This window comes from Acipenser ruthenus, chromosome 21 (genome assembly GCF_902713425.1).
Source record: "Acipenser ruthenus chromosome 21, fAciRut3.2 maternal haplotype, whole genome shotgun sequence".
NCBI classification, from domain to species: domain Eukaryota; kingdom Metazoa; phylum Chordata; class Actinopteri; order Acipenseriformes; family Acipenseridae; genus Acipenser; species Acipenser ruthenus.
Window position 1 is genome coordinate 3,243,386 of NC_081209.1, and position 140,577 is coordinate 3,383,962.

Below are 140,577 nucleotides of genomic sequence, written 5' to 3' on the forward strand. Positions count from 1 at the left end.
TTTATACAGGGGTGGGGGGAGGGTTGTATATCATTTGTATATGATTTCATGCTGGTGTATGCTACTGAAATCCTGAAAAATCTTCAGATCTGCCTGCAAACACTGCAGCTGATCAGAGGAAGAATTATGCAAATAGACTGCAGATGCCAGCTGCAAATTTCTTCAAGTTTTCAAGTTTGCCAATTAAGAGATCCAGCTTAACGGATGCTTTTCCTAAACCTGTTTATTTTGTATTGGCTTTTTAAGGGGAGAAGTTCTGTGCAGTAACAATAGGAAATGTCTTTTGAATGCTGAACCTCACTTGGCGAATGCAACAAAATATACTACAAGCCCAAAAAAGGAATTGGAAATAAAACCTCAACAGACCTGGTCTTGTATAAATACCAGCCAATAATAATAGCTGAAATACCACCTCAAACTAACATTTTAAAGTGTCTATTACTATTGCTTGCTTTGCTCTGAAAAGGGTACTGCGATCCCATTGCAAAAATTAAAAGCCACTCTAAACATTATCCCCTTATTAATCATCCACTAGGTGTCATGAGCAAAAAATACATGGAGTGTGCCTCACTCCACTGTGATTGATCACTGCCCCCCATTCCAAAGCGCAAATGGATTAGAGCTGCCATCTGTTGAATGGAGTCACAAGGTGCCTCCAGCTTTAATGAATGCATCATATTAATGTGGCACTTGCCTAATGTATGGTTTAGGCTGCCTCGCGTATACTTTCCCTAGGAGAACTGTACGCCTCAAGATTAAAACATAATCTTTAACTGTCAAGTGGTAATAAAGTCCTCAGTTGTGTTTAAACGCTTTCTTACAAGAAAGTGCAGCTGTTCTGCATTCTAAAACATCACCGCATACCAACATGGTGGATCCTGGTGACTATTAGAAAATAAATAGTTCTACAATGTTTTTCAAAGGAGCTGAACAGTGTGCTGCGTTACCTGATCAACAGCAGCTATACATATACAAACACAAGAAGTGTTGAGAGATCTAACTGCCAAGTGAATTTTTGCATTCATTAAAAACCAATGACGGAATGACACTGTTCCAAATTACACCAAATTGCTTAGCAGGTGCAGAGCTTGATGTAAAGAAAAGAATCGTCTGAATTCTGCTGTTTAATTTAGGTTGAAGCATTCTCCTGTGACCCCTTTTAAAACGTTTGTGCTAACAGTGCCCCTGCGTGGTACAATAATGACAAATAGAGCTGGCTTCAATAATAATCATAATAAATAACTGCATTATATATTTTACAATATACCAATCTTCAGAGCCATTCAAGCAAACACATATATGATTTATTTTTCACAATATTATTATTTTTTTTTTAAACAAACTGTATATAGGAAATGTGTAATAGGGGTTCCCTGTAGAAGTGTAATAGGGGTTCCCTGTAGAAGTGTAATAGGGGTTCCCTGGAGAAGTGTAATAGGGGTTCCCTGTAGAAGTGTAATAGGGGTTCCCTGGAGAAGTGTAATAGGGGTTCCCTGTAGAAGTGTAATAGGGGTTCCCTGGAGAAGTGTAATAGGGGTTCCCTGAAGAAGTGTAATAGGGGTTCCCTGGAGAAGTGTAATAGGGGTTCCCTGAAGAAGTGGCTTTTCTGCTCTGCTAGGTGTCTGTAAACACTGAACGTTGTGTTTATTCCACGGTTTATGGCTTACTGGTCCCAAGGCAGACAGCTATAGAATGAGGTCTATAATAGCCAATCTGTCACCATGAGCTCTTTAAACTCAGTCTTATTTCTCTATCTCCCTATCTCAGCCCATAGAGACATAGCTCTCAGAACAGGGTTGCCCAAAGTTTGCCCTTCCACTCCTGGGCTTTGTTCCAACCCTGTTCAAAATTGTATAATTGAACCAATTAAACCTCCAGCCAGACCCTGAAGTAATTCATTCTATCCTTTTACCTGTTAAATCTGGAATGGAATGGCCCTCCAGGACCGTGATTGGACACCCCTGTTTCTTTCACTACCTCATTAGAAGCTGCACACTGTAGCACTGCACAACTCTGCAACACAAGTTAACCCCTGAGACTCATTCTACAGCAGCACCGCTGTTGTGTATCTGGGTTATTTAACCCCTGAGTCTCATTCTACAGCAGCACCGCTGTTGTGTATCTGTTTAACCCCTGAGTCTCATTCTACAGCAGCATCGCTGTTGTGTATCTGTTTAACCCCTGAGTCTCATTCTACAGCAGCACCACTGTTGTGTATCTGATTAACCCCTGAGTCTCATTCTACAGCAGCACCACTGTTGTGTATCTGATTAACCCCTGAGTCTCATTCTACAGCAGCACCGCTGTTGTGTATCTGTTTAACCCCTGAGTCTCATTCTACAGCAGCACCGTTGTTGTGTATCTGTTTAACCCCTGAGTCTCATTCTACAGCAGTGCCGTTGTTGTGTATCTGGGTTGTTTAACCCTTGAGTCTCATTCTACAGCAGCACCGCTGTTATGTATCTGTTTAACCCCTGAGTCTCATTCTACAGCAGTGCCGTTGTTGTGTATCTGGGTTGTTTAACCCTTGAGTCTCATTCTACAGCAGCACCGCTGTTGTGTATCTGGATTATTTTCAAGGTCACCTCTGCTGGAGCTCTCTGTGTGCCGAGGTGCGCTCGATAACTAGGACCTCAGCATCAGTCATGCCTTTTTGGTTCCTTAAGAAAGCTCATTATGTGCCTACACCCGAGTGCAGCATCGCTAAATTAAAACAGATGAGGGTGCAATCCCTAATGAGAACAAATCTGTTATGAAAACATAGCTCATGTATATAGTGCACGTCCGAGTGTGTTCACATAATCTAATAATAATGAATTCAAATAAATGAGCAGTCCTCAAAACACAACATTCTAGGTGTCACGTTGTGGCTTTTTGACATTTCATTATAACTGATTCGCTATTTCTATTATAGCACTGATGAAGGCATTAGCCAATATACTGTAGTGAATGAAAAGTGCCTTTACCTTTTAATTAAAGCATGTTGAAATGCTAAACAGTGACTCTTGGCAGCAGAGGACAATAGCATGTGATGACTGAAGGGCATGTGTTATATGTACAACTTCTTCTACAAAGCATGCCTACCATAAATCTAAGCAGGCAGTCTGTGCCACAGTTTAAATGGGATGGCCCTATCTCAGTTGTGTAAGCTTTGCTAAACATAAATAAATCCTGAATGAATCGTTAAAAGCACTGTTGATATGATGATAGTCATTGCACATCCCTTATTCTGAAAGAGTATATTATAATTGGAAACTAGTATGGACAATAAAATGCTTGAATGATTGCTTGGGCAATATCCGCCAATGTAAGCATGACGTGACTGTAGCTGCATTCGTTTCTGAAGCTCAAGGCCAGTCTTTTGGAGGCTATTATGACAAACGGTCCAACATTTATAATACCTGCAATACTGGCTCAATATCTGCTTAAAACATGTATAGGTACCTCAATAAGCTAAACTAATTCTTTATCCGTTGCTGTGCAGTGCGTAGTTAATGACTCTGTGCCTTCGGTATTCTCCCAGATTATAAATGAAAACCATGTAATATCTCTTGGCTGCTCTTACTGAGTGAAAGTGAGCAGGTTTTTAAGTGGTTTGTTTTACTGAGCTGCTCAGTGGTGCATCGCTCTGGAGCCCAAGACTCTTCTTGTAGATAGAGAGAACTGGAATGAAGAGTTACCCAGTGGTCTTGAGGTAATGTGGTCTGGACTGGTGGTCAGTAATGAGGGTAGTGAAGACCACGGAACGTCACGTCTCATGTGCAGTATCAGGTCCAGTGAGCTTTATTCTGCATGCAAACAACAGGCAGCTTCTCTCCTCAATAAAGTACACCAGCAAGTCATGCCTTCATAATGAAAAGGTTGGGCTCAGTCTAGCAGGTAATATGTGCATTGACAGTGTAAGTAGCCAGAGCTCTGCACCTCTCCTGCATCACATCCCTGGAATATAAACTGCACATGCTGTAGGTATGCATTATGTTTGTTTAATGACATTCTCTGGAAGAACTCTAATCGGCACAAACGCTGCATTTTCAAAAAGGGAAACAAAATGGCTTTCCGCCTTCGTGAATTTGTCGTTGTCGAAAAGTCTGTTTCTGGACATGAAAAAAAGCACGGCTCCCCACATCCCTAGGGAATTGAGGAGAAAACCTGTCAGAAGACATCTTGTCATGACCCCCACTCCCCAGAAACAAGGAAAAACACTTAGAAATACGGGCAGCTATCATGGATGTGAAGGGTTGGGCTCTTACAATCAGATCCCAGCAGGGGAACTATTCACCCTCAAATACTGGAAATAGAACTTAGTTGCAAAGTGGCGGAACTTTTTATGAAGTCAGCAACTAGTCATAAAACGCTGAGCTCCGGAACAGATGTACATGATGAAAACATAATTAAAACATCTAAAAAAGTGACAGGGTATCACGCAGGACACACAGAATGAGATATTCAGCAGGTAAGAAAGAAGGCATTACAATTTGCACAGCTAAAGTATCTCTTTGAATGGAACAGACTGTAAAAACCCTAATGAGGAATGTTCCTCGCTGGCCAATAAATCACAGCAAGCAGATGGCTGAAGGGAGGCACTAAATAACCCCACTGGAGTAATATTAAAGTTGAGATTGCAATTACCGAGATACAAGAGAATTTCATGTCTGAATCCCATAGTTTGCAATGCTTCTTTTATCTTTAATTTCACCCTGTGGTTTAAATGCAACTTCCTCACAGCCCATTACCAGCAGATAGTGTCTCTGCCCATCGAGCTCCTGTCTGTGCTGTGTGCCAGCCACCCTGACTGATTGTTAAGAAGTGAGCCTGATGGACGGCTGAAGAAACTCAGCTACATTTGATCCCCTTTCTTTACCAGTAATTCAGAGATAAGTGCCTAGCATTCACAACAAGGGCTTGACATCCCTTTTCCCCAGGGTGGGAAATTGAAATCCTTTAATACACGCCCTGGGAGTCACAGATCAGACCAGCAATAGCCACAATCTGTATTATACCAAGAGTGAGCTGTGAAACAAACAATTGAGTGTGCTGACTAAGCCACGGGAGATTTAGATGGGATGGGGGCAGCAGTTTGGAGTAGTGGTTAGGGCTCTGGACTCTTGACCGGAGGGTTGTGGGTTCAATCCCAGGTTGGGGACACTGCTGCTATACCCTTGAGCAAGGTACTTTACCTAGATTGCTCCAGTAAAAACCCAACTGTATAAACAGGTAATTGTATGTAAAAATAATGTGATATCTTGTAACAATTGTAATTCTCCCAGGATAAGGGCGTCGGCTAAGAAATTAATAATAATAATAATATTCTGACTAGAAGTCCAAGACTTGTGAAAAGTTGCTTGCTTAAGGAACATATAATATGACCTCTAAAAAAAGTGTTTTAATATCTTCTTTAGCTCTTACAAGGTTTGAAACACATGATTGAGGTACAATATCACTACCAGTTCATTAGTCGCAAAAAACACTAGAGAAGAAGAGCCTTTTCAGCTATGGCAATACAATTGAAAATGTGGTCCTAATAACGCAGCAGCCTGTAACTGTAATTGATTTCCAGTGTGTATTGGTTAATATCATTTTTACCACTGTGGATTAACAGATCTACTGCATTGCCATTGTAGTGTCGCCGTATTGCCAATGAAGAACATTTGAAAAGGGTGGTCGTCTCAGAGGAAGAGCTGACGTTATATCTAATATAACTGGCTGCACACCGCTATTATTTTTCTACCCTCTAGGACTGTGCAAGAAGAGAATCTCCCTTCAGATTTCAGAGCAATCTCAGCAAAGGTCATACATTTTAATGGGATCAGCTCTCGCTTGTGGGGATTTTCCACCAACTTCACAGAGAGAATTGAGTAAAAGCAGAATCAAAACACCCACAAAATGCCCCGTGTCTTCCCTAAACTGTTTGTATGATTTTAAGAAGGAGGATGTGTGGTCCAGTGGTTAAAGAAACGGGCTTGTAACCAGGAGGTCCCCGGTTCAAATCCCATCTCAGCCACTGATTCATTGTGTGACCCTGAGCAAGTCACTTAACCTCCTTGTGCTCCGTCTTTCGGGTGAGATGTAGTTGTAAGTGACTCTGCAGCTGATGCATAGTTCACACACCCTAGTCTCTGTAAGTCGCCTTGGATAAAGGCATCTGCTAAATAAACAAATAATAATAATAATAATAATAATAATAATAATAATAATAATAATAATAATAATAACACCCTGCTCGGCACTCCAATGACTCTCAACCATCTTGTTAAAGTACAATGATCTTGCAATATTAACATTAAATAAAATCACTCAATGTTAATAAGCAGACACCTAAAGCAGTAAGCAATGAACCACACGAGTGTTTTCAACGGCCCTGTGATTGTATGACCGGTGACATCCTAATTACATTGTAAGCACACTGCCACAAGTGTAACTCCAGTGTAAGAGAAGCGTTGTTCCAAGTTGTTTCTTGCTAGATTTATCATTTAAATGATTTAAGTCCTGTCTTCTAAATAGATCCCACTAAGCTCTAGAATCGCCTAGAATGTGCTGCAAACATTATGCAAATATCAATTGGTCTTCTAATTGCAAACAGAAATAGGCAGTATTGCAACTATCACAGGTCTTTAAGCACTGGCTAAACAGCTTGCAGCTACTGTAATAAAATAATTTATGTGTGCGTCCAATTAACGGAGGCTCAATCAATATTTAATTACAATCAATTAATACTACATCATTGATCGTTTGCTCTCTTTTATACATGTGCTTATCTGTGGGTGACCCCCCCATGTTTTTAAATTAATGATACTAAACGCTTTAGGAATATGTTCAATAAGTCTTGTCAGTAAACTGTTTCCTGTATTCCTGCTAATATAATGTGTGTTTCAATAAAGTGAAACTTTCTTGGGGGGATTTTTTCACAGCACTTTCCATCACTTGGAGCTTTGCATCAAAGTTTTCATCAAGTCGATCATAAGTTATCTGCTTAAGAAAGCTACCTTTATTTAATTAAATCACCGGTGGGCACTCTCTACAATCTTACATTCTTTAATTATTATTACAAGCAAGCCCCACATGCTTTTAATTTGTTCAAGTGCTTAAATATTATGTGCTCAAAAAAAAAGACAACAAATTGACACTTTAAAGCACAACAAACTCAAAGCGCAGCTTCCGGGTGTGATTAAATCAAGGCTTGGCTCTGATGTAAATTGTTTGAGGTGAGAAACATGTGATAATGATTTGGAAAACCGTGTTCCGGAAGGTGGACACAACCGTGTTCCGGATTGTTACGCAAGAAGGTTCTTATTCAGGGCAGATTCTTAAAGCCTGCTTTGAGGGAAGGCATCTTTCAGGGCTATGCTATGAAGCATGACAGCTCCCTTAGAGCTGCTTTCCACCTGTCAAACTGTGTGTGTTCAGGGTAGCTGCAAAGCTTCTTTTGCAAAGAGTGACCATAAAATGACAGTAACATGACAGCTTAGCTTGGGAGTCATCTTGGTCTAATATGACAATGACAATCCATGAGGGGCAGATCCCAAAAAACCGACAGCGGACCGAATTACACTCTCTATCAATGTAAAATGAAATGAATATTTCAGATATGTATGCAACATATAGCCACTCTGTCGTATTACTTTAACCAGAAATTTGAAAAGGGCAGGACATATTGCTATAGTAATTGAAAGAGTAAAATCCCCCTTTCTCCCTTTGGACGCTGTTTGACTGGGAACATTAAATCAATGCATCATTATGTTAAGAAAAAAGCAATAGCTGTAGGATCATAAAATTACAGAATTCAAACATTTTACATTAGTGTAGTTTTATTCCTAGTAGGGATCTTTGATCCAGTCACACAGGGACCATTGCAACACTCACAAAGCAAGCTACTTATAAACAAACCAGATTATTTTCTATCAATAATGTGCCACTCACAATCAATCAATCAATCTTTATTTTGTATAGCGCCTTTCAAAGTGGACCACCATCATAAAGCGCTTTACAAGATAGTGAGGAACAATGCATAATACATTAAATACAGTGAAATACAATCTCCCTTTTCATCAACGGCTCCCTATTCATCATAACGGCTCCAGCAACACTGGAGAATTTGCATTTTATTCGTAGGCTACATTAGCAATAATTAGCAGACTTAAGACTGAAAATCAGATCAAAGTAATTAAAAAGAGAAGCCGAATCCCTGATAAGAATAATGTTTTGAGGAAGCGCAGGGATCCCTGCGGACCGCTTCTTTCCCTTCCTGCTCTTCCTCTCTGAAAGCTTCTTCTGAAAGCGGCTCTCTCTTTCTTCACTACACAGCCTTAATTAGCTGCTATTAAATTAGAATTAAAGCCTCACACCTGACCAATGTATCAGAATGTCTGATTTTCTATTTCATTTTCCTCACTGGTTAGATCCATTTACTGCTCCGAGAAGTTTCATGCTGCAGTGTCCACTGCATCGTTATCCCTATTGCTTCAAACAGCAACAGCTCCTTTCATTTTCTTTTAACATGTACAAAAACAGATCCAGAAAGATGCCACCTTAAGCTCTACAGAACCTGACACTTGTCTGCGGAGGGTCACCTTTCACAGAAAGTCAGTCGCTCCTCTTCTTTCACACTGCGGAGAAGGCCACAACAGGGGGGATCAGCCCGGAGGCAGATCATTAGCCTGAGGTTGTCTGTTTACTGTGGCGGCTTTGCATCCCTGCGCCGAGCCATCTGCCTTAATGACTGTCGCTGTCAATCGCTGTTGGTGGAGGTGAGGTCTGGTTCACTGGCCGTCCACTGGCTCTGTCTGAAGACCACCTGGAGACACGTAGCTGGCTCTACACCTTGTGAATTCAGAAGCACACTGGTCTGGGACGCAGACACAACAACAGCATCTCCTGTTTGTGCATTCACAATGCTCTTTGCCTTAAAGGTTTCAAAATGAGATAAAGTGCCACTTGACACCAAGACTGGGGCAGAATAATGACATGGTGCATAAGAGGGGGCAGCAGGCACATTTACTCTGGTAGCTACTACCCTTAGAAGAGTTTACAGTACCACAGTATTATTGCATGGTTTTACCATTCTTTTCCTGTGGTTATACTGTACATTTACCATAGTTTATGCTGGTTTGCTATGCTTATTAATATGTTATTACCATACCTCGCTATTCTTTACAATGCTCACCTATGCTGTACCATGCTTTCACTATGCTTTATTACACATGCTTTGACTATGGTAAACTTTTATAAGGGTATCTAGTACGAAGATTGTAAATCGCTGAACTATATGATTTGCAGTCAACCACTGACTCACTGACATTATAAAGAAATGACAAGAGATTCAGGGTCCCTATTGCAGATGCAAATCTGGTAACATTTTGCATGAACTGATTCTAAATTGTTGTGTAGTTACAGTACAACGCAACAACACGCTTGATTGCTTGCATCTTTTTTTTTAAATTACATCGTATTTACACAAAACCTGACTTGCAAGAATATTTGTTGTATTCAGCGTCTGCTAAAATAGGTTATTCCACGTCCTGTGAATGCTGATGAGAAAGCAGTGGGAATTGTTGACAGCCTTCACGTGTGGAATAGCAATAGGAGCTAGACGTGTTCTCTATTAATGTAATCATGTCTATGCAGTTCCACTGCTGTGGTTATTAAAGCATGTCTGTTGGTGTTGCATACAGGCAGGAACCAGCTTCTTAAACAACTACAATTGAAAAGCACCCCTGGGCCTGCAATGACAGGGAACTACCAAGGTCCTTCACATGTGGACCATTAAAATGCACAGCCACACATGCTAAGGGACCAATTCAATTACCCTCAGTGGAGTTTGTCCTTGTTGTATGGGTTGGGTTGTTCAGGGGGGTGTAGCTCAGCTGGTTTGGCCGAGCGTAGTTTTTCCATCACAGTTGACGTGATCTGGCAAAGGTCAGTCACTACCGACTCGCATTGAAGACTGTGTTAAAGGAGTCTGCCTTTGCAGTTAAATGATAGTCTTTGGGAATACAGATTATATCTACTGTACGTCAAGCAGGATTTGTATAGAGGTTGTTTTGTTACTGAGAAGTCAAATGGACTATAGCTCCAATAATCCAATAACAAAAATCAAATAGTTTCAAATTATGTGTATGTGTGGTTAACATAGTAATTACATTGTAAATACACAACCTTCTGTGTAAGAATAGTGTAATTACAAAATACACCAGCAACTGCCAATGTTTTCCATTTTGAAATGAAACATGTTGGAGTGTAACAGCCACGTGTGTAATTACAGTGTTATGACAGCATTGTTATATTGTTACTACATTGTAATGACATTGTAGTTAGATAAACTTAAGTGTAACCAATTTAACGTTTGACTTTTTGGTATTTTGTGTTTTACATCATTACAGATTGATATGTAAAACGCATATTAACAATAATAATAATGAGATCACACTTATCTCCTCTTACTAATTAAACCAATAGTCAGTTGACCGCAATTGAAAGCGGTCATTGTAAAAAACACTGTCATTAAAATAGTAATCTGTGGCTTATCATTGAAGACGACAACAATGTTGACCCTGGAGCGCTTTTTTTATTTCACTTTTCTGTGAAGAATTAAAATGAGTCAGATCATTCTGTTTAAATATAAGCACTGCAATTAGAGATACAGTGAGGAAGATGCCAGTTATTTTTCCAGGCCGGTGACATCTGTAGGTAACAAAAATTCAGCGTGAACAAAAATCTACTCATGTGTGGCGTGAATGGAATCAGCTGCTCGTTCTTTAATATTGATCATAATTACACCAGTCCTTGTTTATCTTGTGCAAATGGATGTGTCTCAACACAAAGACCCAGCTGAATGAGTGGATGAATATGCATGCAGAGATGAATGAAAGCTAATTGCGATAAGAGTTAGACACACTTGAGATAGAGCCTCCGTTTTGCTGTTCTAATAGAGGGCTGGGGCTGCGTGAGGTGAGATTTCACTGGGGCTGGAGCCCTGGAATCAAAAGCACAAGTGCCTTCAACAATGATTAAAGGAGCCAGCAAGAAAAAAACTAAACAATACTGCAGAATTACTGTTAATTCCCTGGTTTATTAACGTAATAAATACATGTCCTAAAATGTAAAAACCAAACCACAATAAAGCATTAAAAATAATAATAAGAGTTATTTCACCTGAGCATGTGTTAGATTAATCAATTAATCGATTAATATCACATATCTTATACTGTAATTCCCATATGATAATTGTAGTACTATTCTACCCCCAAACGTCCTGTAGATTAAACACATTTCCATTATAATTAAGCTCTATAATTAGGTCAATGGCAGTTGTCTCAGTCAGTGTATTTAGACTTGTTCAGCCTGTGTGATTTAACTCTTGTAGTTGCACTGTAATTGTATGTGTGGTTAACATAGTAATTACATTGTAAATGCCCATCCTTGTGTGGACATATAGTGTAATAACAAAAGATGCTAGCAACTAGTTTTAATTGTGTAATTGAACATGTTGTTGCATTGTAACTACACAAACACCTGTGTAATTGGATTGATATTACAATGGCATGCCAGTGTAGTTAGAGACACTTAATGTAACGTGTAACCAATTTAACTTCTGACCCTTTTGTTTTTTTGTGTTTATATTATTACAATTTGATATTCAATGAGATGAGATCACCTTTTCCAACAACAGAATAGACCCCATTGTGTCACATCCAAGAACCAAGAAGCTTTACAGTTAACAGGATGATGGCAGAGGGTATCTATTTGAAAACGGAGTTTTCTGACATGTGTTGATGGCTTTTACTTACAGTGGATTTCAAATGAATTTGAATGTGTAAGGGTATGAAGCTGGGACGGATGGGGGCTGTCAGTGTGTCAGTCACTCATACTCCAGATCAGTGCTTGATCCTGGGGGATTGATTCTCCCTGATGTTAAGCACATTTTCATAAAGCAGTACCTTCCACTAAGTGGCCAATGTGCTTCCCTTCCTCTGTAGCAAGCACACATCTCCTCATCTGAGACAGCGTCACATCTCAGACTACTGGTGAGCAGTTTAGGCTCCGTACCCGTCATTATAACTGGAAAAAATATACTGAACCTTGTGGCAATGTGCCCCGTCCCTGTGTGCATTTGTATGTTGCGTGCGTGTGTTAATGTTGGTGTATAGTCATTGGTACACGGGATATAAACGGGTCTGTGTTTCACGTATATTTAAAAAGTGTAGATTTGTATTTAGGCACGAGGAGAGCACAAATCACTTCACGTGCTGGTTAAATGTAATATGTGAGCACGGGGTTGCACAGAATTAATTCACGTGCTGGGATTCAAGTGAATAATTAATTAGTAATTGAATCCCAGCACAACAGTATAAATAGGCACATTTTTAGTCACTCGTGGGTTGGGTGTTCGGTGAGTGGAGAACGGGATTGGAGACGGAGGTGAAATAATAATAATAATAATAGTAAAAGTAAAAGTAGTAGTTAACGTGTTTTCACTCACCGTGTTTGTTTGTCTCCGTGCACCGTTTGTCTGTGTAGTCCGTTTTGTTTGTCTATTTATTTTGGCGTGTAGTGCCGTGTCCAGTGTTTTTGTCTGTTCCAACCTTTTATTTTCTGTTCTGTTTATTAAATTCTGAACGCGATCACGCGTTCAGCCTCACCAAAACCCCATCTCTCTGTCGTTTGTGTTCCTGTTTCTGGTCTGACGCCACCCACTCCGGCCGTCTTTGTGACAAACCTATATTCACAAGACTTGGAATAATAAATACCAAAGTTTCATTGAATTTGGGAAAGTAGATCTCAAGAATTAGCCTTTGTCTGATGTCAATACTGTACTGCAAATGGCAAATAAAAACCAGGAAAGACAGAAGAGAGAAAATCATTTTAAAAAGAGGTAGAAGCTTTGTTTACTGACTTTCAGCGGTGGCAGTAAGCACATTATTAAGGCGTCAAAACTATTGGTCACTAATGAGGTTTCACACAGAAAGAGTTGCATCCGATATGCAAATGTAATCAGGGGCTTTACACGAAAGCTAACAGAACCTCTGTTTGTGTCTTTGATTGCTTTCACCCTGGTGTGGCTGCATCACCAGGGTCTGTTTGCTTTATTGACTTACTTCAGAGCGTTTGGCAAGGGCTGAAAGTGGAGGGGGATGCAGGTCCAAAGTAACGGTTGTGCTTTATTTCACTATCTTGTAAAGCGCTTTGTGATGGTGGTCCACTATGAAAGACGCTATATAAACTAAATATTGATCGATATTGATTGATTTATTTTGTTTTTCTTCCACCTGTTTAAAAATGTTTGCAGTCACTCTGAGCACTTGTTATTGCGATTACTGAAACAGTGTTTTATATATATATATATATATAATTCTGTGTTGACAGACTTTCACTTGAGTTCAGGTTAAAGGACATTATCTAAAACTAAATGAATAATATTAATTAAAAGATATTTGGAGTAATGCAATGAGAACCGCTGATAGCATAATGATAGCAAACATCATAAGAAGATAAGGGTATGTAATTCAAAGCTCCATACTCTCTAATATATAGTAACCCTATTGAGAAACGAATACAAAGGACAATAAGATTCCTAATTTGGGATTGTTGATATTTGGGTTAAATGTGTTTAAAAGCGCGTTACTGTAGTAATGCTCAGCAAACGGGATCATGTTGCGTTTACTTATAATTTTGTATTAGTTTATAGATAGGTTAAATATAGCAACAAACTGTTAGACAAAACATTAATGAATTCTGTTATTAAAAAGGCTGTTCATTGCCTTGAATGTTATGACAGTCGGTTTCACAGCTTTGTGAGGAAACTTGGCAAGGGGTTGAACCCTTGAGCAGCATGCGAATCAAACTTGAATCAAAGCCAGTTCGTAGCCCAAGTGTGTTTTGACACTGTAATGGATCGTATCAGAATGCTATTGCTTTTGCCTCCACCATTTCAGTCTTTCGGCTGAGTTTTTCAGTGAGTGTTTTAGTCCTTTAAAGCAGATGCTAATTGTATTTTTCTTCATTATTTTTCCCATCGTGTTGATATGATGTTATCTTACAGGTGCTGATTGTAACATAATGCATGTTGTCACCTGGGACCCCACTCCTAAATTAGTTTTCACTGTAAATCTCATTGCAGAGTATGATTTCAATAATGAAAAGATCACACAGCTGTCTTCACCAAGAAGAGAGCCTGAAGCAAGTCCAGGATGCAAGAAGGTTTTCGAGCCAATTTAACATTCTCTGAGCATTAGTGTGTATTCCATAATTTAAGGCATACAGAATACAGAATGCAAATTTGATTCTAGAACATTCTGGTGGAATTCTTTCTACCTATACACACGCGGATTGCAAAGTATTCCAGAAAGTGGTGTTCCAGACACCTACTGTAGTTAACAGCAATGGTCTGATTTGAGTCAGGGGTTAGGAAGGAGCTACAGCAGGTTGCTGCCAAAAGAAGCCAATAGTTTGACTGTATATTGTTGTTATTTATTAAAAATCACTTGTTTTGTTTTGTTTTTCTTAAATGAGAAGTGAAAGTTAGTTTGCAAAACAAAAAAGCTGCAATCTGCATAACTTAAACAGTATTAAATGGCACTTTTTGCTGGTCTTAGCACAATTCTAATAACATACTGGAAATGACAATTGGGACACAGAATCCTATTTGTTTTGCATTTTCAATTTTCTCAAAATGGTTTGGAAATTATTCATGCTGAAAAAACTTGTTAAAAAACATTTGTCCACATTAATGTTGTATTATTACTAAGTTTATTAAACTAAAGGCTGCTCCTATTCGAGAGAGTCTTCCCTAAATGTCTTCCTAAGTTTTAACAGCAAGAATGGGGACAGATCAAAAGGCAGACAGAAAAGTCTGAATATCTGGATTGTGACCCTACTGGAAAATCAACACACTATAGAAATACAACAACAACCACAACTACAGAAGAACACACAATAGAGGAAGAGGGAAAAGACAGAGGACACTCTCATAGCTAAGGACATCTCCTGACAGCTGGTACTGAAAGAAAAAAGTCTCTGGGCAAATATTAATATGCTGCTGATTTCAAAGCAATGAAATGACAGCACCTGAAGTATTGTAATATCAGCCGGTGCCAAAAGGAAAGTGTATCATCTGTCAGTCTGGCACCTGTGCTGGCATTCTACAGCATCAGGGCTGTCTCTCTCTCTCTCTCTCGCTCTCCTTTACCCGAAGGCAGGGCTGCTTACACGGGAGCAACGTGATTCAATATGGTTGCTTTCATTTAGGAATATAATTTTTTTTTGCCCCACTGCAGAGTTTACCCCTTTATATTTCCTTCTCTGAGCCTTAAAAATAAAATGTAAAGTACCTTACATATCAGTTTAAAACGTAGAAGCTGTTTATGAGCTAGCTTGCAAGGAGAGAGAAAGATAGAAAGATTGAAAGAGGGAGATTGCAGTTTTGTTCCAGTACTGGAGGATTGGAGTGCAAATTGAAAGGTGCATTTCCACAGTTGGATTTGCTTTCAAGGTAGAAGATCACACCAGCACATAACAATCACACCAGCACATAACGCCACATTGGCAGTCGCCCTGGCTCCAATGTCTCATAGGAAAGTCCCGACTTGAACTATTGGAGAGATACACTTGGCACTGGTATTGGTGCTGAGCAACAAGGTCTTTGGAAATGAGCAAGTAATTTAATAAATTACCCAGTTCCCCTTGTCTGTAATGACGTACAGTGAGGAACAACAAGCATCTATGCTCTGTATTTGCCTCCAAGATGAACGTGTGCTAGGTCTGAATAGGCACATGCCTGAGACATCTTGCCAGGGCTGGAAACTAACACAATAGCTCAAAGCTGTGTGCATCCTTCTAGAAGAAGTGCTGTTTTGTCTGTCTGTGGTACAGTACACGGAGATTGGAAGAAGCCAGTATCATGCATCACAACAAACACTATGATAATGACCGAGGTAGCAGGTGCAAGCTCTGTTTTCAGCTCTACAGAACTCCATGTAGTGCAAACATCAATTGACATATACAAATACAATAATATGCTTCAATGCAACACAGCGACAATACAGATCTGACAATAATGGGTTTAAAGTTACATGCACAGTACTTTAGACCTCCATTAAATGCACTTCCTTGTTCCCAGCTACAGCAGTGAGGCTGTTAAAGGAAACGTTCCCCTTCAGTTAAAGGCATACAGTTTTGATCCACACAGACTATAGATTTGTTTTCTTGAGCTGTAAATCACACAGCCCCTGGTTGACAAGAAACATGTGACGCTATCTGGTAATGTAGTTTCGTTACAAGATGGCACATTCAAGGCTATAATAATCATCATCACACAGTCCAGACAGCCACACTACCATTGATTCATGGCTGCTGATGAAAGATTAGTAATTGGAAGAATAATGGAAAGTATTTTTCAAGCATCGCTGCCCAAGGGCAGAGAGACGCGTTGCTTACAACATTTATTATATTGATTGATTCAAGTGCTGATCTCTACAGAAGGTGCCAAGACTGTGATGCAGAGATGGGCAGGAGTGGTCATATCATAGCAACCCATGTCATGGTGTATATCAGCTATTGAAAAGTGTGAAGATTGGGTGATATTCTAATGATGGCAAGTAGATATAAATAATTCAGGCATCTCCCTGGAATTGTATTTTACAGACAAAAAGTACTCAGACTTGTTTTTGGTGGCAGAATTTAAACATGCCTCTGGTAGGTCCAGCAAAATAGAGTCCACTGTGAAAACAGCAGAATTCAGCACCATGGACAGGGCACTTTGTATTGTATGTGTGGGGAAAGACTGAAGGAGCTTCAATATTAGGTCCCATGTTCAATGGCACTATTTAATCAATAAGAAATTATTACCATTAACAACAACAATAATCCAGTGTAACAAGTCACATGAAAGGTGCGGTTTCTCCCCTTCAGTTACATTTTTTGTTTTACATTTTTAGAAGTTTTAAAACAGTTTGTGTGAACTCTATGGAGTTTGAGAAGTTGCTCTGCCAAAACTTAGAAAAAATCATGATGCATTATTAAATAGATGCACAGATAGGACCATTTAACATGGTCCAATTACACACGCAGTGACTGAAGGGGTTATCCATTATTGGTTGGCACCGTAAAGATCATTAACATAGATCTCTGTATCTTTTAACTTAATCAAATAAAAACATTTGGATGCAACATTAGTTTGAAAAATGTAAATGTGTCCATTGTTACATATCCACAAACTGTAGCTGCCACTAACATTTACTGTGCCTAAAAACCTCCTGCAAGAATAGCTTGCATTTGCCAGGCTCTGAATTAATACAGAGTATTGCTTTTTTGCAAACCTAACATGATGAATGATTGAAACTTGAATGCTCCACATTGAACATGACACTTTAAACTACCAAGGGCTCTGTTTAAATCTGAATTAAATCAGCAGACTGAATGTAATGGAATTGAGTTGGCCTTGCTGAGAACAAAATAGAGTTCAACTTTCTCTCTGTTAGATCAGCGAGTGCATCTATAGGGAAACACCTACAGCACAGGAAGTTATAAAGAACCAGGAAGCAGCATTTTTTTTACCATATGTCCTTAATTGCAGTAAAAATAAAGCAAAGGACCGAAAAATCTTCAATAGAAGAAAAGGTGGACTAGTAATAACATTGCTATTGCTAATAAGAGGTAAGGATTTTAAAACTTGGCTCGCACCTGAAACCACTTAGCATTGGTTGAATGCTGTTGCAGACTGGGACACCAACACCACTTCCTAATGGAGAATTTCTTTGAGCTCTACCCAACTCAGCTATTAAGATCTGATTACATTCAAGGTGATAAGGCAGCAAGTGATATATCTTTGTTTACCCGTCAAGGTGGAGATATTCTGTTTCTCCTTCTGAAGCCTTATTAGAAATGCAGTAACTCACAGAAAGTAATAATCGCCTTTACTGAGGACATACATATCAAAAGTATTTCGGAGGCAACACAACTGCAGACTTTACTTTTAATGACTAGAGACAGTGGTGTCATTTCCAATTTCAGCGAATGGACTGAAATGTGGAATGCATTCTTTTTTTTAATTTTAACAACAGCTCTAATCAAATTCCTTTGGCACTCAGACGCTCAGTAATGGTATCAGGGCAGTCTGGGAAGCTATGGGAGTGCTTAGAACTGTGTCTGTCCCAGATGCTTGCCATTGCACCAGCATAATGAAGGTTAAGATCCACCAGACTGAAGCTGGGAAATACAGGGAGCAGTGCAGGCATGGAGCGGGCTGGCATCTCCCCAGATTATTGTGGAGCTAGAAAGTATTAAGGTATGGTTCAGACATGATTCCAGTCCTAACCCCTCAATAACACCTTCGTTATACCGGCACACTCGTTAGGAGCTTTCAATTTCACTAGTATGATTTGACTTTGGTTTTAGGATTGACCAACAAAGGCAAGTGCTAGATGTAGTGTCAGTGTTTATAATGTTAACATGTAAGTATATAACTAGGGTAATGCAATTAAATACATCTGGCGCCCCCTACTGATAAATGTATATCTGCACCCTCAGTTAACACAGGGAATGGGTTTGAATAAAGAGCTGTATGGTTGAAATTGCAATGGTGGTGTCAGTGTGAGTTTTGCTGTATTAGAAGGAAACCAGGGATATTACATTAGGGTTAGAATCTGCTTTGAATCCTAAATCCAGTTTCTGATATAGAACACGTCCAATAAGGGAGAGCTGCAGTTTTAGTATGTGTGCTGATCACAGGATTGCAAACGCCTGCTTTGAGTAGATAAGTCATAAATGAATGCAGAGGTCATAAACTCAGTCGTGACGGATTCATATAACATCATGGAACAGCACAAGCATAGTATGAATCTCTGTGAGTTTATGAGTCTGTACTTTTATAAAACCTGATTTTTATTCAAATGGATGTTAATGAATTGCCCAGACGCTTCATGGATATAACATCCGCTGTACCGGAAAGTGCAAATTGATATTTTTAATTTCCCATTCACGGCCCATCAAAACTGAATCAGACAAGGCTTTTCTAACGGTTACTTTAGCACACCAATCAAAGCTCTTCACTTCAACGAAATGCACTCCAATCAAAACCATTTGCATTTTCCATAACGATTCAGCCCATTTGCCAAGTAAAAAAATAAACACGCCGCCACATACTTACCGGATAAAACTCCCCCCTTGCTGTCCTGTTTTGAAAAACAATAGGAAAGGAGATGGCTGTCTGGAAAGCACATTGTTTTTCATGGCTCCAAACTTGTTATAAATGTTAGTATGCAGCAACTTCACTTTTTATTCACTGAAGAACGCAGCTATGAAAACAGACTCCATGCCTTCCACTGTGGACCTCGCTCCAGCGCTACTAGGACTGTGTTTTAAACCATGGCCCTTTGGCATTCTGCAGAATCTAGATAAGAGTTCTGATTAGTCATGAGCTTCTCAAACTACACAACTCGATCACATGCTTCCAATCCTGGAAGCCTTTAAACATTTACAAATGTTCACAGGAACGGAATGCTTGTAGTTTGGCCCTCATTTTTCCAAGGCATGGTCACTTATACAGAGTTTCAGCCTTCTACAAAAGGTTAATTTCTATTCCCCTTGCCTCATCTGATCCGCAGCTGTCAGCAGTAGCTATGGCAGCCTTGCATCACTGGAACTGGCACTGATCTCAAACACTCCAGCAGTGTGGAGTAGTGGTTAGGGCTCTGGACTCCTAACCAGAGGGTCGTGGGTTCAATCCCCAGTGAGGGACACTGCTGCTGTACCCTTGAGCAAGGTACTTTACCTAGATTGCTCCAGTAAAAACCCAACTGTTTAAATGGGTAATTGTATGTAAAAATAATGTGATATCTGTATAATGTGAAATAATGTATAATGTGATATCTTGTAACAATTGTAAGTCACCCTGGATAAGGGCGTCTGCTAAGAAATAAATAATAATAATAACTCCATCATGAATTCTGGAGTTAGCGATGAATTAGCTACTTACAGTATTCTGAAGTACAACATACACCCAAGTATAGGGTTATTCTGTCAACAATTTTGGGCAACGCATACTGTACTGCAGTCACTTTCAACGCAGCCTCTTCAGAATGTGTATATAAGTTCTGCATGTCTTTATAATAATCTAAATATGCAAGCACATCTCTGTTTGATTTAATAAGCTTGTGTTGGTTTTACAGGGATTAAACATGTTTCAGCGTGTGATAGAAGAAAAAAGAGTAAGTATGTGAATACTATCAAATTTCATCAGTCTGCAGTAAATCAAACATGGCCTAAAGCCAGATTATTGGAGGTAATAATTTCAGATATTATGGTTAAGATGGTTCTGCTAGTTACTGCAGGTTAATTGGGTTGTTGTGTGAAAGCCATTGGATAAGTCTATCTTTACTTCATATTATTTATCGTGGTGTGTGCTGGCGAGGTGACATTCCACTTGAAAGTCTTTGAGAACATTCAATTAAAGCTCTTGCAAAGACTTGCCAGCCCTGAAAATAACATTTTGAAATCAGAGCCTGAATATGGAAAGAGAAACTAAACATACATTCCACACTTCTCGCTACAATTACAGTGCGCAGGGAAGACGCAGACAAACTCGATAGAGGAATTCTGCGTATATGCACTTGTTTAAGACACCTATGGGGGGGGGGGGGGGGGGGGGGGGGCAGGGGTAGAATTCAAGAAAGATTGTTGGCTATTGTCAGCTTTATAAGAGTCACACTGGACACCTAACCAATGCACTTTTTATTAACAATAAAGCACACCCTTGTAAAATACAGAAATCGATTTACACTTGAGTGAGCTGAGAATAATTTACTTAGGGCAGTCTGAAGCAAGGCAATTGGAATCGGATACTCTTGCAAATAAGTAAAATGAAAATGTAATTGTGAAGCATCGCTGTCACCTTTGGATGGATGGGAGGACAATTTATGTGTGCAAGCCAGCGGATGAAATGTAGAAACACATGTACCGCTTTAAAAAAATATATATAACAACAGAATGGGTTGAATCTGAACAAAACCTTGCAGTAGAAGCTCAGGTTTGATGGTGCATTATAGTCAGCTATGTTAAAAATGGCTTGAGAGTAGGGGATTCATTTCTTCCTCATGAATGCAGGGTTTTAGGTATGCTAATGCTTAAGGAATATCAGGACAGAGCACTGTTATGCAGTCTATTAATGGTAGCACTTGAGGGGAGTCTTTTATATTAGATAGACAATGTAAGCAGACTATGTAAAAGAATCTTGTTGTGTAAAAACATGTTTTTGGAATTCTACTTGCCCTGTGGATCTCATTCTGAAATGCAATATTGTACCAAGCCCTTCACATTACCTTGGCCAAGGGACTAAATTAATCAGGTAACCTCTCAAGCAAGGAAATTCTCTACAACTTGATAAGGGCTTTATGAATCACACCCGATTACTCATATAAAATGCAAATTAAAAAAAAGAAAATGCAGGTTTTCAATTAAACGCTGGTTGCCTGTACATAAATCACCCAATGTTGCTTATAATGTAAAAAAAAAAAAAAAAAAAAAAGACTCCCTCCTCTCCCTACTTACTTCTTCAGCAAAGCTCTGGTTCTAAGTAGATTTATTGTAATTGTTCATTGGTGCTAATGTTTACAGGTTAGACTTCACCTTGAGAAATGCCAATGGGGGGGAGGGGACATGCTCCCTCATTGTAAGGCATCCCTTTTTACCACAGAGCTAGTGATAATGTTCATGGATCCCATTTACCCCATAATTCAATCCCTCTGTCACTTTCTCTTGTGTGTGTGTGTGTGTGTGCTAAGAGGCACATTACACAGCATAGCGCTCCCACAGTTTTTCACCGTTAATTCCCGATCAGGTCATGCTGACAGTGAGTTGTACGAGTTGTACTATGCTTTACTGTGTAAGGACATGTGACTCATTGCATCTATGTAAGATAGCACAATATTGGGACAGTTTGCTTGTGTGTGTTGCTGGGAGCTTTAAACAGTTTGCTGCTCTGGTTCTTCACTTTGCAGGATGCTGCTTATATATGTGCAATAAAACATTAGTGATATGATTTTTGATATGAATTGAGTCATTTAATTGGTGCACAGCTGGCATACCATACTGTAAAATCCAGATTTAAGTTCATTATTGATGATTATTCTTTTGTATTATGATAACTCAGCTCCGGACAAAACATACCAATTTATATATAATTTTCTGAGCTACAAAACTTTCAAAAAGTATGCAAAAAAAAAAGAAAGAGAAAATAATTGAGTCTACATGAATGTAAACATGCATAAAGTCAATTATGTGGTTTAATAGTATCACAGAATTGCCTTGTATTCCCCTGTGTTCCTTCTACAGCACACACGCAGCATCATAATAAACATTATAAATGATCATGCCGGAGATATCTTCCTATGGCAAACAAGAAGATTTACAATATAGTGATGACTGTGGCAACAGGATAAACAGAATTTGAAAGCATGGTGTGATATATTGCATCAAAGCATCTCTTTAAATCTTTCTCCTTATGTCTAATAAAAAGCCAGTCGGCTCAGAGACACAGCCTGGAGACTGTCTGCTTTTGATGTGTCAAACCTGCTTCACTTAACTTGTTTGTAAACAGAAATGAACTTGGACAGAAAAGAAGAAAGAGCAGCATCACCCTAATTTCCAAAACTTTGAAGTTTTATTTCCTCTCCCTGCTTGACTTTTATCTTGACGGAACTGCAAATATCCAGTATTAGCCACACTTGAATTTCAACTCTGTTTTGTGTTTTCAGATTAATGCATTTCAGCTAGGCTTTATCACAGCTTGAAAAGAACCATTAGAAAATGGTAGCGCATACTGGTCTGGCAGAGAATGCTAATAAGTTGCTCACGATTGCGCTCTGCATTGCCCAGAGCTTACTAACTGACCAGCGACTCCTTAGCAAGTATGTCCCCATCCACTCATCACTGGGTCCTTGAATGTCACCTACACAGCTGTGTAACCCAGCTGTTAGGTGCAGGTGTGACAGTCTTACTGTCATGCTATTCACCCAGAGGAGCATCTGGACAGATGCACAGGTTTTAACAGCTCAAATGTATTATCACTCCTTTAACATGACGTAAAACCCTACGTGTAAGAAACTGATAAAAAAAGCAAAGTAGTTTACATTGTGGCTACATTATATTCTGGAAAGGATAAACATGCAACACATTCCTGGTCTGGTCTGGTTACAGCCCCTGGGGACCTGTTGTATTTTACTGTTATCTGTTCTGTATTGAGCCACACACGTCCTCATCTCAGACTACATCGACCTATAGGTTATACCCAGATGTCATTGGGAAAGTCTATCGGAGGGATGGAGTCTAAAGTTAAAGATTAAAATATTGATCAGTCCACAAAGGGAAGTTTGAATGAGGACCCTGGAAATGTTTTTTGTTTGGGTTGCAGAGATAATGCAGGTTTTGACAGTGGAGATTCTGGTTTGTTATTCACCTATAAAATGAGAAAACCATGCGTTCATGAAGTGACAGAGCTGCCTTGGAATATACAGAGTGAGAGGTCAGGCAGTAAGCAGAACAAACTTCCACTCCAAGAGTATTGTGTGCACATCAGCAGGTCCCGATTTGGTTTGTTGGATCTTGGTTTACAGATATTTAGGAGAGGTGGGGGGTGTTTAGAATTGCTGATTGAGACTGCATTCCACCAAGCCACAGGAACAGACAGATAGAGCCCCACAATCCTTTATCCCATCTTGGCGTTCGGTCTGTTTTCATAACACCCTAGCCTTATTTGCATGTGTAATTTGCAAAAACCAACACTATGTAATCCCTAACTACAAAACAAATCCAATCTTCTAAACTCCAGAGTTCGGTTTTTCAATTTACTGAGCAATGCTTCTTTCCAAAGGAAACTAATTTGCATGTGTAATCAGCAAGATTCAACAGTGCATAATCCCTGTGTGTAAAATGCACACTCCAGAGGTCTTTGGGAATACATCTTTTTTTTCATTTATTATTGGTATTTCCCCTAGTTTAAGTTACCAAATGATCAACTACCTGAAACCTGGTGGCTAAACATGTCAACTCTATACATTTGAAAACTTCAAACATCAGTGCGCTGTTACATATCAAATGTCCAGCAGGTGGCAGTGATGTATATACTATGGCTAGTCCTGAGTGCAGTTTATTGGGCTGAGTTTGTATCAGTCATTAATACTGAGATCTGGAAATCGTATATAGAATAAATGAGGTGAGGTGAAGGGGGGGGATTGGGGGGGGGGGGGCAGGGAGGGTTGCTTGAGTGCTTGTAATTCCGCATGAATTTCTTGGCAAGGAACAATAGTACAGAATGTGGGAATAGCAAATTATCCATACTAATCACGAGTCAGTAAGTTGCCAATGGGTACGAAATGAACTGCACGACCTGAATACAAACTAATAGAGCTGTCTCCAGCAGTTCTGTACCCAAAGAGCTCCAAAGACATGGCAGAGGTCTTTCTAGTCTTAGTTAAACAATTTGGTGTGCTATCAAAACTGCTGCTTAAATCGTTGAATTTTTCTCTGTGAATAGAACGAAACTGGAATTTCAGATACATCATGCAGATAATGCAAACGTTGTGATGGCGAAAGTGGTCCGTTGTAGCTGGTTCAGCTTTCACTCTCCCAGGAAACACGTGAGAAGCATGCTAGAGTTCCACAGCCATTATTCAACTTACATTTCCCATTCTTCCGCTCGTAAATATTTAATAACAGCTGCTAACCTGATTGCACAAGTTCATTTATTAAACAGCACCTGTCGTGAAGAAGAACCTGTCTGTGAACCAGAGAAAATTAAGTCTGGTTTGCGATCAGCTCAAATTATCCAACCCTTAATTAACATCCTTAGGGCTACTGGCAAGCATTTGTTGATGATCCTTATTCGTGAAGCACAACACAGCCTTGGTTCAAAGGGAAAAGCATGTAGGCTACACTTTACAGGTATACTCTTCACCATGTAACTTATCCTGATCGGTAACGCTTTATTTAGAGTGTCATGATTCCATATTTAATTCAAATGCAATTAACCATTTGCTGTGGTTTAGTTACATGTTAATGATACACACCCTAACAACTTTCAGTTTTTGTTTAAAAATGTATAATGATTACTGCATTAAAATACGTGGGAATTCATTAAAAAAAGACCCCCGGTATTTTCAAAGGGAAGCTTCTAAACTGTATTACATTCTTGTGATGCATAATAACAAGCTCCAGGCTCCCAGGAGCTGGCTTTGTTTGTTTATGCACTTGGAGTCCTTTTTGAGGTTTCTGCTCCACATTCAGACATTTCGCCTCCTCCGTGGCAGAGCAGTGTACCAACGGGCATCCCTAAATAACTCAGCAAGCACTTCAAACGGTTATTAGCATACACACAGACAGGCAGGCAGCACAACACAGGGCTCTACTGAGGAGCGATAAGAATTAAACACACAAAAAAATGTAAATCTGAAGCTCAGTCCCAGGTGGCGAGCAGCACTAGATTATACAACGACACAGTAATACACTTAGTAAAAAGAAAAAAGATTTATTCACAGAGTGACTTTAACATGTTCATAATACAGTAATACTGGCCACAGTCCAAAAACCACAGACTATAAGTTGACAAGCTGTCATCAGCAACCACACTTAGGACTCCCCAGGGCTTGACATGCCTATTAAAAACTCATTGCTGTTTTTGTAAAAATCCTGGTGATCAGCAATGAGGTGCAATGTGGCCGTTTTGGGTGGAAGCGATATCCACCCCACTACTTAAATGAATAGCATTAAATTAAATGGTATATTTGTTATTGTTATTGTTATGACTTCCATCTAATCCGGTCTCATTTATAATGTAACGTTGTTTTTTATTATAATTTTTTTAAACAGTGTTGCTGGGCATTGTGTCCATTGTATTGTTTCAAATGTATTTTCCTTCTAGTTTGTGCTTCCATTTGCTTTAAATTGTTCCATTTTTGTGCCAATTCTGAACTGAAATAACTTTATATCATATTCATTGTGGAGAATGCTATGCTTGTCATACAGAGGCACTACACATATTTAAATGGTACGTATTACATGTTGACTAGATAAGGGAAATGGTATCCTATTCACTGTACTATTTGAGGTTATCTGGATGAAAATGTTTCATAAAAACTTACCTCAGGAAGAGACTCAGATATTGATCTGGCATTCACTGGCAGGCCTTATGTAGCTCCTAAGGGCTGCTGTCAAAAGTGAAGCTTTTTTAACCAGGCGAGTCTGGCTGTCATCAAATCACTGATGGACAACATTGAGGACCTGACACCTGACGAATCAGATCATCTGCAAGACTGCAGTGAAAGTGAACCCTGGAGCAGCGCTGGGAACTTGCAAGCAAAAAATGTATGCGACTGGGTGCTTTCAGTTTAGCAGTTAGAGCCAGGAGGTTATCAATAGTCTGTATCCTAACCGGCTTTAAAATCAATTGCCTATATATATATATATATATATATATATATATATATATATATATATATATATATATATATATATATATATATATATATGGAATGGTTTGAGCAGCATGACAGTGACCTTGTGGAGTCTACGATATTGCATCAAGGCTGTGATCAGGGCAAATAGAGCCCAAGTAGCCAGACAATCTCTCTCTCTCTCTCTCTCTCTCTCTCTCTCTCTCTCTCTCTCTCTCTCTCCCTCTCTGCTCTAAATGAAGAGTTAATCAACTCTAAAGGAAGGGCAGTTGCCAAATTTAATGGAACTCTGGAAAATGTTAATATCGCCCCCCCCCCCCCATCCCCCCCATCCCCCCCATCCCCCCCATCCCCCCATCCCCTGTGTATTAGCATGAAAGAAGCGGAGAACCCTATACACAAGGGATCGAACTGCTGCAGAGTCGGGATGAATGCTGGTTGAAAATTTCGACTATATATAGTGCCATGACCTTCTTGGGCCACCTGCCGATTTCTCCCCTCTAAAGTGCCTGAATGGAGGAGAGCGTCTCTTTAGTCCCAGCCTCCCATCAGGGGTGAAATTGATTGAGAGCCTCTTTTTATTTCCACCCTGCAGGATAAGGGCAACATGGAAAACAATTCAGAGGTGAATAAAAGATATGCTTGTTAAAATCAGAAGCAATCTATACATGAGTTAGCGTTCTGTGTGTGGCCATGCAGGCACATGGGTAAGCCTGCCCAGTCATGTGCGCTAACACTAATATCCAAAAAGGCTGTTTAAATGCAATTCAATATGAAACAAAAGATTTTGACCGAACCGCCGTGTTCTATTCTTACTGTTATCGTTTTATTGTGACGTGCTATGGGATTATTCATGATGAAAGGCACTGGTACAGATGCATGCTTTGTTATTCTTGCATGCGTTTTTTAAAACACCCTTCTCTCTGACTGTACATCTGCACCCTGTAATTGTGGTGCTGGAATGGATCTTAAAAATGCATATTGCAAAGTTTTGTCGTGGTATCTGATTGCGGGTTGTGGCGTGCCACCACGCCCTGTCTGCAAGTGGCTTCTGTCTACAGTTTGCAGCAGCTTCTCGTGGATTCCGCAGACTCTCACGTCTCATACCTGTCTGCTTTGGCTCGAGACCCAGGTGCAGCATTGATATGCAATTTTCTGCAAGCTCAAGGGAGAGACTTCGCAAAGGCGAAGCAAGCTGTCAGCAAAACCAGCAATGGGCAACAGCGAATACCTGCCGCGTCTTTCCAAGAGTGTTTAGAAACCGGAGATAAGACGTCACCAAAGTGTTTTCTTTTCTTACACCCAAACTTAGCAATTTAAGCAAACTTAATACGCCGTCGTAATGCACCAGTCATGTTTTAGTAAGGGGCGTAATCTTCGTGTAATGCCTTTGTCTGCCATTTTAAACACAATACATGTTTGTATTTTAATGTATGCACTGTAACTGGAGGTGATCAGCTTCGCTTTCAATACATACCGGCAAGTAAAAAGTGAAACAGATTTTAGTAATATAATAAGTGTAGCGGTACGTGCATCAAAAACAAGCTACAAGACATATGGCACAGTGAAAGCGGCGCTTCCTTGAGTGGAGCACCAACAGGGGAACCACCAGCCCTTGTGAAGTGCTGTATGTCAAACACATTTCTACCATCTATCTATCTATCTATCTATCTATCTATCTATCTATCTATCTATCTATCTATCTATCTATCTATCTAATATATATTAGATACGGGACATGACATAACATAATTAATTGAGACAAATTACATATCAAATGTGCAAATAGCATTAGTATGAGTATGAATTTTGTGTGCAAAGCATGAGCCCCCCCCCCCCCCCCCCCCCCCCCCCCCAGCCCCAACCCTACTTTTAAAATGTTTATATTACAATGCAGTGTACGGACAGATAATAATAATAATAATAGAAGCAGAATGGTGGTACTGCTGGTTTCAGAACAGGTCACAGTGCAACTATTTCGCATTCAACACAGCTAGAATTCTGTATAGATATACTGTACTGATGTAGATAGAGTACATATTTATTTTTATTTCCATTCTTCCAGTTTTCCCTGAATATATAGTAGGGAGGAGACCACGTGTGTCACAGCAGAAAGCGAGCGAGCAGGCGAGCAGCGGAACAGAAACGAGAGCTCAACCAGAGAGCTTGAAAGAAGCCACAGAGAAGCAACGGCTTCACTTCACCTGGAGTGAAAAGAAAGAGGCGTCACAATACAAAGAAAACAACGTTCTCTCAACGAGTAATGGCAAGCACGGCTTTGTGCTGAACTGAATCACTCTGATCAATTGGAAACTGGCTAAAGAAAAAAAAAAAAATGCTTTGTGGTCAGGGAGAAAGTTAGAAGATTAATTCAGACTAATTCCCTTACAGGTATCACGGGCTCTGTTTCGGATTCGAACAATTTGATTTGATTTAAAGTTCGTGTTTTGAATTAAACAAACAAACAAACAAACAAAAAAGATGCTTCAATACGATACCAGTTTCAGGTGCTAGAGTCGAGCTTAGTTTCACAGAAAGTCCCGTTATTTGTCTGTGTGTGTGTGTGTGTGTGTGTGTGTGTGTGTGTGTGTGTGTGTCTGTGTGTGTGTGTGTGTGTTGTACGGGCTTATTGATAAATCCTGTAGCCAGGTTTAGATGTAATGGGTCCTTCGTCATTAACTGAACGTGCGTTATACTCAAGATGGTGAAATAGTTTCAGATACAAATCGGGAATCTAAATTTGCTGGTCGTTTGTATGCATGATTCATTTTTATAAGCTTAGGTTGAAGTTTTTACAGTATTCACGACCAGAGATTACACATCACTGATAAAAATTACGGTTAGGGGAATTTGTCATAAAGTTTTAGATTCGGTTATTGGCAATTATTACGGGGATTTCACAGACTTTGGCTTTACTTAGATGCAGGTGGAAGGTGGATATGTTATAGGAGTGAGTAATCATTTCCCAATACTAAGCACAACGATCAATTACTGTGATTGTTTTCTCTACAAAAGCAGCAATAAGACATTAACTCATGGCTTTATGAGGGCTCAGCGTTCCGTCACCTTTTCAACAAGTGAATCGAAGCTCAAGGGACCTACCACCAGATTACTATAGATTGCTATATGAAGATCTCGACACAGGTGTTGGTTTTGGATCGCCAAAATGCCTTTCCATCCAGTGACCTCCAATTTAATGTACAGAGGGATCTGTACCATCCCAGACATACTCACGTACAAGACCCCTGTGAATATCCCCGAGGATGAATTAGAAGGTAAGTGTGCGGTAGTTTTATTTTCATCTCCATCGTCAAACCATCATATGCAAAGTGGGGATACAATAAGGATGATTAAAATGTAAAAGTGACATGCAAAAACCAAATGCCAGAGAATTGCAGGTGCCACGGTCATTTTCACTAACGCATTAAGAGTGTTTTATTGTTATATTAGGAGCACTGTGGTATAACTGACTAAACCCACAGACACTCAAAAGAGATTCATGATTCTAGGAATGAAGGCGTCTGCAGTATAAATAATAATAATAATAATAATAATAATAATAATAATAATAATAATAATAATAATAATAATAATAATTCGAGCTGTAATATCGACTTCAGATGCATGATATAACGCAAGCTTCTCTTAAGCCCTGCAATCTGTGGAATACAATCGCTCGACCATGAAGAACTGGACAGCTACTTTGAGTACGTGTCTTGAAATAAATGGGTATTCCACGGATAAAACCATGCATGCACCCTGTTAGTCCACATATATTTAACAGGCAGGCTGCATTGTGTGTGTGTATGTTTTTTTTAACCAAATCAGATATTTCTCTCTAAACTAGGTTCCGCTTTTCTATGATTAACACATGTATTACTATTGTTTTCATTGGGGAGAAGTCCATCTATGCAAGGGATAATTTTAAACCTTTCAAAAATAATTATCGGCGATTTAGAAGCTCACATTGAAATAGTTTGAAAAAAAAAAAAAAACTCAAAATGTACCTGACAGTAAAACCCTATACAAAGTTTTATTTGTTGTTTTTCTGTGGAGCGCCACAGGAATGAGAGTACAGTACAGTTCCACAAACAGCGGTTCCATCCACATTTCAGTACCCTGGACAGCACCTTATACACTAGAGAGCCCTGGCATTGTAAAAAACATAACGAACACTCACTGCCTCCTAACATAGTCACGCACAGTTATGATATGGGTGTGCTATGTAATTCTGCAGTTTGATTTCAATTCATTATGACCACAACCCTTACACTCCATCGTGTGACACAAGATACAGTTGATCAACAGGTCTGATGTTAGCGCTGAAGGAAAATGGCGCGTCTTTTGTTACACCAGTATTTCTGTTCTCTGTCATTGGACGACAGAGGGGCAACAATCGTTGTATAATTTAAAATTTGTAAGCACCAACACCTAATTTAAAAATAAATTATTTTATTCACACAAAAAAAAAAAACAAAAAAAAAAAAAACACCGACTCGCTAACCGTGGGCACTTTGTTTTATGTAGATTATGCAAAAAAAGCACATTTTCTGTAGCACTTTATTTGAAATTGACACTTTTTGGAATTGATAGCCCATTTTTTTTAATCACTTGCCCCTTCTTTTTGGAAATAAGCTGTCTTCTCTATGCTTTTCATAACATAAAGAACACATGACAGCATGTTCTGAATACTTAAAGCAATGTAAAGGAATATGCACAGACAGAATAACAGTTTCCTGAAGGTATTATGTATGCTTCATAGTGCCTGATTCAAGTGTCACCCCTTTTTCAGTGAGATGAGAATCCCTGCTGTCTGTGCCACCAGCTTGCTATACTGCAATACCCAGTCTTTGATTCCCTGCCTCTGGCTATAGGACCTGATAGTGCCCAGAGGCGAGAAGGGTATTGATAAATGACATGCCTGTGACACTATGCAGGACACTTCAAGCTCGCCAATGTGTTTGGGTAGGAAGTGGCTGTTCTGCTTGAATTCCTGCAATGGGGCTTCTGCTTAATGTACCTTTTTATTTCCATCCAGCCCATGCAGTGCATCTGCGTAGCTCCGAAGGATTATCATTATCTAACAATTTCCAGATATGGATAATCCTGAGTACAAACCCAGAGCAGCTAGTTTCATTGGGGTATCTAAAAAGTCAGTGCATTAGACTGGCTTAAAGCTTGAACAACGCAGCATTAAAAGCCATTTCGAAACCATAATGGCCATGCTGGTTCCAGATTGTGGGGCTCCCAGGTGCATAACGGTGATAAGATCATCAATAAGCACAGCTTTTTTACGTTCTGTCTCTGCAGCAGCTTTGTGTGTGACTTAGGTATTTCAGACCGCATCAGAGACTACTGTGTCTCACAGTGTATCTGTTTTTATGAAGCAAGTCAGATTTCTTGCACCAAATCTAAGTTGATATGCCGATGATGAAATAACGAGGGAGACAGCGTGGAGGTTTACCAGTTAATGATCTTGAAATTAGCATGCACTCAGGGGCCCTTGGATTAAACACTGGTTCAGTGTCAGACCTAAATGGAAACGTTCTGCTTACTGATGAGACTTTTAGTCTCGCTAAATAAAATCCCCATGATATAGAGAAGACATATCACAGCTTGTACAGTACATACAATGTGGCTTGTTGAGTCCACCTTCTGTGTTATTCATTACACATCTATGACAGTGTACATACCAGTACAGAACAAAACACATGACAAGAGAGAATAAACATTAAGCCATTTAAAACTGTAATACACCTCTTAGCATTCCCAGCAAGGGGCACAAAGTAGACCATCTGCATGTTATAGCAGTAGGGTTGAGGGGTCTCTGTCTGTCTGTCTGTCTGTCTGTCTGTCTCTCTCTATATATATCTCCCGGTCTCTGGTGACTGTAAAACCTGGAAAATAATACACAAGTGCTTGGGCACACTGTACATCAATTAGAACCAGAGGGTCCCCAAGCACCCTGATCATCTGAGATCTAGATTTGAAAAGCAAGTGCGGACACATTTCTATTGGTATTCAGGAGATGATCTTTACTTAAAGTGTGACAGATTACCCTGCGGTATTTACAAGAAACCTTGCCTTGCTGTATTCTGTCCTGTCTGTATCACAGAGACATATTTCAACATATTCCTGTTTATTTTGAGATTTCATTTTCACACCTAAATCAACAAAAAAAATGTTTACTTTTACTTGACAGCTTTGAACAGTTGAAAGAATTTCTCTTCTCTGAGTGTTATAGTGTATCCAGATTGTGCTCCCTCCTGCAACAACGCTAGTCCCCACAATACAAGCTGTTCAATCAGTGCACTTCCTTGTTGCAGGAGGGAGCATGATCTGGGTACGCTATGATGCTTATAAGAGAAATGTCTTTCTCCTTAGAAACACAAAGAGTAAAAGTTGTAAAATGACCCATAATGTGTGAATAAAAATATCAAAACAAGGTTGCAAAATTTTTGCAATAGGGGATACAGAGAAAGGTAAAGCAATGTGTTTCTTGTAAACACTGCAGGGTTTCTGTAGTCTCCTATCACTCGGGGGAGCGACACCTTTACTTCTATGGAATTATTCACCCAGGATGAACCACAACTGTGTGCTTGTTGTTATCACACAATACTTAAAAATCAAAATGGATTTTTCTTAAGGTCCCCTGTTTCGTGGCTCAGATAGATTCAGGTGAAGAAACTAAGACTCCTGCAGTCTGTTTTAATGTGTGTCAAAGAGCAAAACACACTGGGAAAAGTTTTCTTTCAGTGTTGCAGCAAATTGGTATAATCCCATGGCCATTTCTATAACACATTAGAGGCAATGCAAGCAGCCACTCTGTATGGTATTTATAGAGGGCACTAGTGTATTCCCCTGATCCTTTGCTATAGCATAGCAGAGAATAATTTAGCCACTCTGTCTTCCAGCAGTATATGGATACACATGGAAGCTATTGGGCAGAATGTATTCACTGTGGTAAAATCTTTAGCAAATGCTACCTGTGTAACAACTCAGTGACTCTGGAAATGAACAGGAGGCAGCGTGGTAATGGTTTGAACATGTCACTGTGTGACTAGGAGGGATGCACTTTTCCTATTCAATCCCACCAACAGCAGTGTGTGTGTTTGTGTGCATAGTTTGACCATATATATATTTCATGTGTGTATGTGTGTGTGGGCAATTTGTAACAAATGATAGAAAATAGCAAATAACAGATAATAGCATTACATTTGATTAAGGACTACAGTCAGCCTTAAAAGTAAGACAAATCTAAGTTTCAAGAAAGGCAGTTGTTAATGTATTCTGAGCATCGATGCACTGTACAGGGATAGTAATTCTCATTGTGGGAATGGTCCTCTCAAACTGCAGTCTAACAGAGCTTGGTGGGCCGTAAGACAGAAATATTTTATCATCCAAAAGAAGTGCAACTTTAATGAGATATTTAGACCGTGATTTTCAATTAGCACCTTCAAAGCCAAGGGTGTGCAACTCAGCAACTGGAGGAACTTATAATAGCAGCTCAAAACAAATTGATGATGGAAAGTAGCAGTACCGCTGCCTCATTGCTCCTGTTAGATGCTTTGATCTAGAATCCAGTGATAATGCCCAACACAGAGGTCGTCACCAGAGATCACAGACCAGGTTTTGGCAGCGATGAGCACAAACCAGACAGGTTATTGAAGTGTGGATGCTACTGCCCAAGCTGCAACACACACCCTGTTTATCTCTTTACTAAACAGCTCTTTTAGTCACTATGAACCCCCTTTATGGAATTCACTTCAGGGATACGCCCAAAATAAAGACATATTTAGTCTTCTGTTGGATAGCTTTGGTTCAGACATGTTTTCTATCTATCAATGAAGTGCTTTTAGGATGCTTTGGTATGATAAGGCGCTATAATGTTGCATCTGAAAAATATGCTATAAAACAGTGCTGCCAACACTTGGAATCCTTTCTACGCAATACATTACATCAAGCTGCTAGTGTTTCAGCCAAGGCAGCATGTAAGCCTCTTTGCGGTGAATGCCGAGCGGGCCGTGCTTGCTTTGATAAGCAAGGCTGTCTTAGACACTCTTGGCTGCATCATGCTGAAGACATGGTGATTTAAATCCCTAGTCAACATTCACACAGTCTAGACAACAATCCTAAATCATGAAAGCTTTAATGAAAAATGATTTTGTTATTTAAATAACTTTGGCAATAGGCTTCTCAACCCTTTCATGCATGAATTATTGAAAATAACTTTGGACACACACACACACACATATACATATATACATATGGATAAGGGCGTCTGCTAAGAAATAAATAATTTATTTTTTTAAATCAGTTTTTTTTTCATTGCTTTATATGGGGCACACATTTCATCCTATGAGGTCATCATGCAACAAAGATAGCACACTATCTCCTACCTCATATGAGGTCATCATATGTTTGCGTCTTCCATATGTCCTCATATAAAGACTAGAAGAGTTTTTTTTTTATCTGTCCCCATATGAGGTTGCAATGCATGAAATGATTAAAGTCTTGAAAGGTTTAATTTATAACAGTCTTTGAAAAATAAACTTTTTGTGAATAGATTTGACTGAATTAGGAAATGGTAAGGAAATGGTATCTAGGGCCTGTAACTACAGTAATGAAATACAAGCGTTTCAGGGGTGATGCAGGGCGATGCAGATTCACTGAGACACTGTGGAAATTGTAAGACTTGCTTTCATGTCTGACAGGTACACAGCTACAATCCTTTTATTTCCCAGTCCGAGATCCCACTCAGTATATTTCTAAGAGAAGAAGAGGAATAAGTCATGTGTTCAAATGAACAGAGTAATGTGCTATTAAGGGAAATCCATTTAGTTTGTTAAAGGATAACCCAGTTTGCATTTTGACAGGATACATTTACTTTGTAGATGGGCCATGACCAAAACTGTAATCCCCACTGTGCTCTTAAATACTTTTCATCCTACAGGGGTGCTTGTCGTCAGTTGTGTACTATTAGGCAAACCTTCAATTTAGTTAAAAGGCAACAGCAATATGCTGAAGTACTGAATGCTCTCTGAGTCACTGACTGAAGGTGTGATGAATCCAGAGAGGGTTTGTATCCATATGCTGCTCATGATGCCTGAGCAACACATAGAATATTCAGGTCGTTCTTTTATCTCCTGATTTCAAACAGAATGATCACCTTTTCATTTTTTAAGAGAGTCATTACTGAATATCAATTCCAACATTCAATCTCTATCCGGTCCTGCAGTTCAAGCCGTCTTCCAGACTGCCTTGCATGTGATACCCATCATGGATAAACACATGTGAAGCACACTGCCTGTCTTGATGGATATTGCAGCATGTGGCTGTGTGAAGTTCTTACACAGTGGGGCGGTTGAGCTGATAACCTGTTACAATCTCCCGAAGGTACAACTCTCCCTATGAAGTTCTCTCTTTGAAGGATTACCGAGGACAGGGCTCAGTGGATTAAAAAGCGTAACATTCAATTAAGAGGTATTGTACACTGGAAATGCATCAATACAAGCCCCTTCCATCAGTTTGGGTTAAAAAGCATCGTATTTGAAGTAGCTAGTCTTTGTGTGAACATAGAATTTACATTTTAAATAGCTTTTTGTGTGCAGACACTTTAAGGCTTTTAAATGTGAAATGTTTTCAGTGGGTTTGAATTATACCTAGTAAACCTCTAGTAATATATATATATATATATATATATATATATATATATATATATATATATATATATATTCAACTTGTGAATTTTAAACTCTTCACCACATCAATACAATAGTATTTTGTACATTGTAATCAAATGGGACAATACTAGCATAATTCCTCCTGAGGCTTTTATGGTATTACTGTTTATACATTTTTAAAAAATCACTGCAAAACAATAATAATAATAATAATAATAATAATAATAATAATAATAATAATAATAATAATAATAATAATAATTAAAAAGTTAGTTACTGTACAAAAAATATCAAATCAAAAAGTTCAAGACAGCTGAGCAGAAAAAGGGTGCTGTGTGCGGCATTGCATTCGATCCCAGGCTGAGCCACACACACAAGGACGCAGCTGCTGTGTAGCAGTAAGTTTAATAGTTTATCTATCAGCGAGCTCCCCATAACTCAAACATTACCACATTTCAGAGCCCTATACTAGGCTGTCACTATATCATCTGGAAAAGAAAGCATTGCATTTTAAAGGTTGTTACTTCTTACCCACAGAATGACGTGGCAGTGTTGAACCCATTGTTGTCAGTTAGAGCCCGTTCCTAATTCAACAGTCTGCACTGTGCCAGCGCTTACCCAGTTTGATTTTATAACCCTTAAATCTTTGCAGGGACACTGTCGTGCAGCCTGCAATCCTAACTGGGGCTGACAAACAAAATGGATTTGATCTCGATCTGCTGCTGATAGAAGTGACAGAGCCTGAGTTCAAACCGATTTCAAGTGAATCTCAGTGGCAGCTGGAATCTCAGTTCTGATGCAGTATCATACCAGTACTGCATTTCCAATTGGGTCATAGCATTGTGATACTCCAGCTGTTGTACTCCAGTACTTTATAGATGCCATTAGAATTTCTCAATTTAGTAACAGCCTAATGAATTCAATTGTGTACAATAGGGTGTAACTTATTCTTTAAATTATTGTCACAATATTTTAATTGCTCTTGTACTATTAACATTACTCGTGGATTGACCAATGATAAAGATCTTGGACTACCTAATGTTACCCAAGATTAATGATAATTAATGATGTGTTTTATAGTTATTAATGAAAGTAGAAGTATGAGATAAAAAGGTCCTCAGAAGCCCCTTGGATTAATCACTAATAATAATAATAATAATAATAATAATAATAATAATAATAATAATAATAATAATAATAAAGATTCAGGATTATTATTATTATTATTATTATTATTATTATTATTATTATTATTATTATTATTATAAAATCATGATCTTTGCCTGGAAGAGACACTCCTGGTAATGCAAACAAGACGCATAGAGAGCAGACTGAACGAACAACATTACATTCAACAGTGCCATGGTCACATTATACATGCATTCCTACACTTCAGGAGAACACGCTTGCAATATTGAATTACCTTTCCATCCTGCAATGCCACTCTTTCTTATTATCACAGCAAATGATGCTGATCGAATATAAGTGTAAGTAAGAAAAAAGGGCCGAGCGATGCAGGAGCAAATGAATAAAGCAATAAAGCAACTAAGTCCCATCTATCTGGACTTAAGTATAAATTGTGTCGTGAGAATATTGTGCAGTTGATTGACTGAATTCCATCTTCAGTCTGGATCTGTTTGTGTTTTGTAGCTTCAGTGTGATTTATTGCCGGTTTTGTGGATTTGGGTGTGAATGAATGCAGGGCTGGAGAGCCGTGCTTCAAGGCTTGCAGACCGTACAAGTTCCTATTGTTATGTGTCTGGCACGTCTGCAATAGAGCTCCATGGGGAGATTGAAAAAGAAGTGAATGAGGAAGGCCTATGCTGGTCAGATAAAGCACACAAGTCAGTGTTTATCAGCACTGTGTTTTAGAGAGAAGTCTGTAACTAGTGCTGCTTTATGTCTGGATGAATGCGTAGATTATTTTTTTGCAATGCATTGGGAATATGTTTAATTTCTATAGAAAATGCAGAGATATTGCACATTAATATCACAGCTCTTACTATTTGTTTTTTTTCCTGTTTGTCCTTTTAACCACTTACTTTCAAAGATGAAATAAACTTTAAGAAGTATGGCTAACACTGTCTCTCTGGTCAATTCTGATTTAGTTGTTCCACAGATCCTCTGGCAGATCAAAACCGTATTTCTAAATTTATATTCATTGTTTATCTGGTTTGGAAGCAAAATGTTTTTTTCTAGCAATGAGTGTGAGTAGGAGAGATGTATTGCATTAGCTATTATGAAACTGTTGCACAGATGGGTCGTTTGACTTGAGCAGAATTCTACTTGAGTCATCAGCTAAACTTGTGCCCTTATTTTTTTCCAGGGTCTATATTTATGTGCATGTTAAGTACCTGATTTGTGCACATACACAGATCATTTCAGAATTGTTGCTTGCACACATTTTGTGGCGCCATGATAGAATTAAGCTCATGCATTTAAAAATCTAGACAGACAGAAAGATACATAGACATTCCTAAAGTGAAAAAGAAAAACAGCAGATATTTTCAAATGGATTTTTGTTTTACATTTAAAGACGTGCAACGTTCAACAACGTGGCAAAAAACATTAGCAACAATGTTATTAATGAAATCATGTAAATAGGAATGCAAGTATTCTTTTTATATATCAAAAAAATACATACAGTGATTGCTGAGCACTATCAAAATAAAGAAAGAATGAGACCTTCCTCTGCAGTACCCATTACCTAAAACTAGGAAGCGATTGTGGGCATCGAAATACATCATCACTCAACTTATGGGCACACATGGTCTACTGTTCCTTCTGGCTTTTAATAGGGTGCATGGAGGCATGTGTGTTTTATCACCCCAGTAAATAAATGATACTGTTTAATTTGAACTGCACCGAGCTACAGTATTCATAACACTCACGAAAACCACTTGAAAAATACATTGGCAGCTAAGTTGCCTTAATTAAAAACATCTTTACACAATAACTCCAGACATGGTCTTAAGACCAATTGAATAAATTCAGTTTTTTTTTCTCTCCCCAGGTTAGATGTATAGGGAATGGAATTTTATTTTATGCAGGTTTCACTTTGAATTCAAGTATGTAAAACTAGTATAACTCGATAAAAAAAAGGGCTTGCAATAAGTAAAACAGAAAACCCCAAACTGGCACCGTACATATTTATACAAGAATGATGATGATCAAGCCAGAGCAATCACTAGCACTCGATAGCTTGTAATAAGCGTTTCAAATCCATTATTTTTTCCATTTGAAGTTTGAAGAGGCTCTGCATTTTAGACTTAGCATTATGATTATTGTTATTTCAAGTGCATGTCTCGGGCTCAAGGCTCAAGGAGTACTTTAAATGGCTGGGGATGTATTTCACTGCAGTCTCTAATTTGCTCTTTATACTGCAATTTTAAACAGCTGCTCAGCTTCAAATGCCATTTTAATTACATTTTTGTATTAACCGTTTCAAGTTTTGGACTTTTTCCAATATGGTTAAAAAGGTCCAAGTGTCACATGTTATTTTAGGGGAAACACTGAAATGGCATTTTGAGTTGGAGAGATAAATACCATCTTAATATTAAGATCCTACTAAGTGTGTTCTCTATCGTTTTCTATTGTAGCATCTGCTGAGATGATTACTTATAAGGCTTTGAATGGAATTTATACATATTCAGAAAATGCAGATGATATTAAGCATACATCAAAGGACACAGACCAAGACCATAGGAGAAGAGGTCAAGGAAATAAGAGTTTGTGCCTCTCCGTGGGCTGGTATTATTTTATCTATGTAAACAGGTCCAGACTTATCATTGCTGAAGTCCGAACAATGCATGTTTTACCATTATTTGTATCTTTAATCTAGTTGTTTCCTACAGAGATCCGGCAGGCGTTTAAGGTGTTTGATCGGGATGGGAATGGATTCATCTCCAAGCAGGAGCTGGGCATGGCCATGCGGTCCCTGGGATACATGCCCAACGAGGTGGAGCTGGAGGTCATTATCCAGAGACTGGACATGGACGGTAAGGGGCTGACCTCCCGTGGCCTGTTGGAGAGACCATCAGTAATCCTTTTGAGAAGTTTTTTTTTTCTTTAAACAGTCAATGGGGATTATGCAATCCAAATATTAGCGGATCTAAATATCAGCACTGTTTTTTTCATCTAAAAATTAGAAACCACTTTTAAAAAAATACTAAAAAGATTGTTATCGATGGTTTGTTATATTTTGTCACAAAGTGCCCTTATTTGAGTGATTAAAGCAATGGCAGTATTGAGTTATGCCACTGTTTAGATCAAGTGAATGCACCCCTTTGTGCATGATCTGGCTTCAATAAACACTCTGCTTTCTTGTGCTGTTCTGCAGGGGATGGGCAGGTTGATTTTGATGAGTTTGTGACCCTGCTGGGACCCAAGCTGTCTTCAGCAGGAATGCCTGACAGGTTTCATGGGACTGACTTTGACACTGTGTTCTGGAAGGTAACCAATAATCAACATCTATGTATTGCAGCGAGTATCCATTGTCATCATGAAGAAGGAAAGCAACCATTATGCATTTCTCATGATTACCAATATACTGGCCATAAGACAACCCACAGTGGTTATTGTATGAACTGCCCTGGCAGCAGACTGGTGGCAAGTCGGGTGTTTCTACTTAATAATTTAGATGATGGAGAGAGCTGACTGAGTGGATCTGAACCGCACCACTTTCAGACTGAAACCCTAAAACAGTGTCTGCCTGTCCCACCTCTCTCTTGTGCAGTGCGACATGCAGAAACTAACAGTGGAGGAGCTGAAAAGACTGCTTTACGACACCTTCTGCGATCACTTATCCATGAAAGACATCGAGAACATCATCATGACGGAAGAGGAGGGACACATAGAAAACCCTGATGAATGCCCCGTGGATATCGACAGTAATTTTATGTGTTTTTTTTAAAACCTTTTGTTTGTCGCCCTTAGATTTGCCCATTGATATTCATATTACATTTGCTGTGTGGCAGAAGTGTGCCCACCACTGTCAAGACGTTTGATTGATTATCGTCATATCTGACAGCCACCAGCAGTACTTTGTGACTAATGCATCCCTCTCTCTTACACTGACAGCCAGCCCCACGCAACAGATCAAGCAGACCTGTGTGAGGAAGAGCCTGATCGGAGCCTTTGCCATCGCGTTCATCATCAGCGTCATGCTGATTGCAGCCAATCAGGTGCTGCGGAGCGGGATGAAATAGGAGCGTTGAGAAGAAAGCAACAGCCACGCCAGCAACCAGACTTCTCCTCTTTACAAACAACTGTACTGAACAACAACCCCAAGAACAGCAAAAACAAACACCCACTCCAATGGGCAGCCGTGGGCTGTGTGGCAGATGCCTGCCAGTGCTGCCTTGCTTTGGCTGTTGCTGTCGCTGTCCCCCCCCCCTTGTTGCCCCACACCCAGTTTGTCTGGAAAGAAGCCGGTGCCTTTGGATGCATGGAATCATGATCAGTGAACATCAGCTGCTGTAATACGCATGCAGATGCATGGATTTACATCTAAACACACCCGAAGCGTTGCATTTATATACAGAACTAGAACTCATTTATGAGGAACTGAAGTCATCCCACACCACTGGTGGACTCAACTGCATGAACATTCACTAAGGGCTGCTTAAGATAATAATAACAATAATAATAATAATAATAATAATAATAATAATAATAATAATAATAATAATAATAATAATAATAATAATAGTAAGAAGAACTCTGGACACGTGTTGAAAAAGCAATTCAAACAGATGGACACAATGAAAATTTCTAACATTTAAGATCATGTGCCGCATAAGAAGAATCGGTGATCACAACTGAATAGATCTTTATTACCCATTAATAATGCATTAAGAAAGGTCAGTTAAGTTTTCAATCTGCACATAACCTTCCACAGGTTTGTGTTAATTGCATCTTAATATTGTGTGGTCAGTAGTTATAAGCAATAACACAGAAATGAATCATACAGAATTTCCAGTGGTGTTTCTAGTGCGTGGAAAGTAAGGGCAAACACAAACAAATGGCACAGCTGGCAAGCGTATTTCGCTAACGCATTACTAATGAGCAATACATCATTTGTATATATCTAATTAAGCACTAACCGTAATTAAAAGTGTTACCAGACAAATCAGTCCTTTAATTGGATCCGGGGAGACTAAATCATACAGCCACTGCATTAACGATCAGCAAGCTCCTGTTTTTAAGCCACTCACATTTTTATAGATACAGCCATGGTCATCTCTGTCTGGTCTTGTGTCCATGTGAACTTTGTCCATGACCAGTAGCTTGTAGCATGGGCATTATATGAAGACAAACTACAGATTATCAATGTTCATACTTGTTCTGCCAATGGCAACTATAGTTAGAAATATAGCCAGTCCCTTGAATAGTCAATGGAACAATCATCTGTGTTTGTCCGTCATCACAAAGGAGTTCTCCAAAACTGCAGGAGATAAAATGTTCTCAATTATTCTCGGCCATTCACCAGTCAGATCTGGATTTGGGAAGGTAGAGAGGCTTTTAAAAAATACATGCTTACAAGGTCTGCACTGAAAAACAGGCCATATTTGAATGTGGTTAATGTAAACCGTGATGTCTGCTTTCTGATAAACAATACATAGAAGGATGAACAATGAAAGAATGTAATAAACAGGCACCAAAGAATGATATACCGTGCAAAACGGATTGTGTTTGTTGAGCGTTGCAGATTTAAAAGGACAGAAACTGCTTTAAATGGTATTGGCTGAAATGTGCAGCAACTGTATTTTGGTCGGAAGCACCACCACGTTTGGACTTTCGTTCTGTTTATATATTAGATTACAAAAAATAGCACTGCTTTCTCAGTGTATAGAAACGATTAAGGCCCATTGATTGGATTTCTAGTCAAATCTTTTCAACCGCTTTATTTTTTATTTTACTTTTGTAGATTGATTTTTAAAATGTTTTATGAAATATGAAAAAATATATATATAAAATTACCTTATCTGTCAAAATATTGTGACAGACCCATTTTGGATGAAGTACAGTAAATGTGGGGTGTTCTTTAAGAACAGTGTCAGAACTTCTGTCTCACTAAAATGCACACTGTTGAAAAAATTATTGGAATGTGCAAAATGTTGGGGTGCTTATGGCCATGCATAATGTCCAGCTTTATCAGAGCTTTACTATTTATGTAAATGAATATCATGTGACAGTCAGTAAACATGTTGCTGCCATGCATAACACTAATATCCCTCAATGGACAGTCTGTATCTCATTAGTCAGATAGTGTTATGCCTTGGCTCCTGTCTGTTCGTCGTGTGTGATGGGCCATTTCAATGAGCGCAGTGCTAAGGTCCAAGTCGGGTTTAATCATTTGTATAAATACAATTAGAATAGCTGTACTTGAAAAATAGTAACCTGCAATAGTCTGTTAATTAGGGCCCTGGACCAACCCCAGAATGGAGAGATATACCCAAAACTTCTCTGAAAAATTGTGTTTGCAGTGTGTTTTCTCAATTGGTCTAACCCACTCACAATGATTAAGGCTGACCTTCTCATTGAATTGTTATGAGGGTTTCATATTATCAGGATTTCAGCTGACGAGGTTGACCAGCTGTTTTAACCAATGAGATCTGGCTGAAGTTCTTTGGCATGTGTGTTTTAAAGGTCAAGTTTCTTTACAAGAATGCATTTTCGGGGATAAACTGTTTCAGCTTTTAACGCACCCAATGTAAAGGTTACAGAGTTAATAACATTGTTTTAACCACCCGTGGGAATATATTATTTTCTACCTTGTAAATGTATATATCTGTACATTTCTAACTGGTTAGCATTTCTTGTAATGTAAGTTGTGTATATCTATATTTAGTATATTTTTTTGCTGCAATAATAATTTAGCTTCTTGTGAGGTGCTGATGATCAAATGTTCTTCCTGCTACTGTCTGTCTCAGTTCTTTCGGACCATGTTTATACTAACAAGTTACACGAACTAGGATCAGAAAAAAAATGTGTTTAATATACTGACAAACAAACTGTAGCATTAGCATTTGATAGTGAACACCTCACAGGAAGCCTGTTAACAGAGCGCTTGATAGAATAAGTAAATATGTGGATATCAAATTATAAAATGTACCGCTCTTCTCTATAAGCTACGAATACTTCTGGGACGATACTTGGCCTTAAATAAATATTGCATTCAAAGATTAATTTTCATTTTCCAGGAAAGACAAACCACTGTGTTGTAAAAAAAACAAAAAACAAACAAGTTATACTAAAATGATCCAGACATTTTTTCTTGTTAAGAGAGAGAAAGTGAGCGAGCGAGCGAGAGAGAGAGACAGAGAGAGAGAGAGAGAGAGAGAGAGAGAGAGAGAGAGAGAGAGAGAGAGAGAGAGAGAGAGAGAGAGAGAGAGAGAGAGAGAGAGAGAGAGAGAGAGAGAGAGAGAGAGAGAGAGAGAGAGAGAGAGAGAGAGAGAGAGAGAGCTATTTTTCAAACTGACTGTTTGAAATTGTGTCAGAGGTTCATATCTTGATGTGAATTTGGGTCACTAACACTAACACATGGAGTGGAGACATTGTGTAACAATGGTCCTGCTGCTGTTGCAGATTTTGAAAATCCTATAACAATATTCTCATCTTCCACTGCTTTCAATAGTCAACAAAGACAACATAGAATATATTTTTTAACATACATAAGCACCTGCCTGCTTACCATCAGCCCTCTAAAGTCAGTTAGAATAACTGAATAAAACTAACTTGCAGCAGAGAGATGCTTCTTGTATATATTACATGATACCCACCAGTGATTTGCATAACACAATAATCAGTCACATTTATTCAAAAGTGCAACACAGGTGTATGCGGTTTAGGCAGTTACTTTACAGTATGGTTGTGAATACCTGACATTTCCCTTTCAATGCATTTTGCCCCTTCTCGCTGTCCTTTAAATCTCAGAGTTGCTAGGTGCTGAGGTTCTTCATTATCAGTCACTGTTTTTATTCTCTTACGGGTGACCGAAAGTTGTCACCGCCTTTGTGTTGCCACCTGATTATAAAAAGGATTACTGCCGAGCCCTGGGGACCGTTACTATAAGATAATCGTGAAGGCTCTATAAAAAGATAACTCTGCCCTCCAGTTGTATTTTAGTTTCTCAGGGCTCCAACGTCTGTTGACTTAATCCCACCAGAGGAGCCTGTGATCCCTTTGAACTGCAGAGAGACATCATTAGTGATTGCTGCATATTCAACAAATTGGCAGGTGTTTTGGGGGGGGGGGGGGGGCGGGGGGGGGGCGGGCTGCCAGTGCATTGAGTGCTTTAATGATGGTGATTCATCAAACTCACCTTTCACTAGGTAGCAGGGATGGATGGGATGATGGGAGAGTCTGGAACCAAAATGATCTTGATTGATATTTCAGATCATTTTATTTCAGAAAAAAGGTGATGCTTCGTTCCTTAGCTGGTATTTGAAGGTATTTTTTTTTTATAGAGCAACAATTAAAAAATATTCAGATTTTAAAAAAAACAGTATATATGTATACAGCGCAACGTCATTTTGGAGCTATCAGACTAACACAAGAAAAATTTATATTGAGAGCAGTGAATTAGTGAACTGGCCCTGTGAAGTTATAGCAGTAACGAAGCTCTAACTCAATCACAGTCCTGGAGGGCCCTTCCTCTCTAGGTTTAACAGGTACAATAAACTACTTCAGGCTCTGGATGGGTGTTTAATTGAGTCAATTAAACAATGTACAACAGGGTTGGAACAAAGACCAGGAGTGTTAAGACCACACTGCCCACCCCTGCTCTAACTCAAACCTGCGCATCTTTGGAAACTGACATACTTGCTTTCTGGGGCCCAGGATATCCAGGATGTGTCCAAATTCGTGAAAAGTTTTAGCTTGAGAGACGGCGCTGATAACCTGCTTCTCTCGAGAATATTAAACTGTCAGTCTAATCCCCAGGAAAACACAGACAGCTCCACTCCAGCTTCCGACTAGACAGTGGAGCAGAACTGACAGCGGAGTTCCAGGTCATTAAATATGCAGGTCACAGGAATGCTGTGATGTTTTTCCCAGATCTGGAGGCTAAACCCTTGTGGAGATCCTTCATCTCCGTTCACAGGTTCTCTGGCCCTGAACTGCAGAAAACCCCAGTGGCCAGATTCACTCAGGATTAACTACAGTGTTTAATGGCACCTCCACCCTATGGATCTATTAAATACAGCAGCCTTTATGAATCATCATTTGCAGAACAGTTAACCAGCCCCCTAAATTGCTTATGCAATGTATTTACTGTCACCATGCACTGATGGATCGTGCCCGTGTGATGGATCGTATTTCACTCCGGTCACATGACACACCGGGGACAAGTTTTCAGAGCGTTAACTCCAGTCTTCAATTGTACCATCTGTTTCGAATCCCAAGTAACTAGAAGTGAAGTCGCCTGGAGCAACAAGCCAGTTGTTGATCTCTGTCCAGAGCCTTGGTTACAACCTGGCCTCCCCCTTTCTAGACAAAGACTAGCTGGGTTCATAATCATGAGTAGGACAAACTCGAGGGACTTTTATTCAGGAGGGAAACAAATGCAGACTCATTAATCAATGTAGTGCCGACTGCTTGGAAAGGTAATCAAAGACAGATAATGAACGAGAAGGTGGTCGGCACACCTTGGCACTCAGGTCAGCCACTGCGGTACTCAATGGAATAATACTGGTCTCTTCGGACAGTCAAGAAGTGGGTTGTCTCAGCTGTCAAGACTATTTATAAATAAATAAACACTACAGACAAATATAAGGGGCATGATATTAAAAAGAAAAATGTATCAAATGCAAGACTATTTGTTAGTATGTTTTGCAGATAAGGGTAAAGTGTGCTATGCTGGATAAAATATTAGAAAGAGTTACACCCTGTTGTATTTTGGACCAACTGGAGCTTAGTGTGAAGTCCAGTGAAAAGGAAGCACCAATAATCAATGTAACTGAAGCGTGGGAGAGCCTTCCCTTGTCAAAGAACGGAGAGGAGTGGTATTTGGTTACACAACAGCACACTGATTGATTCGAAGGAATTCAAAAACAATATTCAATTACCATGATAGAATTTGACAGTACACGATGAAACCTGCTCGTATTTGTATGCCTTCAGAACAATGTTTCCATTTAATTCTACCTCTTTTCTCTCGTGTCAAAAGCGCCTTTTAAATGATGTGCATAACGTACAAGCAGAGGAACGCATGAATGATTTCAGAGCTCGATAAAATTCATTTAGAAGCAATGCATCAGATGTGACCCAGGGCAAATTCATTTTGCTGTCAACAAGGGAAAGAGAAGCTCATAATGATGAGGGAGAGAGCAGAGACACACAGCGCAGGCACTGCACTAGACATCTTAAAGGTGCACACAGAAACATGGCTAGAATTCAGTGACATTTGAACCATATTATCTTGTTAAATGCCATATTTAAATATGGCTGTTGAAAATACTTTTGTGTGTGTGTCTGTGTATTTTATTCCCCCATGATCTGTTTGACAGTATAATGTGTCGCATCCCACACGGTTGATCCACGCAAGAAATGTATCTGACCTTATGAAAAATACACAAAATGTATCTGTGGTTAAAAATGTGTCCAGAGTTATTAAGTAAACAGGCCAAACTTTGTTTTGGTCACTAGAGATATGAAACATGAACTGGACTGTAACTCGCATCATTAGCTACAGCAGTGGTTCTCAATTCTGGCTCTTGAGATCTATTCCAGTCCTGGTCTTTATTCCAAGCAGAACCAATTAAACCCTCATTCCAGACCCTGAAGTCGGTAATTATAATCATTGTACCTGTTAAACCTGGAGTGGAATGGCGCTCCAGGACCACCATTGGACACCCCTGCCTGTGACGGTTTCCCTCCTTGGGATCCCTGAGACGATTACAGTACAGATGTGTGTATAAATAATCTTCTATAAAAGTATTTAATTTATTTAGGTATACGTTTTGTTTTGTAAAACTCCAGCGAAGTACACCGATTGGGTTTTTTTTTTTTAAATCTAGGAAACGAGGGAATGAGGTGAGGAACCCCAGAGGACACTCCCAGCACAAAGCTGTAGGAATCCAAAATCAGAAGATACCTGTGAACCCAATGAAAAGACTCCCACCAGGTCTGTACATTACAATCAGCCCCAGCTCCCGTCATTAAAAACATCAGCAGCTGGGCTTGAGGGGTAAATGAATTATTGACGGCTGCTTCATCTCATTAAAGTCAGCAGCTCTTTCTACGGTCATGAATTTTTCAATAGATGCTTGTACCAAGCGCCTACTAATAGACATTTTACAGAAGTGTGTTTCAGTAGTTTATTATAATGTAGTACACAGAGCCTGAAAAAAAAAAAGAATCAATCAAAGAAGATGTTTTATTAACTCTTCCCATTGTCTGGTGATGGGGCTTCCTTGAAGCACGTTCATGTCAAATGACAGGGTGCTGTTAAAGCTTTTCATGGACACCTCTGCAGCAACGGGTGTCAAAGGAGTACGCAGCTCTGCAAATCAGCTTGCCATTGGGGGTTCAAAGTCAAAGTCGTTACAATGATATCAACGTTAGAACCTGAGGTTCTCGCAAAAACAATCAGGGGGCTGTAAGCCCGTCCTTTGGAAAGGAAAAATCATACCCCGTTTATCTTCACATCCATTTGGGACACATCTGTCTGGATTAAATGAAACTTTGTTACTTATAATATTTAGAAATAAATACTTTAGTCGCATCAAGGCAGATTCTGATGGCATTAGGGTTGTGGCTGAGTCCTGCCCAGTCACCAGTTATCTTTTGGCTTCTTATTATATTTTGATTGAAATTAAGCACAGAAGAGGGAAATACGCAAGAACTGCCACATATTTACCTATGACTTTATTTCACAAACCTGCACACCTCCAGTTTAGAACGTAATGGTTCTGTTAAATTGCAGGTTCACAGTTTCAGCACAGCGGCAGGGTCTGATTCAGATGGACAAGATGAAATCAGTTTAATTCTTTCAGACAAGCCAGTCTTTATTTAGAGCTGAGCTTTGACTGGCAGAGTGATGTTGGTCTAGTTAGCAGCAGCAGAGCTGTCAGCACCTTTAAATAAACAGAGCACCAAGCTTCCTGAAATGGACTGATGTAGAAAACAGCATCAAGGCAAAACTGTTATTTGTCCCTTTGCAATCTGTTGTCAGTTTCTGTTGTCAATTCATGGTACTGGCACTTATAGTGTGTTATTTATATGCTAGTTATTCAACTTGTTTTCCAATGTAAATGACGATTTGCATTTAAACTGCTAAACTGTGACCATAGAAGCAAACATAACATTTCAATGGCATTTGAACTGTATGTAGTTGTATTTGAAAAGGCTAGAGTGAAGTTCATTTAGAAATACTGCACAATTCAAATCTCCTTTTAGGCCTTCGCTGCACTTGCAACATTGGGCCACCTGGTGGCACTGTGCTCAGGGTAGAAATCTCAGTCAAAGAAATCACGTCACATTACTCAGCCACCTCTTTGGGCTGTCAGCAGAAAGTTAATGAAAGCCTCATGCCCAGTTGCACAGAGACACTAAAGCCTCTAGACAAGCCATTTAGTTTGGTTTTGCTCTAATATACACAGTCTACACTCTTGTCACGAAGCCAAGGAATTTATTACAGTCGGCTCTGTAGTAATATTCATCAATGTAAGGAGAGCATTTAGAAAGAAGCAGAAAAGTGAATTATTTTGGCGTTGTCCTTCTAAAGGCAACCAGAACACAATTTCAATACAAAGCTCTCTTCTTGAAGACGCCAGCTTTATGGTCTTGAAATCTGGACACATTTCAGCGGATCCTTTTTTTAATACACCTTTTGAAGTTAACAACACAGAATAGCACTTTCCTTTAACACATTCTAACTTTTATCAATACAGTGGATTATGGAGAATAACATGGGTTTTAAACACTCACATATGAGAAACAAGGTATGAGCTCTCACTCTGAAATCAACCCCCAACTGACTTGACATTCTATATCATAAAACAGCAAGATCTGTGCCCCAGTCACCCAGCAATTTGGAGTAATTTAAACTGCTTACCACTTCTACTCCACAGACAATACCACCTAATGATTGCGCTCCACAAGTGTTGCAATACATCACATTCCCATTACCTGAAAAGAATTGGATCACACCTAGAACAGCGGAACTGAGACTGCCACCTCTCCCTAAAGGATAAAATAACTGGTTTTGCAGCAAGTCATTTTCTTACCTCGGTCCCTTGCTGTGGAATGCACTTTCTACGGATTTTTGATTTAGTTTCTTTTAAAACTTCTAAAAGAAACTAAATCAAGTAGACCACTGTTTCGGATAAAGCCCTCGTATTATACACTCATACTATTTCTGCAGTCCAGTAAAAACATTCATTTGCTTACCACCGCAGGTGCGATCTATTTCGGAGAAACCTACCCTGGTTCAGTCAACTAAAACAGCAACCGTCCCTGCAGATGGGAAGGATCGGACTGTTTCATCAATACTGCGGCACATCTGGGAGGGCGTTCTTCTGTTCTACTGTCAATGGTGTCACAATCAATACCAGAGTGAAAGGGAAAATAAAATGATGACTGGGTTTTGTGCTTTTATTTTTAAACAGTAGCTGCTTCTTCATCCCTATACACCAGCAAACACGACTTTACCAATGCCATCAAGAAAAAAAAAAGAAACAAAATGTAAAAAATGAATACACTGTAAAATCGACAAGGGCTTGATAAACCTGTGGGCTCCACACAACTCTTGAGATGTTGATTAAGAGAATGTCTGACAAGCATGGGCAGTGACAGCGTACTTGTGTGGTTCAACCTTTGGGTGAAAATAGACTCTACAGACATTTGGAAAAGGCCAGATTCATTTCCATTAATTGTTCTGCTGCCTTCTTCTGGAGGAGTTTGTATGTCATTTGAAGTGTTTTGTAGTACAACCAGTTTCCCAGCACAGTGCAAGAGAGGCAGCGGGCAAGAACTCTTTCAGTCATTACCATGCATTTGTTTAGTCCCTGTCCCTGTGCACACCCACAGTATGAGAGTTGAAAGAATGGAAACCCAGGCTGTGCACCCATCACAGCTCAGCATCTCAGGGCTGTGTCGTTTGTTCATCCCCACTCTGTGACAGGTACGTCCTTCCACCCCCCGGGAGGGGGAGGGAGCAAGGAGGCCGGGAGATCTGGGAATGACATGAACTGTGCCGGAAGCTCGCTTCCAAATGAACTTTCCGCTCCTTCCACTTGAAGAATGCTGTCAAGAGAGGGAGGCATCGTTTGTAATTCATAACAGTTCCTGCCCAGGATAAAACATATCATGTATTTACAACAGGGAAGGCATTTAAGAGTGCGAATCAGCAGATCGAGGCTTTATATTGCAGTGTGTCACAATCAAGCACAGGCACACCAGCCCTATTTGACGAGGATTACTCGCAAAGAGGGATTGCGACTCAAGAACTGTTATTAACATTTCATAAAGCACAAGGGAAATGACTTTCCCTTTTTCAATCTCTTGGGAAAAAAAACAAGTTGATATATCTACCCTGTGGCACTGAGAATGGATACAGCAGTATTGCCCTAATATATTTTTGCACAGTCAGGTAATTGATGTGCGTGTATCAGTGAAGCATGGGGAGGTTTACTGCTGTAAACTCATATTTGCAAACTGCTAAAAGCAACGTAGGCGGGAATGGATTACTAAAACAGCAGCTCTCATACAGTTTGAGTGCAGAAAAGAAAAATGGACACGCTTTCACAGAGATATATGGAGATGCATCCGATTTAAGTACAGTGAGTTTAGACTAACACCAGTGATTTATGAAATACCTTCAATGCAATTTAATTGCGTTCTTTGCTTTTTAGATGCCTCCTCTCCCTCCTTCATTTATTAAAACTACAAGCCTTTCATAAGATGCTCTCTCTGTGCTCAGTATTCTTTACCTGCTGCTGTCTGTGGCTTCACTCCTCTTCTCTCTCCTGGCCAGCCAGTCCTCAATGCTCCTTTCAGTGGATTTCCTGGCCTCACTGGGATCCTCTCTGGCTCTTCGTTCCTCTGTTTAACACAAAGAGACACTCTGTCTTCATTCCAAGGGAATCACTTAGGCTGCACAGGGGTTCCATATGTGTCAGTGGGAGTCTAACTAGGGCAAAGAGCATCATTCAAATGCCAACTTGAATCATATTTACTGACATCTCTGTAATGTGAACATCAGTAGCAGGCATGCTCCCTGCCTTGTAATACACTGTGCTTTGATACTAAGTGATCTGTTACTTATTGGGCTTGACAACTTCAGCTGTATTGATATGTTTTACCTCCTGTATCAGTTTACTCTCCGCTGAGTATTAGCCTTCAGTAAAAACAGATATATATGGTTTTAGTTTTTTTTTTTAATTATTCATGTCTGTGACACTTTGTTCATGTGTGGGGCATCCAGCACTGTCTAACCATTTCACTGACATCTAATTTCAGGCAGATACATTAACTCACGAACACTCTCAGTAACCTTACTGGCATACATTATAAACTTGTGGTTTAGGGGCAAATAGGCTGCACAATGAACAGCAATATCAATACTTGATATTGTTCTTTAGTAACAAATTGCGTAAGGCAGCACTGGGCAGGGTCTAATTGTTTGAAATACATTTTGAATTTTTTTGTATTAAAACAATCACCATAACATACATAATGCAACTTGCACCCCAGTCAAAAATACTGATACGAAATGAATTTCCTGATTGCACTTTCATCTGTTCAATCCAGGACCTCTCTCAAACAGAAACTGACAGCAGTTCTGAACTGTGGGGGTGTTCTCATGATGTAAAACACGAGCATACACTGTGTTCCCTTAGGAGATAGGAATGTAGGTCACCACTCTCCCCAGTTCTGAGGAGCTAAGTTACTGATGAACACTTCCTTGGTACTTTCAACCCCCTTCCTTTTCCTCTCCAAACGTGAGCAGCCAAACTGGGATTCAGCAAATAGAAGCAGCTACAATTCTGAAAACTGTCTGCTCGATGTCACTTTTCTTTGCCCCCCAGTCCTGTTGAAATGTGTGCACAGCGCACTAGCTACCCCTAGTGTGAGAAAAAGCTCACTTACCTTCTACCTGTTCTTTTAATCTTTCCATATCTTCCTCTGTCAGGTGAGAGAATCTGCAGTTCATACCGAATACACACTGACCTTAAAATGGACAGAAACAAGACAACAGACCCAATTACACCTTGTTGATCCATTAAGTTATCAAACCTCTTTGTGTTGGAATTACATTGTATCGTTTACTGGCAATGGGGGACAATGATGCATTCTCACCTGTCTGCAGAAACTTCCTGCATGGTTTTTTAGCTTGTTCATCAGCTAAGATGAGTGCTGCATCTATAACAAAATAAATACATATATGTAAAATACTACACACGGCCCAGAGCTCCAACGGTAAAATGTAACAATCTCATTTTAAACCTGATTTTGTTATCACCAAAGTTGCAATTAAACCACAATGCATGACATTGTTGATACCTGGTTGAAAATCCAAAAAATAAGTGATAGAAAACACACACACTAATGTTCCTACTCAGAATCGAACCAGCATATATTGCAGTAATACTAAATCATGGAGCTATGATGACACCTAAGTTTTTGTTTCAACCTGTTCCTATATATATATATATATATATATATATATATATATATATATATATATATATACTAACATTTCTATTGTATTTGCACTTGAAAGCCACAGAGCTTTTAAACTAAATGCCTATGCTCTGGCTGAAGCAAGAACTTGGACTGCAAGCGTGGAGAGAGTCTACCTCTGAAGAGGTCGAACCAAGCCTTTTTGGCTCTGTGATGCTGGACTCCGTTCAGGTGCTTCTTGCGGTTATGCATGTTGTCCTGGAAGGACCGATCGCAGTAGTCGCACAAGTATCTCTTTCCCATGACTGCGGTGAGAGTCTGCCGCCGGAGTCGCTGCTTTCCTGGCTGTGTGAGTGCGAGTTTGTAACAACACTTGTCAGGACACACACATCACAACAGATGCTCCATATGTACACGTTTAAATCATAACATCTCATTTATCATATGTCTATCATCATATATTACATTAGGTCCTGTAGTGTTGTTGTTTTTTTCATTTGTAGACCATGTTTTCTAATGTATATTACATTATCACAACGTAAATTAAACGCTTACCCACAGTTCAGTTATCCTGCAAACATTGCTTATTTCCTGTAATGGTCTTAATGTTATTCTGGGAGTTGTAGTTTACTATTTCGGCTCACACAAGAAAAGATCACATCTCCCAGTAGTCTACGCGGTATTAAGACTACAAACCCACAGTGCACCGGCAAATACGTCATTTTTCCCCACATTCGTTTCCGGTCCTCGTTCTGTGAGCACTGCAGCAACCAACATGGCGTTTGGTAGGCAGGTCTATAATTTGGTCTTCAGGAGGAGCTCAACATTCGCGCTGTCCATCTTGGTGGGAGCCGTTGTGTTTGAGCGGATGTTCGACCAGGGCGGAGACGCGATTTTTGAACACCTGAACAAAGGGGTGAGTCAAGTCGATGTGAAAGGGCTCTGAGTTTACCTTTCACCTCAGCCAGCAATGCACACCGCAGAGCAGGCCTGACCTTTCCGTGTAGGAAGGGCAGTGTTTTCTTAACGGGTGGTTGTGTTTTTTAAAATAGTGCAACCGTTGTCAAATTGCTTATTGTTCAGATTTTAAAACTGACACAAGACATGATGGTTTCTTCGTTATTTCGCTGAATTGTTAACCGATTAATTTAGGACGCACCGCTTCAAAATGAGAGCGAATGTTATTACTGTCAGACTTGACCTTTGCCACCGTTGTTCTGGTAGATTATATCAAAGTCTTCAAAAGTAGCTCGCCCCCAATAAAATATAGTGTGATAGTTGGACTGTTTTTGCAGAATTACGCCCCTTTCAACTAAATCTAGTAAGTTGAACTGATATGATAACCTTGGCATATACACGTCTATAGCCACTGTATAGTAGTGTTTCGTATACGTCTGTATGAGTTATACTGGAACATGCTTTAAAATCATCAGTATATCACCACCAGAGTGTATTTTGTTTTGAATCTGCGAAGTGTCAACCAAAGCATACCTGGGCTGTCTGACAGAGTTGCATTGTGACAGACAAGTTACCCGAGTTGCCTCTGTAAGAATTATACTTGACAATGATAGTGATTCGATTAATACAAAAATAAATGAATTCAGTTGTTTAAGTTTAAATAACCCTTTAGCCAGTACTGTGTGTCCTTATTGTTTTATTTTTTATTTTTTAGAAACTTTGGAAGCACATTAAACACAACTATGAGAGTCACGATAAAGAGTAACGTGGCGGTTTGCTGGTGTGATGACTCCATTCCCTGCTGTGTTTGTTGGGGCTCCACTGACAGGCATGAGCAGTCGAAGACATCAATGTTTCACTGGATCTTGAAGACCCCAGAAATTCAATCTTTTGGGACTGGTGCTGCGTTTGATTTTCTGCCTCTCGGAGTCTTCTCCAGGCATTCAGAACACCGCTAATCAAAGTGCTGGCCTTCAGTCTGTTTCATCTGTTCTGTTTAATCTGTCAGTTGTATTGTAAATCTTGAGTAGATGCTGTTAATAAATTCATTTAAACCATGTTATTTTAACTTTTTTTGCATAGTTTGCTCTTTTGCCACTTAATTAAAGGGCTGTTTAAGATATGTACGCTGTGGCAAACAACTAAGGGATGCTCAGAGATATGAATATTAAGCATTTGTATGCAGGTACAAGTAATTAAAATGAACAAGTATAAGTAATTATTGTCAGTGGTTATCACACTCCATATTAATAAAACTTTAGACTGATGTTGGATATTAAAATATTACCATCATCTGATATCCTTTGCATTCAAATTACGCTAGTGGTCTTGGCATTAGGCTATTTCAGTATAGGATTTGTAGCTTTTAGTATACAGCAAGGGAATGTAAGATAGTCTTTTGAAAATATTTGTATTCATGAATATTGATCTGTCCAACATTAATGAAAAACCACATTGTAATCATCAATACCAATGAACTGTTCATTTAGCTAGTGTAAGATTCCATCTTTTGGTGTAGAACCAGTCATGTTCACTCTGCTGCAGGTTCTTCTCTTTTGTCCAGTTACTTCTGAAAAAAACTACTTCTTGATGGGGCTTGTTGCTTAGGACTTGCACACTGATTAAGGCATTAGCTGAAAGAGTTGTCTACTTGGCTTAGGTCTTTAAAAGTGTTACCTCTGCTAAAGATCTAGCTCTGTGATAGAGTGAATTGAGCTAACCATTCATCATACACAGTATTGTTCAGCTCCTGGGGGATAGCCCGTTTTTACCAATACATGCAACAAAAGGCTAAATAAACCTCTCAATAAACATGAATATTTCTGGTCCAGGGGAATATGCTTCTGCCTGGTGGGATGGGGACCAACTGGTTGATGTCTAGGGTTTTGTCCGTGTCTTCGAATTGACTGAGGTGGAACTGCAGGGTAAGTTTCCAGGTCATCACCCTGAGTGCAAGGAAAGCTGCAAGCACCTCAGAAAGGAGGAAGAGCAGGTAGATGACGTGGACAGCCCTCTCCAGTGGAAGGATGATGATAGCCTCGTCCGTCAGGAAGAACAGGAGAATGGGGAGCTGGAACAGGAAGGTGAGGAGCCAGAATCCAGCCAGCTCTGGAACCTGATGAGATGGGTTGAGGACGGGAATATTATTCTGATCTCAGATCGTATTGGAAGCCAAATACCTTCAACAACCAATATGGCGATATGCTCTGGAACATGGTGGTGGCCATTGTAGGCCATATTTATGCAGCTATAACCTAGTGGATTCTAATCTCTGATGCAATCACAGTTAAGCAGGTTATAACAAATATTTTATAAATCTTTGTCTATCAAGAGATCCTAAGTAAAGCCACATATTCAAATGTTACCTTTTCCTTCAAGTTCCCTACATAACCAAGGTAGAGTCTCAGGCCCTCCGTAAGAGTGATGATGACCATCCCAATGACCAGGAGAGATTGGTAGTAGCCTGGTAACCAGCAGTACTGCAAAAGAGAAAGATACTGGTGTGGACATTTCAGTCTTGGCTCTGTGTTGGTGACAATACGACTATACGAGTTATTAAAGCCTTCAACATGCAGTACACATACGAAAGGTATTTAGAGCTGTGGCTCAGTGAATTATAGATCATAAGAAAGCTCAATCTGCGCATGGTCTGAATAATGAACCAGACACACGGATGACTGTAACCTAAACTATTGCTTATGGGAATCAGTGTGGAGTAGTGGTTAGGGCTCTGGACTCTTGACCGGAGGGTCGTGGGTTCAATCCCAGGTGGGGGGACACTGCTGCTGTACCCTTGAGCAAGGTACTTTACCTAGATTGCTCCAGTAAAAACCCAACTGTATAAATGGGTAATTGTATGTAAAAAAATAATGTGATATCTTGTAACAATTGTAAGTCGCCCTGGATAAGGGCATCTGCTAAGAAATAAATAATAATCTGCTAAGAAATAAATAATGAAGGCATCTTTGCGTACCTTTAACTCCAGCATAAGAACTTCAGAAATCCACCAGGAAGGAAAATAGTAGGTATTGAAGTAGAGCAGCATCTGCAGAGGTAGGTGGGACACCATTTCATGTGCTGAAAACAAGAAGAGTAAACCGAATAAAAACACACAAAGAAAACACTCCTTATTTGAGTTATTCAAAAAGCTTTCTCAACGTTAGTTACTTCTGTAAGTTTTGGAAATTCACCCCAAGCCGTCCTCCAAACTAACAGGGCGTGGTGTAGATATATTGATAGATATGGTCGATTGTCTCTATAACACCAATTCTTTAATGGTACAGAAACAGGTTTAAAATGAGGAAGCTCAATGTGATGCTGGTGTGTGCGTCTTTACAAATTAAAAGTATATTTTGATGGTAGTATGGCAGCTAATACTGACCATGCAGTTGGCAGAAAGATATCTGTCATTAGTTTAGTCAGCAGTTGGCACAATGTACGATGCTGGTATAATATAGACAACTGTCCCAAAATCACTGGAAGTACCCAAACTCTAATTGGTATTGTGGTAATGATTCATATGCAGCTCACTATGTAATTGTTCCCCTGAAAAACTATGCCTTTCCATTTCTTTGAAATACACGTATAGTTTCAACTAATGATAAAAACACAGAAACCATGTCAAAAGTTTTTTTTTTTATTAATAAAACACTTGCTCCAATTTGGTTTACATCATCATCATCATTATTATTTCTTTTGCTTCTAACAATGAATGTATTCATCATTTTTTCTCACTACGGGAAGCTTCTCCTCAGCCTGAGACCAGGCACGGTGCTGCCTTTCGATCCCCAACCTCATTCTTGCTTCCTGCAGCAATACTCAAGATGAACACTAGGCGCTCTCAGAGTTCATCTCTAGGAGCTTTCAGAGGGAGATGCTGGAACTCCTTGGGGACCTCTTCACCTTTCTGTGACCTTTTGTAGAACCCCAGAGATTCCAGGAGAGCACTGATCTCATCCGCTGTCATATCCTCAACTAGAACAGTCTGGAACAATAAGAGAACTCTTTATCAAGAACACAAAGGCACTTTTTACTGATTCAGAAACACACGTATTGGAGCTCTTACTGTTTTACTGCACCGTAGTTAAGCTGACTGTGTGTGCTTACCTTCACAGCCTCTTCTTTCCCGTTGTAAAAGATGAGCTGGGGCTCCTTTTCCTCCCCGGAGTCATATTCCAGGTTATGGCTAACGCAGGCTTGTTAAGGTAAAGTATGGATGTTCTTAAATAACTTTACAGCTTATAAGCATGACAGCCGTGGCTTTAAGGAATAAGGATATTATAGTGCCACGCACTTCATCAGGAATAAGGATACTATAATGCCACGTGCTTCATCAGGAATAAGGATACTATAATGCCACACGCTTCATCAGGAATAAGGATACTGTAATGCCACACGCTTCATCAGGAATAAGGATACTATAATGCCACGTGCTTCATCAGGAATAAGGATACTATAATGCCACGCTTCATCAGGAATAAGGATACTATAATGCCATGCGCTTCATCAGGAATAAGGATACTATAATGCCACACGCTTCATCAGGAATAAGGATACTATAATGCCACGCTTCATCAGGAATAAGGATACTATAATGCCACACGCTTCATCAGGAATAAGGATACTGTAATGCCACACGCTTCATCAGGAATAAGGATACTATAATGCCACGCTTCATCAGGAATAAGGATACTATAATGCCACACGCTTCATCAGGAATAAGGATACTATAATGTCACGCTTCATCAGGAATAAGGATACCATAATGCCACACGCTTCATCAGGAATAAGGATACTATAATGCCACACGCTTCATCAGGAATAAGGATACTATAATGTCACGCTTCATCAGGAATAAGGATACTATAATGCCACACGCTTCATCAGGAATAAGGATACTATAATGTCACGCTTCATCAGGAATAAGGATACTATAATGCCACGCTTCATCAGGAATAAGGATACTATAATGTCACGCTTCATCAGGAATAAGGATACTATAATGCCACACGCTTCATCAGGAATAAGGATACTATAATGTCACGCTTCATCAGGAATAAGGATACTATAATGTCACGCTTCACCAGGAATAAGGATACTATAATGCCACGCTTCATCAGGAATAAGGATACTATAATGTCACGCTTCACCAGGAATAAGGATACTATAATGCCACGCTTCACCAGGAATAAGGATACTATAATGTCACGCTTCATCAGGAATAAGGATACTATAATGCCACGCTTCATCAGGAATAAGGATACTATAATGCCACGCTTCATCAGGAATAAGGATACTATAATGCCACGCTTCATCAGGAATAAGGATACTATAATGCCACGCGCTTCATCAGGAATAAGGATATTATAATGCCACGCGCTCCATCAGGAATAAGGATACTATAATGCCACGCGCTTCATCAGGAATAAGGATACTATAATGCCACACGCTTCATCAGGAATAAGGATACCATAATGCCACACGCTTCATCAGGAATAAGGATACTATAATGTCACGCTTCATCAGGAATAAGGATACTATAATGCCACACGCTTCATCAGGAATAAGGATACTATAATGTCACGCTTCACCAGGAATAAGGATACTATAATGCCACGCTTCATCAGGAATAAGGATACTATAATGTCATGCTTCATCAGGAATAAGGATACTATAATGCCACGCTCCATCAGGAATAAGGATACTATAATGCCACGCTTCATCAGGAATAAGGATACTATAATGCCACGCTTCATCAGGAATAAGGATACTATAATGCCACACGCTCCATCAGGAATAAGGATACTATAATGCCACATGCTCCATCAGGAATAAGGATACTATAATGCCATGCGCTTCATCAGGAATAAGGATACTATAATGCCACACGCTCCATCAGGAATAAGGATACTATAATGCCACACGCTCCATCAGGAATAAGGATACTATAATGCCACACGCTTCATCAGGAATAAGGATACTATAATGTCACGCTTCATCAGGAATAAGGATATTATAATGCCACGCTTCATCAGGAATAAGGATACTATAATGCCACGCTTCATCAGGAATAAGGATATTATAATGCCACGCTTCATCAGGAATAAGGATACTATAATGCCACGCTTCATCAGGAATAAGGATATTATAATGCCACGCTTCATCAGGAATAAGGATACTATAATGCCACGCTTCATCAGGAATAAGGATACTATAATGCCACGCTTCATCAGGAATAAGGATACTATAATGCCACGCGCTCCATCAGGAATTGCTGAAGCTCAGGCATTTTCTTGATTGATCATCCAACCACACTGGGAGCCTGGTGAACAACAGAAACAACATATTACATTGCTGTCCAGCCACAGTGTATACAGATTGATAAGAGAGAAGCTTTTACTCACAAGCAGCTTTCCTCTGGCTATTTCCAGCACTTCTTCAGCAGCTCCCTCTGAACTGTTATCGGCTGCGCTGTCTTGAACAGGTAAAGCCAGCAAACACAACAGTATGGTCCACATCATCTTTACACGCACCTGCTGGACCCAACTGAAATTCAAAAACGTTAACATTTAAGCATTATGATAGATATGGACTAAACCAATATAGGTGGGGGGAATAAATATGAATTTTACGAAGAGGAGGTAGAAATATATTTTATAGTGTAGCGAGAAATAAACTGTAAGAGAATAAAAAACAAAATCATTTGCAGATAGTAGCAAAAATGTAACTGTTTTTTTTGCCATTTTTTTTATTTTCTGAGCCCCCCCAACTCCATTACTATAGTTTACTCCAACCACTTCTGATGTCCTTCATAACAGGTGTATCCTTATCTATTTTCCTTAGGCAACATGCCAGGCTGTCTAATGGAATGTGAAATTGCTGTTAACCTGCAACACACCAGCTTTAAGGCATATGTTCTTAATACAGAGCCTTGTAGTACGAGTCCTTCTATACTCTGTGTTCGTGGCAGAGCGTTGCCTTTTCATTTTTTATATTTGAAAAACTTTAAGGATTGTTTTTTAAAAAAAAAAAAAGTTTAAGTGCGTTTAAAAACTTTCACTTAGTTTAAACTGTGTTTTGACAAATGAGAATAATTTAATGATCCCTCTCAAAAACAGCTGCATTTAAATAATCATACTAGTCCTTATAAGGTTTGTGAATAGGGCCTCAAAAGTGTACTGCAGTATACTGTGCTAACCTAAGTAAAAAGCTGTGCATAACGCAACCCAATAGAACCGAACTGCACTGGAACTTGAATTTTTAACATCTGCAATGTACGGCAGCTACCTGAAACTAGCACCAGGGGGAGGACATATCACTTGGGGTTGCAGCCAATATGAACTTTGACCTTACCAAACTTGAAAATAAGAATGCCAGATGAACCAGCTTACCTATTTGACTGTCTTCTGCTTAGATAATAACATTTAGGTGTGTGTTGATTTAACACAGCTTTCTTAAACCATCAACACAATCTGAATACATTAAATAGTTACTAAAATGAGTCAGTCATTTCTTAAGTCTCTTTCTTAAACTTGTAATCTTCCCTCGGTAGAGTTGTATCTCAGCCTCTAGGTGGCAGTGTTATGTTTACAGAGTGACTGTTGTTCAATCTTGTAAAACCTGTTATTGCAGTACGGGCTGCTAGCACTGGCCATTTACTTTACTAACGCTCCAGCACCACAGTCGGGTACGAATCTGAGGATTGACCATGTTGTTACAAGATTGTGTCTCTAAACAACATTCATTTCCTTTTAAAATGGTGAATGCAGCTTTCAGTCCCCCCTACCCCCGCCCCTCCCGATGGTTAGCTGTGTATCCGTTTTCAAAAGGTCAAGCCTCCTGTGTAAACAGATCCAGTTTTTTTTTTTTTTAAATCTGGGAAATAAAAAAAAACATGCCATAATTACTATATGTGCTTTGGCTTCACTCCTCATGCTTTGAGTGACTTTACTGCAGAGATCAACAATGGATCCAGGAATGCAGTTCTGCCTTTTCAAATAAGCCCTGATGGTTTCTTTACAGGCCAAGCACAGCTACCGGATGACAGGTGCTCCAGAGCCTCACTTCTCAGGGTCACAGCCAGTTTGTACTATACTGTAGAACGGTAAGACCCGGAGTGAGCCGCTGTGAAGCCTACACGTGGTTAGCAAAGATAAAGCCCACTTTACCAGGTCACTATTCTCCAAGAGGGTCACATATGGAGCATTTCTCAGCTACCCTTATAAAAGTTACCCATAATAAAAACTAGTAATGTGTAATAAAGCATGGTGTAAGCATGGTAAAGCACAGAGAGGAATGGGAAAGCATATTAATTAAGACAAGACAAACCAGGGTAAACTATGGTAAATGCACAGTACAACCATGAGAAAAGCATGACAAAACTGCAGTAATAGCGTGCCAAAATACTGTGGGAAACCTTTATAAGGGTAACTGTGTCTCATTTGTATTCACTGCTGATCCTCCTGTATTAATTGTTTTTCCTTCAGCACACCATACCTTTATATTCATTAGGACTGTGTAAGATATATATATATATATATATATATATATATATATATATATATATATACAGCTGTCAGTCAGAGGTGCAGAGAGAGTAGGGGAGAGCTAGCGAGAGCCTATGCAAGTTTGTTAGCATGGTTTCAGTCAGACGGCAGAGAACGCAATAACACTTGCATTCCACAGCTGACGTTACTGTGGAAACTTGGATCCGTGGCGGAGGGCGGCTCATTTGGTCGCAGTAACTAGTCCCCGTGGAGTTAATGTGTAACAGAACTCTCTGTTCCCATCTTCTCAGAGTGGAAAGAAAAAACCCTTTACAGCTCCAGATGCGATCTGAACCTGCCTTCTTCCCATACTGTTAATGGATATGGGAAAGCGCATTTATTTTCCGAGCGCTGTCCGATGCTATTCCCGTGATGAAGATCAAATTCAATCAAACAGGCTTCAGTCGTGTTTATCTTGTGTTTCTGTATGTTTCTGTGTGCCATGTGTTTTTAAAGGCAACAAACTGCCTTAGCTAAATGACAGACTACATGACAGTTCAGCTCCTATATAAGCAGTGTTTAAGATGTTCCCTCTAACATCTTAGATGCTGGCCATCAGCACACTTAATGTAAAGTATTACCTAAGTGTGTACAGTAGCTGTAACCTGGGAGCATAACAGCTTGAAAAGCCCCTCTGCTCAGTGCCTGTGGAGCTCTTCTGCATGTTCAACAGCCCCCCTCTGCTTCAAATGATTCCCTGCCTTCCCATTCATGAATCTTACTAGCAGCATATTTTAAACGTGTTTCCTCGTGCATGCAGGGTGCTTCCTAGTTTCAAGAAACAAGGGAACATGTTTACCAGAGCAGTCCTGACTTCCATTTGAGTAAACATGTTTCCTGACAAGAGATCCTGTGAACATGTGGCTCATGGATCATGTGACCACGTCAGCATGGTTAGGACAGCTGATAAAATGCCCTTGATGCGTCCGCAGACAGACCTCGTCTGTGCAACACATTATCACAGCTGTACCACTCAATGCAATATTAATGCTTTCCTCCACATGTCTTAGCCAGGGTAATAAAAAGTGTGCTTTTACAACCTGAGGTCAAAAACAGAATTATTTTACATGAAGTTTCCTTGCACCTTGCTTGGTTTTGTCCGTGTCAGCAGGTAATGTTCTTTACAATTTATTTCCCTTTGTTAACATGGAAGATCTCTCTTCAAATGAAGGTGGTTCTTTTGATCTCCGGTGTCTGGAAATAATCCTCTGGGCTAACTGAGACCCTATAAAACTGTAAAGATATAAACCTTGTTTGCCAGGACATAGGTGGGTACCCTTTAAAGAAAGCTGGTGTGGTGGTTTAGCACCTGCAATTCTCAGCCCATTCACAGATGCAGTTCATTAACTCCTTGTGTACTGAATGATGAGGTAAACAAAGCCAAACAAGGGCCTACTATCAACTCTGTGCTGCCTGATTCAAAACTTCTACAGATACTGTACATGACCAAGGATGTCATTTGCATCTGTTGGCTGGGCCCCCCAGTAATACAGCATTTGTGTAATCAAAATGTTGCTGAATAAGGAGGCTGTGTGGTCCAGTGGTTAAAGAAAAGGGCTTATAACCAGGAGGTTCCCGGTTCAAATCCCACCTCTGCCACTGACTCATTGTGTGACCCTGAGCAAGTCACTTAACCTCCTTGTGCTCTGTCTTTCACGTGAGATGTAATTGTAAATGACTGCAGCTGATGCATAGTTCACACCCCCTAGTCTCTGTAAGTCGCCTTGGATAAAGGCATCTGCTAAATAAATAAGCAAGACAGCTTGCACTTCATTTTTGTGTCTCCATGGTGAGCCCTAAGGAGGGACCGGCCCTCACAGGCCCAAAGCTCAAGGGCAAAAAACCAAAAAGCAAAGAGCGCCCTGGGAAATGGAACAGTCCTAGATATTTGGGCAAGACCCTGAATGCACGGAGAGCTGGCAACCCACTGTTTATGCAGCAAACCGAAAACTATCAGTTATATTCTTGTTTGGAATTGCAGCATTTCATATCCTTTTGGGCACAGAAAAGTGAACAGTACGGCACTGTGGAATGCTGTGTATAATCAGTTCTGGCTGCTACATTGGGCTTTGACCACATCAGAAATACTGCATAGATTTGAAAGGTGCACAATTTGGATAAAGCCCATTTAATACTTGCGGCTTTCTGTATTTCATTAGAGTACGAGTTTTCAAAAACAAATGGTGATCTGAATAGACACTTATTATAGACTATTATACATTAATTTTAGATATTGCCCAAAGCTGAAGTCTCAACATGTTTTTTGGCAATTATATGTTTTTTTTATTCTGAAGACTGTCTTTATCCCCTTTTATTGGCAGTGTCAGTATGTTTTTTTTGTTTGCCATCTGCTGTATGTTTCATACAGTGTGCCACATCTATAATAAACCAAAATATTTGGCAGGCTGCACGGACACGGAACTGAATTACACAAGCTTCCAAACCCCTTCCAGAAACCACCAACAGAAACCACCAACTACTAGAAGTAAGGGAGTATTCATTTTAAAATAAGCAGAGTGTTTGCTGATGTGGCAGTTTCCATACAAACCCACATAAAAGCTGTGTTTGTGCAAAAAGCAAGGGGTCTTGGATTAGAGTAAATGTGTGAATGATCCTATTTTACCTTCACCTGGTGCTTTAACGTCCACAGTGCTGTCATGTTCCGCACACAGTAACACATCTATCCTTGCAAAGCTCAGCTTCACTCTGCACCTGGAACTGATTTGGTTGATGCTGTGCGTGCCCACACAGGTTCGCCCTCACAAGTAAAAGTAGCATGGCTGTCACACAAAACTTGTTTGAATTGCAACATTTCAAGGACTGTTTTAAAGAATATTCTCTTAGGTTACACAATACTTAAAAAAAAAAAATCCCTCTCAAAAATAGTTTAATAAAGGACTTATGAGCTGCAACTTGTCTTAATTCATTATAATTCGCTTTAACAAAATGAAACATTTTAAAAACTATACATTTTGAATACTAAAAACAAAAAAAATAAAAGTAGAATAGTTGACTGTGACAGTGGGTTAACGTATGAACAGTAATTATCTCTGACTTTGCCCAGAGTGAAGCAGGAAGGCTTTCTTTTCTTGGCCTGGTTTAATAAGCAGCGCCCGTCCATAATAATGGTTTGGAAAGCAGCGGAGAAAGCGATGAAGTCAGTGAGTGCAGCTTCCTGTGAAATGAGAACATACCATTCTGTAACTGGGGCATGAGAAGCTCTGTGGTTAAAACTCTGGATTGCAGTGTGGAGGAGGCTTAGAGACGCCTCCGAAAACAGCATGGTGCGCACACACACATAATCACACACACACACGCACGCACACGCACACCCACACGCACACACACATGCACACCCACACGCACACACACAAACAAATAAACGCACATACACACACGCACACACACATATACGATGTCTCACATTTCAATGTAACTGCTGAGGTGGAAGACTGCCAGTCTCTCTCCATTGTCAGAATCAACACCAAAACTGAAACACGGAACTTAAGAACAGAAGAACATTTACGAACAAGTGAAGGCCCATCTGTGCCGGTCCGGTTCCTAGTAGCTGGTTGATCTCAAAACTTTGTCAAGTCGGGTCTTAAAGGATCCTAATGATTCATCATCATCAACATGGCTTGGGGACACTCACTGTGTAAAGAAGTGTCTCATAACCTGTGAGCAGACTGCTGATAAGAACGACGACAGGGTTTGCAAAAGAGAGGGAACTGGCTCTCGACCTACTCGATGGTACTGTACATAGTTATCTATTACATGTGTTCAGAATTCAATTTGAATTGAAAATAATAGTGTATCTGCACAGTATTGAATTCTCTCATGAGAGATTCATGTGCACGTTTCTGCGTTAGTAAGCGTTTCCTACCAATTACAAATCCAAAATAATTACCTACTGTAAGACCACAGTCAGGCCAACTCGTGCTTAAAGCAAAACAAGAGAAACAAAGTTTCTTAGACTTGATGGGTAAATGAGTCTGTCTTTAAAATTTCTAGCAGTCAGCGGGTCTGGAAACCAGATTGTGTGCGTTGCTCTGGTTTGGCTACAAAGGACCACTCTCAAAGTACTGTAAGTGGGCAGTTGTTGTAATTTGTGGGAGTGCACGCATTGACAGAAGTCAGACGTTCTTGACCTAAACTTTAACTAATGAAAACAGATGATTGTATTGCACGGTCTGGTTCACAGTTAGTGTTGGAGCTGAATAGGGCTGTGTGTTATGAGGGTGGCTCAGTGCTGTGAAACACAATGTAAGCCTTGAACAGAGCAGGAGGAATTCCAAGCTGGTCGGCACCAGGAAATCTCAAAATCACACACAGGCCAGCGAGGCAGACCTGGAATGCCCCGCCCCAAGTGGGAAAAAGGGCTCCAGGAATCCTAATTGATTGGGAAATAACATGTGAGATGCGTAAGATCAGGATTTTTAAAGGGGATGAAGAAGTGTTTTAAAATGATCCTTGAGGAAGATTGAAGGAACTGATCAAGCCCTACGGTTTGATTTAATCTCTTCACCATATGGAAAACCATCAAACAATATTAATCTTATAGAGTATCTTTGTCATATGAACTCAAGCGAAAATGGGTCCTTTCTTAGCTGTATCTAAGTGTTGCTTTATATGCAAGAGAAATCTGTATATCTATAGATGTGGAGAGCATAGGTGACAGTTGAACAGATACATTCCCTATATTAAGGAGTATAATACTTTGGCTTCTGCCTTTCTACAGAACGATGCAATAGTTGTTTGCAGCTACATTAGATATTATTTTTTTATATTGTTTTCGTATATGAAGATTTCATGAGTGGCATAGGGTGAAAAAAAATGTGAGCAATATATTAAGAAAAAGAACACTGTGCCAGAACTTACTTCTGTTGGTCTGAAATAATGTTGTTTAACTCATCACAGAATACATTTGCAAAAGTGCCAGAACATGCTATAAAGGCTTTCAGTTTTTTTCCCCCAAATAATAATTATTATCATTTATTCCTTAGCAGATGGCCTTATCCAGGGCGACTTACAATTGTTACAAAATATCACAGTACAAAGTATCAGTGTCCTTTCTAATAATCTGTGTTCTGTCCAATTGTTCACTGACAACCAATTACCAGTCTCTGAGAGCTAATTTAATGCAGCATTGCATGTGCGCACTAATAGCTTCAATCTGTATCTTCAATCTGTGTCCCGCAAAAGGGTCGCTGCCATTCGAGTGTCTGCTGTCTTGTGTCGTGCTGTTTGAAACTGGCTGCAGCAACAGTTATGTATATTTCCCAGCAAAGGCCTCCACATCTGGGGAAAGTTAGTGACACATCTGCAGTGTAAAACAATTAAATGTGTACTCCCACAAAATGAGCAAATGTGATTACCATAGCCTGCCATATTGAAATGTTAAGCATGCTGCCGGATCCCTATGCTTACACACAGCAGAGAAACACAGTCCTAAAAATAATGGAAGAACGTTGCATTTTTAAATTCCGAGCTACGTGTAAAGTCAGCAATACAATTCATTTACAGCGCTCGCCCCTTAAGAGAGCAGACCGTGCTGTTGTGTTCCGCCTTATAACAAGAATACAAGTGCTAGTGGAACAGCATTCTGGGGCTAATGGGAGCCGCTCTGACATGCTGCCTTATCGCCGGCTCCGCGGTGCAGAGGGCTGCCTTATAATGAGGCACCACTGTATGAGATTCGGTTTGAGATTCATGTTTGAGAGATTTCCTTTGCCTTGTATATCTATTGCGTTGGGCTTATGATTCGTTGTCAGTCTAAATCCATAGTAGTTCTTTGTCACTCTATGTGCAGCTTTCAAAGGAAATGTATTCAGCCTTTTTCTCGGGCGATCAAACAGACAATACATGGTGGATGCTTCCTGGGATTAAAAGACAAAACTATGCTGTGGTTTTGGTTAGAATTCCAAAGAATGGAGCTGTTTTTCTGAGAGCCAAATTATGTTTTCGAACTCCCAAGTCAAACCTTTTAGGAAAGAATGAGAGTTACAGTGAATTTAATCGGTCCCATCTCCCAACTTTGGGTATTTCTCTTTGTTTATTTACATTACATGGGCCAACAATGACTGGTGAGCTAAAAATATGAATTTTAGTTCAGGAATCAATTATTCTGGGTGGAAACAATGTTTTATTGTAAATAATTATTGGGAAAAGGGCCTACTGCTGCATTTGGTGGTCATAAAACTTTTATGACGATGATGTAGCAGTAACAGATACAAACCAACTCAGTTCCACTGACAACCAATCAGATTCAATGTAAGCTCTACTAATGGTCTATGGGGTGTGATGAACTACTCCATGTGCTTTCCTTTAGTATGGTTTGTATTGACTCCATGAGGTCATGCCCATGTTGCAAATGCTTTAAAAAAAAAAGAAAGAACACTGAATGTGATTTTACCTTGACACAAACGCCCCCCGGTGGCTGGTAGTTATAACTGCAGCTAAGATCCTACAGTTACAGTCCAATCTGAATGTTCACTTTAATTCTCTCTGGTTTTCCAGTAAGAAGCTGCAATGAAATGTAACAGAGTAATGAAACAAGAACGAGAGAACATCAGCGTGCCAGGCATCTTCTTCATCTTTAAAAAAGGAGTCACAACTGCACGCTAGGCTTTGACCCAGTTACCTGAGGTCTGATCCTCTTCTTGGCTGGAATCACACTGAACAATTGAGCTTCTCCAGGTCTCCCGCCCTCAGTAATTACAGCACTGTGTCAGGGCTGTGCAGAATGCAAAGTCCCCAGTCTGCTACCAAAGTATGTGAAAACTGAAACCTTGAACCACAGAATTTCCTCTGCAGAGTGATCCTGACCTGTTTTCTATTAAATAGAGATCCTCCTTAATAAACCCTCCCTGAATTGTGCTGACAAGAGGGAAATGGAAATTGCAATTCATTAGCGCTTTTTTTTTTAAACTGTTTATGTCAGAGAAGAGCTAACGATGGGTTAGGTGGCAGAGTATTCATCTATTTTTTAGCCTCCTGTTTACTCTGTTTTAATTAAAATGCAGACTTTGTTTAGTGTCCAGTTTGCTTACTTTCTCCCAGTCCTTGCAATAGGTTTGGTATTGTACCCTTCACTGAACCAAACACCTGAAGCAGATTAAGAAGATACTATCATAGTCTGAAGAAAGGGACAAAGTAAAAAAAATCTGATTTCATCATTACCCAATCGGCCACTCCATCATCAAAATCAACTCCTCCATTTAAAGCTGCTGTACTGACTTTATTATTCTTAAAACATGCAAACAAAAATAACCACTATATTTGATGTGGAGGCGTGTGTATTATGGGGAGGGACGTTGTGACTTGTGTTGGCAATATATAGTGATAATGTAACAATGCAGGCAGGTGGATACAAGCTGTGCTGGTTGAATCATTTATAAATCTGGTGTGTCAGCAAGTATCTTGACTTGGTTTGTTGGTGTACTCTAGTACTTTATCTTTTCTTGCAATGTTTTTACTCCAGATCTCCCAGCTTTGGAGTAAAGCATTTTTTTACAATACCCCATCTCTCTTAGATCAGTCTAAGTGATCGTGCTAATGTAAAGTAGGCAGGAAAGAATGCGGTTAGCTAACAAACTTCTAGTTGTGCGTCCCAGTGTCCCAGTGTTCCAGCTTTCCTGTGTTCCAGCGTTCCAGCGTTCCAGTGTTCCAGTGTTCCAGCGTTCCAGCGTTCCTGCGTTCCAGCGTTCCAGTGTTCCAGCGTTCCACTGTGTGAGACCTGAATCAGAAGGGTGTTAAAGGGGCATTTTAAAACAACACTTGGAAAAGGTTAACAAAAATGCTAACAGTAATTGGTCTTGCATTACTGGTAGCAATATTATTATAACTGGCCGATATAAATAGAAAATTATTACACATTTTGTTGCCTACAAACACTGTTTGTTGTCTTCAAGAGTTATTTCACAGGAAGTTCAGGGTTCAGGAAGCAGTGTGACTTCCTGCCTCATTTTTGGCTTTCATGTGGGGTGAGAGAATTTTTTTCCAGATGTTTTCAGTAAATGAAGGCTTTGCGTAGTGAATGGATCTGTTTGACAGGAAGTTGCAGTGGCTTCTCTCAATGGGATAATCCGAGCAATGGCATAGTGTTAGAAACTTCCAAAAACTTCAAACAGCAAACTGCTAATATTGCACTTCCCTTCAAGGTGTTATTGATTAGCTTTGATCCCTATCGGGGCTCCCAGGGTGTTCTGATGCCAGAACCTGTAATGTTAATGAAAAGTTTCCAAAATTTGAAGTTCACTGCCATTCACCATGTTCAGTAGGTCTGACGATCTGGGGTTTAGGTTTGAATACTGGCAGCTAGGAATGTGTTTTCTAAAAGCTGGTTTCAAATGCCTGTGATATCTTCAAATAATCAACGTGAAATTAACAGGAAAAGTCTTATAAGAAGATGGTCATGTCTAAGCGGTAGTAAACAGTGAAGTCTGAAGCAGGGATTCTGCATTAGTTACAGAGGGATTTGTTTCTGATAACCTATACATTTGACTCACACTCCGACTCACACCTCTCCTTATCCAATCTACCCTTGAACCACCATTAGTCAAAGTCAGACTCCATACCAGCGGTCTTACTTAGAGAAGGTGGGATAATCCAAACCAGATGTTTAATGAGAGAACTGGGACAACTGAGAAAGAGGCTGGTGTGCCTTCAGAATCACTGATGGATCTTGATTCTTTTTGTATAGCAATCCAATTGAATGGATTTGGTTGAGTGATCACATGTAATAGCTGCTTTAGTAGCTGCATTACAGAAACACATTCTGACCAGTATGCTGTCAATCCATGAAGATCTTTCACTATCAGGACCAGGTCTCTATTAAGGTCATTTTATCCAGTCTCTTTGGTGAGGGAATCCTCTGCAATTCACACTTATTGGCACAATATAAGCTGTTGTTAACAAGGTTTCAAAAACAGCTGAAAATATTGGTTGTCTCTTAGCATTGAAATATTGGTTTATGTTCTGAAAAATAAAATCTCGCGAATTGAATGACAAATCTCTTGATTTCTAAGAGTTTGTCTCATGATTTCTGCAGAGGTGTGGATGGCAATACTGTTTATTTCCCTTTCAGTCCATGTTGTTAATCCCATTTCTTCCTCACAGTGTTTTCCAATTATTGTGCACGCTCATATCAATCCCATTCTAACCCACATAACAAGCAAATGCCTATAGAATAGTTACATTGGTTTTCTTTCCAGTATAGCAAAAGAAAGGATTTTATCTGAAAAATTAGCCCAAATTAAATATGTTTTTCAACGTCTTTTTAGGTGTTAAATTACCCTGGCTTTGATTCTGCTTTGCTTTGCAGAAAATATTTGCCTTTTTTCCCCACATAAATTTCTTCTTTTTTTTTTTTTTTGAGCTAAAATAGCTACCAGATGTGGATCGCATGCTCTGTCCGCTACCATAGTAACCAGGAGATCTCATTAGGCTGCTGGCTTACTTACAGGCCTCTCTTAAGGCCTAGTTGTTTCTGAAACCTGGCAATTGATTACAAGCCAGGCTCCAGGATATGTTTCGCTTGGCAGGAAACAAGTAATTTCTCTTTTTCCACCCTTTCTACTGAACTTTGACTGCCGTATCTTGGCAAAATTAAGTTTGTAAAGTTTTCTCATGAAACTAAACAAACAAACAAAAAGCCTTTAATCTGTGGAATTTAATTGTGGAAAGTGTATTACAGTACTTCCCAAAAACGTGTCATTCTAGAACTAAAACCTTGTGACGATTCGAAGTTATGATACTATTGTGAATAAAAGCATGTGTGCCTATGTGGGAAATGCCTTATTTCTCTGTATGTTCTCTTTATATGTTTACCGCTTGTGGGTTAATAGTGCTCATAAGGAGATATTCTCAAGTATAATAATGGCCAAGAGAAAGATTTTTCTATAGGCTTTCATAAGAGTAATATCTGAATCATTTGAATGGTTAAATTAAGGCAGTGGTCCTTAAAGCTGTGCCTGTGATGCCAGCTGACACTAATGCTGTAACACTGATAGTGGAGGCACTAAAGTAATCTGCTATTGTGTGCTGTTAGTCTCTTCATGTGCCATTTGATACACCTGTATTTTAATTTAATTATGCTTTACATGTAGACGTTTGTAAAAAGTCAAGAAGCAAAAATGACCTTGCACTAGACCTTATGAGAAATGCATCAAAACACCCTGAGGTCCACCGAGGGCAGGTTTCTGTTGGGACTGGGGTAGGGTTAAAGTTGCACATGTTGTCCATTAGAGAATTATAGTCACTATAAATGGTAAATACGGTATAGTTAATACAACTGTATTTTGAAGTGTATCCAAAGTCTGACCAGCAGCGTATCTAAAATGGCTGTTGAGAAGTATTGAGGCGCTTCCATTTTGGAAGATTGCTGTCAGCCCCATTCATTTGCTTTCCAGACATAGGATTTTCCATGAGAACCAAGTTGAAGAGGACTTTTTGGTTTGTTTAGTCTGTGTTTAAACAAAACAAAAAACAAACAAACAAAAAAGAAAACAGGTATCAAAAACATGCTGACAGCAGCGTTGCACACCGCGGTCTGGATTCAATTATAAACCACATGATCCACATTTTCTGTTTCCTTGCCGCCATGCCCCCTTTCTCCCCCCGAAGAGTACAAATACTCGGCACATGGTACAAGTGTACAGAGCTCTGACTGTTAGGCCATGAATAGGCCTCTTGTCCTGACGTGAAGCCCAGCAGTGGGCCAGTGGCTCCAATTTCTCTGCTGGTCTGATTTGACCGCAGCAAACTCTGGTTAAATAGATACTCTGATTTCCAAAGGGGCAGCCAGGAGTAGACTGGAAGCTGTAAAACAGCAATTACTTTAAGAGTGGGAGTTGCTTAAAAAGGCTTGTGACTGGCAGTGTGGCTTTTCTAGCAACACAATATTTCTAGGACTGGTTGCTGTAAGCTGTAATTATAAAATAAACACACAAATTCAATTAAAGTGTCATTATAGAGCAGCACGGTAAATCTGAGTCAATAAAGGCGCTGTGTTTAAAAAAAAAAAAAAAAATGTTGTGTGTTAAACCGTTTCTCAATATTTTTTTGTGAAAGGAAAATAAAACTGTTCATGTTGAAGAAACAGACATCTTGTGTCTTGTAACATTGTATGCACAAAAAGGGGTGCAAAATGTAATTCAGCTTTTTAAAGGGCAGTTTGTCAAGACTTGCTATTGTCTGAAGGGAAACCATGCAGCAGTCAGTAATTATTTTTCTGTGTCTGGCCTCTGTTTGGCACTGGAATTGATAAGCATGCGATAATCACATTGAAGCACATTTTTTTAAAGCCAGCCATCCTGCTATCAAGAGTTGGAATGCATTTCTCTGGTGAAGGCCTTGTGTGGTTACCATGGCACTGAAGGACCCGCTGAGAAAACTGACAGAAATCAACAAACTTCCAGAAGGGTTTTTTTTTTGTTTGTTTGTTTTACTATTTCTATTCCTGAATATAATCATATTTTTTTTCTTATATTCCACTGCCAAAAAACGAGCTTTCTTATTAAGCAAAAAAAAAAAAAAATCAAGCATGGTTTCCTAAAATAAGAAAACAAATTAAGAATATAGTTCTTAAATAACGTTAAAATAATAACTGATTTTTCACCTGGTTCCAAAATCATAAAATAAGGCATTTTCTAAACCAGAAAATATTTTTTGGCAGGGTACGTATTTTAAAATGCCCCCCCCTGATAATTTTGCTCACGCTGTAGTCTTATGAACACTGGTTGGCATTGTTTTGAAAGCCCCTTTATACAGACTTAACTCACAGGCACATCTAAATGTAAACACCCCACTAACATGCTCAATGAATATGTCCCAAAGGATTTAAGAGAACAATGGGGCTGAACTGATGTGTCAATATTTTTGATCCGCTATTAAACTCCCAATTCCATGTCAACGTGTTGATCCTTTTCAAATACCACTTGAGAAACCAAAAAAAGGGAGCATGTTTTCAACTTCCAGCCTTTACTGTCTTTGATCAGGAGTTTAAATGTAAATAATGCAAGTCAGAATAAAACACCAAAGCCAGCTTATCGACACTGGAATCTAATAACAAGGAACAGCCATGGAATTATATCAATAAGCACTGCTTATGCACATTTATAATAATACTGATACAAACAAAAAAGACATCTTTATACAGAGAAACACATGACAGCTTACAGTCCAGAAAACAGCTGTACCTTAAAACACTCAATTAGCATTCACATAGCAGTCAAAGAGTCTGATTGTCAAAGAAGAGAAACAGGGTAGTTCCTCTGTTTACTTTTTGTACAGTAGGAGCCTTATTGACGTACCCAAAGACAAATAAGATCCTTAAACCCTTAAAAGAATATATTTAGCATTTTGACAGCTGCATTTTATTGACCGAACACTCATGGAAATTGCTGTTCTTTTTGTGTTCTGATATTGCTTGTTATTCTGCATTAAGGGGTAGGTACAGCGGATATAACATATTGATCATATAGTGTCCTCAGCTGCACTGTATTTCAAAGGGAGGGTTAGATCTCGACACAGGCTTTCACTCTATAGGTTGCATTTGTTATGATCAAAGTGAGACCTTTGAGGAAACAATGGGGGTCTAATTTCACAGAACGTAATGTGTTGTAATGCATTTATTGTCCTGCAGGTGGTTAAGGGCATTTGGGTTTTCCTACAGTGTCCATTGCAGCAGGTGTCTATATAGACAGAAGAACTGTGTTCCACATCTGTACAGTGACCAGCACATACCTAAATAGAAAAATAGGTGGATACAGACATTAGGTCAAAGGAGGGTTATTGGGAGTCTTTCAGTCTCTATAGCCACCCACTACAAACGCAACACATTAAACCTGCCTTCTTGCAATAGCCCAAAATACAAAGTCATTAGAGTAGAGTGGGAATGACGGTGGTAAACGTCCTACCAACAGAAACGTTTCTCAGAGCTGAGAGGTGTCTAAGGAGTAATGAGGGTCTTGGCTAAGGTCACTGTTAGAACGGGACCCTTTGTGAAATGCGATCAGCACTTTTCTAGGTGCCTGCTTCAGGTTAATGTAAAAGCAGCATACTGTATTATTGCCTCTTAGCATTGACACAGTGAAGCATTCTGGACTTGATTACAGTACCCCAGCATGAAGTAAAGCCTAAGTATCACACTGCTTTTGGAATAAAACAGCACTGGCAAAAAAACACAGATATAGACAATGATTGAAACTCTGCACTCCAAATTGTTAAAAATGATCCATTTGTCCCAACTGAATGTCAAAAACCACTTCTTGGGACTGTGGAATAACCTGATATAATCATTTAGGCTGTTGGCTAAGCATTTGATCTTTTACATTCTTTATATGGAGGCCTGTGGAGCACCAATTTGCAGACAAATAATAAGAATAATAATAAGAAGAATAATAAGAATCTCACTATAAAGAAAACTAAATACAATTACCAGAAGAGAGGGAATTTTAATCCATGTCAGAAACACTGCTAAACAGCCTTCCAACAGGTCCGTATCCGAAATGAAAATATCAACGTTTTTGACAAAGATCCAACTATGACTGTCTGTAATATCGGGTGGCTTTTGGAAATGGTTCACATTGATAGTGATATTTGCACTGGAAAGGAAGGTAAGTTTATGATTGAATACAGCATGGAGCATGAATATTTTTTGTACCTTCAAAACCAATAATCACCAAAACCATGGCCACTAGATACACGTAGATAAGTGTTGATGTATGAAATATCATATTTCTGAAACCAGCATGTGACTGGCGATACATTACATACAAAACTGAATGCAAAAATAAAACAAATATCCAACACTGCAGATTCCTCACTGCTGTTCGTTTACTGTCCTCGACGCTGATCTCGAAACCTTTGGCAGCTCAAGATAACAGTGAATGCTTAGAATATTGCAGGTTTAAGAGAAGTTTTCAAAAAAAACAACAACATACAAACAACAAAAATAGTACTGACATTGTAATCCTTGTAATACTGAATGGTCTGCGTATCCTTATCCTTATCCGTCTCTCTGACGTCTTAATGATTTAAAAAATAATGAAAAAAGAGTAGTCCAACAATCACTGCTTAATTCAGCAGGCAATATAGTCTGCATAATCTGGTCCTTTTAACTGTATGGCGTACACATTGGAAAAAAAGATATCACCTCCACATTATTAAATCCTTTTGAACAACTTTTTTTTCATTGGTCCTTCAAGAAAAGAGCTGTTAAAGAGTTGTCAGTTGAACAATAGACAAAAAATAAATCATCCGACAAATCATCCGACATATTTCCTCTACTTGACCATCTGAGGTGGCATTATTGCGGTCTTTGGGTGAGAGTCCAAGGTTCCTTCCTTACCTTTCTTTCTAGGAGGCTTTTTGATGGGAGTCTTCTTGGGTGTAGGGTCTCCTCCGTCCTGTTTGAGGTTATTCAAGTCCTGTCTTTCTGGGCTCTTTGCTTCTGAAGGTATCGTCTCTGAAACTGGGACGACTATCTTCTGCAGGCTGCTGGAAGTGGGCAGCAGAGGCTTGCTGGAATTGTGGTTGGGCCCAGCGGGCGCAGAGCGTTTGGTCTTCTGAGGAGGGGTGGGCTTCTCCCTGTGGGACTGCGGAGAGGCCACACCATTCTGCTTCGTCATGCCCTCGCACCGGTTGATGCTCTGGGTCTTCTCCTTCAGCTGGGCGGCCAGCAAAGTGGCAGCTTCAGAATTCATGTGAGGGTGGATCACCTCAGAGCGGGACTTGTTGGGGCTTTTAGGTACCTCTTTGGATTCGCTGCCTTTCTTGTCCCCGTGAAAGTTCCCGATCTTCTTTAAAGCGTTCTGGACGGCCCCGTTGATGTGTTCCATCTGTTCCTGGCCAGCCCTGGTCTTGTGCGATTTGTGTTTGCTTGGGGAGTGTGCTTCTTCTGAGCCCTTGCCCTCAGGTGAGCTCTGCTCCTTGCTGTGTTTGGCTCCTTTCTCCTTGGTCCTGCTGCTGTGCTTCTCCTCACTCTTCCTTGAGGTCTCACTGTGGCTTCTCCTCTTGTCCTTTGTGGGCACAGGGCCCTGGCTGGATTCTGGATTCTGGCCGTTTCCAACCTTGCCATGGATCCAGGAGACTTTGGGCTTGGTGGAAGGGTCTGGAGGGCGAGGCTTGGCTCTTTCTGGTGACGGAGGTTTGCCGTTGCCCTTGACATTGCTGCTGCTGTTTTCGTCCTCGGACTGCTTGGACAGCCTGGCGATCCTAGCATAGAGAGCCCCGCTGGTGGATTCTGAGCCACTTGTGGATCCCTCGCTGTCAGAGGATTTCAGCAAGGGTGTTTCGCTGGTGTCCCCCGGCAAGGCCTTCCCTGTGTCCTTCAAAGAGGTGTACTCCCCAGCATCTTCCTCGCTGATCGGCGGAGCTATCTTTTCCACCACGTGGGAGCTTCCCTTCTCTTTGTTTTCGGACATAGATTCTGAATAGAGAAAAGACATCGAATTTAAGTGTTCTTGACATATAAGCCAGTTTACCGACAGAAACTACAAGCTAGAACAATATGAACTCAGTGGGTGCAGAACTGAATTGTGCAATGCCTTGCAACCAGTGACTAAACCCCCAGCTTTATCTATACATCTTCCTGTCTCGTCCTCAATCCTCCCACTAGTCAGATTAAAGTATTTGATGCAAGATCCCATATTTTTTTTTATGTCAGACCAAAGCTTCCCTCCGGTCTTTCCTGTTTCAGTCCCACTTTTGGAAGGTTGCCCTGGAACATTTTTGCTCTTAGTAACATTTCCTGTTTTTGTTTATACAACTAATTAGCATTGTGATTGTGGAGACACGGTCTATTAGTAGGAGTCATTTTAGCTGTTGTCTCTCTTTAGCAACCCAAGCAGCAGGAATGACTCAAACAGGGGAGTGTCTCTCTACCTTCATGGGGGACGCAGTAGACGGGTCCATCGTCGCTGGTCTCGAAGGATGAGAAGGAGCCCCGCGATGACCAGGAGGGGGAGGGCTGCTCCACTGCAGAAGGAGGCTCGATGAAGCTGCAGTTGAACGTATTCTCAGGGTCATGGTGAGCAACTGAGATACAAAAAAAACCCCATAAACATTAGTAGAAATACTACCACTAATACAAACACTTTACAACCATGTGCCATTGATCATGAACTGAGCGTTACTTTCAGGAATAGTATTTTACTTCACACATAATTACATTGGACTTTCTGACACTTTATGTAAAGTGTCTGGGAAGTCCATTATCTGAGAGGAATGCATAAGCAAGGAGATTAAGAGATGCCATAACTGCAAGACCAAAGGACCTACAGTTTGTACAGTCTTCTGAAAACTCAAGTTTTTTTTCATACTCTCTTCATAATTTACAATACAAGTAAAAAAATATTGTTTTTTCAAAAGTAAACCGAGCAACAGCTTCCCTGGCTTCCTCAATAGCAGACACTTCATGAAAGACCCTATTTTGAATCAAGCTCGCTGGCAAATCTTCAGACAGGAATACATTTATTTTAATGTATACAACTAGCAAGAAACTGTATACAACTTGCAAGAACAACAGTTCAACTGCTACGCCTTGCTTGCTGGCTTTATGCCGTTACTGTAGTTTATTACTGCCTTCGTACTCGCTCAACATGGGGACCCTGAACTTTTTAAATCCCTAGAATTGAAACAGCAGAAGACCAACGTTACACCAGAATTCTCCTCCGGTAACATGTGTGCATTTTGAACAGTAACATTATAAGGAAATCATACCATCTGTTGTACAAATGCTTTGCAAGGCAACTCAAAATTCTATACTGTTTTTTTTTTTTTAATTGAATATCCACATTGTAAAACATGCAAGGACGATACCAAAGATTGCATGGGTGGTAAGGCCAGACACTGTGTATAAGCCGGGAGCGCAGGGAGCCCTTTCTGTTCCTGCAAAGCTCCTTTGATGTGGATGTTTCATAGCGAACTGAAACCAGCCATTCACCGTGACCACACAGGACATGCCTGTTAACTTGGCAATAACATGAAACATGTCTCTTTTTGTTTTGAAAACCCTACAGTGAAATTTCTCTGGGGGAGGTATGTTTTTTTGTTTAATTTCGTATTCACTGCAGGGCTCTCTAGCAGCTGTCAGTAACAACTGTCGGGGTCTGGGGTGGGGCTGTTGTAGCCCCCTGACATTCTGCTCCTAGTCCGGCAGCACTGCACTGGGTGGCATAGTGGAAATGACCTTGTTTAGGACACCCATGGCTGCCCCACGAGACCTGATTGAAATCCTAAGTGAAATGCGTCCTGGTGGTCTCTGTTCATGGTTTTAGAAGATGCACATTTGGGATGTTGCTGATCACATAATGGCATCCACATTTGCCTAGTGCTGTCACTGCAGCTTTGTCTGAAGAGTTACTGTTTGCTGTTTTTCATTACCATCACTAAACTAAACTAAAATGTTATTGCATTGCTGGTTGATAAAAAAAAAAGTATCTCAGACATTATATGGACTGGGAAGTTTTTTTTTTTTATGTTTCAAGCCTTTGAAAATACTGCATACTGTAACTTTGCATTGACTGGGGTTCAAAATATATTCTATTTACATTATTTCGTTATTAGCAAGCCCACTGACCGATTCTTTTGCATTTTGTGTCACAAATGCATCCATTCAGTATTATTTATTTTGGATTATTTTGGAATGTAAAAAGAATCAAACTGGCATCCATTTCAAATCCAGTTTGAAAACAAGAATGAGCAAACTTGAATGCATTACTTTTGAATGTAAAGTTAATTTACTATCTGAAGGGGGAGTGTCTGAAATTGGACTTTCTATCTCCCCTCCTTGTCCTTTTCCCTTTAATGCAGCACTAGACATAGATATTGTTGGAAAGCATTGACATGACCCAGCCGTGGGGAAACACAGCTGCTCAGCCTAGCCTCTCACAGCAGGTGTCCACATTAGGCAGTACTGTTCGAGTTCTGTGACAGGGCAGGCTGATCCAATGAGCAGGGAGAGCAGCCTCCGATATTTCATTTAGAGGAAAGAGGTGACAATGTGGAACTCAAAGCTTGCCAGACGGTAAAACTATCACACTGAAAATACCAGCTGCTTAACCAAAAACAACAAAGAAAGAAAGCTGGATCTGTGTTTATCAGGAGGGGAGAACGAATTGAGCAACTGGAGAGAAGCTCTCAGGAGTGCAGCATTTCCTCCAGCCTCCTCCCTTTGTCTCAACACATCTGCTGCCACTGACCCTGCGCCGGATAAATCATGGGGCTGACACAGGCTGGGATAAATGTGGCCACTTCCTGTGGGAGACCCGGAGGCCCCCCTGTGGAATGCGCGGGATTCAGGTTCCCTGTGAGGAGAGGCTTTCAAACAACGGAGAGTTCAGTGCAGAGGCAGGGAATGAGGAAAGCAGAGCGACACAAACAGACAGAGAAGACGCAGAACTTAGGAGGCTGCAGGACAGGGCAGGAGGCATTCAGCTCAGCGGATGTGGGCTACGGGCCAGAAGGGTAGCCCAGTGAGATTACATTGACATGATTACTTTTACTGGTTCCATTTTTCCCCACAAATGTTTTATTTATTATACTTTTTTATCGTTTTTATGCATACAACTTCCCAACAACTGCAGGAAACAAAAAAAAAAGCACAAACTAGACTTTATGTCCATTCCTTGTACAAAGTGCTTATAGAGCATGCATGGTGTTATCTTAGCACTGCATGTTTTTATCTCTAAAACACATTTAGACACTCAAGCACAGTGTGATTCCAGCTGCCATTGCACATGCAATTCCGAGCCTGACGGCTCTTCAGAAGAAGCACATCATACCCGATGCTCCGTGCTTACTTCTTCACCAGGTTTTCATTTCTGTGTCAGATCACTAATCATATGCAGCGATGAAGCGCTCCTGTAATTTGTAATACGCGGCACAATGGCTAGACTGACTCGAGGTGAATTATTTTTTTTTACCCTGAAGGCTTTACAAAAGTACACATTGTTTTCTTAACCTCGTAATTACATTTTTTGAAACAAAAGCTTTTTTTTTTTTTTTTTTGGCCGACATTTTATTGCAGTCTCATTCTTTCTATTATGAAGTGTTAAGCTTGCAATCTGTAACATCTGCTAGCTATTGAACCCCCCCTCCATTGTTTGTATCTGTTTTAATACTCTTATTGTGTGGCTTGAGGTATTCAGAGTACTCGTCTAAAAAACTAGAATGCTGGTTCAGCATCTGGTTAAGTCCCCTGTGTACAATTCTATAGTCAACTGACTGTTGTTTACATTGATGTTTACTGTTAAACAAATACTGCCCAGAAGCTGCTGAAACCCGGTGCTGGGTAGCAATGAACCAGTGAAAGGGGTTATAGCTAATGAAACAGTCCCATTGGTGTTAACTGCCATGCACTTCCATACGCTTTGAAAAATACCCACATAGCAAATATGTATTCTCATGCATTCCAGGACTGCAGTGCTATGCTCAGTAGATTTGGTGCAAGTCAACACTCAGACAGCATAATTCCCAACTACAGTGACTGCAGTGTTTAGAGAATAGCCTGGTAAACCAGCAAGTGTGGGGCGTGATAAAGACAATGCATCACAATTAAAACACTGGGGAAAACCAAACCAGCACCAGATTCCCCTCCAATACCTGAAATCCACACAACCGACAGGCCATGCGAGGTGTTAAAATCTGCAACCCTGTTACCAATAACACACGAATACAGAAGTGCCCCAAACAGGAGCTATGCAGTCGGACAAACACAGCAGCCTTTGATAAACCATCACTCCTCACCACTAACCCCCCCCCATCGTTTAATAATATAGCTCTTCGCTCTTCGGCTCCTTTTTGAAAACTGGACTGTTTAAGCTTGTAATAATATGAACACATGGCACGTGCAGACTGCCAAGAATAATAAGGCTTGCAACCAGAGCATTCCTTTCAAATTAAATAACATACTCCATTTGGCAATAAAAACAGACATTTTCAACTCTCTTTTCAGTGAAAAAATTACTCTACAATGAAAACATTTTATTAGCTACATCCAAAATATGCTGCGTTAATAAATATATCTAGCTAGCTAGCTACTAATATTAATGTAACCATTCATCTTCCAAAACCTCAAACAGTGCGTGCAGTGTTGCAGGCTGGGATAGCCTTAACCCCAGACGTCTGCCCAGTTCATCCCATAGGGCTTAAACTGGATTGAGCTCTGGAGGTCGGGCAGACCAAGGCTCAATGCAATCACACCTCACGGATGGAGGTTGCAGTTCAGCTAGAAATGTATATAGTTTGCTTTGTGATTCTGAAAGGCAATTCCATGATGACAATGCTTATTCATTTTGATGGGCCAGGGAGGAGGCAAGGTGTTAGACTCTCCCTACAGGAGATGTAAAGGTTCAGGTTCTGTAGCCACTGATAAATACACTGATCATTCCACAGCATCGAAATACAAGCCAGTGCATAACAATCTGCAGCACATACAGTAGGCTCTGTACATTTCAGTTTAGATTCAGTTCAATGGCAAACCTCCCATGCCAGGCTTCAATCACTGAGCAAAAGGCAGCAATTATTAGGATGATGGGCATCGCTGACATAGACCAGCCTTGGAGAAAACAGAATCAACTAACAATAACAGCTTGCAGTACCTAATGTGTGCTGGTGCTGGATTAATCTAGCCATACCCTCCAGCCTGTCTGGATCACGAAAGAGTATCGCTGACCATACATGGTCTACAATGAACTGCATGTATTTTTAGTAAATGGCCCATTGATAAAACAAGGGTCATTTCACTTTTATGTTGGTTTTGTTATTATATCATGCTATAAACCATGGCTATATAACAGCCCTGGACAGAGTTATAATGGAGATCAATGACAGAACTTGGAAGGCCATGAAAAACCACAGTTGATCTCAAACCAGAGATTTTCTGAGGAACAGAGGAATTGACAATTGAAAATCATTTGGACTCACCCACAACTTTTGGCAGTTTTTGGCGTCTCAGCGGAATCCTGGGGAATTTGGTGCTGATCCTGCTGAACCTGCCGCAAAGCCGTCTTCGAGCTTTCTTGCTGTTCGCAGAGTTGTCATGCTCTGGGCTGCAAGGAAAGGAAACGCCATCTGTACATGTTCGTCATCTCTGAATAAAAACACGGTTGCTTTGCTATTCCTTCATAATCAAAACACTTGCTGCAATGAACTTTTTAGGAAGTTATAATTTAATTCAATGAACAATCAACGTAGAGCAATCACTTATTAACTGGAGTAACACGTTGTCAGCGATGTGTTCATGATATTGGTGCATATTTAGATTAAAAAATGAACAAATACTTTTGCTTGACTGTTTAAAATGTGTAAAGAAGCAAGCTGACTTGTGAACGCTGGTCTCCCTGCACCCGAGGTCTCCCTGCGCTGTGATGTTCTCAAGACACCCAGCCAGACTTACTCGTTCTTGTTTTTCTTGCGGCAGACGCAGCAGCAGCACAAGAGTGAGAGGAGGAGGATGAGGAGGAAGATCACTAGCGCCCCCGCTGCAATCACGCCCATTCTCTGGTTGGGTTCTGTAAAAAAAACAGCAAAGCGTTTACTGAGCCGCGCAAACTTTGGCTATTACTCACAGTCATCATTTGTGTGTGATACCTACTGTGGGAATTATTGGTATTTTCCTTGAATTTAGATAATGGATATTTACCCCAACATATACAGCAGTCCAGTGATTCATAATAACAGAATAGACTCCAGTCCCAAGCACCGTTGTAGCCATGCTGTGTCTAAAAGGCCACAACCTTACTGTGTACAGTTATTACTTTTAAACTGCAAACCCTTTGCATCCCTAACCCTAACCCTGTAGTAGAAACTGATCGTGAAGAGGTTGCAAGGCTAAATTGATTCTGTACTACCTGTTTACCGGTACTAAGGATTTCTATTAAGGGCTGGCACTTTTGTGCCCTTGTTACATTTCAAATTAAACCAAGGCAGCTGGACGGCATTTCTATGGAAGTGCAATAAAAGCCCTTGAGAATCCTTTACAAAGTTAGGAAGAATACGGCTTCATTGAGCAACTTGGCTCCAAGCTCTACTCCTGTCAATGAATTGTTGCGCGAGGCTAAAGTTCACTGCCTGTGTTCACAGCTGGATCAAGGAAGGGCTTGTGAAGCTCTGACACTGTGACATCATCATTGCTGCCCTGGATTTCCCTGCATGTCCGCCCACGTGACCTCAGCTGACCTCACTTCCCAATAAATCCCCTCTTCCTTTCAGCAGAAAAACACACAGCCATCCCCTTCCACCCTCGCTCGCGGACAGGGGGAACCCAGCCAACAAACACAGCCGTGAGAAAGAGGGGAGATCTTCTGGTAGCAACGTCAAGTCTGCTGGGTGTGTATTCACAGCTAGAGCTATCTATAAAAGCACATATGTACATCATTATGGTTGTGTAGCTATTGCTATAGATAAATCTAAATGTACCAGTTTTTGGGACTGAGCATGAACCTGAACCCTAAATTTGGATTCTCTGGGATTTGTAATGAATGCCACTCACAGCTGTCTAAATAGATTAGTTTTCAAATATTGGTGCATGCCCAGCTTTTACTACAAGCTAAAAATATTGAGTTTTTACCTCCTTTGCCCAGATCGTACTTAGAAAACAATTATTTAAAAGGTCACGTTTTACCAAACTGCAAATTTATAGCTGATGAGTAGCTGGAATAAGTTAAGCTTCATTCTCGAGGGTAATTGAGGATGTGTCTTAAATGGATCACTATTGTATAAACAGAGGCTCTAAAGAAACCCCTGTGTATCCCTGAATAAGGGACAGCAGACTTTACAATCTCAGTGAGGGAATCATAGCACGGTAAATGAGGTAATAAAGTAAGCTCACGCATGAAGCACTCCCCAGTGGTGGAGTTACAGGTATTCTCATGGCAGGAGCAGGCATGGGCACAGTTCACTCCATACTGACCGGCTGGGCAAGTCATGTTACAGCTGTGGAGAGGAAACAGAACAAAAACAAGGCTTAGTGTAAGGGAAGAAGAAGAAGAAGAAGAAGAAGAAGAAGAAGAAGAAGAAGAAGAAGAAGAAGAAGAAGAAGACTATGAAATAAATAAGTAGAGCAGACTGGCTCGGGGGGACCCTGACTCATCACTGTCTGAGGTGCCCGAGAGCAGTGGCTATGCCCTTGAGATTCCAGCAGAAGTTATAAAAAGGGCAGTGAGAAAAATAGCTTGTGTCTGACTGGAAAACATAATAAACACAAACAACCGTCCTTCAGGATGTAAATTATGTGACCTCTGGATGAAAGACTAGACAGCTTTATTTTTTTAATCATTTTGTGTTGTCTCCAGCTTGGAGGGGGGGGGGGGGGAACCTCTTGGCGTTTTCTTTGTCATTGTTCGGTTTATTATTATTATTTTCTTAGCAGACGCTCTTATCCAGGGTGACTTACAATTGTTACAAGATATCACATTATTTTTACATACAATTACCCATTTATACAGTTGAGTTTTTACTGGAGCAATCTAGGTAAAGTACCTTGCTGCAGCAGTGTCCCCCACGTGGGACTGAACCCATGATCCTCTGGTCAAGAGTCCAGAGCCCTAACCACTACTCCACACTGCTGCCCTAGATCAGAACTTGAAGAAATCTTAACTTGCAGGGGGATGATTACAGCATCATGACAAAAACCTCTGATCAGCTGCTAACATACACATGGTCAATAATAAACTGGGCTGTTCTGCTAGATATGTGATATACTCAGACAGCTTACACATGTTCAAAATGATTCTGGGATAGGAAAAGAAAAGAAAAAACAACTACCGTGTAGTTTAAATCATAAGCTATTGTCAATGTTTTTACTATTGGAGTTACTGCATAAAAGAATGCAATATTATAGGCCCAAAGACTGATGTGTGACACCGTTTTGTGACATTGCATTTTATTTACACGTGGATTAACAATACTAACTCAGCTGTTTGGAAGCATTTAAGGTGGCTTCACTGATTTCACTTTTGTTGCAAGGTGGTAGTAGCTTTCTAGCTATCATATTAAACAGACCTTATGCCAACATGAGCCTGTCTGTCATAATGGACCTTGAATTACGTTTACGGGTCCCCTGCTTAGTCAATGTAGTTTGAAAGTTCTGCGGTATGTATACACATGATTATTAAGCCCTTTCACAGTCATCTGGCAACTGCTTTTAGCGAGCCCACCATTGCAGAATATTCCCCCAGCTGAACAGAAAAGTATTTATACTCACTTGGTCCCATAGGAGCCCGGATTGCAGAGACATTCTCCAGTGGCGAAATGGCATTCCCCATTAAAACAATCATTGCAGATGTTTTTACAGTTCTCTCCATACGTTCCATTGGGGCATTTTATCTCACACCTACAAAAACACATCATATGAATTGGTCCCTGTGGATCTGGAGTTTAGATACGCATATATATAAGTTCCATTGCCACAAAATAACTTGAAACCCATTTTAAGCGAATGAACCCAGTTACCGGTCTCCGATCCAGCCGGGATTGCAGTGTGTGCATTTCCCATCCACGTGGTTGCAGGGGTGGCCATCTTTGCAGGGCGGGCACACTTCCTTGCACTCTCCCCCGAAGAAACCAGGGTTGCAGATCTGGTCACACTGGGTGCCGTTCCAGCCAGCTTCACAAGTCAGACAACGCCCCTCTGTAACTGTGCACGGCTGCTGCTGTTTACACCGCCCGCATCTAAAACAGAAACTCACTGAGTGCTTTCGAAAAAAACTCCCATAGTCCTTTGCACTTACAAATCTAGGTCCCACGAGCATTGGAGCATATATCTGATAAAAGCCCCATCACGGTTCTGATACAAGCAGCACCCACCTGCGTCTGCAGCCTTGCCCGTAGAAGCCCGCGGGGCAGGGTTCCCTGCAGAACTTTCCTCTGTAGCCTGGCTTGCAGGTACAGGAGCCGTCGGCCTGGTTGCACTTGCCATGGACACACTGGCAGTACCTCTCGCAGCGCGTGCCCCACAGCCTCTCGTGGCACTGGCAGCGCCCGCTGAACTGCTCGCAGGGGGAGTTGCTGCAGGGGCACTGGCTGTTGCAGGTACGCCCCCACCAGCCCGGCTGGCAGATGCAGCGCCCTGTGCTCTGCTCACACACCGAGCTGCTGCTGCAGTAGCACGTGTTGGAACACTGCGGGCCCCACCAGCCCGTGTCGCACGTGCACTTGCCCGTGTCCTGGTCGCACTTCCCCCGCTGGCAGAGGCACTGGTTCTCGCACTTGACCCCCCAGCGGTTGGGGTTGCAGGTGCACTTGCCGATCACGTCGTCGCAGCGCCCGTTCGGGTGGCAGGTGCACATTTCCTTGCAGTCCGGGCCGAAGAACTGACCAGGGCATTCTGGAGGGGAAGAAAAACATCAAGCATTAATTGGTTAGTTGTAAAGATGTATCGAAATTAGTCATGTGCTTGCAACATTTTCTGCCATCTCTCACTATTTAGTTTCTGCTTCGGGGTGTGTGGGCCTCTGACTGCTTCACTGAACACACACACTGTGTGTTGAATTAGGAACTATAATTATTCCTAAATGAATACATAGAGAAAAAGTGAAATCTGACTTTCCCCGGAGAAAACTTCAGGAAAACAAACGGCTACACAGGAAGGTAAATACAAAGCAAGCAAACTAAATAAAACACGTCCGTGCACTTACTGGTCTCACAATTGGCTCCAAAGTATCCATGGCGACAGCGACATTCATTGGGTCTCACGCACACTTCGTTCTCTTTGCAGGTAAAATTCCCTTCACAAACGGCTGCAGATAGACAGTATGAGAGGATAGATAGCATGAGAAAACTTCACTCAGTTGTATGTCAACATTTACTGTCCTTGTTCAGCAGGGTGCACAAATGCCAACATTGCAAACTAAAAAGGCCTTTCTTCCATGTTGACTGGTCTTTCTTATTGTTTAAAATAGAAAACTCATCATAACAACGTGCTACAACTAACTTCTAGCAAACCGTCCCACAATCCCAGCCAAATGGGTTTTGTCTACTTCTAAAAGTTTACCACAGTATTTCTGCATGGTATTTTTGCAGTTTTACCATGGCTATACTATGCATCTACCATAGTTTACCCTGGTTTGCTGTGTTTTTTAATATGCTTTACTATACCTTGCTTTACTATCACAATGCGTCCCTATGCTTTACCGTGATTTCACTACGCTTTACTACATGTTGCTATGCTTTTGCTAAGGAAAATGTTTATGATTCTCTTCTCTAAATCACTAGTATCACTAGTCATTTAGAGGATCACTGGTAATAAAAGGCTGGTATATATATACTAGTTATATCCTGGTTCAAGAAAGCTTTGTGCTTTTTAAAATGGGTCAACCTACTACTGTCCAGTTGTTACCCATCATTCATTGTGAAAACAGTTTAAGATAACAGTGATATCAGATGTGTCAATAACTTAAGACCATGTGACACCAGGCAACTTTCCATGCAACTTGTTGTAGGGGACATTTTCACGAAGCAGCTCAAATCAAGATTAATCCAGATTTCTGGCTTGGACCACTACAGTGAACATTGTTTGAAAATGGTCCCATCAACAGCTGGCTTCATAAATTGACAGAAAAATGTTCTCAGCAGTTGCCTATAGTAGGCTGCCTGTAGAACACACTGTATATCAGCTTAACATACTTACGTGTAATACATTCATCCACGTGCTGCTTCCATCCAGGGCAGCATACAAATGAACTGAACAAGAAGAAAATACCAACATTATTCATTTATTTAATAAAAGTATATACCCTTGAGCTACAATCAGTCAAATGTCGACCGGCTGGTTTCACAGACAACCGAATGGTTCCTTAATAAAGTACTCTGAGTGCGTGAAGTGCTGATCCTGGTCTGTGAAACCAGCCTGTGTTTTATTGTGGTTTTCCTAGTAAACACAGAGACACAAGCAGCGTTTTCAGAGATTAAGGATGTTGACTGTTTTATTTATTTATTTATTTTTTAGCAGATTATTGACTCGACTGGCATTTACAACAGTAACACGCACGTCTACATTTCAGGTCTGTCCCGTTAAACACTGAAATCAGAAGTTTGGCAATATTCTCACTGCAGTCATTCATTCTAATACAGCAACCACATCCTTACTGATGGCACTGCGGTCCGATTCATCCCTAGCCTGAGCAGCACCAGGGTGGTGAATGAGACCTCAGGAGTAGTGAGGACTAGAAAACCTGAATCAAATCAAGCTGTCATTATGTCGGATATCGGGTAACAGAGTCCATTAACAGAGATTAATAAAAATGTAGGGATGTCAGAGTTTATAGTTACTTGGAAAACCCACAAACCTTGTATTATTATTATTCTCTTAGTAATGGGTAATACATACTGTTTTATTAAAACCTTTTGAAACAATCAAGCGCTGAGAGATCAAGCATAAAATAAAGTTTTCATATTTGCTAGTGCTGAGTGATTTGTATTATTTTTTTGTTAAATGAATCTCGTTTTGGAACCTGCCATGCATTCCTTCCAACCCAACGACAGAAAGACAAATCACACTGTTCCAAATGACATTGCTAAGCTGTGGAGCCTGATCTTAGGAAATCAAATCTCCAAACGCAGTTAGCTTAGGGTTAAACATACTTCATTTTCCATACATGATCCTTGTTAAACAAACAGCACATTCCACAAACGCTCCTAGAGCGCGTTGGTTATTTCACTATTCAGCAGCTCGCGGGTTATTTGGCTATGCTGTGGAATAACTACAGCACTCCATTAGCAAGTGTAATCTCTTAATTAACATCAGAATAAGAAAATGCCCAGTAGTTGTAAACACTACAGAACAATTAGAGGCGCGCTTGACTTTGAACTCCATGTGTGCTGGTTTTTGCTCTAAGCATTAAAGGGTTTCTCCACGGCATCATTAACTGCTACCATCTTTTAAATAGCAAGCAGTCAAGAGGCCTGCGTTCCCAGTTGTCTGAACTCCCACATAATTTTCCTTAAAAGACAAGCCAAGTTTATTTGAATTTTCCTATAACCTCTGCTTCTGTGCACTTGCATACCCAATACGAAAAAAATAATAATATATCTTACTACGCGCTGCCAAAAATCCAATCGCTCCCCTACCTACACACAAAAAAATGTAAATACAGATTTTGGCAGAACTTGCATACTGTATTTTTTGCATTTTTGTTTTTTAGAATGAGGACATGGATGCCTGTAACCAAAGAACATGTGTTGAATCTGCTTTAAAACTTCATCTTGTTTAAATCTGCTGCTTTTACACACAGTTGCATGCATGTGTTCATGCACCTTCATGCTGGCACACACAGTGTACTAAAATGATGTCTAAAGATTGGGTTCCTGGTCAAGTAGTTTCAAAAAGCTTTCTAGCAAAGTGAAGATATACAGCAAGCAACCTTGTACCCATAAACTATTTTGTTAAATGAGTTCCCATAGCGAACTGAGGGGACTTGAAGCTACAGCATGAAAGAGACATTCATTAACACTGAGGCACACTGCAAAAGAGGTACTTTGCATTCACATGTTGCTCTGCACATGCTCCCCGCATGTCCCACAGACTCTGCTAGGACCAAAGGGTTGCAGCTTACAACATCATTCTATAAATCTGACATGCTGTGCCTACACAGGTCTCAACTGTGCAGCTTTGAAAGAATCACCTAGCAGTCGTGTATGTTCACCATTATATCTGGTACTTAGGGTTAAAGAAATTTCTCAGTTTCCATGCCTTGCTCTCAGGAAGTCTGTTACTGCTTCGCTTCCTCTGTCGTTTCGCTTCACAAAGCATGCTACTGGCTGGAAGCGTGTCAGTCCATATGGGAAGTAGCAGGTTGAAGGCTGTGGGGTGTTGGGGACAATTTCAAGAATTGCAACATGAGCTGAAAGCATGGCTTGCCAATAGGTGACTATCTTAAAAAGAAAACCCCTGTTTACTATAACATGTGCTTCTTTCAACACTGCACATTTGAGACCACTATAGTGAGAGGAAGTGGACAGCAAGTAAGGGTTATTCCATTATTGTGCCAGCTGCTAACACTTTAACATGTGCCTGCCCAATCCTGCTTTACTGTAACTGAGGAATAGGGGAAGGGAATGTGGACCTGTGCTGAAAAGGGTGCTAAAGTGAAGTTCCACAATACTGTCTGTGTGACTGCAAGTCACGTTTTTTGCTGTCAGTGCAATAAATAGTTAAGTCTGCATCAGTAAAATGTGATCTATTCCTATCACTTCAGGAAACTCGTGTGTATTGCAGCATCTTTAAAACAGATGCAAGCTGGCCAGAACTGAAATGACTGCTCTTGTGATACACTGAGTCATTTCCTCTTTAAATAGCTTTTTATATGTGCTGATTAAATTGTTTCTTCTTACTTTAAGAAAGGGTCAAATGAAGAGCTCTGTCTGAGGCTAAAACAATGTTGTTTAGCGTTAGCCCCAGCAGATCAACACACAATGAACTGTTTCTTTGAAACACGTCCCTTATAGGAGTTTACCATTTTACAAATGCATTTTTTTTTTTTTTTTTGCAGTTCGCCCCTATGCTTTTTCCATGGTCTTACTATGCATAGTTTACCATGGTTTACCCTGTTTTACCATACCTCTCTGGGATGCACAATGCTTTCACTATGCTTTATTCAACTCATTTTTTTTTACTATGGGAAACTTTTAAAAGGGATCCCTTACTATTTCATGGTGTCTACAATCACCATGAGTGGATCTGGGATCTGCAGTTCTGATATTGAGCTGCTACCATTCTGCACTGCTTTGAGCTTGTCTGGAGAACCCTAACTGCCAGGACTGAACCGCCTTCCTCACTCCATTCAAATCAGGTGACAATGTGACCTTTCAACTCGGCCAGTCCCACCTAGGCTGGGGTGAGTTTGAATTACAACGTGTTTCAAATTGGAGTACAGTATGACATACAAGGAAACAGTCAACAGAAAAGAAGTGGGGCCAGAGATAACATTGCTAATGTCAATGTTTTCAAAACCTTAATATACAAAGACCTGATATGAAAGGGTATGTAGCTTCCCATTCCATTACTTCATGTGAGTGTCTCCTGACTTGACACAGAGGAGTGGCTCTCAATATCCTGAGCTGTTAAAGGAGCGGCAGGGTTGCAGAGCAAACTGCACTAGCTTTCAGCTAACTTGTTAATGCACCCTAAAAGAAACGTAATCTGAAATTCAGACACAGGATGAGACAGTCCACCGCTCACAGCGACTCTGGCAAGCACACTCCTCACCCCCAATGCGTTAAATGTTGTTTAGAGTCAAGTGAATGGAGAAGCACGCCAGTCTGCTCGCTTTGATGTGGGCACCACACCAAACCAGTGCCATGTGGGTTCTGTGAGGCTGTAGTCTAGACCTGGGCTGTTTCACAACATGTTTACCACTTTTTCTCATTCTTAACTGTCTTCTTTGATTATGCAGAGCCAGCACGGTGCAGCTCCATACAGCACAATGTTAGGACTCAGAATAGCTCTACACCTCACACTTCAAAAAGGGACTTCCGTGGCATAATATCCAAACAATTGGTTAAGTAAATACTTCTTTACAGAAAGTTAAGTTACTTAACTGAAGCATTTAAATGCAATTTTAACTCATGTAAATTGCATGTTTTAAAATGTGGCCTTGGAGCAAAGTTGCAGTGAAAAAGATTGGCTTCTTCTCAAACAAGCACTATAAGAAAAACTGTCAGTGAGAACAGTACGATACAATATGGTGCAGTGTTTCAGACAGAAGTGTATTTCTAAGTGCTGGTACTGTAGGTCAGAAATCCTTGGAATCAGGGGCAGGACTGCCCTGGAATGGAGAAGCTGCATCTCTCGCAATTCATCCTGCTTATTTGTCTTCAATGAAATGAACAAACCGCTCATCTGAAAGCACGCCCTCAGAGAATGTTCTGCAGCTCATGCAGAACAGCAGCTCAAACACACACATGTTCATCAAGAAGGGGTTAATGCCCTCTCTCCGTGGTGGAGAGGATATCTTCCTAAATGAAACCCGGACACACAGTGACACAGAGCTCCTGTATAACTGCACTAGTAAACTAGAACGCTAATTCTCACTACACTGTTATCTTCTGGCTGCTTTCCTAAGGCCATTGGGCACCAGAGTTAGGGGTTACATGTTAGTTTCTTCCTGAATTTTGGCTACAAGGCAGTTAGAAAAGGCAAATAATTAAGAAAAATCACCCCACCTATGAAAGTCGTAAAGCACTGCAAAATTCTTCAAGGCTATCTATTGTTAAAAAGACAATGGAACGATAGAAAGGAGATGTACTCCAGGTTAATGTATAGCTTGGGGAGCAGAGCCTCTTCCACTCAATGGCTCAATGTATTTGTTTAAGGAACTTCGCAACTGCAGTCAGCACAAGACTGACGAGATATTGATGGACCAAGGAGCTTCTGAATCGTAATGTGAACTCTGCTCACTTGAGGCTCCTGAATACCTTCAAATTGGTAAACGATAACATAACTCAGTTGACAGCTCATGCAAATGCACCTTCTGATGTCTTTTAAGGAGTGACCGCTATCACATGTGGTCAGTAGAAGGACAATACACCATCAGTACTATGGCCTTGTCCTTATCTCCTTTGTGCAGTTTGACTTGTTATTAATACACTGAGCGGACTCTGGGTGTACCACACCTAGTGCAGTTCCCTATTGCTTTCTTTCCAGTTAGAATTCCACCTAAATCACAGTGCCAGCCACCCTCCAGACACTAATGTGAGTCTTCAAACTAGGACACACGTGGAAACGCCAATGCCTGTGGAAGCAGGGGTGAGGGGAATTGAATTACAGAGCGCTGGGGGTACCCTTTACTGGGGGCCCTATTTAGAACCAAATTTATGGAGCAACCCTGTATAATATTATAATATAACAATCTGCTCTGTAGCTTTGTGACTGGGAGGCAACAGAATCTACAAGTTTTACACGATTCTTTGCCTGCAACGCTGCTACAGGTCATCATTAACAGGGTACCCCTACTGTAAACTCCAACAGCTTGACCAGTAAGAGCTGAGAATACTTTATTTAGTACTGGAAACCATTAGTCATGTGTTTAAAACAATATACAATTAAGTTCATTTTCTTTATAGTAATGTTTTTATTAGTTTTTATTATTATGATGATGATGATGATAATGATGATGATGATTATTATTATTATCATCATCATCAACAACAAAAATGTGATCACTTATTTCTATATACTGGTCAGATTATAGACGAACAGCAGTACTGTTTTCTCACTCGTTCACCCTGCTTGGAAGTGAGGTTGTTTAGTAACAATAACTGATTTACGCGCGTACCCCAATAGTGACAAGAGCGCCCCCGTGTGGGCCCCGTTAGACATGGAAACAAGACAGCTGTGAACATCTGGAGGCATGGACCTCATCCGTGATTGACAGCAAACCAGGGTGTCACTACAGTGAGAAGCTCAGAGAACTGACTAGAAAAAGAGAGTTCACCTAGCTGTTTGTACTACCTAATTAATAATAAATAAATATATAAATATATGCATAAATAAATAAATAAATAAATAAATAAATAAATAAATAAAAGTACAAATGCCCCGGAAATAACATCTGTATGGGTAATTGTGACGTTGCTACAGTTAACGTTTTTGAAGAGAAAGGTGTTACTAAAAGCTTCTCCATAGTTTGGCCCATATACAACACATCCCGTGGAAGTAACAACAACTTGCAACATGCCCGGCTGCTTAATTTGACTTACCCCATTGCCCTGCACACGTTTCTCCCTTTAGGGTTGAGCTCCTGGCTGTGACTCAGACAAACGCCTAAATACAGAACCAGAAAAACAGCCAAGATTTTTTTCGTTTCCATTTTACAAGCGAGAACATCCTTCCAAACTCTCCTTTCTGCGTTCATCCCTCCGCTTCAGAAAGGAGACGCTCGGTTTATAATTCTAAATACGCACGACTCTGTGTATCTGTGTGTGTGTGTGTGTGTGTGTGTGTGTGAGAGAGAGAGAGTGTGAGTTCAATTGAATCCAAGGACGTGCTGAAGTAATCCAGACCCCCAAAGCAGAGAAACTGAAAACCATCCACGCATCGCAGCGGTGCAGAGAACAACACGACTCCAATCCACCCCAAAGGAAAAGAAATAACGGGGGTTCGTCTCCGTACACTCAGAGAACGAATACAATCCAAACTTCTGAGAGCCGCTGCCTGTTGCTCCTTCTCGTATCTGTACGTGTAACTTGGGATCCTCGCTTCTTCACGACGTCAAACATAAAGCAGCAGAACAGCTTCGCGCAACTTTTAAAAGTCAAGTTACAAAGTTGTACCCAAATGCATCCATAATAATAAAACCCAGCTTGCCCACTTCTGTAAACGTCATGAGTTTTTTTTTTTATAAGCAGCTCACAGGCTTGTGTTTGGGTGGGGATAGGAGGGGTAAAAGAAAAAAAAGAACAAAAAAAACTAACGGCGTAGTTTAGCAATTTGCTCTGGGGAAACAAGAAAACTCCAGAAAACTTCAAAAACCCAATCGAAGAACGTGTAGAAATGCTAGCAGAAGTAGGTCTAGCAGCCCTGGTCTGCGTTTTCAGAGCGGAAATGGGAGCTTGGGAGTCGGGCTGCTTGATAGTTTTTTGCTTGCTCCTAGCAGCAGGAGTGGCAGAAGGAAATTCCTGATTTGTTACCCTATTCCTTGGCCCAGGCTTTAGGGAATTAAGAGAGACTGCGTTTCGTACAGCGCAAGGCTTCACTTTGTTTCTCGCTGCTCATTCGTTTCCTGCTGTCTGCTGCACGTGTCAGTCTTTCACGCTCCGCGTTTCTTGGATTCCTTTGTCTGCGCAGCTTGCTTGTCAGTATTTAACATTTATAATTATGAAGTCTTATTTGTCATATTGTCTAGCCTGGATAGTAATTCACAATGCATTAGAATACTACTACTACTACTACTATTACTATTATTATTATTATTATTATTATTATTATTATTATTATTATTATTATTATTATTATTAATAATAATAATAATAATAATAATAATAATAATAATAATAATTAGCACAACTACTATTATTAGTACTATAATACCTAACTTTTTTTCCCCAAAACGAAATAACTCTTAAAATTGACACAACGTTTCAGAATTTGTATTTAATGATATCCTGATGTAACTATCACTATTTAATCATATCCTGATGTAACTTTCACTATTATCTGCTGTATTATTGAATTGTGGTTTGTCACACTTGAAAAAATTATTGTATTTCTTGCTCTTATTGTATGACTTGTATTGTAACACTTGAATGTATTTGTATTTGCTTGCGATTGTAAGTCGCCCTGGGTAAGGGCGTCTGCTAAGAAATAAATAAATAATAATAATAATACAGCTGGAGAGGTCTCTTCAGAAATGTCATTCAGAGAGGCTGAATCAGGGTATGCATGCAATGCAACTAACACCGCACTGAAACCTGCTGCATATTCTGCAATTTTATATATTTGATATAATATTGTAGGATTTTGTTAACAATTAAAGCTTTGACTTTATGATTTAGGTTACATGCAAATGCAGTATACTATATATATATATATATATATATATATATATATATATATATATATATATATATATATATATATATATATAGTGTATCTTCTGCATAGATAGAGGGGAACCCCGTTATAATCGGCCTCCGCTGTCCCGAAAGGACAGACTCAAAACCCCACTGATTAGTGACGAGCTGTTAACCGTGTAACTCTGGCGCCCCCTGGTGTTTACTGTGGAGTGGCAGCCTGGATTCAGAAATACGAAGACTAGGGTGTGTGAACTATGCATCACTTGCGGAGTCACTTACAACAGCGGCTCACCCGAAAGACGGAGCACAAGGAGGTGACTTGCTCAGTGTCACACAATGAGTTAGTGGCTGAGCTGGGATTTGAACCGGGGACCTCCTGGTTAGCTGATAAATCCATGTCAGTTACATATGTGAGCAGGAGGATGATGGGAAATGTAGTTCTGAGACGTCCATGCGGGTACGTGGGAAGCCATCTTGAGTCAGGGAATGCAATTTAAAAGTTTAAAAAAGTGGTAAAAATGTAAATAAATAAATAAATAAATAAATTTAAAAAATTCACACGCCTTACGTAAACAGCTGAGGCAACACATGGGAACATGTAACACAATAAAATAAAAAGGTCCTTATGTACCCTTTAATGCCCTGATTTCTGTTTGATTTGATTTTGTTATCTAATTGTATGTTGATATTTATAGATACTACTACGAATACTAATGCTAAACTATTGCATAACAAATAAAATGTGAAATGTTGCCACTAGGTGTCAGTCGACTTTGTAAAATCAGGCTTTGTCAATTGCATCTTCCACAACTGAAACGGAAGTCTGCACGCAGCATTTAGTTCATTACACAGTTTAAAAATTGGAGATCCAAGTCCTTAAATCTATACTAGTTAAAAAAAAAAAAAAGATACAAACGCATGATCGCCTCATATGAGGACTGATAAATAAATAAACCGTCTCTTCTTGTCTTTATATGGGGATACATGGCAGATACAAACGCATGATCGCCTCATATGTGACCAACACTACTATCTTACAGCTATTTTCAGTATTTCATGCACAAAGGGTTAAGCAGTACTGTGAGGTAGCTTGAGTTTCCCCCATGTCCTCAATAAGCCAAGTAGCTGCAATGCTATCAGAAGTTATTGAGATAACACTATCTGTCTGGCTTTAGGGCTCCAGTTAATTGCACTAGTAGAGGTTACACTACAATGGTGTCTGTGTAGTTGCTGTTATGCAGTACCTACAATGAAGCTAATACAGCATGTCCAAAAAATGGTGCTCACATGTGACAGCTCTACGGTATACACAGCCCCTCCCTGTAATATTCACTTTTGTATATTGTACTACAGCTGAACGATGGCTTATGAATAAATGTAGAATTTCACAAATGCCGAAATACAGTACACAGCCTGACAAAAGCTTATATAATAATAATAATAATAATAATAATAATAATAATAATAATAATAATATTTTCCATTGGCTCTGTTTATGTCTCTGTTATTGCAGCCTGTCTTCACTTTCAGTTATGTTCCTATGAACCACGTTATTAGTTGGTATGTATGTATTTTTACTTGAAGGACATCTTGTTCTGCGCATGGTGTTTACTGTATGGCGTATCTCTGTATAATTCAAGTTGAATGAGCTATTTGAGTGGTCTGCCTTTGTGAGGATGTGTGCCGTGGGGGACAGGAACACAGAAAGAATGGCAGCCAGCGGAACCTCATGTTGGCCGTGCTTGCCGGCTATACAATAAAAAACAATCACATGTTCTGCATATTTGTTTATTGCGTCAGATAGAATAATGATGACGTAGGCAACGCACTTCCAATCAGAGTAGATGGGCTCGTCTTGGGCGTTTCTAACCCATCGTTTTCAATACAAGTATATGTGGGCGTGCCTTCTTGCTACATATGTGTGACTAAGCTTTCCAAACCAGTTATTGTCTGCACACATCCAGCATCAATCTGCGTGGGTACTTCTTCGTTATATAATTACACAGGACAACATCTTCAGATCTAATGTCTTACACTAAACTAGCTCCAGCCCTGAGAGCGGGTTCCGATATCTGCTTGACCCGAGCAGTAGTCTCCTGCAGGCTCCGGTCCACGGTCGCGTCTCCACGAACCAAACCGAGCTCTGAGAGTCAGGAACAGCAGGTTGATGCAACCTGCTCGGTGTTGAAGAAGGCGGCAGCCCAGGTAGATCACATCTCCCAGACAGAAAATGCCTGGTCCAAGTCTAAAGTGTTTATCGACTTCGAAAATACCAAGGAAGCGTACAAGAGCAAAGAGACGTCGGAGCTATTGAGAAGTTTGCTGGTTTTTAGGCTCTGCACTTTTGACTTCCTGGTTGACAAGAACAAGGAGGTAAGTTTTCCTGCGACATGCTTTTTTTTTTTTTTAATTTTTTTGGAAAGATCGTTATACATCGAGTTTAGCCAGGTGGTTGACGGTTCCTTTAACAATTTGCCTAACAGACTGTCAAAATATTACATATTATATGTTTTGCAGCAATAATATTTACAAAGTTGGTATAATTTAAATTATAAGCATGTTTGTTTTGGCTCTGAATTATTTCCACGAACCCTGAAGCCTACTCCTAATTATTGATGCTGCGTATCATCCTCAATAATGAAGGTTAGAATTACAGTCGCTGCCAGCATCTATCTGCACGAAATATGTTTTTGGCATTTCCCACCAGCTCTTCAAAAAGGCTTATTAACTGAATTTTTTGTTTTGTTTTGTTTTAAAATATTATAAATATTTTAATTAAAGCACCAAATAGTAGCAGGGTTGAAATATTTAGCTGTACCAAAACATTTTCCCCATGTAGCTCCAGTTTTCAGCCTCAGGACTGGCTTAATAGGTTGTACCTCAATGAATCAATGTGTCTGTTTACACTTGGAACTAACACTGATGTCTTCTTGCAGTCGTCTGTAGCTTAAGGAGAAGTTTCTGCTGTCTTTCTTTTAGCTGATAAACCTGAGCAGAAAAGTCCTGGGGAAGAGGCTCTTTGAGCAGCTGATGAAGATGACCTTTTACGGGCAGTTTGTGGCCGGAGAGGACCAGGAAGCCATCAAGCCCCTGGTCAGGAGGAACCGTGCGTTCGGGGTGGGCTCTGTGCTGGACTACGGGGTGGAGGAGGACCTGACACAGGAGGAGGCTGAGAAGAAGGAGATGGAGTAAGAAATAGCTTTGCTCTCTGTGTTCTCTTCAGGGGCTGCACATGCACAAGAGACAGAATGGGTAACGCGGGGGGTAAGGTATCAAGCATGTAGTTAGACTGTGGACATACAATTTCGGAAGGGTTCGTACAATATGTGGAGTCATGCCTGCTTTGGAGTTGTGTTGGCTTGTGAAGCATCACATTATCCCACTAGTTAAGCATGTGAGCTGCCTTAAATGTGTGTAGCTCCCCGCAGGCACACTGGCACACTCTAGACACAACACACATGAAAATGTAATGAACAGGCACTTTCTTCTTGTAAAAAATGTGGATTCGAATCCCAAACAGTGGGAATATAGTAGCGTCCCTACTTATGTTTACATTTAGAAAATCCATTTGTAATGAAACTTGGTGAGGACATTCTTTTTAGATTAGGTATTTGATTATCAGACTCTCTGGATAGAAGTACTGTAGGCTCCTCGTTTTGACTTTACTAAAACACATACGTTTTTACATTGCTATCATTCCCCTGCCATAAATCCCAACAGTAAGAGCTTGTGCTTTTTATTAACGAATGGGTGGCGCCTTCTAAAGTCTGAATCAGCCACAGGTACTGACAAGTCCCTTTGAATATTTTCGATATTATGTAACACAACACCTTCAGTTTTCCACGCTACACTAGAGCTGCTCTTTATTATTTATTTCTTAGCAGACGCCCTTATCCAGGGCGACTTACAATCGCAAGCAAATAAAAATACATTCAAGTGTTACAATACAAGTCATACAATAAGAGCAAGAAATACAATAATTTTTTCAAGTGTGACAAACCACAATTCAATAATACAGCAGATAATAGTGAAAGTTACATCAGGATATGATTAAATAGTGATAGTTACATCAGGATATTCCTTTGAGCAGGTTATTCACACATCAGAGCTATAAATGGATGCTATGCTACTGGCTGCCTGAGACCAAGCCTGCACTGTGTGATTGGCTGTCTGGGAGGGTGAGCCCCTGCAGTGCCCAGTTGGGAAAGAACGCAGTCACATGCAGTACTGTGTGTGAAATAACCAGGGTGCCAAGAAAAGTTACGCAATCTGTGTTCTTGTCGGCTGGATACAGTGCTCTCTGAATGCAGCTTTTTGAATAAGGGCTGCAAGAGGATTTGTTCATTGTGTTAAACCTCAATTAAAAACATTATCAGGGGTTTCTCTTTCGGAGTAGGTTTTATGTAGCATCTTTCATTTAGATTGTGTGGTCGAGATAGAGAACTGCATTGAAAGAGGCTGCAGTACAGTGTCTTGGAGAATGCTGAGTGCCATATTGTCTAACATGAAACTGGAGAGTTTCTATTCTGGCCTCCCAGTAACCTGACCAGCCTGCATCACCCAATCTGAACAGTGAGTGTATCAATGTGACCCAGACCTTTTTAATGTGACACCACAGAGTTCACTGTGTTCTGTGTGATCTTATTACTCCAAACCACCCAATCCTAGCTTGATGCTTCCTGCCACTTGTAGCGAGGTTTAGCAACCCAGGGATCTTTAAATAGTGTTTGATGAAGCTGTGAAGCTCTGAAGAGGGATGGCTTAAGCACTTTTCCGTCCGTGTGGCACAAAATGCAACATGCCAGCATGGAAGGCCTGTGCTGTTAGTAAATATAAATAAGGTTTTGCCAGATAAGGTTAACTGTGAAGGATCTCTTTCTTATTTTTGTGTTCTGTCCATCTGTTAGTCTAAGCCCTTTACTTCAGATACAAAACCAAATTCTTCCATGCATTATTTCCAACAGGCAGCCAGAATGACAAAGTGCAGGGATGGAAATACAACTCCTATTGCATTGCAGTTTCACATATTCCAGGTTTTAATACAAGCTTGATTTGCCACAGTGTGTAGGTAACAAGCTCAGGTGTGTTTTGTTAAACTCCTAGTAAAACCAGGTCTGAGGCAGTCTCCTTATCTTGAGAGATTGTTACTGCATATGTGCAGATCAACACTCTATCGGCAGAGATAAAGTGACTAGAGTCACGCTGTGTTCCACTGGCTTTGTAAAAGTACGGGTCAGCGAGATCAGTCAGGAACAGCTGATTGTTTTTCACCTACAGAGCTTTTGTTCCTTCTGTGCAACGGGGGTCTTATTTCCGTCCCTGCACTACAGTATTGAAGTGTTCTTTGTTTGCCTAATTCAAAGGGAGGCATGTGTACAACATTACTGGGTCTGGATTGCACAGCAGGACACGCTGAAGTTACTGGGTGCCAGCTGCTTCCAGATTGATCTGGTTTTCCCTGTGTAAATATGGGACCTCTGTAGTGATAGCGTGATGTTTGCAGCCTGTGCCAGCACCTGAATCCGGCTGACGGATCATGGCAGGGCGATGGAAAGTCAGCTGCTGCGTGGAGATGCCTGTCTCTGGTTCAAGCTGTAACTGTTTATTTGACTGGGTGCAGTGCTTTACTCCTGCTATATTACTGTTTTATGATACAGTGCTTTTTTATTCATTTGTTTCAACTGATTCACCTACAAATGATGACTGTGCATAATCGCTGTTCAGCTTTGTTTTGAAGCTGATAGTTTTTCTGTACTGATCTTTCAGGTCGTGTGTCTCTGAGGCTGAAAAAGAAAGCCATGGTGAGTCCTTACACTAATATTGATGCACATATGAAGTAGTCAGAAAGGCGAGGAGAGACACCCTGTCTTGTTAATGCTGCTGTCTCCTGGTCTTCCTGATGGTTCTGGTTTCTTTTCAGGGGTGGATCACCGAGAGAAGAAGTACAAGGCTCACCGGCGGTTTGGCGACCGGCGCGGGGGGGTTATAAGCGCCCGCACGTATTTCTACGCAGACGAGGCCAAGTGTGATCAACACATGGAGACCTTCCTCAAGTGCATCGAAGCCTCGGGTATGTATGGCACCATTCATACTAACGCCTGCACGCAAGGGTCCGTTCACCTGCTCCACCTGTATTAACCAGGCTTGTGCAGTTACATTGACACTGCATTCAAGGTCCTTGTAGTCTTGCCTTCCTTCTCCATGGACACTAGTCTACGTTCCATAAACCATCCTCACAATCGGTTTTATTCTAGGGGAACTGGAGAACAAGGCTAAAAGATTCTAAACCCACATATGTATACTGTTGTGGTCTTGGTTGACCTGAACTTTAAAGGTTCTGTGTACTCGCCGTAGCGTCTTAATGTCTCCTGAAAGACCTCTGCAGTTGAGCGTTGGCTTTGTTTTTCTAAAGGTACGTGACATGTTCTCGTTCCTCTAGGTGGAAGTTCAGAAGATGGCTTTTCTGCTATTAAGCTGACTGCTTTGGGGAGGCCACAGTTCTTGGTAAGTCGCTCGCTCCTCAGCGTGTGTGCTTGCTGACACTGGTGGCAGTACATTTGGCTATTGCACTTGAGAAACGTAGCTCCCGATAACACTGCAGGACAGCACAGGTTAGCCGTGTGATTGTGCTCTTTTCTTTTTATTCAGCTCCAGTTTTCCGAGGTGTTGGTGAAATGGAGGCGGGTCTTTCATCTGTTGGCAGCAGACCAGGGGAAAGCAGGGCTTTCAGCTCTAGACATCAAGCTGGAGATGAAGCAGCTGCAGGTATTCTGCTGCTAATGACCTTCAGTAGTTATTGCTGATTCTGGTTAAATGCAATTGATCTTAACCTTCTGGTATCGCACAAGTTAGAAGGGAGTACTTTTTAAAAATCCACAGATATAAAACATTTTTACCTTGAATGCACTTGAGCACATTTGTATGGGTTTCATACTTCATGTCTAAAGTTAAGATTACTAAGGGGTTGAATCAGTTGGCCTCTTTAGTCTTGCTTGTCTTTCCAGTGGCACATTATTTGAACAAATCAGGCTTTTAACCAGAGTTATGCTTGTGAATGGAGTCAACATAGCTAGATTTTTATAGCCTTTTTTTGCTTTCATTCCCTATAGGAGAGTCTTGCAAAACTTGGGCTTGGAGCTAAAGATGAGACACAGAACTGGTTTACTGGAGAGGATCTGGGCATGTCTGGGTAAGGAATCTGGATCTACCTGTTTAAAGAGCTACAGATTTCAAGAGATCAATACGCTCTCATGTTACTTCCTCTGGCACACTAAGCTCTTCTCTGTCTTTCCTCTGCTTGGTCCCCAGCACTGTAGATCTGTTGGATTGGAACAGCCTGATTGACAGCAGGACCAAGATCTCCAACCTGCTGGTCGTCCCAAACCTGGAGGTGATGACGGGGTCTTTGGTGTTCTCCAGTTTTGTTCTGTGTCGAGCTGAAAACATGACAGCATCTGCTGGCAAATTGAGGAATTGCACTTGAAACTATTCAGACACGCCGCAGCATTTTGCTTTATTTTAACCAGGATATAAGACCTAATATATGTATTGTAAATCGTAATGTGCCCCCCAGTAAATGTCCATGTAGTAGTCTTCTCAAGAAAGGTCAGTATATCATGGGCTAAGCAATTAAATAGTTTCAGTATCATACTGATAAATGCATACAAATTTACAGACATGTACAAACGACTGTATTGGATTAGATTAGCGGTGTGCATTTGCGAGTGGTGTTTTGAGCACAGCTCTAGTGTTGACAGAGTTCTCACCCCCCTCAGACTGGTCAGCTGGAGCCCCTGCTAAGCAAGTTCACTGACGAGGAGGAGATGCAGATGAAGAGGATGCTGCAGAGAATGGACGTCCTCGCTAAGGTGAGGTGACACCCTGCAGTCTGAGATTACACAGGCCAAGGGCTGGGGATGACTGTAGCTAGCTAACTATGGACAAATGAATACAGAAAACTGAAAGTGCTGTAACGTATCCTGCTGTGCTTCGTTTCTTCAGAAAGCTTTACAACACGGCGTGCGTCTGATGGTGGACGCAGAGCAGACCTATTTCCAGCCGGCCATCAGCAGACTGACCCTGGAGATGCAGCGGAAATTCAACAAGGAGAAACCCATCATCTTCAACACCTACCAGTGCTACCTCAGAGTAAGAGCTCTGGAGAGAACCACTACACAGCCAGTAATGTGATTTAGTGTGTCGACACGCAGGCTCCCTTTTGAACTGGCAATGGACAGTCCCTTACAGAGTCCAAACAGTTTCATACAGCGTGAGGTAGTTCAGGTGTAATGATCAGTGGATAGAGTCGGGGCTTGTGAGAACGTATTTAAAGGACAGTCAGCTAGAGTTTGGGAAGGAATTAAGTTCTTTCACACCAAACCATTTTACTCAGTAAAGACTTCTTGCGATTGAATATAAATGTGAAATTAGGCGCGTTCCTTCAGTGACCCTCTCCTCGCTCTCACAGGAGGCCTATGACAACGTGTCGCTGGATGTGGAGCTGTCTTGCCGCGAGGGCTGGTACTTCGGTGCCAAGTTGGTACGAGGTGCCTACATGGACCAGGAGAGGAGCAGAGCGGCAGAGATTGGCTACGCGGATCCCATTAACCCAGACTACGAAGCAACCAACCAAATGTACCACAGGTAAGGTGGTGGTGATGACAGCAGATCTCACCGTGAAGAAAACACTTGGAGCTTAATCAAGAAACACAATATATGTGTGTCCCCATTGTGTCTACGGCACCTGTCAACGTCTCACTGAGACCCGGTTCTTTCTGTCTTGTTCCCTCAGGTGCTTGGATTACGTTCTTGAAGAGATAAAGCGCCATAGGAAGGCCAATGTGATGGTGGCGTCGCACAATGAAAACACTGTCAAGTTCACTCTGCAGAGGTACTGCAGGCATAGCAGACAGACGAATATATATATAAACTGGGCATATCATGTACTGTGTAGCCATGCACACGTCAGAAGAAATGCTATATTCCATCATTGTATTCATGCTGATTTTTGCACATGCTACTGAAATCATGTGTACAGTCATTGTTTATTTATTAAACAGGATGAATGAATTTGGGATCCACCCGTCGGAAAACAAGGTCTACTTTGGCCAGCTGTTGGGAATGTGCGATCAGATCAGCTTCCCTCTGGGTAAGTGGCTGAAATGTCCTGTCGTTGAGTCCTGGTCCTGGGGGATGAGGCTGTACAGGATGAAGGTGGTGTGGATCGTACAGTTATTGCTATATTCTTTTTTCCTGTAACAGGCCTGGCCGGGTATCCGGTGTACAAGTACGTGCCGTACGGCCCGGTGAACGAGGTCCTGCCCTACTTGTCGAGACGAGCCCAGGAGAACCGAGGCATCATGAAGGGGTCCCAGCGGGAGAGGCTGCTGCTCTGGACTGAGCTCCATCGCCGGCTGCTGAGCGGAGAGATCTTCTACAAGCCTGTCTACTGAGGAGAGCACTGGGGGAAAAGAGCACTGCTGATCATTCCTTTCCTTGTAAACTTGCCAGCTCTTAGTTTCCTTCAAGAGTCCCGGATCATTGTAATACGGAACCGGAGCCAAGTCTGTTCGTTCCGGGAAATTCCGGTACAGGTTTTTGTTTTGACCAGGTTCTTCGCAGTTATAAGGATGATTTATTTATTTAATAATTAAATCTATATTAATTGACAGTTGTTGATATTTGTATAGGGATAGGAATAGTTGTGTAGTCTGTTATGTCAGATGTATTAATTACCACTGACTGAAAATGGCCAGGATTGGCTTTATGTACACTGGAAAGATGTGGAACAAAACCCTGAGTGGCGTTGCCCACAGTGCCCAGATTTAGGCCGGTGCAATAGTAATAGTCAAGGATTCAGACTTGATTTGAAGAGCTCTTGATACATTTTAAGGAAACCACTTGTTCGATCCCTCTCAGTATTTTAATGAAACTCATTTCCTGCACGTTTGCTCAGCGATTGGACAAGCCAACATGGATCAGCACTCTCATACACAGGCATGCTTAGAAACCCCTGTTCAATTATCACAGAACAGATGGTTGCTAAAAAAAAACAGAATGGAGAGGTGGCGCCAAATGCTTTTAAGGTGTCCGGGACAGACCTGTTAAGCAAATCTTTGCTGTCCATTAACTGAAGAGCTTAGTGTGCAGAAGGCTCCTTCTCCTTGGTAACATACACCCGAAGCCTACCCTCTTTCTTGATGACCAAACTAGCCTATATAAGTATATAAGATAAAGCCAGCATATTGGTTTTAGATAATGTGTGACTGCAAAGGATTGGTATTGATAAAGAGGGAACATTACATTGCAATGTAACTTAGCTCGGAAACCCTGCAGTTTCACTGCGAATCCACAGAGCAGAGGATGAAGGAGGGATCATTATAACCAGTAAAGCTGTACTGGGAAATGAGTTTCTTTAGATCCCACACTCCAAACAGGCTGTTTATTGGAACTAATATCAGCCTATTTTCATTAATTGGTAGATATCCTGTGTGATCAATGGCCGCCCCATTATAGTTTTTAAATGTATGTACCCTTGCAGGCAAGAGCCATGTCCGACGCTTCTTGGAGGAAACAAAATGCTGTCCTTTTGTATTGCTTTTAAAAGTATGATGTTGTCTTTCTTTTTTTTTTTTTTTTTAAAACAGAGATAAAAATCTATTTAAAATGAACAGTATAAAATGCTTCGTATTGCCCCTGTAGGCCAGGGCATGATGTTCAGTATACTGTAGTGATCACTACCTACTAGGGGAGAGGATTAGAAACCTGCTGTTCAGCTCCAGAGCTATATAACCCTTTGGATTTCTTGGGTGTTTTCGAGCAGTAATGTTAATGTAGCTGACGTTGTTGTTTGGAAGCTCCCTTTGGTTTTAAACAGTGGGCTGTAGGAGTTGTAGCCCTGGGGATCCTCTTGAATGTTATTGTCTTGTCGTGGCACTATTTAAGTGATAACTATCGAGGAGATAACAGTCTTCTGAGTGAATGAAAAACAAAAGGTTCAGGGTGTGCCACCAGCGAGGGAGGCTGTAGTCTCCAAGTACACTGCATGCACCCAGCAGCTGTAGCTGTTATACGGCAAGCGATTTGCTCTCTCCCTGTTTTAAGATCCTGGTTGAAAAGTGCTGCTTTTGCTCTGAGCCTGACTCGGGCATGCAGCTCGGTTGCAGGCTGCAGTTGCTACGGGTCCTTTAGGAAGCGTGTTTATCCTAACTGTACTGTATTATCACAGGATAACGGGATTTGGAATCCATGTGGAAGTGATTGACAGAGAATCCTCTTGTTATGTAATCTTGGGTGTTCCACAGCTGCCTGCACTGTCTCGATGTGTCTTTTAACTCCTAGCCTCGGTGTTAACCTGCTGTGCTTAGCTCTGCTTCCATGTTGTGCAGATGCAAGCTGCTTTTGTAAGTAATCAAACTGCGTTAATGGTGTTTGTTTTAAGTAAAGGCCGACTTTGGCAACCAATATGCCATAGAAAGCACTTTCCATTGGCAAAACACGGCCATCAGATCGCGTGTGTTCAGTTTAACGCTTCGTTTAAGCCCGAGTGGCAGCTTCTAAAGTGGTTATATTTCAGAGTGAAGTGTGAAGCAGCAGTTTTCTGTTTACTGTTCAGCCCGAGCGACAATTCATTAATTAGCAGCCTTTTAGTCGTGCGTCTACACAGTTCCTGTTCTCCTGTTAATCCAGTAAGTAATATGTTTTGGAAAGCCATTCACAAGAGCAGTTCTCTCTCCATGCCAATCCGATTCCCAACCCCTCGTTTAACTCTCAAAGGTGGGGTTTGTGCCAGATTGGATGGTGGTGGTGGTTTTCATGAAACCGTTTCTGGGCATGGAGCAGATTTTAAAAACAAATCACTCGTTTATTTTAAAAGGGAATTAGTGGTGAAGATTTGATGGGGTGAATTCTCCTGTTAGAGGATATTTAAATGCTAAGAGATGTATTTTGGTCAGAGCATGATAAATGAAAGTGGGAGTGTTTGGGGAAGCTCCATCAAGGAGTTTGAGAAGTCAGCCTGGATGGATTATTGAAATGGTTAAATGTGTATTTTTGCAAGGTGAATTCATTTCAAGTACTGTACTATTGTTACACGTGGTGGACTGTGATGTAAAAACATTATATTGTTCAGGGTTCATAGCTCTGTCATTGAGACATATTCTTATAAATGTTTTAGACCCCAAAAATCAAGTTTCTGTAATTAATCCTGGGGTGCATATTGTATCAGATTGTTTTATTCAGTACTGATAGCAGAAGGACGTGCTCCCTTTTAACTTCCCTTATATTTTTATATTTAGTGATATTATAACCCCTCCCTGGTGATTTATGGTGCAGTGGATGAATTGCCTGTAAACTATCATAGGGGCTGTTTTTCCAATCTTAAACACAAATGTCTTGTTGTTGATTATGTTGGGAAATTTAAAAAAATACAGACTCATTTTAAATATACTGTTCTTGTGAAAGGAAGGCATCCACGTCCAACTCCAGTATACCTTGTCGTTGTGTCAAGCAGCAATCGCTAAGCAGTACTGAGCACACCATTATTCTCTTTGTATTCTAGATGTCAAGGGAAAGGAATCTGTCTGCTCCTAACCTGCCTGTAGCAATAACGTCTGTTAGTAATGACCATCTTGTGTGGAAAACTAACTGCATGTTGAATTTTAAATTAAAATAAAAAAAATGAATAACCTCCGTTGACTGTATTGTTTGTACAGTTTTACATTGTGCGAGGGATAAAGGATTTCAGTGGTTGTGGCCCACTGGTAATGTCCTTTGTAAAGGATACTGTCTTCACCTTTCCCAGTGTGGCTAGAAGACAAACAGGATGGCAATCCATGATGGAAGTGGATGTCATATTATAAAACTGATCAAGCTTTCCTCTGGGGGTATTGTATTTATGAAATGCTAACAGTTCAGCATACAGCTGCCCTTGGGTTAAGTGATCATGAAATAGTTGACACAAGAAGCAGTGATAATGATCATAATGGTGGATAAGCAGAGTATAGGAACAAGGCCAGAGGTATTGTGTGTATATAAACACATTTAAAGTAAGTCGTGTTTAGTGGTGTCCCCTTACCTTTTTAATGATGGTTTTAATCAACCCGAGGGCTTCGAATTGCAATGTACTTTTTCTGATCTGTGTGTTCAGATGCTTTCCCTGAAGTTCAGGAGCTGTTCTTCAGGTCTAGCTTCCTGTCATAGATCTGTTCTTCAGGTCTAGCTTCCTGTCATAGATCTACACACCCGAGGTTTGATCTGGCAAAGTGTCTTTACAGAAGTAAGAGCCAGCCCCGCCCTGTGAGGAGGTCTCCTTTAGTTGCCAGCAATACACTAGCTGTGCACTAGATGGTGCTGGCGCTTTCTAATAGAACGGTACTGTGGCTGAGCTGGCCTACATTGCATAGGTTTGTATTAGACCAAATACTGAATGTAAAGAAATATAAAAGTAAATGACAGACGGCAAGGGGACATTCAAGATGCTCACTGCACCAGAAGGGTTCACTTCCCCCAAAGGTTAAGAAAAACTGCTTTATCTGTACTTTTGTCAAAATGTCAAGTTGTACTTTTCCCTCGAACATCTCCTTTCTAGAGGCCTCAGCATCGTGACCGCCAGTGCCATCCCTGCCACAACAGTGCAGGGTTTCTTAGCAGTGTGTGTGTGTGTGTGTCTTTGTGTGTGTGTGTGTGTGTGTGTGTGTGTGTGTGTGTGTGTGTGTGTGTATATATATATATATGATTGCAGCAAAACAGTCATTAGTTTGAAGGATGGTGACAGAGGCAGGATAACGAGGAACACACAGTACACCTCACTCTGATTTATTAATAATGAATTGTCTATCCTTTCCCACATGTCGACTAGTTCTTGTGTGCCTGCTTTTCGGTGGGAGCTGATGAGAATATTAAAACCCTTTTCAAAATCTGTTGCTACAGTGGCACAGAAACTTGCTTTAATGCTGGGGTATTACAAATACCATCTGTTTTGACAGTTTTTATTTATTATTATTATTATTATTATTATTATTATTACAGCATCATTATATTATATAAACTGAGAGAATTGTGGATTCATATCTTTGGCAGCTGATATCAGGTGTTTACAGTACCAGTAACTGGCCACACTTTCTATGAGGTTGTTATCTTGCTGCACAGTGACTCCTGTTGGTGGTGTATGGAACTACAGGTGTTGACTTCTGTAACAATAATTTTTCTACTGTAAAAGTATTTGTTGCATTTGACTTCGAAAAGCGAAATGTTTATTCCACACTCTAAATCACAGTTTTTAGTTGCTTGATTCTTGTGGATAGTCCTCAATATATATATTTTTTACAAATATATTACCTAAGATACTCAGCATTTGGTTAATTTTATCCTTTTTGTTCCTCATTGTCTTATTGCTGCCTTGTACAGTAGGCCAGCAGTAGCTTTCAGCTCTGGAAATGTAATTAAATGTTCCTTTCACTAGATGGCGCTGTTGCTTTTCCACTATCCCCCATCTCCACCAGGAGCACTTTACACTGTACAGAACAGCACGTCTCTTAAAGACAGAGTGTGAGAAGCACAGCAAAAGAGCTCGGAATGCACTGTAGTAAAAGTGTCATAGCATTAGCCAAGGCCAGGTTAGGTAATGATACACGTGACTGTGAAATGAACACTTCATGTGTTCTGTCACTATTGCTAAAGCAGTTATGGGGATGAAATCGGTGTGCAAGTCATAAATTCCAGAATGTGGACATTTTCAGTATCAATCCCAAATAACCAATAAATCTGGGATCCTCCCTGAACATTATTCTGAGAACGAGGCTGTCCCAAAAAGAATGGAATACAAGCAATGTGTGGAAAAGAAAGTAAAATAAACAGCTCAATGCAGAGCATCCTCTTAGCAACGCGAGTCGCCCTGCCGCTGGTTTGGAATGAATTCCACAATGAGAATTTCAACGCGGGTTCCGGGGGGGTGTCTGTCTGAGACAGGAGTGTTGGGTGGGATCATACAATGTTTGTTTTTTTTGTTTGTTTTTTTAAGCTATTTTTTTTTTTATGTACTCTATTTTCGCAAATGTAAAATTCATCAACCACACAACAAAAATAATGCATTCCTGGATTTAGAAACTACCTGTCCGATTGTGTTTACTTCATGGAGCCATCAGATCGGAAGTGCCTGCCAGCCTCATAAAGCTTTCATTAGCTGGGATTGCCAGGAACCTTCTTTAGTGTATTAGCTTCCATTAGAACTTATTGTTCGTGCACAAAAAGGCTTTTTGTGGCCTGAGAAAACCCTGCCTGAGGACCATATCAACATACACTTTATGTTGTGTAGCACTGCCCTTAAACAAGCTTCCTCTCGCCAGCTGTGTGAAGAAGTAATAAAGCACATGTGGGCATTGTCATGCTTAGATTAAAAACAAAGACACACCCACTCACACATTCGTTCACCTTGCAGATGAATCCAGGGAGTGCAGCGCAGTTTCAACCATCCCAGGTTTCAATACAAGCTTGATTAGTCAGCGTGCGTATAGGTAACAAGCTCAGGGGTGTCTTATTAAACTCATAGGAAAACCAGGAATGGATCAAACTGCTATGCAATCAGAATCTTATTTCCATCCTTGTAATCAGGACCCAGGGTACATCAGCAGAACATGCACTACTCCAGGGAGCTGCCAAATACAATCAGGTCGACCGGTCCTAATTAAATTACCATGCAGTGGACGGACAGACAGACAGACAGACAGACCGTCCGTGTTTAAATGACCCATACATACACAGAGCATAATATCTGAGCTGTAAGTCTCAGTACAGCTACATTATACAATAAAAGCAATCATATTTTAAAGAGTAGCTCCTAGTTCTGATTGGAAAGGAAATCCTCCACAATACTGACAGCTTTTCATGACATGTGAGCAATGAAGCCTGTGGCCTGAAGCAAGTGCCGGCAGATATTGGAGAGTCAGCGGGTTAGCTGGCTCTAGATCTTGTTTCTCATTCCTTTATGTTTGTGGTGATGAATTTAGTGCTGATGGACACTGACGGGTCAATGTCACAGGGGAACAAAATCCACCTGTTATTTTGTATTTTGCAGCACTGAACTTCCCCACAATGCACTTGCACAAAAAAGGCATATCAGCCTCCCTTTTTGTGCTGTACACCTGAGGGGTTTCCACTCTGCAGGATAAGCATTCCTCAACTGCACTTTTAATATTCTTTCACAAGGACCGGGACAGCAAAGAGTGTGTGACCAACTGCTAAGCATATTTAGAGGGAGCCTGAGTATGAGGTACAACAGAATCTGCATTCATCCTGTAAGAGAAATGCAAAGGACCATTATTAACGATGCCTTTGAACTAGAAGGGACTGCTACAGTATTTGTTTTGGCCCCTGGCGTGGAATGTTTTCCAGCAAGCAGCTTGACATTAGAGCTGGGATGCTAACCCTTCATTTAGTCAGGAACACACTGAGCTGGGTCACACGTCAATGCCGGGTCACATTCCCAATCAGATTTCATCTGGCCGATCCCAGATCGACACAAATTCAATTAGAGGAAGGCAAAGCATGCCATTAATGTTGGTAAATGGAATACCAACAGAATGTATGCAATGAGCATTATTCATAGCTTACCAGACAAGCAGATAGATAGATTGGATAATTATCAGCATGAAAGGCTACAGTGGAATATACAGGGATTATGGTGTATTAGCATTTGAAATCCCCTTAATTCTTTTAAATTTGCCCCTAAATTAATAGGCCTTTCTTTCGCTTAATATAGGATATTTTACATTTACACTGGAGCCTCATGGCCTTGTGATAGACTCCCTCTAGTGGTGAATTTGATTGTGTTTAAATATGGAAGGCTGTCCATCAACAATATAATGCTTAACAACCATCTTCAATGTGTCCGCCTTCGTTCATGAAAATGCTCCCTCAGAACTAGAATGTGAGGACCTGGGACCGAAGGAGAAACCAAACTTAACAAGGTAGCTGCTCATAAATCAGTAACGTTGCTGTCTGACATGATACCTACAAGCCATTCCACTGCTCCGCTGTTATAGTGCTGTATGTGAATTAATATCAAATAGATGAAAATGCCTGCAGGCCTGGACTGTGGACTCCAATGAATAAGTCATCCCCTCTCCAGGTCATCAATGCCCAAGCTACTTATGCCGGCACTAAAGGGCTCTAGATTATAACTATAGATGGGGGGGGGGGGAGGAGCCCAATTTGTTTTCATATTGGTCCTCCATTAGCGAAACAGGCAATATAACTTGCTATGACGGTTTCTTAACTGTCTGAGAGCTCAAAATGAGCTTTTTTATGCCAGATGCTTTGTGGCAGATGATTTTGGCTGCGGTACAATATCGTAATGACACTGTTCCATATTATTATTATTATTATTATTATTATTTATTTCTTAGCAGACGCCCTTATCCAGGGCGACTTACAATTGTTACAAGATACCACATTATTTTTACATACAATTACCCATTTATACAGTTGGGTTTTTACTGGAGCAATTTAGGTAAAGTACCTTGCTCAAGGGTACAGCAGCAGTGTCCCATACCAGGGATTGAACCCACAACCCTCCGGTCAAGAGTCCAGAGCCCTAACCACCACGCCACACTGCATATCCCCATTAACCTGATTAACAAGCAGCTAATCGATAGTTTGTTTCTGCATTATCATAATCAAAAGTTGAAAACATCTTAGTAACCGCAGTGTTACACAAAGCAGTGGAAACTGGCTGTGTAAAAGGGCATGCTGGAATAGTCTTTCATTGTGCATTGTTTCTGCTTGTTCATGTCCAGCCTCTATATCGGTCACACCTCCCTGGGGTAATGCACACAGTTAGCATGTGTAGTAAGTAGAAGCGATTATGACGACTTCCCACTGCTTTGGTCCCAAGGCTCTCAGTATTGACACACACTGCAGCAGAGTGTAACTAAAGTGTTCACAATAAGTAATTACAAGGCAGGTAAACTTAAGTAGGTAGGAGAAGCTTTTCAGTGAAATCCTAGTATGGTTGACACACAAGGGCATGTTGTCCAGTATTGAGATTGGAGACATGGATGGTCTAAGACTGTTATGGGATATCGGAAAGGGAAGCATCAGAAATAGTCATACACAGTACAACGCACCACATTCAAATAATACTAATAAAATAAATATTCATTGGAAACATATACGTGTTGCATAATTTTAAGTAAAAGGCATTTGTGTAAAAACTATCCACGCTGCAATCCTTATAGGTGAAAATACATTTTTATATACAGTACTACTTCCTGCATTTAAACACAACAAATACTATTTTATTTATACAATCGCCAGCTTGGCTTTCACTCTTAAAAAGCAACACAAAATGACTACAGTTTGGAGAGAGACTGCAGCGACACCCTATTGGGTGAGTTTGGCAGGTTTGCACACGTGACACAGCAATACATTCTGAAAAAAGAACAGAGAGGGCAAAAGGTATCTCCAGTTTGGACCAAACTCCAGTTTGAGGTGTGTGGGTCTATGATTTTCGTTTTCTTTTCAATTGTGTGTGTTTTTTTTTTAAAATTTTTAAATTTTTTAAGGTGGTTAATTAAATACGTGTTTGGTCCTTTGCATCCTGGGTTTTAAAAATATATATATATATTGAAAAAGGTTAATTAGTGCTGATTAGTCTTTTGGGGGTTTAAATACAGAATGAGATTCGATGCATCTTGGCAGCAACATGCTGTTGTAACAAGCTGCCCAGCTGTGTGTTGTAGCTTTTTATAATCTTTTTAATTCTGCAGATTGAAACAAAATGTGTTATTTTTTATATGTGCTGCGCAGGAGGTTTATATGTGATATGAATAATTGATGTTGTAAATCCAATTTTAACTGTACAGCCTGCACCTATTGCTGCATTACTTAAAATTGCTGTTCATTTTTTTCTTTGATCTCTTTTTTTATTTTTATTATTATTATTGGTAACATTGGTTATTGCAACTATGAACATGTTTTGTCGCCCCCCCCCACTCCTACATTGATACATTAATTATGAAGGATACAAAACAAACAAACAAACAAGCAAAAACAAACCCAGCAAGTATCACGCAGGTCATGTTCATATCTCAGCCCTGTGCCAAAGCTTCACCCAGCAGTCTCTGCCCCATATCAGCTTGCAGGTGAAACTCCTGCTTTTTTCGTCTGAAGCCCAGCGTTCTGGATGATTTGAAGTGACGTGTGAGTGAAGAGGCTGCAGGGCATGTGAAGAGAGCAGAGTTTTTTGTTGTGTGTGTGTGCACTAAAAAGTAAAAAATGTTTTTAATAAACACCTCGATAAACCTTGCACTATATTTCTGTCTGAAAAGCAGTAATATGAGGTTCTGCTCGTTGGAATGCACGGCACAGTGGCAGACTCCAGGAAAGAAACAGTTGCCGACTGTAACAGGAACATTTTCTCTGGGTAACACAACAAGTTCGCCAGACACATTGCAGACTCACCTACACTACTGTTTAAGAAAGCTTCACTCATATTGAAAGCAGCGACTGGTTTTTACACCACATACCCAGATTAGCACAGTAGGTAATGGAATCCAATATTAGTGCTTATCAGGATCTGTGAAACCAGCCATTGAATAAAATGAAAATAAAGAATTCAACCAACAGACTTTGTCATGTTCCTAAAACTTTCTGGACTATGCTGGAGACAAACTGCCCGCTACATAGTGAATGTATTACATGGGCTGTTTGCCCGTAGTGGAAAACCAGGCCCTCTCATGTTCTCATAAACCAGTGTACCAGTGTGAAGAAATCATGACAAAACCAAGAACAGACACAGCATTATCGGAAAGATCATCACAGTGAATTTGATATGAGATAGCAATGGTTTACCATTCAGCTGATAGCTCGTTCCATTTGCTCTGCCTTGGTACAGGTCCTGCATCATTGACACAGAAGATCATTTGGTAAGGGTGTTATTTTATTTTATTAGCAGCAGCAATTTAAAATCGTTCAAGTCGTTTGGGGAGCAACGCTGTAAGGCCCAATCTGTTTCAAGAGTCAAAGCCGACTAATATTGCTCTCTAATGCATAAAACACCAGAGCAGAGATCTGGGGAAAATAAATGCAGATAAGTGCCTTATCAGTATGCGTTGTAATACCCCACAGCAAGCAAAGCTTCTATGAATTTTGTATATTTATAAATTAGGGTAGCCACAAGGCAGTTACCAGAATGTTAATGAATGAATGATTGTGATTTTAAAATAAACCATGAGGTTCACTTAGCCAGTGGCTTTGATGTTTGTTTGTTTTTTTCTTACTATAATATACACATTTATTAAAATATAAAGTTAGGCACATACATATACAGAACTGTGTTAAACCTATTTTCTGAGGTTTTTTAAAAATATTAATTTATGGATAAGATGTTCTGGAATTTTGACTAAATCTATTTTATTGATTTATGTTAAACCGGTAACACTTTATATTAAGGTGCTGCTTATTAATGTTTTATAAATATATAATATATGCTTAATAACTATGTTTATAAGCATGCAGTAGCCATAGACGGAATTTCGTTTATATAAAGGGGACAGTTTTTAGCCACCTATTGTACATTGGGATGTTTAAACATAATTCCGTCTATGGCTATTGAATGGTTATAAACCATCTATAATGCTTTATTAACGCTCTATAACATAGTTATTAAGCATATATGATATATTTAGAAAACGTATATAAAACATTAATAAACAGCACCTTAAAATAAAGTGTTACCGTTAAACATCTACAGTATTAAATATAATGAATTAGCTATCTTTGTTATTGGAAATAAATTAATGGTGACACGCTGTTTTTCAGGATAGATTGCTTGAAAACTGGCTTTGTTCAAACTTGCCTGAATGTTTTTATGTCCTTGAAGATTTGTAATCAGTTGTTAACTGTGCTCAGCACAGCTGTGTTTAGATTGAACCTACTTTTCTTTTCCATTCACCAGGGAGTTTGCAGCTAGGAAAACATAAAGGTATTTTCTTCTTCAAATATTTACAAAGATTTATACAGGAAACTGAATTGGGAAAGCCTGCTGTATTCTCAATAATGGGCTGTGTGTAGGACTATTGACATTTGTATCTTGTTTTATAGAGGACCAAAGCAATGGCTCCGGATGAGGAAACGTGGGCATCTCTGTGTAAATATTCCAGCACAGGAAACTAATCTTAATGCTAGGACCTGGTTTGAATCTGGCCAGGACGGGGTCAGATCAACGGAGACTGTTTGGAGTTGAATTGCTATGGCATGCCTACTGCTGGAATTCAGAGAACTCTACATGTACAGAATAAATCAAAGAATGCACGAGGGAGCCTGCAGAAGGGATGAGGAAATCTTAATGTTTCCCCCAGTGGGAATGCAGTGAACATAACAGAAATAACTTCTACTGTACCTACCGATAGGAGAAACAACAGCTGCATGGTAAACTGAGACAAATCACAGCAGAGCTAGCTGCAAAGAGACCTTTACTTTTCGCCATGGTCCAAACACATTTGATACAATAGTTGTCCCCAGTGTTCTCCTAAACAGTTCAGGAGCTTTCTGTCATAGAAATACAAAAACACTTTTTATTATTATTATTATTATTATTATTATTATTATTATTATTATTATTATTATTATTATTATTATTATTATTTATTTCTTAGCAGACGCCCTTATCCAGGGCGACTTACAATCGTAAGCAAATACATTTCAAGTGTTACAATACAAGTAATACAATAAGAGCAAGAAATACAATAACTTTTGTTCAAGCAAAGTACAAGTGTGACAAACCACAATTCAATAATACAGCAGATAATAGTGATAGTTACATCAGGATATGATTAAATACAAAGTACTACAGGTAAAACACTTGGCAGATTACAGTATTCTGAAGTACAGGATTACAATGCAATAAAATAAACACAAAAACACTTTTACAGGTATCTATGAATAATAAGGTCCTTTTCAAAATGTTCCGGCTACATATAATTTCAATTCACGTCGTACTGGTATCCTGCATTTTCACAGCCAATATATATTTCTTTACATAAATGTCAAGCCTGTCTATTTGGTGCGTAACTGACTTGAAACATCACGTTTCTGATAGTTGACAATGTGCCTTTTATTGAAACAAATCATTTACTGCTTGTCTGCAGATCTGTTCTGTCGCATTGTACTTGAAACCTGCCAAGGCAACCTTGCTTTAACATTGGATCTATGTGATAGAAAATGTCCTCCATTTTGGGTTTTAAAGCCAGTCTGGGGTCAAACACGTCTTTATTGACACCCTTTGTTTGCCACAAGTCTGGACAGTGACAGAGTACTGTAGGTCCAAATACCTTTGCATTCCCTGGGACATTGCTGCCCCGATTGAGTGTCATCTGCAAACACTTAAATAACGTTCGAAAATCTTGTTTTAATGCTTGAAAGACAAGAAACAGCAGTAGTGGGAATTTCCAACAGAGTTGAACATTTTAATTAAAATGCATGATACCGTTATACTATAGCATACAACATTTGGGAATATAATTGAAAGATCTGCAGAGACAAGGCAACGGTTTAGTGTAAGCGCAAGATAATTAGATTGGGTTTGTCTTTGACAATGTCTGCTCATTACAAAAAGACCCTGTCCTTATTCCCTGTGCTGTGGGAAGGAACCTGACCCTGTCCTGGGAGAATTAGGCTTGGGCTCTTTGGTTAATACCCATGTACTTTGACGAGTGCTGTGGGTTTTATTATTCACATAACAGATGGGACAGAGTTCCAAAACCAACCCAGGGGAAAGCATCTCAAACAGAGTTTGAATTACCCTTGATCCCTGGGCATTTCTCTCTAATCAGCAAGCGTGATCGCAAAGCCATCACATCAGCTCCACCTACGGTTCTTTATTCAAGCGATTGGTGGCTTGGCAGCAAATGAAACGTCTAACCAGCTCGTCAGAAACACATCTGGTTGTCTGTTTGCGTCCAGGTGCAACATTTAATATTATAGCTCCTCATTGCAGTTTGTAATGGCTTGTTATAATGATTAGCGAGGGAGGGTTTAGGCGAATGGAATCGCTATTCAGTACTGTTGCTATAGTAACTGTGTTTCAATTGTGCAATGACCAAGTCACTTCACTTACTGCTCTCAACAATTGGCTTTGTTACTTGAACATTAGCAACCTGACTGAGAGCTATCTTGGACTCTACTCTAACAACGGACTGCAGTGACCTACCCATTAATGGCATTGCATAAGGAAGTTACTGGAGCTGCAGTAATGGGATATGCCATTGGTAGAATATTACTACAGTGTTACCCATGGCATTTCAACAATATGAACAGAATGCAGTATTGCAGTACAATGGTACCGTTAAGCACTGCTGTGTAGTATGTGTTTCAGTTGCTTGTGTTGCCATTGCTGGCAATGTTGAGGTCCCTGCAGGGCAGTCTACCCTGGTATTGCTTTCACATCCGTCTGCAAAGTCAGTAGTACAGCAACTTTGCAAACAGAACCATTACAATCAAATGATTTCCAGCCTTTTTGTTTGGTAGCACTGTATGCAATCCCCTAATGCATTAATAAAAGCAGTGTTGGCAATGACTATGGCAGCAGAGGGCATCAGAGAGAGGAATAAGAAGAAGCCAGAGATAAATGAAGGGAAAGTAAAGGGAAGGACAGCATTGATTTGGACCCGGAATTGATTATCCTGTCTTCCTCCGGGGGACAGTTAGAACAAAGAAGGGTAAAATCGATGGCTTCACTCTGTAGCTCAGCGAGGAAATTGGATAGGTTTGGTTCATTTGATCAGGTGCACTGAGGGGGAGTGACGGCATATCTCAGGGGTCGGAGACAGTAATAAACTAGGCTTGGCAGCAGACAAAGCTTGTCATAATGTGATTGAGCCACCACAGGAATGTGTCTTACATTAAACTTTTTGAAAGACCTCCATAACCTCAATAAAAGTTGGAATTTTGTTAAAAGGAGTTGCAGTTCAAAGACTGCAAGTCTCAACCAGGCTATTCACTTCTTAGCCAACGTGCATTGGGGGATACAATCTAAAAGAAATAAAAAAAATATTCTGCCATGCTCTACTGTTCTGTCGAGTTCAGTCTCCAATACTTTTATTTCTAAACTTGAGCTGAGGGAAATAGGTTTTCACATGATTTTGTATGTATTATTTTGTAATGGAAATATAAAGCCAATGTCAACCCTTAGTGCCCCAGGCACTTGTGCAGTGTTCCACACCTTCAGAGGGGAGTTTAGAAGTTCAATATGGAGTCCTGGCAGACTTTGCTGTAAACAAATGCTGATAAATTCACTGTCTAGAGGGCTAATTTCTAGTTTCAAACAGAGAAAGGAGAAAACGTTTGTGCAGCTGCTACAAGTAGACAAACAGCAAGACGGAGTGAAATACTGTATGTTTTCCTCCTTCAGCTTTGTAACGATGGTCAGGCTGGTTTAATGTTAATCCAGACCAGAAGGCAGTATAGAGAGTCCAGACAGGGATTGTGGGTACAAGTGCAGAGCACAAATGCTTTAGACCATCCACAGCCTAGTTCAACAGGTTTAGAGCTGAATCTGTGTTGTAGAGCTTGGTAAACTTTTGTTGGGACCAGGGGAAGGTTCTGTGAATGGGAATTCTAACAGCGTTTCATCATCTTCCCCACTGTAGCCACTCATTTCAATAGCATGTGCACCTCCAGTAATTAATCGAGCCTCACACTGGCTTTTCATATGCTTCTTGTAAAGGGATCTTGAGATTTGGCAAGCAAGGTAAATGAATGAGGCCAGGGAATTACCAGGGATTTCAATTAATCATAAGACATGTTGTGCAACATATATAAAACAATTAAAAGTCCATTATCCACAGTCCTTAATATCAAAACTCAGAACAGTTTATTACCTGGGATCATATTTGGAGAGATAAGCAGCAATATGCTACTGCAATATCAATATCAATATCAATATCAATATCAATATCAATGTTTTTTTTTCCATATTTGAGGCTTTTTAAATCCCCTCAGGACTAAAAAATGTTTTACGTGGAAAGCAAAAGTGAAAAACACATTTATTAATATGCCTGCTGATATTGATGAATTTCTCCACAGTTTATGACTTGCAATGTCATTTAGTTTCTTTGTTGCTGTTGATTTTCTTATATATTTACTACCTTTGGTACTACCAGTAGCGTCAAGAGATTATTCTTTTATACAGGACATATATTTTATTTAATCTTTTACTGTAATAGTTTTATTTTAGGAAAGATTGTGACAAGCGTCATAGAGCTGTAGAAATAGCTAACCTCATCATTTTTTTTTCTTGAACATGTTGCTGTTTTTTTCTTCAACATATAAGCTTAAACTACAAAATATAAATGTTGAGGAAGGATCCAAATCCTCTGCTTAGTTCAAATGAGTTGTCACAGTCCCAAACACAACTGACACATTGCTGTTACTAGCAGGGGGGTCATTGTCCTCAACAATAGCACCATCTTCATTGAAATGAGATTTGATCATGCATTACCCACCAAAGAGACATACAGGAGCTTTATCAATGTTAGATTGGATAACTTGCAGTTGTAATGTATATTGGAGCATGCTGATTGCCATGCATGTGCTGCAAAGATAAAGATTTTCTTTTTCAAGAGCAAAGCCAGCCCAGGGATTCAATATTTCAGTGAGCCTCTTTTCGGACTCTGTGTGACAAAATTGGGAGTGTTTTTAATCCCGGCTCACATTCTTAATCCCAGACACATATGGCCTCTGGATAAGGGAATGATGCTCTGTGAGGGAATAGAAATTATTACCAGCCCTTTCACTACCATGAAAGAAAAAAACAGTATTTAGGGGCACAGGAACGATTAATGAATTCAGCTCTCAAACTTGTGTAGCTGCTACCATTGCCTCTAAGTACAGAACCATAGCACTGCCATGACATTCTAGTGACACTAAAAAACCTTTTGTGAAATGTAAAAATGATATAATACATGCACCAGAAAAAAAGATATTATGAAATGTATTATGGAAAATAATCAGCACAATCTGTATACAGAGACACTAGCAGCTTAAATTAAGACGGTGGTAATGCCATCCCTCTCTTCCACCGCCTTCCAGTTTTGCATTTCTATTCACTTGAAAGGTAATATTTACTTGACATGTGGAGCATCTATTTTTCATTTGCCCGCAGGGGACTGAAGGACTCTAGTGCCCGACCTCCTGACTACAAATTAAATCTGCAGCAAGCATTTCAGATGTCATTGATACGCTTGTCCTAAATTTCATTTTGAAAGAAAGCAAAACAACAGTGCCTTGTCCGTGTCCCACAAAAGGACAAATAACACTTCAGAGCGCAGAGAAAATTGAAAAAGAAAACACTTTGAAGTTGGTTTCTGTTCCAATGCTGTGACCATGCCATATACTAATAGAATTAATCAATTTGACTTTATTATGCAAGCATGGTTCAAACACTTCGGTTGGGGCGAACAAACTTGGTAGCAGTCAATAAGTGTCATGACTTTACAACAAACAAAAGTAGAGTAGCGTAACAACATCCAACAACCCAACAATCCTCTTCTTACAGGTCTCTGCCTTTATCTGGGTGTCAAAGCCACACAATCAATGGCAGTAATTTAGCCCTTGTGCAAAAGAGGCTTCTGGAGCCAGCCCTCTAATTTATCAGGTGGGTCGGATTTGTTAGACAAGGCACTATGCGCTGACAGGGAATTCAATAGAAGGCAGGGCATTTTACAGCTGAGGATACCGGCCTCTGTCTGACACTGTCAGGCTAATCCCACTCTGGCTGTTAAAATAAAGGTCTTGAGCTTTCCAGGCTGCACAGACTTTCTTTTATGTCTCACAGGTATAAAACGGCTGGCCCTCTCCTGATTGCTAATGTTCTCAGAGAGTAATTTGGAGTTATGAGTTTTATCTGGCTGATATGTAGGCTGGATTTAGAGCTGGGGGACATAAAGCCAGAGAAACACCACCTGCTGCGCACATTCAGAGGTCACATTGCCTGGAGAATGGCACGGTGATTTGATTCTCTGCCGTATAAGGCCACACAGCCCAGCATAAAATTCATCATGAGGAAAGATTTATTAAGGCAATAGAAGAGTTGGTCTTTATGTGGTATAACACACATTGCGGTAGTACAGAGAACTTCTACCGCTGAATGGTAAATAGAATTTAATGTATGCTGCGTATAAGATACTGAATGCTTAAATACAGTATGCATACTGGTGAATGCACAAGCTTGGGAGTACAATGTATTGTATCATTTTTAATCTGGATGTTAGAGTGTCTCTTAAATAGAAAGTGAAACCCACATTTTCCGCACACCCATACAGTAGTTTGGGAGGACTTGATTGGCATTATGATTTACATTATATGAGAGTAGGTGTTAAAACTTCATGCTGATATTGGACTCAGCTCTTGCCAAGATAAGAACCAAATAAGTCATAGCTTCTTTCACTGTAAACGAATGTGAGCCATCTGTGTTTCCTTTCATCTGATGATGTAGATATCCTTCTGCCTGGTGTTGATGGCTGAAGTGTAATGCTGGCTCCAGGGATCAGTACACACAACGGCTGCAATGCTGGCTCCAGTGATCAACCAAGGCCTCCCTAGTGCATCAGCATGACAGCCGTCTAGACTGAGCTGAGTAGGGTACTTCTCTGGGGTCCAAGTGGGCACCTTAAGTGGGCTCGACAGTGATTCTGGCATCCCAGCATCACCCCCCTCCGTCCCCCACTCAGCTAAGCCCAGCTTATTTACCTGCCTTTCCATCGATGTTGCTTTCTTTCTACTGTGCTTGAGGTCCCCAACCAGAATCTTTTCGTCTCAACCAGAGCCAGTTGCTGTTTCTCTCTGCTGCTTCAGATAAGTTCTTCACTATGCGTCGCAACTCTTGACCACTGAATCTGATGTCTCTGAGAAACTGGGTTGTGGAGGGCTTTAATGGCATTATGAAGACTGGACTAAGGTTAGGGTTAGGGTTAGGATGGTTAGGGTTTGGGTTAGGGGTAGGATTAGGGCAGCCCAAAACTTTTAACTTTATCCCAACTTTAAAATCCCTATCAGATTGTAAAATTGTGCTCTGTGACCAAATCAAGAGGCAACCCTTTCTATTATGCCTTGATTGATTGGTTTATTTAAACAAATTCTTTCTATCGACACGGCATTGCAGTTAAGAAGGGTTATTATCAGGCTCCAAATTTGTGTGAAGAGACAGCCTTCATGTTAAATCCACACATCCCTTTGACATGTTAAGACTGTAAATAACAAAGTAGCAATGACATACTAATTGGTCTATAATTTAAAACAGTGCTCCCGGAGATGGTTTCAAAATCCCGTCTCTGTGCCTGTTTCTGAAGAGGGATTTTTTTATATTATCCGTCACCTCCAGGGAAAAAAAAGAAAGGCTTAACTTGAGTGTCTATCCTTTAATCGTAAAGCTGTGACAAGATTTGAATAGGCTGCGTGACACATTGATCTTGTTTATTCTTAGTACCAGTGTGTATTTTAAAATGTACATCCATTTTGATGTGAGCATACTTGTAGGCAAAGTCTCCATCAATGCCCCTCTTTGTCCCCTTTATTAAAAATAGTCCCCTTAGAGAGAGAGAGAGAGAGAGAGAGAGAGAGAGAGAGAGAGAGAGAGAGAGAGAGAGAGAGAGAGAGAGAGAGAGAGAGAGAGAGATTGTGATGGCTGTGTTGACTAATGCAGGTGGGTAAGCAGAAAGTCTAGATACTAATTGCATATTGACACTAGCCTTCAACCCAGGCCAAACAAAAAGAGAGGAAACACATGAAGAAAATCATAAAAAGATCAAAAAATTAAATAAAATGATAACAATAAAAAAGCAGCAGAGAGCAGTGATTCATCGATCATGGGTACGTTGAGAAAGGCTCAGTCCTGGGATTTTGAATAGCGTGCGGTTCAGCAGGGTTAGCCAGTCACAAACATCAAGACTTGCTCCTGAACAAAGACAATTACAGCAGAGCATTTGATGGTTCAAATTAGCTAGCTGATATTACTTTGATCCTTTGTAATGCTGAGTGGTAAGCTTTGTATTATATCTGGATGATGTTCCGATTTCACAGGGAGTGTATCTGCTGCATTGTCTTTCAACTTGTTATACTTTATTCTCTAGAACTCCAATCCCCAGACACACCCTGACACTAGAATTCACAGCTGCCAGTCTTTATCGTATTTCGTAGTCATCAGCAGCCTCAGCTATCTTTTCCTACACTTTTGTTGATCAAGTCAAGTCAAATTGCCGTTTAGAAATAACTCAGTGAAACTCAAACAACCCTTCAAATACTTCCAATCTTCCTTTAAAAGATATCCCATGAATATTTCAAGTTGCGTTTAAATACTTCAGGATATATTTCAATATTATAGCCTCTGTATTTTGAGATACGTATGTTAAGAATTTATAAAATCTCTAAATTACTGTGCGGGTCTTCTTGACAGCTCACCGGTATCATTCCTCCTTGCAAATTGCTTTGACAGAAGAAGTACGATTCATCACTACCAACCCTAGATTTGAAGGTTAACCCAGATTTCACCACGTGGAGACTGAAAAGCAGACAGGTCAATGATTTAAACAGCAGCAGAACTAAACAAAGCTCCCTTAAACTTCTACACCTGCTCTTTCCACTGTGTTCTGTGTTACCAGCGTCTGCAAGCATTCTGAGTAATAACAAAATATAGAGAAAGGGCTCAGCCAAGTTGAGTACCAGCAAACAGGAAAACCAAACCTTAAATGATCCACCATCAGAAGTGGCATGATAAATCATTAGCTGCATGGGGTAACTGGCCTTGACTCACGAATATCTAACAGCAAACATAAAACAAGAAAATTCCCCAAAGGGTCCATTTGCTCAAACAAGAAATCCCAAACTTTCTTGCTTCACCGCAGAGCTAGACATGTTAAAAGGCTGATTAGCGGCTTGTAATGTTTTGGATTGATACTGTCTTCTGGTCTTGATTTAGGCCTGTGAGAAGGCAGCCTTTTACAATGCATCCTGCAGTGTACGCTAACAGGTTTCTCAAGACAATTAAACGGTTGGGATAAGTTCACAGGTGTGCTCTCTCTGGGACCTGGGGCTCAGTCTCACTCATGCATGTGTGACAGGCATTTGGCATGCTTCTGATGGCCATGGGACTACAGTGCTGCGCAGTTGGAGCCTCTCCTTATCAAAATCAATGAGCTCCCTTGTCTTTAAACCCTGGGATGTGACGTATGTTTTGTCTACGTTTCTTTGCTCCTCCACCTCTTCTCACCAATGGTGGTACAGAGGGGGACCCCTGGGCTTTAAACATTGCTCCTGCCGTGAATACATGCATTAGGAAGGCATCAGTAGCTCTAGTGAGGGAAGCAATCGTATGTAAGCATTAGGATCCTACTGTTAGGGTGGTCCATCTGTTTTTGGAGGTCTCTGTTTTAGGGTTGTAATAAAGGACAGCATGCTTGGCAAATTACATGGGTGGATCCTATATATTTTTCTTTATTTCATAATTAAATAAATACATGCAAACGCTTAAACTTTAAAACAATCGTTTAACTCAAATAGAATTACGTTTGCACTGACACACCTGCAATAATTGAATTCTGTCCAGTTAGCCTCTGTTTAGCAGTATGAATCACATTTTATTTTTGCATAATCACAATTCTGGGGAGCTAGTCATCTCCAGCACACAATGCCAATTGATATTTCAATAGGACTTGATGCTTAAACATCCACAGCATCTGTAAATAGAAGAAACCAGGGTGGCTCTGTGTGTGGGCTAAACAGGATTCATATAAACGCACGACTGGACACTTGCACAGCAGTTTCCAGTCCTCATTAGTCACTGAATTACAATCTGAGACTGCCAGTGTGTTCCCAGTAGATGGAGACACGCCATTGGCGCCATTCCTCACAGGCCAGGAAACCAAGGGGACAGGAATATCTAATAATTGAGTCAGCCCTGGATAACTGACCCGCTTGAATTTACCGAACCCAGCAAAGCAGAGTGACAACTGATCAATAGCTGTGATAAATGAACTTCTAATGAGCGCATCTGAGCGTGTAGTGCTGGGGAGCAGGAGACACCCTAGTCAGACAGTATGACCAAGCTTTGTGAAGCTTTTTCTTACCAGAAATCAATCATTATACAACCCAGTGAGTATGGATTTTTGTATTTATTCAGGTGTATTACAATTTAAAAGTGTATTATTTATTTTATTATTAACTATTAGGTATGACGTGATATGACCTCAAATTGCAGACACTATCCTAATGTACTTAATGCACAGAATTGAAGGTTAAAAACCTCACTGCAGCACCTTATATTAAGTATCTCTAACGACACTGTAATTATACTGTAATTACACAGATGGTTACATACTAATTGCATTCTAAATACATTCTGTCAAACTGCTGTGTAATTACAAAACACACTAGCAATTAACAACATTTTTCATGTTGTAATTAAGCATGTTCTTGCATTGTAATGGCAAAGTCATGTGTGTAATTACTGTGTTAATACAGTGTAATGACAGTGTGTTTGAGGCACTTAGAGGAACGTGTTACCAATCTCACTCTTATTGGTGTTATAGCAAATTGAATCTTACCAGTCATGCACTTATTTAGCAAATGTGGACTTTCAATTTAAAATACAATACCTGCTGACATGGTAGGTTAAAGAAGTCTGTAATGTCTTTGGTGTGTCATAATGTCTTTGGTTGGTTAATGAAGTGGTGGAGATAATTTCACTAGCAATGATCTAGGAAGTGCATGTGTAACCTATTATATGAAAGATAAGTCATTTAAACTGAGCTTTCTTTAAAAGGATATCATACTTATCATCAGTTAAAATACATTTCTGCTACAACATGTCCTTCTTTCAAAACTGCACGTGAGACCTACATTATGGAAGTGCATGAGAGGTAAGATTTATATGGAAATATTTAATTATCTATGACCCCTTTAAAACTCCAATTAAATATATGCAGTTTGGCATTTAATCATCTCACCCACCCAGAAGTTTAAAGGTTGGCACCTCTATTTATAAATGAGTTGCAAAATAATCTCCCAGTAATAATCTGACCAAAGCACCCATTAAAATACCCACCCTGACATAATCACAGCCGCAAATAGATTCCAATGGAAACTTTCCTGATTAAAAAGGTAATGTTATGTATCCAGTGTATACTGCTTGATGCAGGTCCTCACCAAAATGCAGCTCCTTGTGGAAGGCCAGCGTTAACATGTGTGTTAAGTATATCCAATTACACTGTAATTGCAAACATAATTACATTGTAATTACACAAACACAGTTATCAATACAGTGTCATTACAAAAGATGCTAGCAACCGTTCCATGTTTTCATTCTGTAAATATCCTTTCAGTAGTTCGGGACAAACCCCTCATTGTGAAAACTTTCATTGTGATTTGATTATGCCATGTATCTGAAAAACACTTTGGCATCAGACCCGCCTGGTTTGAGGGTCCGCCACCCGGCCATGTGGACGAGGCAGGAGACCCCCATAACAGACTGTACCTAGAGAAGCTGCTGGGGGCAGAGCTGGGGGAGGAGGAGGGATGCGAATGAATCTAACGCTAGAAAGGGGTGAGCTACATGGATATGTATATACATTTTTGATAGGCTGCAATTAGATGATGTAACGTGTAGGGGCTGTCCCTCATCCCAAACTTAACATATTAAACTCCATAACACGTGGTTGCATTGTAACTGCACAACCATGCATGCACATGCTATGTTATCAGGATGTAAATCAGTGTAATTAAGAGACACTTCATGTACATTTTTACAAGGCAATTCCTTTTCTAGTATAGGGTGGCTTCACCCTGGCTCAGTGTTAATTGAGTAAATTATGACACTTAAGTACTAAATGGAGACTCCTAAAATAGATCCTTTTAGGACTACTGACAATGTGGGACCATGTGTGGTATTTATAGCATTGGATGACAGGCTGGCACTAGGGTAGCAGTCTGAGGAAAAAATGAGTAATTTTGAAGATTAATGGGAAACCCTTTGTGAAACAATTACTTACATTATAGCACATGTCATAAGCCAGGACATTTCTAATAGCTGTACATTTGCTTTTAATGTAGAATGTATTTTGATGTGCAATTCTAACAAATAACAAATAATTAGGGGTACTGCCACATGCCTGCAGTTTAGGAAGTTAATGCTTTTGTCCGGTCATGTATAAGTCAACACAGAATTGCCTGCGGTGTGTGATTCTCAGTGGGCTGCATGCTCTGCTTGGCTATGGTTATTACGTTTGTTAATATTATGTCATGCTCCCCCCAAAACAATCTTATACCGACGAGCATCAAAAAAATAATCCTATCTCTTAAATAAATTGATACATTCTTTATGGACTTTTGTTCATGTCATTATAATTACCATGAAAATCCTTGCAGAATTAGGAGGGCATAATTTACAAAACGTTGAAGGTGTTTTAAATGAAGGGCTTAGAGAATGTGACCACATGGTTGACACTCTATACTTATGTAGTGGTGAGTTTGTCCTTTTTGATTGAATAGCGACATAAAACAACACAATGATTGAACTGTGGATATGGACATCTTAAACAAATAGAAGAGGGTTCCGAATATCATTTCTTATTGTCTGCGGGTAGCTCAAATAATGACCTACTTCTTGGCTTGGAAAGAGTGTAAAGTCTTGAATTCTTTGCCTCAACTCATTTTGGAAAACCCAATACTTATGTGACAAAAAGACATACAAGCCAATGGAGATGAATGAATAAATGGATAAATAACTCAATAGAGAGCAAAGTAATTGAAGTTTGGCTCCTGCTGTGCTTTTTAAGTACTCTATCTGCTCTGGGTTTAAAGATTGGGCACAGAATAATTTATCTTGAGTCAGAATTAGTAAACATTGTGCCATCCGTCATGGCCTGACCCGTTATTGATTGCCTGGGACCAGTTCTCTTTGGCAGAATTATACACAGATACAGTATCAATCTTTTGTTAGCCACAGCCCACTAAAATGAACCTTAGATTTTCTTTAGTTTTACTAAAAGTCAGCAATCAAACAGAAAAACACAAAAAACAAGAAAAAGACAAATTCAATGAATGAACTGGTTCCAAACAGAAGAGGTGGGGGTGATTCAACGCTCAGATTGGCTCTCCTGACATGTGACTAGAGAGTTTTCATAGCACTGCCCTATAATACCTCTGCTGTTGAAGAGAGGCTTAGGCCATCAGTCACCTATGAAAACAGAAACAGATCAGCTAAACGTTTGCTCCACTCTGAAGTGTGCACCATGCACCAGGTTAGCTAATCCCGTAAGTGCAGGCTGAGTCACATGATCAGGAGCACTCTGGTTCAAATCCTGAGAGCTGAGATGCTGATCTTGGCAGGGGACCCCCAGGAAACACTGCATTGGCCTTTGCACTCCTGCAAGTTGGGCTAGAAAAACCTAGTTTTAGTTTAGGCTTAGTTCACCTTATAGTGCTTCAGTGACCCCAATGGTAAAGTATCTGTTTTGAGGCTGTGTGGGTGAAAAGAGTAGATTCCTTTGACAACAGGAAAGCTGAGGTCCATAAAAATCCATACAAAAAAAGTGTCTTCTATAACCCTGAACAAACTATCAAGCCCACTAAAAAGTTAAAATGGAAAGGAAGAAGAAGCAATTACATTTGGATTAAACAGATTAATGAGGATCTAGCTCTGCCGTGGCGCACATCAATTTGGAGAGTTTTAGGAGATTAAATGAGGCAACACAGGGGATTGGACTGTATGGCATTCTGTATCTTTGTCTTTTCCAAAGGCACCAGTGCTGAATTCCAATACTGTGCTTTATTTAATATCAACCATTGTAAATGAGAGTAATCTTACAATACCAGTACAGCAATTGCTTGGAAACAAGCATTGTTACTCAAACAGCTTTACATTTGAATAATTTTTTTTGCATTATTATTATTGTTATTGTCGTGGGGCACACCAGTAAATGTATATGATTGCACTGGGTACCTATCCTAAAGCTTTATGCATATGCTGAGTCAATAATGTTTTTTGTGTGCTGCATAAACTAATACAATCGGTCCTGGAATGTGTGGCTGGGTTGTCGTTATTAGCAGGACAATGATAAAAGAGTCTAAAACAAAGTTATTTTCAGTTTTTTGTAAAATTTATCATGTAAATTTCCAAGCACTCTAACCATTACTTTGTCTTTCGTCAAGAAAAAAACTACAAAACAGCTTCTGGAGAGAAGCTAGACCTTCCCAACTCAATCCTCACTCAGAGAGCCCCTGCTCTTTCATCATGAGCTGGATTTCAGCTTGCTTAACCTGCACCAGGACCCAAAGGGAACCCATAACAAACTGCTAGATGGAAAAGAAAGAACCAGCTGAAAATAAAGCTTACAGTTTCAAAAAAAGACATTACTCCATTGATCGTTCAGTAGTTAAACTGGGACTCAGACAAAATTTTACATAATGAATTGAATGGGGAAATGTGACAGATAAAGGTTCCTTTGAATAAGAGAGGCTAAAGCTGATATTTTATGTTTGAATGGGGTATCAATAATGGTAGAGCTGGAGGCAACTGATCGTGTCCTGAAAATTATAGGCAGCCAGATGGTGGCTTATGAAATAGATTCACAGCATAAAGCACAATCTCAAGACAGCTATAAGACTGTATAAAGTACTGTGGTGATCGTATGAACATACTAATTGGTATAAAAATTGTAGAGAAAAAAAAATAAGGAAAAAAACAAATACCTTTTTTTCTGGTTTGCAGTTTAAAGCTTTGAGATTCACAGCAGGTTATACAGGAATCCAGTAAAGGGTTAAATGTTTTAATTCATCACCAACATGTCAAAGTAGGACTGGAATGCCCAGGTATGCAGTACGTTAATACCACTTTTAATTTCCTGAATTTTCCGGTTCTATTTGTAGACAGCTGGTAATAAGACACAAAACACTGCTGTGTCTCTTTCTGGGCTCTCCCTCAAAAGCACCACAAGCTGTTAGCTGCGGCCCAGATAGCTGACCTTAAAAAAATGGGGAAAACCTCCTTGCAGTGCAAAGCTCTAGAGCTCAGATGATTGGGGCATGGTTCAGAGGTCAACTGGCAGCTATTTTCTTATTCAGTACCAATTTACATTGTTGCTAACATTGCGTGATATTGGTGTGATATTAACGGAGTTTGATCTGAGCTTTGGGATTAAAAACAATGCTACACAGAAGGAGTCACCTCAGAGCAGCCTTGCAACGTTTTCTAGGTCAACAGCTGGGAAATAAAAGGTAGTGGGCATTATATTCGCACAGCAGCAGCTTCAAGTTGAGGTTCCTAACCCAGCGATATAGAATTTTAAACACGTATATTGTTCCTGAGGAGGCTCATTCCCATTTGATTTTTACCAACCCATTCTCTCCCACTTGCTGGGGATTCCTGGGATCACTCAGGTCAGCTGAGGATGGATTGCCATACAGATGACCAAAGGCTTCTCAAAGAGCCATACCAGACTGCTATATTGATTCAAGCTGCCTGTTGAAAATGAACCCACAGCCCCTGGCTCCCCAGTACTTCAGTGCTACAATCAAGGTGGCCCGTTATGGATTTGTAGTATTTGCATGAACAGTTTGCTAATTTGGTCTAATTCCTCCCGCGAGGAATAGATTTACCTGGCTGAACTCTTCATTCTGCCCCCAGAAGAGCATCAGATTATGTGCGTTTTGTCGAGAGGAGGCTTTGGGTTTTCTGGCTGTAGGCTGGATTATGACAAATTGACATAAATGCAATTTCCCTTTTTATTGCATTACCCGTCTAATTTATAAAGTCCTGGAGGAGACACGCTGTGCAGCAGTTGAGTGAAGTACATTTTTTAAGAGCCCGGGATGGAAGCACTTGACATATTGCTGTGAATCATCTCTTTTGTTTGGCGTAAATAGTGGAGCTTCTCTTTGAAAAGAGAAATTACCTTTGTGTGTTTCAGAGTGCTCGGTAAGCCTGGATTCGCAAAACACAGATAAACGAGACAGGGTAATGTTTTAAGAAAAACGACTTCAGCAAGTAATCTGGCAGGCTAGACTTAATACAGCCAGAAATTGGAACACTTTATAGCAGCAGAGAAACTTAAGAATTTAAATTCTTATAATTAACAGCTCTGCATGGGGCTCAGAATCTGATCACATCCAGAAAGATCCTTGGAGTTTTAACTTGGGTACTGGGTAATCAAAACCTAGGTATTGTTCATACACATTAAACACAACTTTATCTAATATATTTGAGATGCATCGATTGTATTTTATTTGTCATGAATTTGAATTGAGGTTTTATATGGACATTATGTATGTTAAATATATTTTGCACTATAGTTTACAAATTGAAATGACTAATGTACCTAAAGTGTTCATTTCTTATTTTTGAATGAGGGGTAGGACACATTGCATAATTAAAAATATATATAGAACAAAGCACCAGGAAGGTGGATCAATTAGATATTAAGACATAGATCTTACCAGGGGTGCAAATCATTTTGAAAATTGGTGCTAAACTTTCAAAACAGTTTTTTGTGTTTTATGTTACAGCAAATATTTTTTTAACAAAATGCACACCATATCTAATCACACCCATATTTGTAATCATGTTTACCTGCTTTATATTTTGTAAACAGGAAATCCTGCCACATCTCTCTCCTCCATGGCAAGACTCATTGCAGCCTGTAATATTATTTTTTTCTTAGTAAGCAAAAAAAAGAAAAAAAAATCAGTTTACTTAAAAAAGAGGATATTTTAGATGTGGGTAGATATAGTTTAATTGTCATTATTATTATATTATTATTCACTGTGCAAAAAAAAAATCTAATTAACAAAATGATGAACGGCATTAGAAACAGTCATGGTGTATCGCTTAACATTAAGAAACCTAAGAAGGCAATATGAAACAATAACTCATGAATTCAGCTACATTAATGGATTAGATTTACATTAGCTGCAACAACTGATTTGGTTTTAACATAAATCCGTGATTATATGCGTCTAACCAAAGCAAGAGTTTTTTTTAATCAACAAAATGTGTTTCTAAACTAGCTAAGCATAGTTTTCGTGGTAAAATGAAGAGGCTTGCGAACACAAAACATTATTTTACAATGTGTTGTTGCCTGTTAAGTCTACCATTGCCCACATACCTTTTTGACTTGCTGAACAAAGATTTAATGGATGTAACAGTGCGCTGAGACATGTTTGCTACCACTTTCCCACACGGCACAAACCTGCTCTCCCGTGTGTGTGGGTGGGTCATGTGAGTAGTGCAGACCCACTGAGAAACTATCATTATCCATGGTTGCTAAGGAATAATTATATATATATATATATATATCTATCTAGCGCCATAGCGCCACATTTGCACCTCTGGGTCATACACAGGTCTTAATGTAAGTGGCTTGGAGAAGGGAAGGGGTGTCATTTACAGGCAAGTTGCATAGTGACATGGCTCACTGAGGTTCACTGAGGGGCATCAGGCCTCGAGCGAGCCAATATGATACGGCAGTGTGAAAAATGTTCTCGACTGTAAAGAAAAATAACTAATCTGATTCATTTCCACATCATTTTGAAATCATACAGCATTTTCTTTGAAGGCAAAGTAAAAATAGGTCATTTAGACATTTAATCCAGTGTCTTTCATGATATTACGTAATCAAAAGTAAGCCTCTGCATGCTTATCCTGATGAAAGCCATCATTGTAGAGGTACCCAGTATGTGGGAGGAAGGTTAATTAAATTAAAAGACTCATGAAAGGCCTGCCAATTAGGCCATCCACCACGAAGAGTGCCAACTTAATTGGGTATGCAGATATCGACATCTCCCCTAATCAATAAACCAACACACCTTCAAAGCGTTCCTCCAGCGCAGGCAGAAGAAGCACCTCGGGTCAGACCTGACTCTTGCTTTTATGTTTTGTCAACACTCTGCAGCAGCTGCCAGCATATTTCCTTCAAATGGCTTAGGAGCGAGATTTCAGATGATACACAACAGCACCCAATTTCCAGAGCTTCAACTGATAAATGAGCAACTTGCTGTGGCATTCAAGTTTCTGTGCATTGACTGTACTGTGTGCAAGCATGTCAAATTTCAAATCTGACATACAGACAGCTGCCTTCATATACAGTACCCCCAGACTCTGGTACTCTGAACAACTTGTGCTAAAGAATGTCCAAACCCAGTTTCATCAAAATTAAACAAGAGCTTCTCTAGACCGGCGGACAGAGAGACTGACGGACAGAGAGCTGCCATATAGCTGCCATACAGATGTCAGGACTGCCCAGTCCCTGACCACCTTCAGGCGCCTCCTCAAGACTCACCTCTTCAGACAGCACCTGTAGAACTCCTCTGTTTTTCCCCCTGGACACTTATCACTCTTCCTTAAATGCGCTTTACTTGCTCTTATCTGCCCCCTATTTGACTGCATTTAATCCTGTACTTTAGATTACTGTAATCTGTCAAGTGTTATTTTAATCTGTAGTATTTTGTATTTAATTATATCCTGATGCAACTATCACTGACACTGTTATCTGCTCCGTTATTGAATCTTATTTTGTCATACTTGTACTTGCTAGAACCAAAGTCATTGTATTTATCTTGCTTTTAATTGTATTATTACTTGTACTGTGATTCTGAAATGTATTTTTTGTTTATGACTGTAAGTCGCCCTGGATAAGGGCGTCTGCTAAGAAATAAATAATAATAATAATAATAATATACCCTGAGAAGCTCCAAATTCTGGCGGCGAAGAACTGAAAACCTAATTTAACTGGTGAGCTGGCCATTTTTCTGAAATTGGCTCATAATATAAACAGTATACGAGAAACAAATATATACATTTTTTTGCGATTAATAATTTTTAATTTTATTTTGAAGATTAGTCAAAACAACAAATAACAAAACATACAGTAACACAAACCTGAGCAGCCTGCCCCCAGACCATCTCCCCCAAGCCCCCCCTTACGAGAAACAATTATGAGAAGCAAAACCTCGCCACAGATATAACAGCTATTTATATTTTTTGTGAAATACATCAGCAATGTGCAAAGTAGCACCGCTGGGACACAATGCTATATTATTTTAGGACTGCAAATTATATTCATTGCTTTCACAAGCGCGGGCAGAAATGAAAGCATGCCATGGGAATTGCCTGTGGTGGTTTTACCATCCTTTGAGCATAGCTATAAACTGCTTTTCCTCCTCTCATTATTTCAGTGTTTGGAGTGCATCACGGTACCTCGATGGTAACACTTTACAATAAGTGTCTCTAACTACACTGTTATTACACACTAATTGCATGAGCGGTTTATGTAGTAACTGCATTGTAAATACGCAATCCCAGGTTGATTACCACAAGTGTAATTACAAAAGACCCTACCAACTGGTAATGCTTTTCCTTTTTTTTTAAAATTATTTTTGCAATAATTCTGGATGGTAAGTTTGTGTTTTGTCCTCCAGAGGCTGGTAGTTCGCCAATTGGCTTGGAGATGGGAGTTGTTGTGAGGAGTTCCTGTGATGAGGGAACATAGTTCGACCTTCTAAATCAGGGGTGGCCAAAGTTGGCCCTTCCAGTCCTGGTCTTTGTTCCAACCCTTTTCATTTAATTAAACCTCTATCCAGACCCTGAAGTATTTCATTATATCATTTTACCTGTTACACCTGGAGTGGAATGGCCCTCCAGGACTGTTCTAAATTGATATAAATGGGGGTGTTGCACCATGATCAGTCAAAAGAAAGGTTCTTGGAATTCCCCAAGATCCCTCACGGTAACCCTGTCTCCCTGCTTGCAACAAAGTAAGGCTTGTTTCAGTTTTAATCATTGGTTGTAAATCACCTAATAAAAGGCTGATCTAACAGACATTGGTCTTTAGCTGCATGCCCTGTTTGGCATTCCAGCAATGCCCAGTGCTGATTACACAAGTTCAAGAAAAGAAAGTACTTTTGAAATACTTTTAGACGCAACATTCTCCAGTCAATTGACTACAGTCTACTGTGAAATTTACTATTAGGTCATTCTAAATTCTAACTTGTAACCAGCCAGAGACAGCAGTGCGTGTTTCAATTCCCAACTAGAAGTACAAAAGCATTTCGACATAAATCCTAATTTATGTCAAGCAGACAAGTGTGTTGGCTAATGTCTTCGTTGGTATGTTTGTAATAAGGGTACACTGATGAAGGCAAAGGTTACCGTGTGGGTTTATCTGATCCTCTTAAACCCCACCGGGATAAGACTAAGAGTTGGGATTTTTTTAGAGCATTTTACAGCATTCTCTTGAATATTTGCGATGTTTGTTAAAGTCACAAGGAGGGGACTGTCTGTGAGCAAGCATGTGCAAGGTGGAATTTTTGTAATGAAACCATTGGTTGTGCACCAGTAATGTCTTTTATCAGAAGTCCATTTAGCATTAATTTGAGCTTGGAGAGAATGAACGTATTGAGAACTTTATCAAGTTAAGCCAGCACAGCAGCACAGCAGCACAGTATTCTCCTTGGAACTGCTTTTGTGGGATAAACCGCAATAGTTCAGTGATTCCTGGAGTCCGTAGGATTCCTTTCCTTTGTATGCCAGGAGTAACTTTATGTATGAGTGATAGCTAATGCCAGCGCAGAGCCATTCATTGCACAATCCTGCCATTGAAATACCCCGTGAGTGTCAATGACCCACTTTCCTACAAGATGTGACCTGAGTTCCGCAAGGCATAACGAGGAAAGAGTGAGTTCACCTTTACAAATCAAACAGCCACACCCTGTCATGCACTTCCAGTGTATCATCTTGTTCTTAATCCTTCACAAAAATAGATATCAGGATTTTAATAATTGCATGTTGTTTCCCGTTGGCGTTGCTGTTCATGACACAGACAATAGACATTGGGAATTAAAAGATTGAAAATGATTTCCTTTTTATCGGTTTGATGTCCCAGATATGTAGAGCACACATGTTCATTTCCGCAGACGACCATAAGTAACTGTGCTTAAAGGATTTCTGTTTTTCCATTTACTGTATATTGACCTGCATCTTATTAAGCGCATTACTATGTATAACCTTGCAGAAGGTTAAACACGTTTCTACAAGTCACTGTCTAAAGTTACAAACATCTTTAATATACTTTTTAGGCAGAATATTCCAGCTGTGATCCATAATATATTGATTTGAGGACAGATTGTTTTTACTGGTTCATTAGCATAAGCTTGCACAAGCTGTGAGATGAATTTAAAGCAAGAAGGTTTTAAAAGAGAGATGGGAATGTGAACAACACACTAAAAACACGTATAAACTTTTACTTCTCTTGTTGCATAGATATTTCACACTTGCCACACAGTTATGAAGCACGATCACTTCTTGACAAAGAAAGAAAGAAGCAAATGAAACAATCCTGTGTTTAAGTAATTAACTTCTCCATTATATCTTCCAGACGTTTTTTTCTTTTCACCTCCTCTAAATAATGCATAGCCCCAATTACTGTAATTGTTCATATTAATTAACTTCCGCTAATGCCTGAATCTGGCTCGCACTGACCTTTCTTGGAAAATCTTTAGTTATGCACCCTACCAGCATCAAGCCAATCCAGGAGTAATCACAGAGGCAGGGAACAGCTTGAGTGAGGGCCCCTTAATGGCACCCAGGCTGTGCTGTGAGGGTATGAGGAGTATTAGAGATCACATCAAAGAGATTGCACAGCTTCCACAGCCCAGGCTTCCACCAAGCAGATTTCCGCCCGTTTCTACTGACATAACCTGTTATTGCTGTACCCATTGAGATACCCGTGCTGGTTACTAGTGCTCAGTCTGGTGAGGTATTAGTCAGAAAGTCCA

General features: G+C 40.2%; 6 protein-coding genes and 1 pseudogene across 7 annotated transcripts; 3 read left to right on the plus strand and 4 right to left on the minus strand.

The window, feature by feature from the left end:
- The first annotated feature begins 28,551 nt into the window (after nucleotides 1-28,551).
- Nucleotides 28,552-44,536, plus strand: LOC117427896 (calcium-binding protein 7). Its single transcript, XM_058994339.1, has 5 exons — nucleotides 28,552-29,710; nucleotides 39,973-40,116; nucleotides 40,458-40,570; nucleotides 40,854-41,007; nucleotides 41,198-44,536. The coding sequence occupies exons 1-5, from the start codon at nucleotides 29,602-29,604 to the stop codon at nucleotides 41,323-41,325; spliced, it is 648 nt and encodes a 215-aa protein (XP_058850322.1). The 5' UTR covers nucleotides 28,552-29,601; the 3' UTR covers nucleotides 41,326-44,536.
- Nucleotides 44,537-50,700: 6,164 nt separating this feature from the next.
- LOC131699021 (zinc finger matrin-type protein 5-like) lies at nucleotides 50,701-54,439 on the minus strand. 2 transcript variants are annotated; one of them, XM_058994340.1, is made up of 6 exons: nucleotides 54,302-54,439; nucleotides 53,923-54,091; nucleotides 53,423-53,485; nucleotides 53,213-53,293; nucleotides 52,054-52,165; nucleotides 50,701-51,367 (listed from the first exon to the last, which is right to left on the minus strand). In XM_058994340.1, exons 2-6 carry the CDS (start codon nucleotides 54,047-54,049, stop codon nucleotides 51,226-51,228), a joined length of 525 nt encoding a protein of 174 aa, XP_058850323.1. In that variant the 5' UTR covers nucleotides 54,050-54,091; nucleotides 54,302-54,439; the 3' UTR covers nucleotides 50,701-51,225. The 2 variants fall into 2 exon arrangements, with proteins under 2 accessions (XP_058850323.1, XP_058850324.1); XM_058994341.1 differs by having other exon boundaries at nucleotides 54,306-54,416.
- Nucleotides 54,440-54,472: 33 nt separating this feature from the next.
- LOC131699022 (cytochrome b-c1 complex subunit 9-like) lies at nucleotides 54,473-55,761 on the plus strand. Its single transcript, XM_058994342.1, has 2 exons — nucleotides 54,473-54,662; nucleotides 55,419-55,761. Exons 1-2 carry the CDS (start codon nucleotides 54,522-54,524, stop codon nucleotides 55,467-55,469), a joined length of 192 nt encoding a protein of 63 aa, XP_058850325.1. The 5' UTR covers nucleotides 54,473-54,521; the 3' UTR covers nucleotides 55,470-55,761.
- A 746-nt stretch (nucleotides 55,762-56,507) lies between these two features.
- Nucleotides 56,508-58,501, minus strand: LOC117427068 (transmembrane protein 17A-like). The gene is made up of 4 exons (XM_058995624.1): nucleotides 58,411-58,501; nucleotides 57,678-57,781; nucleotides 57,070-57,183; nucleotides 56,508-56,819 (listed from the first exon to the last, which is right to left on the minus strand). Exons 1-4 carry the CDS (start codon nucleotides 58,499-58,501, stop codon nucleotides 56,508-56,510), a joined length of 621 nt encoding a protein of 206 aa, XP_058851607.1.
- LOC131699188 (selenoprotein M-like) lies at nucleotides 58,367-61,236 on the minus strand (annotated as a pseudogene).
- A 13,973-nt stretch (nucleotides 61,237-75,209) lies between these two features.
- LOC131699023 (scavenger receptor class F member 2-like) lies at nucleotides 75,210-96,986 on the minus strand. The gene is made up of 11 exons (XM_058994343.1): nucleotides 95,950-96,986; nucleotides 89,882-89,934; nucleotides 88,890-88,991; nucleotides 88,060-88,579; nucleotides 87,706-87,924; nucleotides 87,458-87,586; nucleotides 86,084-86,187; nucleotides 84,650-84,764; nucleotides 84,178-84,302; nucleotides 79,135-79,287; nucleotides 75,210-78,679 (listed from the first exon to the last, which is right to left on the minus strand). Exons 1-11 carry the CDS (start codon nucleotides 96,102-96,104, stop codon nucleotides 77,535-77,537), a joined length of 2,820 nt encoding a protein of 939 aa, XP_058850326.1. The 5' UTR covers nucleotides 96,105-96,986; the 3' UTR covers nucleotides 75,210-77,534.
- A 2,685-nt stretch (nucleotides 96,987-99,671) lies between these two features.
- LOC131699024 (proline dehydrogenase 1, mitochondrial-like) lies at nucleotides 99,672-110,451 on the plus strand. The gene is made up of 14 exons (XM_058994344.1): nucleotides 99,672-100,137; nucleotides 100,744-100,952; nucleotides 103,531-103,565; nucleotides 103,685-103,834; nucleotides 104,204-104,268; nucleotides 104,413-104,529; nucleotides 104,874-104,953; nucleotides 105,073-105,154; nucleotides 105,540-105,632; nucleotides 105,766-105,912; nucleotides 106,232-106,407; nucleotides 106,556-106,654; nucleotides 106,824-106,912; nucleotides 107,026-110,451. The coding sequence occupies exons 1-14, from the start codon at nucleotides 99,790-99,792 to the stop codon at nucleotides 107,214-107,216; spliced, it is 1,881 nt and encodes a 626-aa protein (XP_058850327.1). The 5' UTR covers nucleotides 99,672-99,789; the 3' UTR covers nucleotides 107,217-110,451.
- The last annotated feature ends 30,126 nt before the right edge of the window (nucleotides 110,452-140,577 follow it).

Coding starts and splice junctions, on each gene's coding strand:
- LOC117427896 (XM_058994339.1), top strand. CDS start 29,602: ATGCCTTTCCATCCAGTGACCTCCAATTTAATGTACAGAGGGATCTGT. Junction 40,571..40,853: donor TTGACACTGTGTTCTGGAAG/GTAACCAATAAT, acceptor TCTCTTGTGCAG/TGCGACATGCAGAAACTAAC. Junction 41,008..41,197: donor ATGCCCCGTGGATATCGACA/GTAATTTTATGT, acceptor TTACACTGACAG/CCAGCCCCACGCAACAGATC.
- LOC131699021 (XM_058994340.1), bottom strand. CDS start 54,049: ATGGGAAAGAGATACTTGTGCGACTACTGCGATCGGTCCTTCCAGGAC. Junction 53,486..53,922: donor TTGGTTCGACCTCTTCAGAG/GTAGACTCTCTC, acceptor ATTTTGTTATAG/ATGCAGCACTCATCTTAGCT. Junction 53,294..53,422: donor CAGGAAGTTTCTGCAGACAG/GTGAGAATGCAT, acceptor GTCCATTTTAAG/GTCAGTGTGTATTCGGTATG.
- LOC131699022 (XM_058994342.1), top strand. CDS start 54,522: ATGGCGTTTGGTAGGCAGGTCTATAATTTGGTCTTCAGGAGGAGCTCA. Junction 54,663..55,418: donor TTGAACACCTGAACAAAGGG/GTGAGTCAAGTC, acceptor TTTATTTTTTAG/AAACTTTGGAAGCACATTAA.
- LOC117427068 (XM_058995624.1), bottom strand. CDS start 58,501: ATGAGGTTGGGGATCGAAAGGCAGCACCGTGCCTGGTCTCAGGCTGAG. Junction 57,782..58,410: donor AAATGATGAATACATTCATT/GTTAGAAGCAAA, acceptor TCTTGTTTTCAG/CACATGAAATGGTGTCCCAC. Junction 57,184..57,677: donor TTCTTATGCTGGAGTTAAAG/GTACGCAAAGAT, acceptor TCTCTTTTGCAG/TACTGCTGGTTACCAGGCTA.
- LOC131699023 (XM_058994343.1), bottom strand. CDS start 96,104: ATGAACGCAGAAAGGAGAGTTTGGAAGGATGTTCTCGCTTGTAAAATG. Junction 87,587..87,705: donor CCCGGCTGGATCGGAGACCG/GTAACTGGGTTC, acceptor GTGTTTTTGTAG/GTGTGAGATAAAATGCCCCA. Junction 84,765..86,083: donor CACTGGGGAGTGCTTCATGC/GTGAGCTTACTT, acceptor TTTTTTTTACAG/AACCCAACCAGAGAATGGGC.
- LOC131699024 (XM_058994344.1), top strand. CDS start 99,790: ATGTCTTACACTAAACTAGCTCCAGCCCTGAGAGCGGGTTCCGATATC. Junction 105,913..106,231: donor CCTACCAGTGCTACCTCAGA/GTAAGAGCTCTG, acceptor TCGCTCTCACAG/GAGGCCTATGACAACGTGTC. Junction 106,408..106,555: donor ACCAACCAAATGTACCACAG/GTAAGGTGGTGG, acceptor TTGTTCCCTCAG/GTGCTTGGATTACGTTCTTG.